Raw genomic sequence first — 144,179 nt, forward strand, 5'->3', positions numbered from 1 at the left:
CTTTTAGTCCATTGGTCTATTCCGCAGCACAGGTCCATATTCCTTGGAACCCCAACGGGGCTACCACAAAGGGTGGTAAAGTGGCAGAGTGCTATTACTTCCTCAGCAGCACTCTACTTCTCTTCCTATGCAGAAAGCAAGAAAGAACCCTTGACCTACGTACAGTTCCCCTTGTATAAGTTTTGTCCAGCAGAGGGTGGTATTTCTGGGAGAACCTGGCCAGAGAAGTTAACCCTTACCTCTAAGACAGCACCACTTCTGCTGGGCAACATTTAATAAGCAGTGCAACTCCCACATCAGGAAATACAGTTAACCTAAAAAGATAATTACACAGACAGCAACAGTACCCTTTTAAGCACCTTCTTACACATAGACACTGCTCCCAATTTGACATCGCTTTGGGTGGGTGCATCTCTCACGCACCCATGCATACCCACACAAATTTCAAGTTGAGTTGGGAGTAACGGCTGTGTCCGTGCAGCCTCTGCATCCCAAATCACACCATTAAGACTCCCTGCATGAGGATGCATGGAACAACTGTGCATTTCCATGCGGGTAAACATGGCACAGCACCTGGGTAGGCATCGATACATCCGCCATGTGAACGGGGCCTAAACTTCATTACACAGATGTGAACAAGCCCTTTTTCCCTGTCTGATCTATTAGGCGATTACCTATTCTGTTAAACTTAAGGGCATCATGGAGCAAGACAAGAACCTGCTCTGCATACAATTTCAAATTTGTATGAAAAAAATTATTGTACAATATTAGTTTTACACACCACTGAAATGGTAACAGTGTAGTCTGGTAAAGTATTTTATAAGTATAATTTTACTGCCACTGCTTTTCATTTTCAATTCATTGAAATGGAAGTGGAATGATCACTTAGATGTCTCTTCCAGCAAAATACAATGAGGTCAGCTTGTTGTCAATAAAACCCTTGGGGTTCATGGACGAAACATGGAGATCAATGCATATAGCTGCTGGTGTTATGCTGATTATCAGCTTCCAAATCTGTTCCAGATGGAACTAGGAGAGCTAAATAATGCATTTTGTGTTGTATTTTAAGCCTTTATTTATTCTCCAGTCGCTCTACTGAACAAATCTAGTGGGGTCTTGATTGCATTCATGGACATCCTTAAAGGGGGTGCTGGGAGCACAAGTCCTCCTGGTTACATGAGGTGAGAGGAATTCAAAAGTCACCAGTTCACCAATTATTAGCCAGCTACGTGCTCATACACATTATTTGATATAAAGTTTTACTAAACCCAGGGCCCTGCATTCTCTATATCTGGTCTCCCACAGTACACAGAACATGAAATGCAATTATTTTAGTAAATATAAACTGCTAAATACTTTTCTCATTAGAGCAGTCTTGTGACTTCTATCAGTGCCTGGTTAAAGATTGTAGAAGTGTTCATTCTCCCATGATTGCCCTAAGAGGATGCAAGACTCCTGACCCTCTATCTGGACAGTGCTGACTTTCCCTATGCTGACCACATGCACTCTCCCAAGAAAAGAAACAAAAACTCTCTAGCAATACACGCCAAACTGAGCATGTGCAGGTTGTCCCCTAATGCTCTGTTCTATCAGGAGATGGATTGGAGTCAGTGGAAGGAGAGGAGCTTCAGAGAAGACAGGATCACACAGCCGGTATATACAATGCAAAGGATTAACCCCTTAGGTTCTACAATGAGTGTAAAAAGCATGCTTTACTGTATATACAGACTGATTTTACTGTTGTGGGTTTAGTAACACATTAAGTACAAGTATTTAAGCTACATTCACACTAGCCTACTGCATTTGATTTATTCAATTCAGAATCATTTATCTAGGATGTATCTTTAAAGTGTAACTTCACTTTTGTTGAAAAAACAAACAAACTGGGTGATCTGGGTAAGTTACAAGGATTTTGACAAACTTTGTTGCAGATGCCTACCTTTTGTTAGTCTGAAAAAAATCCCTGTATGTTTGTCTGTATCCATGCGGTGAAGTGAATCTAATGGGAGTGGTTTCATAATGGGAATAATCCTCGCAATGGGGCTGCCCCCACAGTACAAAGGTTAAATGTTGCTATAGGACTAGGTCTTACCAAATCCTCCACTCCCACAGGCTACCTCCAGGCTGTAAGACCAGTTCCTGCATTTCATCTCATGCATGTGCAATATGACCATATTACAAGATCTCGCAGTTTAGGCACTGTGGTTGTAGTGCCTGGCACAGTTGTAAACATTTATAAAACACTGTATTTTCTTTCCTTTCCATAAAATGTTTATTCATTTTTCAAAAAATATGATAACAAGCTGAACTCAATGTACTAAAAAGGCAAAGTACATATCTTTATCACAGACAGTTACAATGAAAACATTAATACAAGTGAACAGTTGAACAGAGCCTTGAGTCAGAGTTAGGACATGAGGCGAACTTGTATCTACATCTCTGGCTCGAACTTAAAACAATTCAATTCCCCCTATGCCTAAAAAAAAAAGGGATGGCTGTAGCTGTTCTTTTTCAAGATTACCATTGTAGTAAGTATTAAGGGGTGCCTTCTCAGGGGCAAGTCTTGTGTCTCGGGAATAATCAGTCGCCTATAGATGTCAGTCTACCTCCCAGAGACCCAATGTAAGGTCGCGGGGGGGGGGGGGGGGGTAATACATCGGCTGGAAGCGGGATGTAGAGGACCAGGAAGGGGCTCACCTTGCCAGTAAGTAGCCGTCAACCGTTCGTGGGGATGGGCGTCTGCGTCGAAGGTAGACCCCCTATGAGGGGGGATAGTGGGGGTGCAAGGAAAAGAGGAGGGGGGTGAAAGAGAGGACAGCGGAGGAAGGGAGAGGGGGGGTGGTAGAGGCATAAATTCGGAAGGGGATCTTCTCTCCGGACTCCCCCAGCTGCCTATGTGCAAAATGAAGAGGGGAAGCGACAAACCGGTCTGGCCTATATAACCTGGAACCGAGCGGGCGGTTTAAGTCAAGGTAGAGTCACTCTCCAGATCAGACGGGTGTTTGCCCAGAAGGTGGAGGGCTAAACGAGTTGACCCCAGAGTTTAAGGAGTGCTGTATTTTATATAGATCAAACTCTGTACGTAATTGTTGAAATGCCTCCTTTGCAATATCACATTATGTCTTCCTGTTGTGTGGGGTCTCGCTGCTATCTTGGGAGCCTGCTGTAAGGTTTTTATGAGGCATGGCAAGTGTAAGCAGGTGTGTTTGTGGGGAATTAGTTAGATTCTCAGTCTTCCCAGAAGGAAAGGGGCTATGCAAAGCTTAGCATTTTCCTGAGCATTTCTGGGCTCTCCCCGACATCCTGTGTTGTAAATAAAGGGGGGGGGAGGCCCTGCTCTAGTACTATTTTGACGTTGCCTGGATGGGAAGTAAGACCAGAGATGAGGGAAGGATGTAACACACAGCAACCCTCAAGTCCTTCAAGGGAGAACGCCTAAATCAGGACTCAGAAGGGAAGGTGTGCACCTTGCAGCCTATTGTTAGAGAGTTAGGAAGAGACGTTGTTAAATGTTTGTTATGCTGCTGGACTGTACTACCAAGATGTTCAGTCAAATCTGATCAACCGTTTCTTGCCTTGTCTGAAGTTATTACAAAAGGGATGCATGGAGGTACATGGCATAATTAAAGCAGGGTCTGTAAGCACATATGGGGGTGAAGAGGAAGGAATGTAAGGTCATCACATAGAGAAGTGGGTAGTTGCTTGGGTAACAACCATAAACTGGTGCGAGTGTAATAGCAGCAAGACAGCGGAGAGTGGTAACAGGCATGGATGACAGGTCCTCTGGTAGCGAAGGAGCCAGTGCTCGGTCCCCCTCCCTAGAGGACAGTGTCCCATAGCTTTTGGGACCATATTCAGAGAACAGAGAACCCAAGGACCTAGCCACAGATATGGGAGAGTAAGGCCCCTTTCACACTGGGGCGGTTTTCAGACGCTACAGCGCTAAAAATAGCGCCTGTGTAGCGCCTGAAAAAACCGGCCCCTTTCACTCCAGTGAAACTCTGGAGGGAGTCCTGCTAGCCACATCTTTGGAGCGGTGAAGGAGCAGTGTATTTACCGCTCCTAAACTGCTCCTACCCATTGAAATCAATGGGGCAGTGCGGCTATACCGCGGGTGGTTTTAACCTTTTTTGCCCGCTAGTGGGGGTTAAAACTGCCCCGCTAGCGGCCGCATACTGCAGCTTTAACGACGGTAAAGCACCGCTAAAAATAGAGGCACTTTACCGCCGACGTCCGCACCGCCCCACTGTGAACGGGGCCTAAATAGTTAATTAGTGCAATGCACAGTGAGGCCCCATTCTGTCACTGGGAGTGAAGTAGCAGAGGAGTGCTGGACTGCTGGAGCGGGACACAGGCATTCATTTATGCATGTTGTCGCACAGCTGCGTGCGGTATATGGCTCACTTCTAAGTCAGGGTTGTGCCTTAATGTTGAGTTCACATGAAAGCCGCCCTGCCTGGTCCTGGGCACTAGTGAGCATGTACATGAGAAGAGGTACCCCCACGTGCAGGGCAAGTAGGTCCCACCCATGGGGCAAAGGAAACACAATTACAGCAATCAGAAGAAGAGGTGAGGGGCAGAGAGTAGATACAAAGCAAAAACGTCAGCAGGAAAGTGTGCACAGGATGTAACCATCAGGATTACCAGTTGGAGCTCTCTTCGGTGCATCCACTAACAAGTACTGCAGGCCACGCTCCCTAATTAGAGATAACAGAAATAGTGCACAAGACACAGGACATGATCAAACGGTATTTTTTGCCCTTATAGAACAGATGCTGTATAACAAAAGGGTTTCAATGGTATATTTAACAGGCCAAAAGGTAGCAAATAAGAGATGCCTATAGTATTGCTAGAGTTCACAAATAATTTGCTTTATGTTTGATCTGGAGTTCTCTTTTAGGTTCCTTTTGATCTTAATCTTTGATTTATTTTTCCTAACCAAAGATACTCTTGTTTAAAAGAGTGAAGGCTGTTAAAGAGAATTGATTATGCTTGAGAAGTTGCAAGAAAGTGCCCAAAAACGAAAAACTGCTAAAGCAATTAATGTGATTTTTTTTTTCAACTTTGCTAATGCTGTATTTTTTGGCTGAAAAGAGATTTCAAGATGAAAAGGCTGAAACTTAGGAGTTTGAAAATGGAAGCTCTCTTGGGAAAAAGAGTGTGAAATAAACTGTTGAAGATTTCAAAATGTGAGACCTGCGCCTACAAAATAGTAATCTAGATTGCAAATGCTATTTGCAATATTCATTCTGTAATGGTTATAAAAAGCATGAATGACAATCACACTGACTTACGGACTTGATTTAAACAGCTACTATCCTGCTTATATTGGAAAAGAGATTAACTGATGTAAGTTTTCATACATCAGCATACCATCATATACTGTAACAGGATAACATCTATATTATATATACTGTAACATGTAATATATACTGCATTATCTACAACATGTAAAAATTCAATGAGTACAACATGCTGCACTATAATGTATCATACTTTGGTTGCCTGTAACCTGTTCTGGGAAAATTCAAGCCTGTGACATTGCAGGGCATGTATCCCACCTCAATTCATTGAGGCATCCTGGAATTCTGATTATGCATTCTCAGATTATTCAGAAAGGAATTGATTATGCTTTCCCAGACCTCACTGCACTCTGCAATAAGAACTATAACCTGTAGATCTAGTAAAAATGTAGATGTAAAGGAGGAAGGTTGCTCAGTACCCCATGACACAACATGAAGCTGTATGAAAAATGAGTCTACATTTTTCTTTAAGTTTTGGAGTAAGGAAGTGGTTTTTCCTGTATGTGGCTAGTTGGTGAGATTTCCCTTGACTTTTGTCTTCCTGGAGTAACAGTACAAAATGAGAGGAAATCCCCCTGTTGACAGTTGTGACCGGAACAAGTATCCTTATTAGAGGATTTAGACCACCTGTTCTGGTGACAACTGTACAATTTTGCTTTTCCCATCACCTTCTGTCCTGGTGAATGATTACCAGGGCAAATGGGGAGCATGAATCTAGCTAGCATGACCACAGACAAAAGTGAAAGCTTCTAACCATTCCCTACTCAAGCCTAAAATGTTTTAGCTACACAAACTTTAAAGTGGTTGTAAACCCTTACAAACCACTTTGACCTACAGGTAAGCCTAAATTAAGGCTTACCTGTAGGTCCAAGCAATATCTCCTAAACCTATATGGTTTAGGAGATATTTGCCCGAAAACGCAGGCGCACTAAGCGCGGCATTTCCAAAAAATGGAGCTGCCGCGCGTGTCGACTCCCGTGCGCATGCGCGGGAGTGACGTCATTGCGGCTTCGCCGAATGACAGCGGCGGAGCTGCGAGACGCCACCAGTAAGATGGATGCGGCGGACTACAGGGGACAGCGGCGACTTCGCTGGCTCCTGTGTCAGGTAAGTGACACATAATGGGCTACTATGCGATGCATAGTAGTCCATTATGCTTTGCCTTTGCAGGGAATGAAAGAGGAAGTAAACCCATCAGGGTTTACTTCCTCTTTAAGGCTTTGCCAAAGTGGTAAAGGTTCTTAGATAACATTTTTCTTTTTTTTCTCTTAAAACTGGTCTTTACATAGTTACATATCTAGTCTGGGTTGAAAAAAGACACAAGTCCATCTAGTTATTGGGAAAATCTGTTGTTAGGGGAAGAAGTGAAAAGCCCCAATATGGTAACCAAATCTGCAAACCCCTCTAAATGGAACTTTGAAGGGCATCCACAGCTTAAGATGCATATGTGTGTATATATATATATGTGTGTATATATATATATATATATATATATATATATATATATATATATATATATATATATATATTTTTTTTTTTTTTATTCAAACAGTTTAAAATAGTCCATACAAAAAATTTGTTAAAAAGAATGCCTCGTTTCCACTGAGCGGATCGATTCGGTACGCTATTTTGAGTGTTTCCATTATGAAAGCGGCCCACACCACTGAACCATACCGCACCATTCAGGGTCCTGCTTCAGGTATGCTTCAGATGTGGGGACATAGAAAATGGTACGGTACGGTTAGGGCAGAACTACTGGCGTCACAAGATACATTCCACTGATTGGCGGACAGAAAACCATCAATGCTGACATCAAAGGAAAGCGTCAAACAAAAAACACGTCGCCGTTCAGTCCAGATAAAGGAGAAGGATGCCTGCAAACAACAGCAGGGTCTGGTCATCTCAGCAAACTATTTACATTCCTGACTATAATTGGTGATAGTGTTCTTCAGAGTGAGCTTGATGGATCAGTGAGAAATGAAAAGGTGTATAAAGATATTTCTCAGTGGACGGCAGCCAAGGGATTTGAACAGATCTTGGATCAGTGTAGGGCAAAGCTAAAGAAGCTTAAAGGCCAATATAAAAAAATTAAGGATGCCAACAACTGTAGTGGAAACAGTCGGAGTACTTGGAGGTGGTACCATGCCATGGATGCCATTTATGATCATAGGCCGGCAAACCAAGGCAGGGAGGTCTGGACTCTGCAACTGCAATTCTCTAATCCATGATAGACCCCTTTGGTAAGTGTTTTTTTGGTAGCATCAGTCCCACCACTGTAACCCCCTTTCTCATCTGCCCCACCAGACTGTACCCCCCCTGCTCTCCTGCACCACCTCTGTTCCCCCTGATCTCCTACCCCACCTCTGTTCCCCCTGCTCATCTGCCCCACTAACATCTGCAACACTGCTCTTCTGTCCCACTGCTGAATCCCCTTCTCATATCTTCCACCACTGTACCCCCTGCACAACTGCCACACTGCACATCTGCCCCACTGCTGAACCCCCTTCTCATCTCTTCCACCATTGTACCCCCTCACATCTGCCACACTGCTGTTTTTTTCTTTATACTTGACATAGGATTTCGCTCTGCTAACAAATAAAAAAATATATATAACCATATGTGCATTTTCAGAAACAGTTGATGGAGTCTCCAATAATGCGTCAAACTTTTCCAACGATGGAGCTTCAACATCTTTCAGCAGCACCAGTACTATTTCATCAAGCCAACCACAGAGTATGCCCAATGCACCCCGCCACACTAGTAAGACATGATGATAATAGCGAAAGTTGTAATTGTGCATTTTCTTAAAATAAATCAGCAGTGGGGCACATTTGCAGGGGGTACAGTGGTGGAAGAGATGAGAAGGGGGTTCAACAGTGTGGAGCAGATGTGCAGTGGTGGAAGAGATGAGAAGGGGGTTCTGCAGTGTGGGGCAGATGTGCAGGAGGTACAGTGGTGGAAGAGATGAGAATGGATTCAGCAGTGGGGCAGATGTGCAGGGTCATAGTCATAGTTAGTAAGGTTGAATAAAGACACCAGTCCATCCAGTTCAACCTGAGTGTCTACAATTGTCCCTATCCCTGTACATTGCACACTCACATTGGTCCCTACCCTCAAGGAGCCCACAATGCAAGGTCCCCACTCATATACTAGGGCCAATTTTTGGACAGAAGCCAATTAGCCTACCTGCATGTCTTTGGAATGTGGGGGGAAACCGGAGTACCCGGAGGAAACCCACACAGGCACAGGGAGAACATGCAAACTCCAGGCAGGTAGTGTCATGGTTGGGATTTGAACCAGTGACCCCTTACTGCTAGGTGAGAGTGCTAACCACTACACCACTGTGCCGCCACTGTGCTGTGCAGGGTGGAAGAGATGATAAGGGGATTCAGCAGTGGGACAAAAGAGCAGTGTGGCAGATGTGAAAGGAGGTGTATTGGTGGGAAAGATGAGCAGGGGGAACAGAGGTGGGGCAGGAGATCAGAGGGAACAGAGGTGGGGCAGGAGAGCAGGGGTACAGTCTGGTGGGGCAGATGAGAAAGGGGGGTTACAGTGGTGGGACTGATGGTACCAAAAATACTACGCTGCTCTTTTATATATTACCGATGGAAGGAAATGGTTGCAGCTGGACCTGCGCATAGTCATGGAGGATATGCGGGCAGCAGAGGAAAGGCAGCTGGAAAGGATTGAGAACCTTTCTGATAGGCGGTTTCGGGCACTGCGTCAGGATGCACAGGAAGCTATGCGCCAGGTGGCAGAAATCGCCCGGCAGCAGATGGAGCAGTTGGCTACCTTCAACCAGGCCTTCCTTGGGGTCCTGGATCAGCTTGTTCAAGTTCTTGGAGCCAGTAGTGATCCCAGGTCACCACCCAGACATTAGTGCCTTGCATGCAGCACAGGACCTGTACACTTGTTTTTGTTAAAAAATTGTTATGTTTTTGTAAAAAAAAATTCTTTGTTAATATATTTTTCACATTTATACTTTCAAGAATATATAGAAAGATTAGTTTTTTTGTGTAATAAAAAACATTTCATTTATTTACTTTTTGTAAGACTATTAAAAAAATAGTAATATTTTAGTAAAAATTTTAAAAATTCATGGTAAGAAATTAAAGGTTGAGGTGCTGCATCAGAGCCTGACGTATTTCACTGCACTCTTCTTCGATATCCTGTGCTGCTATTACTAGTTACTAGTACTGGCTCTTCTGAAGATGAATTCCAATCCTGGTGGAAGTCTTCTCCATGACTTTCACAAAGATTGTGAAGAGCACAGCAAGTAAGGACCATGGATTTGGCAAGTTTAATGTCACTGTCATTCCTTTTCATAAGACACCGCTATCTACGAAAGCATTTTCCACTACAATCCATGTCTTGGATGTTTTATTGTTGTAGGTTTGTTGTTTTGGTGTCAGGTGGCCATTGTCAGGAAATGGTTTCAGGAGCCAATTTTGTAAAGGGTAGGCAGAGTCCCCAAGCACATAATAGCCAACATTCACCCCACAAATGTTCTTAGTGCAAACAGGATACAGGCCTCACTGACCAACCCAATCCCAAAATGTGGACAATTGTAGAAACTCCCAGGCTTTTCTACATTCAATTTCCAGAACAGTTCTTTTCCATCCACTACTCCCTGGAGGGTGATGGAATGCCAACCTTTTCTGTTGAAGTAGCAGTGTGGTTTTCTTGTGGTGCCATTATTGGTTTGTGTGAGCCATCAATAGCACCCACACACTGTGGAAGGCCCCACCTGTTCTCAAAGTAGTCAGCCATGTCTTTAAGCTTTTCCCTGTCCGGAAAATGAACAATTTCAGGAGCTAGCAATGTGCAGACAGCCTTACAGAAGTCCTGCACACAACGGCACACTGATGATTTACTGACACCAAAAAGATGACCTGTACTTCTGTATTCACTGTTGGTAGTCAGCTTCCACAGTGCAATGGCAACTCTTTTCCTCACAGGCAAACTGGCTCTGAAGTTGGTGTTTTGCTTCTCCATCGCTGGACGTAGCTTTGCACAAAGGTATGAGAAGGTTTCCTCAGATATTCTGAAATTGTGCACCCACTGTGTGTGTGAATCCTGGGACGGTCACATCCCACCACTCATTGGTGCGGGGGAGAGCCCAAATGACTGGTTGGTGGCACTGCTTTGACAGAAGGAGAAGCATCTAAAAAAACAAAACAAAAAAAACCCCACAGATGGTAACATATCACAAAAAATACAACATATTCATACAACATATATTAGATTTTTCCTTATTCTTTATTATTAAGTGTGTGTGTGTGTGTGTCAGGTAGGTGGATCAGTGTGTGTGTGTGTGTTTCAGGTAGGTGGGTCAGTGTGTGTGTGTGTGTGTCAGGTAGGTGGGTTAGTGTGTGTCAAGTAGGTGGGTTAGTGTGTGTGAGGTAGGTGGGTCATTGTGTGTGTGTCAGGTGGGTGGGTTAGTGTGCGTGTCAGGTAGGTGGGTCAGTGTGTGTGTGTGTGTCAGTTAGGAGGGTCAGTGTGTGTGTGTCAGGTAGGTGGGTCAGCTTACCCTATAGCGCTGCCGTTTTTGTCTTTGCCGCACTAAGGTATACTTCTCCCGGCTAAATATCCAAGCTAGAAGTTTTCTTTTCTTTTCTGCTGTGTTTCTCTTTGCCACTCGCAACCTTCTCTCATACGGTGCGGCATGTATTTTAACTACCCAGAACCAAAAGGCAACTAGAGAAAAGACGAGCTGCTGGATGACCTCCATTGTTGTTGTTGTTCGTAGCTTCAGGTTTCTTGTCGCACTAGTGTGATGTCACGCTAGGCATTTTTTCTAAACCCCATATGGCCAATAGCGGTCCGACTTGGAGTGGAAACGCTCACCTGAATAGGCCAGACCATTCCAGGCTTTCCAAATTGTACTGAACCAAACCAATCCGCTCAGTGGAAACGAGGCATTAGATGCAGTATTTTCCCATATAAGTTTGCCTATATTACTCTACTTACTGTAGAGCCTACAAAAAAGAAATGCTGCAAAGGATCTAATTGGTAATGTGATGTAGCCATGTGATATTGGGAGGAAATTTGCTCAGAAGAAAAAATTCAAAAGGCACCACAGAGGAAGGTACAATGCTGTCAATCAACCCCTTCGGGCAGGGTAGAGAGGCAGAGAAGGACTAATGTCAGTGGACGATTCCACCTTCAATGCACATTTTGAGCAGTTGATGGCATCAGAATTGGCAGAATGCTGTGATTTGATTGTGATGCCACCCCTGCGGTCCAAGGAACTGGTATGGTGGCCACATGTATTAATATGAGCAATCAATCAACCTGAGTTCTAGATCAATATAGACTCTGTCAAGTTGATCAGCCATTGTGGAATTTTGTCAAACTCTTTTGATCGACCAAACAGATATCTGCATGTGTGTTGGAAAACCAATTGTAGTTCAGAATGACTGATTTATTTAATAGCCCCTGAGTCTTTATGATGAAATGCATAGGGTAGGTAAAATCAGAAAACATTGTTAGTATCTGTTTTTAAGCCTACGATGAGTAAAGTACTTATAGAGTGATGTTACATTGTGCTGTGTTGCACTATGAATTTGTGAGTTCTCTTTGGTTTTATTTATTTTATGATTTTAAAGCCAAGTTTTAGTACTGCGAGTATTCTCTGTATTTTGGAGCATCTTATATTATATAAGACTGTTTTGGATTCCAGAGTGAATGAGGAGTTGCTATACCTTGATATCATGATGGATGCATTTCAGAGCATTTGGACCTTCCTGTATTTTAGGGGTCATGATCATATAGTGAGTACGATTTCATAAGGTGGTGGCACTTCTGGATGGTCATCTTCACAGATTTTTATGGCAGTGACTAATGTAAAGATATAGACTTATGGACTTTACATTTATGTATTATACATCTGGTGTATAATGCACCTATGCTCATTTATCTACACATTCCTTATTTTTGATATTGATCTTTTTTTAATATATTGTTAAGATTTATAATGGGAAGATTTTTTTTGATGTTTTAAGTCGATCGCAAAGTGCGGAACAATACCACGTGTGTTGCATCATTCAATATTTTAATCAATGCTAAAACGCTTGTTTGCATTAGCTCATATCCAAATTGGCTACAAATTGCTATTTGTAGGGCCACCTTTACCCAAAACATGACTGAAATCTATATCAGGAATTCTTGCTACAGAGGAATAATTTCATAAGAAAAGTATATTGGTAAAGACCAGTGCTGCAAATGAGAAAAGCATTACCTTCATTTCTAGTTCAAAGCAGTATTAAACCTAAAACATAAATGTAATATATTGCATCATTCTGGTTCTTAACCACTTGCCGCCCGCCCTATTACAAATTGACGGCGGCAAAGTGGTTTCATTATCCTAACCGGACGTCATATGACGTGATTAGGATAATGAGCCGCTGCGCGCCCCCGGGGGCGCGCATCGCGGCGATCGTTGTTGCGGGGTGTCAGTCTGACACCCGGCAACTACGATCTCGGTAAAGAGTCTCCGACGGAGACTCTTTACCATGTGATCAGCCGTGTCCAATCACGGCTGATCACAGTGTAAATGGGAAGAGCCGGTGATCGGCTTTCCCTCACTCGCGTCTGTCAGACGCGAGTAGAGGAGAGCCGATCGGCTGCTCCTCTGACAGGGGGGGTCTGTGCTGATCGATTATCAGCACAGCCCCCCCGAGGATGCCCACACTGGACCACCAGGGACACCACTAGACCACCAGGGAAAAGGTAATAAAAATCCATAATCCTCCCTAGACCACCAGGGTGCCAGTCAGCACAATGGGTGCCAATCAGTGCCCATAATGGATGCCAATCAGTGGCCACAATGGGCATCACTGATTGGCATGCATTATTGTTTGGCACTGATTGGCATCCATTACTATAACACCGATGCCGCCTATGAGTGCCCACCTTTGCCGCCTATGAGTGCCCACCTGTGCCGCCTATGAGTGCCCACCTGTGCCGCCTATGAGTGCCCACCTGTGCCGCCTATCTATGCCCACCTGTGCCGCCTATCCATGCCCACCTGTGCCGCCTATCCGTGCCGCCCATCCGTGCCAGCTATCAGTGCCAATTTGTGCCACCTATCAGTGTCCGTCCATGTCGCCCATCCGTGTCGCCCATCCGTGTCGCCCATCCGTGTCGCCCATCAGTGCCGCCTATCAGTGCCACTTCATTGGTGCCACATTGGTGCCCATCAGTGCCACCTTATCAGTGCCCATCAGTGTAGCCCCATCAGTGCCCATCAGTGAAGGAGAAAACGTACTTATTTACAAAGTTTTGAAACTGAAACAAAAAAAAACATTTTTTTTTTTCAAAATTTTCGGTATTTTTTTATTTGTAGCGCAAAAAATAAAAACTGTAGAGGTGATCAAATACCACCAAAAGAAAGCTCTATTTGTGGGAAAAAAACAATAAAAATTTCATTTGGGTACAGTGTAGCACGACCGCGCAATTGTCATTCAAAGTGCGACAGCGCTGAAAGCTCAAAATTGGTCTGGGCAGGAAGGTGTTTAACCACTTTCAGACCGGACCATTTTGCTGGTAAATGACCAGAGGTCTTTTTACACTTTGGCACTGCGCTGCTTTAACTGGTAATTGCGCGGTCATGCAATGTTGTACCCAAACAAAATTTGCGTCCTTTTCTTCCCACAAATAGAGCTTTCTTTTGATGGTATTTGATTGCCTCTGCGATTTTTATTTTTTGCGATATAAACGTAAAAACACCGCAAATTTTGAAAAAAAATGATATTTTCTACTTTTTGTTATTAGAAAAATCCAATAAACTCAATTTTAGTCATACATTTAGGCCAAAATGTATTCAGCCACATGTCTTTGGTAAAAAAAAAGTCAATAATTGTATATTTATTGGTTTGCGCAAAAGTTGTCACATCTACAAACTAAGGTACGTTTTCTGGAATTTACCCAGCTTTTAGTTTACGACTGCCTATCTCATTTCTTGAGGTGGTAAATTGGCAGGGCAGTACAAAACCCCCCCAAATGACCCCATTTTGGAAAGTAGACCCCCTAAGGAAATTGATAAGAGGCATGTTGAGCCCATTGAATATTTTATTTTTTTGCCTCAAGCGATTGAATAATGACAAAAAAAAAATATTTTTTTTTTTTTACACAAAGTTGTCACTAAATGATATATTGCTCACACATGCTATGGGCATATGTGAAATGACACCCCAAAATAAATTCTGCTGCTTCTCCTGAGTACGGGGATACCACATATGTGGGACTTTTTGGGAGCCTAGCCGCGTACGGGGCCCCAAGCACCGCCTTCAGACTTTCTAAGGGCGTAAATTTTTGAGTTCACTTCTCACTACCTATTACAGTTTTGAAGGCCATAAAATGCCAAGATGGCACAAAACCCCCACAAATGACCCCATTTTAGAAAGTAGACACCCCAAGCTATTTGCTGAGAGGAATGTTGAGTTCATGGAATATTTTATATTTTGCCACAAGTTGCGGGAAAATTACAAACTTTTTTTTTTTTTTTTTTTTTTTCACAAAGTTGTCACTAAATGATATATTGCTCATGCATGCCATGGGCATATGTGAAATGACACCCCAAAATAAATTCTGCTGCTTCTCCTGAGTACGGGGATACCACATATGTGGGACTTTTTGGGAGCCTAGCCGCGTACGGGGCCCTGAAAACCAAGCACCGCCTTCAGGCTTTCTAAGGGCGTAAATTTTTGAGTTCACTTCTCACTACCTATTACAGTTTTGAAGGCCATAAAATGCCAAGATGGCACAAAACCCCCACAAATGACCCCATTTTAGAAAGTAGACACCCCAAGCTATTTGCTGAGAGGCATGTTGAGTCCATGGAATATTTTATATTTTGCCACAAGTTGCGGGAAAATTACAAACCTTTTTTTTTTTTTTTTTCACAAAGTTGTCACTAAATGATATATTGCTCACGCATGCCATGGGCATATGTGAAATAACACCCCAAAATAAATTCTGCTGCTTCTCCTGAGTACGGGGATACCACATATGTGGGACTTTTTGGGAGCCTAGCCGCGTACGGGGCCCCGAAAACCAAGCACCGCCTTCAGGCTTTCTAAGGGCGTTACAGTTTTGAAGGCCATAAAATGCCAAGATGGCACAAACCCCCCCCAAATGACCCCATTTTGGAAAGTAGACACCCCTAAATTTAGGGGTACACTAGTGAGACTAGGTAATAAATGGCGGGTGCCCTGAAACTATAAAAAAATAACTAACCAACCAGCGTCACCTGTAACAGTTATATGGTGATCACTGGTGAAAGGGTTAACTAGGGGGCAATCAGGGGGCTTTATGCGGTAGTATATGGGGGTCCCTGGCGCTATAAAAAGCTGCGGCGAACCTAAATACCTACCTGCCTAAGTAGCGTCACCTGTGACACTAATACAGCGATCAGAAAAACGATCGCTTATTAGGCTGGGTTCACACTGGAGCGATGCGGGAACGCCACGAATGCGCGGCGGGTTCCCGCATCGCATGCCTCCCGGCGGCAGTTCACACTGCCCTATGCGAACTGCTGGGAGTGTCAGTGAAATGTTAATGACACCCCCAGATCAGTTCGCATATCGCAGTGCGATCTGCAAACTTGGATCGCATGGTGTGAACACCCATGCGATCCAATTCTGCTGCGGACCAAAAAAAGGGTCCCGTGCGAGTTTGCGGCGGGTGCGGCGGGTGCGACACGAATTCAGCCATACTATCTGTATAGCTGAACTCGAATCGCACAGAGATCGGATGTGATTTGCACTGCAGTGCGGTGCGAATCACATCCGTTCTCATAAACCGCTGCAATGTGAACCCAGCCTTAGTGACACTGGCGACGGGGGGTGATCACGGGGTTAAACCTTTATTGGGGGGGTTAGGGGGTACCTTAGAACTAAAGGGGGCTAACCCTAACTGCCCTAACAGTTATTAGTCACAAATGACACCCGCCGGGTGATCAGGGGGTTAAACCTTTATTAGGTAATAAATGGCGGGTGCCCTGAAACTATAAAAAAATAACTAACCAACCAGCGTCACCTGTAACAGTTATATGGTGATCACTGGTGAAAGGGTTAACTAGGGGCAATCAGGGGGCTTTATGCGGTAGTATATGGGGGTCCCTGGCGCTATAAAAAGCTGCGGCGAACCTAAATACCTACCTGCCTAACTAGCGTCACCTGTGACACTAATACGGCGATCAGAAAAATGATCGCTTATTAGGCTGGGTTCACACTGGAGCGATGCGGAAACGCCACGAATCCGCAGCGGGTTCCCGCATCGCATGCCTCCCGGCGGCAGTTCACACTGCCCTATGCGAACTGCTGGGAGTGTCAGTGAAATGTTACTGACACCCCCAGATCAGTTCGCATATCGCAGTGCGATATGCAAACTCGGATCGCATGGTGTGAACACCCATGCGATCCGATTCTGCTGCGGGCCAAAAAAAGGGTCCCGTGCGAATTTGCGGCGGGTGCGGCGGGTGCGGCGAATGGCTGAACTCGAATCGCACAGAGATCGGATGTGATTTGCACTGCAGTGCGGTGCGAATCACATTCGTTCTCATAAACCGCTGCAATGTGAACCCAGCCTTAGTGACACTGGCGACGGGGGGTGATCACGGGGTTAAACCTTTATTGGGGGGGTTAGGGGGGTACATTAGAACTAAAGGGGGCTAACCCTAACTGCCCTAACAGTTATTACAGTCACAAATGACACCAATGCAAAAAAAAAAAAATGACATTGGTGTCACTGTGACTGGGGGGCAGGGGTAATTGGGGGGGTGATCGGGGGGGTGTGAGTGTGCCTGGCATGTTCTACTGTGTGTGTAGAGTGTTGGTGCAACTCACCGATCCGCTCTCCTCCGTGTCGGAACGAAAAATACCGACACGGAGGAGAGAATACATCACTTCCTCTCCTGTGTTTACATTACAGGAGAGGAAGTGATGTCACGGGGGATTTCTATTCGTCGGGAGCGATCGCGAGGGGGTGGCCATGAATGAATGGCCGCCCCCTCGTCCCGGATCGCTCCCGGACGAAAACCGACCGCCGCAGGCACCGGGCGGGGGCCCGATCGGGCCCCCGACCCGCGGGAAGGCAGGGACGTACAGGTGCGCCCATATGCCTGCCCGTGCCATGCTGTCGACGTACATCGTCGTGCGGCGGTCGGCAACTGGTTAAGTGCCCGGTATTGAAGTGGTTAACTGTGGTGGCTGCATTTGTTTTCTTTTTTTTATTGTTTTCCCTTCATTTTTACCAGCTGATCTGGCCAGTAACACAATTCCTGTCTTGGGGTGTCTTCAGGAGTAACAGAGACATCCATGGACAGCAGTCCTGTCCCTCTGGGGAGAGGGTGGTGTTAGCTGCACTAAATTTAGATGGACCCAGGGGCGTTGCTAGGTCTACAAAAGATCTGGGGCTAGAGCCCATAGCAGCGTAGTAAAGAAAGTCATATGCTTGGGCATGCATACACATGTATATACAGTAATATACTTGTGTGTGTGTGTGTGTGTGTTTGTATATATCCCCAGAGAGCCCTCCCCTTACATCAGGGTCTCCAGAGAGCCCCCCTTACATCAGGGTCCCCAGAGAGCCCCACCGTACATCATGGTCTACAGAGAGCCCCGCCTTACATCAGAGTCCCCAAGGGACCCCTGCAGAGGCTCAGGGCTATGGGCCCCAGATTCTGGGCTATAGTGCCAGTCCCAAAAGCCACCCCCTAGCAACACCACTGGATGGACCTAACTAACAAATTCAATTCAGACTCCAGTTAACACTTCTGAAGGAATTACAGCAAGTTTTTTTGGGATAAAGTTTTTACATAAATTAATAAAAGCTGATCATTGTAAGCACCCTGTCAAAGGCAAATGGTTTGTCCCAGCTCTCAAACTTCTACTTTTGCTGGACAGCTTTGTCTAGTAAAGAAAGGTTAAAAAAAATTAAAGACCTACTGGTTGGATCACCAAGAGCGAAAATAAAGGAAAACTGTTTAAAATGGAGGGCCACCCTAAAATAAAAAATTGCATTAATAGTCTTAAAAAAAATGTAAAAAATAAAAAAAATAAAAATAAAATTTTAACTTACCTGAAACCGCTGTTGCTAGGCAGTCTTCCAAATCTGCCTCGTCCTATTCTGTGGCGCTTCCTCCTCTTCGGCAAACTGCCCTGTTGTCTTCTGGGACGTGTGTGTCCAAGAAAACAACAGGGCCATTCACAAAGCGCCGTGCGACTCGCGCATGCGTGGTAGGAAACAGGCAGTGAAGCTGCAAGGCTCCACTGCCTGTTTCCCTTCGTTAAGATGGAGACGCTGGCACCTGATCCGATGAACGGATCAGCCTCGGGCAGACATCATTGCAGGCTTGCTGGACAGGTAAGTGTCCTTATTAAAGGTCAGCAGCTACAGTGTTTGTAGCTGCTGACTTTCAAAAAACAAAATTGCGGCCGGAACACCACTCTAAAGGATCAGTTCACCTTTACATATTTAGGGTGTAACATGTAACATATTACAAATGTAGTGGCCTCCGCAGACCCGCTGATCACAATCTAAAGAAAATGTGGCCAGGCGGGGCTCTGCCCATGTCATTCATTTACAGGACTACAACTACCGATAGCCTTTGCCGCTGTCGGCTTGCAGTTCTCAATGAAGTTCCATGGCACTGTTAAGTTCTGTGGTAGTTCATGGATTCTTCCTGTCAGTGTAAGCCCTTGTACACACGGTCGGAAATTCCGACCACAAAATCCGTCGTATTTTTGCCAACGGATTTTGTCTGAAACTGGTGTTGTATACATATGGTCAAACAAAGTTGTCGGAAAATCCGATCGTTCGGAACGTGATGACGTTCAGCCTAGTAGCCAATAGCTTTGCTCTCGTACTTTGATCTAAACATGCGTGGCACTTTGTCCGATTGGAATTCTCTACAAACGATCGGAAAAGGTCTGATCGGATTTTGTTGTCAGAAAATTTGAGATCCTGCTCTCAAATTTTTTCCATCGGAATTACCGTCGGAAAAAGTCCGATAGAGCCCACACACGATCGGATTTTCCGACAATATAATCCGATCGGACCGTTTCCATCGGAATTTCTGATCGTGTGTACAAGGGCTAAAACTGCCTGCCTGTACTATGTACACTGACAGTCTGCAGGAGACCTGCATGGCATTAGCGATCTTATCACTGGTGCAATGCTTTACATGCTCCTAAAACCCAAAAAATTGTCAATGCACATTTTTTACCAGCAAAAAAATGTGCATTTATTATTTTTTGTTATCCTTTAAAAAAAGCTGCAATATATTACATTTTTATTTTTCTAATTAAATATTGGTTTACCATTTTCTGTAAACTATTTAAAAATAGAAAATAAATATATGATAAGAAGTACAGATTATTTTGCATAGTAACATCACTTAATAATCAAATGCACACTTGAAAATGTTTGTGGACTTGCCTCTAAAGTGACAAACAAAGGGAGATCCCGATGTCACTCATATCAACACCCTCCAGGGCTGGGACAAACGTGCCCGAACACTGTTCCTGTCACAACAGATGATAATAATGTGTATGTCAGTACACAATATGTAATCATATTATGCAGTACAATCTTTGTCTATTCTAATGCCTGTTGGGATAGAACCCCCACTAAAGTGTTACTAAACCCACAACAGTAAAATCAGTCGGTATATGCAGTAAAGCATGCTTGTTATACTACCTGTGGAACCTAAGGGGTTAATCCTCTGCAACTGATCCTCCCCTTCTTCCACTGTCCCCAATACATCTGCTGATAGTACAGAGCAATGGGGGAAAGGTGCACATGCTCAGCTTAGTGTGTATTGCTGGAGAGTTTTTTCTTTTCTTGGGAGAGTGCATGAGATCAGCACAGGGCCAATCAGCACTGTCCAGACAGAGGGTAAGGGGTCCTACATCCTCAAAGGACCATCATAGGAGAATGAAAACTTGTACAATTTGAAACCAGATACTGATAGAAGACACACGTCTGCCCTAACTGCTGATGAGAAAAGTATTTAGCAGTTTATATTTACTAAAATAATTGCATTTCATGTTCTGTGTACTGCGATGGACCAGATAGAGTGACTGCAGGGTCCTGGGTTTAGTAACACTTTTAGTTTCTATTGTTGCCACATTTAGGGCACATCCTATCTAGTGGAAAATGAGGAGAGATTGTTACCAAAACAGGAGGTGAGAGGAAATCCCTCAAATGTGTCACCTGTCCCAGTGAAAAGTGACATTTTCCTAATTTGTGGGAAATTAATTTATACTTCTCTACCATGTGTTTGGTTGCAGTGGTAATGGATAGTAAAGAAGAGGTAGGTTAAAGAGAGAAATAGAGTCACTCCATAGATAGCTGCCCAGATATAACTCTTTATTTGTTGCAGTAAAAGGTTATTTTTATGAATAACATCCAACACATGTCGGAGATAAACAGAGGTTTCCCTTCATCAGGGCTCACATTTATCATACTGGAGGGATCTGGACAAGATATTATTGTTCTGAGCCTTTATTTGCTTACTACAATCACTACAGTCTATAGCAGTAATGGCGAACCTTGGCACCCCAGATGTTTTGGAACTACATTTCCCATGATGCTCAACTACACTGCAGAGTGTATGAGCATCATAGGAAATGTAGTTCCAAAACATCTAGGGTGCCAAGGTTCACCATCACTTGTCTATAGTCTCATTGTTATTCATCTAAAGGACCTTTTTTTGTGACATACAATACATTTTAACACACACAACTTGAATATTCCAAGGACCCTGGTAAAGCGTATCCTCCAGACATTGGAAAACAATCCAAATTTATTCTATTAGACTTAATCCTTTTTTCAGTCTGGAGTCCAGGGCTCATCCACTCTAATGAAGATATCACAAAGCATGATAAACCTCTTTATATGAAATAAGAGAGACCTGTTTTTGCATCAGCATGTAATGAAAGAACGATCTGTTAGGCAGGTAATAAATGGGCAGTTGTATTTCCAAGAACAATGGGAGGTGATGACAGCATCTCTCACTTCTCACATTGTTACCAATGAGTAGATGCAATAGAGAAAAGCTCATACTCTTTTCAAGAGAGAAAAGAGTATTATGAACAAAGAGATTGTCCATCATGTTAGAACTTCACATACTGTGATGACATTGCCTGATTGTTGCCCTTTCTTAATTACAAGGTAAATTTAATGTGCTTTTACTTCTTATCTACAGTACATAGATGAACTTTCAGTGAAATCTGATTAAGTCACCTCTACTTTATACCAAGTTTTAAAAAAAGCAAGAGTAAATTCATTAGAGTTAACCCAGACAAGAGTGGTTAGGACCTAGGGACATCCACAGACATTTGTCATCTGACACTTTGGGGTTGATTTAAGCAGGCGAAAGTAGACAGTGATTATCGCCAGTGGCTATAGCAGTTGGTTGTACCTAAGTTGATCGATCAATCAACTTGGTACATTCAACCTGCCTATTAATTGTTTGAATCTTGGACGGTTCAGCAGGAACCTTGTATGGCGGTGTATGGTCGGTCTTAGCCCTTGTACACACGGTCGGACATTCCGACGGAAAATGTCCGTTCGGACCGTGTTGTCGGATAATCTGACCGTTGGTGGGCTTCATCTGACTTTTTCAGTCGGAATGTCTGACCAACAAAGTTTGAGAGCTGGATATAAAAATTTTCCGACAACATGATCCGATCGGACTTTGTCCGATCGTTTGTAGAGAATTCCGATCAGACAAAGTGCCACGCATGCTCAGATCAAATTCCTAGACCAAAGCTATTGGCTACTAGCCGCAATGTAGTCCCGTCGTAATGAAATAACGTCATCACATTCCGAACGATCAGATTTTCCGACAACTTTGTCCGACCGTGTGTATGCAACACCAGTTTCGGACAAAACAGGTTCGGAATGTCCGACCGTGTGTACAGGGGCTAAGACTGTGCAATTTGCAAGTGCATTTGCAATCATTTTCCCCAAAGCTTAGTTGACTGCTTCAATACCAGGCACTTTTACCCCCTTCCTGCCCAAGCCAATTTTCATCTTTCAGCGCTGTCACACTTTAAATTAAAATTGCGCAGTCATGCAACGCTGTACCCAAATACAATTTTTGTAATTTTTTTTCACAAGTAGAGCTTTCCTTTGGTGGTATTTAAACAACACTGGATGAGTTGAGGGAATTCTGTCTGCTTAATTCAACAAAGCAAAATCTATGATCGGAGCAAAGCCAGAAACATTGCTCTTGAAAGGTCATGTGACCCACCTCGCTCCCTTTTTTTTTCTTTATTTTATTTTTACTTTTTATACAACTCAATGCACTTTTATTGCACTCCACTGCCTACTGGTTTCAGAAGCCAACAGAGTGAAATACCCATTTGTAAAACCACATTGCTATGCTTTATGAATGTCTGCATTTTTTGTTTTTTTGGTACAGCCATACCAGTTCCTTCTAAATGTATCCATAAGCCCTTGTACACACGGTCGGACATTTCGACAACCAAATCCGTCGGATTTTGTCCGTCGGATCTTGTCCGAAACTGTTGCATACACACGGTCGGACAAAGTTGTCGAAAAATCCGATCTTTCAGAACGTGATGGCGTAATTTCGTTACGATGGGACCACGTTCAAGCTAGTAGCCAATAGCTTTGATGTAGGAATTTGATCTGAGCATGCGTGGCACTTTGTCCGATCGAAATTCTATACACATGATCGGAGTATGTTCTATCAGACCAGTTTGTCGGAAAATATTTCCAGCAAGTTTGAAAATTTGGTCCGACGGATATTCTGACAGAAACAGTCCGATGCATACCACACACAGTCGGATTATCGGACAACGCGGTCCGGTAGGACACATTCCGACGGATTCTCCGACCGTGTGTACAAGGGCTTAGAGTAATTCTGTACAACAATAAATTAACCTCCCCAAAATCCATACGTACAATAAGGCTTTTTGTAGTTTTTTTTTAGGTAGCCATAACTTTAGACTCAAGTGTTGTCAGGAGTGTAAGGCTCTATTTACACATGTGCAAATTGTCATGCAATTTTGGACATCAATCCAAAGTCCAGACCAAAGTCGCTTGACAAGCCATTCCCTATATTTTTCAATGATAACCATTCATATACAGTATGTGCGACTTAAAGTTGCAGTGACTTCAAAGCCGTTTATGCATTACTTTGTAAAAAGGCAGTACAGCGCAGATGAAACACACTACTACAAACTAAAAATAAAATCAAACAAAGGAATAGTCCATTTTCTTCATAGTAAAGAAATCATTGATGAATTCAGCAGGGAAGCCAGCATGTACCCAGTGAAACAGGTGATCTAAGGTTTTTTACATTTTTAAATAAATACCTTTTAGCATTCAGAGAGCACCAGGTCATGTTGCTTTTGTTTCATGTACCTTATCTGGAAGCTGACGATGATATGCCTGAGATATAGCAAGCCTAATTCCCGTTACCAGTATTTGATCCTGCTGACATAACTCCTTAAAGGGACTACTGTGTTTGACCTGACTGATACACTCAGGGGTCCATCATTTGAGGTGAGCAGCCATTTCTATCGGTGGTGGTTGTCACCATACCTGAACCTTAGAACCTGAACCTTAGATCACCTGTTTCACTGGGTACATGCTGGCTTCACTGCAGAATTCATAAATGATTTCTTTACTATGAAGAAAATGAACTATTCACTTTGTTTGATTTTATTTTTAGTTTGTAGTAGTGCCTTCCATCTGCGCTGTACTGCCTTTTTTTTACATTGATCTATATGGGACTTGATATTTTGACCCTCAGTATTTCAGCTACAGTATCCTTAGGCTTTATTTTATGTTTTATATTTTGCACTGGATGATTTCTCTCTTTTTATGCATTACTTTAGTCTGACTTTCATGCAACTTGAGGGCCATAGACTTCAATGTTAAAGTGTAACTCCACTTTTGTTGAGAAAAAAAACCCTTTTGGTGATATTGTACATTACACTGTCTTTATCAAACTGTTGCAGATTCCTACCTTCTGTTCTGAAGAATTCCCTGTATGTTCCTCTGTGCCCATGTGGGAAAGTGGGTCTAATGGTAGTGGTTATCAATCAGCTGCAGCAGCTTCAGGGTACTAATGGGGAAAGCTGCTGGGCCTGCATCCCTTTAGATGTGTTCCTATTGGAATTATCACACCAAAAATTAAAGTTTTGTTGCAGGGGATGCCTGAAATCTGACTTGCATCTTAGTGCAGACTGCTGGGAAAATCAGTGAGACAATCACAGAAGCAGGAAATTATGTTCCTGAGGGATGTTCTGCACACATTCTGTGTACAGAACACCTCCAGATAGCCATATTGCATTGCATTTTCAGAACATTCCAGCGGCTGTAGATTTAAAAGGAAAGGTCCTTTTTAATAACATTCAATTACAATATAACTTGTGTCGCAATTGTATACGCTATATCAGCCCTCAAAAATTCCACTCTCCTGCTCGCATTTTACAAGTGGGCTTTGAGGGCTGATGAGCTATGACTGCCTGAGCACTGCTGGCAGGCAGGTTTTATGGGAATCCTTCTCCCAGCGCTCGCGGAGGGGAAGAGAGGAGAGCAGGTGGCCAGATCATCAGAGTGTGAGGAACATCAATAGCAGCTTTCATTTCAATAACAGAGTGTTCCCCGCACTCGCTGTCACACACAGACCCACCCCCTGGTCCCGGGACTTTGATAGACAGATCACCTGTCCAATTCTGGGATGAGTAACATGTATCCCTGGCTAGGGGGCAGGGCTGTATGTGACGACCAGTGGCAGGAACACACTGCTATTGAAATGAAAGCTGTTCCAGTGATGTTCCTCGGTGCTCTAATCATCCGGCCAGCAATCCTCTTCCTCCCCTCTGTTGATGTACACAGGCAGGCTGCATGGTGGACAAAGGGAAGCTGCATGGTGGACAAAGGGAAGCTGCATGGTGGACAAAGGGAAGCTGCATGGTGGACAAAGGGAGGCTGCATGGTGGACACATGGAGGCTGCATGGTGGACACACGGAAGCTGCATGATGGACACGGATAGGCTGCATGATGGACATGGGTAGGCTGCATGGTGGACACAGCCTGCATTTGTGGACACGGGTAGGCTGCATTGTGGACACGGGTAGGCTGCATGGTGGACACGGGTAGGATGCATGGTGGACATGGGTAGGCTGCATGGTGGAAACGGATAGGCTGCATTGGTGGACATGGGCAGGCTGCATTGGTGGACACGGGCAGGCTGCATTGGTGGACACAGGTGAGGCGGCATTGATGAGCACAGATAAAGTTGTTGTTGATATTTATTTTTATAACTTAATTCTGCATAAAACATTTAAATGTCATTTCATGAGATAATTTATGAGGGCTGAATAAGGGGTGAGGCAGGGTAGGGGTTGGGTGGGCTCAATTGGTGGCGAGTAACTCTTGAGGCCTGGCTAGTAGCTCAGGACTTGAAATTTTGAGTCCTGCGCTATATTATTATTTTTTTATTTGCTATTTTTTTCCCCAGGAAAGTGGAGTTACCCTTTAACCTTCAAAAGTTGCATGAAAGTCATACCTGAATGCTATACAATGCAACAGTTGTCCATTATCACTGGTCAGAGCCAAAGTCATATCCAAGTTGCATCCATCCAAGGTTGAGTCAAAGGGACACTCCAAAGTCAGCACAACTTTGGAGTCGTACAAGTGTGAATGGAGCCTTAAAGTGAATCTCTCTCTGAATGCCATTGGTTACTATTCATAACACCTTCCTGGTTACCTTGTTCAAAGAAAGCTATGTTAAGAGGATAAGTAGGCTTCCTTTGCTGCCCTACTTTTGAAATTGTATATGTATATGAATAGATGCCTTGCTGTCTCTAGCTATAATTACATCAGAGCCACTGACCCAGAACAGGTATGTATCAAGTAAAGTGAGTGAGCTCCTATGGGTGTGCAAACTTTTTCCGGGCAAGTGACTTAAGGCAAGGTACTGAAGCCACTGGATCAGCTTAGCCCGGCAGCTGAACAACTAAGCATTTTCAGAAGGAAAGCTCAGAACTGGCAGCCTCCAGATTGGCATAGGTGTTATTTAAAGAAAGAATTATGTATGATTCTCAAAATTATCCAATGAAAACTAACATGATGATTAGGAATCTGCAAATTGTATGCATTATGAAATCTAGGTGTATCTCAATACTGTCATTTGTATTAATAGGTCAATAAATGTAAGGAAAGCAGAAAGTAGAATACATGGGCAGCTCTGTTAGGCACACCCTTTATGTGGACAGATTAGAAAGTTGTTGGTTTCTCTTGTTTGTTTTACACAATATTCAACTTATTGGGTGTGTATCAGATCCTTTATAAATATCCACCCGTGTATTAACCCTTGGTTAATGCATTGACACTTGTGCACAACTTAAATAATAGGATCAAAGGAGGTGAATGAGAAATACATTTTATAAGTACAGAGCTGGAAAGAGCTTAATTTACAGCAATGTATATTAAAGTAATTTACCCCTATTCTATCTCTATTTTTTCACACAAAGTGCATCAATGCCAAGTCAGTGTAAGGCCGCATACACACGGGCGGATTGTCTGCCCAACTTAGTCCGCTGAAACGTGTTTCAGCGGACAGTCTGACGGACTTAGTCTTTCGGAATTTCCGTAATTTTGTCCGTCCAAACTTGGTTTTGTCCGTCCAAACTTGGTTTCAGCGGACAGTCCGCTCGTGTGTAGGCAAGTTGGACGGACTAAGTATGGCGCATGCTCAGAAAGGATTTACACGGCCAAAGGTTGCATTGCAGTGTATTGGACGTCGTTTTTCTAGTCCCGTCGTACGTGCTGTACACGTCATTGCACAAGTTTTCAGCGGACAGTCTGTTCATCGTGTGTGGTCAAGTCCGTTCATTCAAAAGTTGAACGGACTGTCTGTCGGATTGTCTGACGAACTTAGTTGGGCAGACAATCCGCCCGTGTGTACGCGGCCTAAGACCTCATTCCCATGGGTGGCTGGGGAAAGTGTTAAAGATAGGCGGTTGACCCGTGGTTTTACCTACCCCAAATGTCCAACTAATGCCTAATATACAGCTGAAGGGGGCTGTTCACATGCTGTGCAAAGATGGAGGGAAAAAAAAATAAAATGTTGCGCTTAGTGTAAAAATGTGTGTACAGAGCTGCCACCACTAAACATCAGAATACTGGATGTTAGATCTAAATATATATATATATATATATATATATATATATATTAGGTGTGCATTAACATAAATAAAGTCTACTAAAACAAAATTGTTTAAAAATGCGTTCACACTTCTGTGATGTGATAATCTTCAACTCAATTCAAAATGAAAAAATGGAGTGGGACATTCAAACATCCACCCATACCATGTAGATATCTCATAAGGTCAACCAAACACCTTGTCCCTTCACCACAGGTAACAATAGCCTCTTACCAAATGAACATAACAGAGATCAAATGAGTATGTTCCTCAACAAGCCTCTAGGTATCCATCCATGGTTAAAGTAATCTGCCATCTTCAGACTTCAATACCTCCAAGGTTAAACCTGACACTGATGTGGCACTGATGACAGGTGGCACTAATACATGGCACTGATGACACGTCACATTGATGACAGATGGCACTAATATGTGGCACTGATGACAGATGGCACCAATGCGTGGCACTGATGACAGATCACACTAATACGTGGTACTGATGACACTCATATGTGGCACTGATGACACGTGACATTGATGACAGATGGCACTAATAGGTGGCACTGAGACCTGGTGCAAGAAACCTGGTAGTTCCACCACTGTATAAAGGACTACAAATCCCAGCAAAACAGTAACAATGCAGAAAACCACCAGCCTTAAGGGGTGTATATAGAGAACCATGTATTGTACAGTAAATAGAGAGCCATGTATATAGACAGATGAATGCACTATACTGTATACAGAGATCCATGGACTGTGTTGTAAAAAGATTCATGTTCGGTACTGTATACAGAGAGATCCACGCATTGTGCTGTTTATGCAGTTCCACAAATTGTTCCCTATTGTCAGAAACCATGAAAACAGTTAAACCACACGTGTTTAATAATAAAAGTAAAAAACACACATAGTCAAAACATAGCCAAAGTTCAGTAACCCGGAATGAATAGTCAGCTAAGCCAGAACTCAGGGATTCAATGTAGTGGAACAGTAAGCAGGATCTGGAGCCAGAAGGGATGTTATTAAAAAAAAGTCTTTTAACGGGAATGCAGGAAAATGTCTCTGTGATGTTGACCAAGGAGAAGGCAGAGATCCACTAGGCTGAACGGCTTAAGTAGGCAGGACTGACGAGCAGGATATCATAAACAGCTGAGTAACTGTGGAGAGATAGGAACTGGCAATTAGCCAACATTTGAGCGGCCAGCTCTGAGAAGGAAGGGCTGAGCCCAGCCCTGACAGTACCCCCTCCTCAACGACCCCTCCCCCTCGGAGGACCACCAGGCTTGAGGGGAAAATGTCTATGGAAATAATGGAGGAGGACAGGGGCATGTACGTCCAAGGATGAGACCCAAGAGCGTTCCTCTGGACCATACCCCTTCCAATGCACCAGGTACTGTATGCACCCACGGGAGTCAATAGACTCTACTTCATACTCCTCATGGTTCTCAAACTGTACAGGCTGAGGACATGGTACTGAGGTGGCAAAGCAGTTACAGACCAAAGGTCACATGAAATACATTAGAAATATGCATATTAGAAGGAAGGTCTAATGCATAAGTCACTGGGTTAATCCTGCAAAGAATACAGAAAGGGCCAATAAACCAAGGTGCGAACTTCAGTGAGGGAACACAAAGTCAGAGATCACGAGATGACAGCCAGACCCTGTCCCTAACCTGGTAAGAAGGCACAGGCAGGCGTCTGCGGTCAGCATGGAATCTGTACCTATCATTAGTATGTAGCAAAGCCTCCTGGATTTGTGCCCAAGTGGAACGAAGACCAAAGAGATGCTCCTCTAACACAGGAATACTCTGCACAACAAATGAGTCAAGCAACATGGAAGGTTGGAAACCATAGTTCGCCATAAACGGGGACTATTGTGAGCAAACTCTGCCCACAGTAATAAGTCTGACCAGTTGTTATGATGGTCAGAAATATAGCAAAATAGCAATTTCTCCAAAGACTGGCTCATTCTGTGGCCCCCATTAGACTGTGGGTGATACGCAGTGGAAAAGGCAAGCTGAATTACCAACTGTGCACAAAAAGCTTGCCAGAACAAGGACACAAACTGACTACTCCTGTCCGAGACAATCACCTTGGGTAGCCCATGTAAGTGAAAGATCTCCCGAGCAAAAATGTAAACCAGTTCCTTAGAAGTGGACAACTTAAGTGGAATATAATGAGACATTTTTAAGAATTGGTCAAGCACCATAAGGATAACTGTGTTGCCTTGGGAGTCGGGTAACTCCACAATGAAATCCATAGACAGGTGGGTCCAGGGCCTCCCTCCATTGGGTATGGGTGTGTCAGGGCTGGCTTAGTCCTTCCTTCTCTGGGCTGGCTGCTCAGCTGTAGGCTAATTTCCAGCTCTCTTTTCTCTCCACTGTTACCAGCTGTTTCCGATGATGCTCGTCTGGCCAGCCTATTTAAAGTCTCCAGCTCATTTCTCCATTGCGTTCACATTTGGTCACATCACTAGGGACCATCTCCTGCTGTTGTTTCAAGACTGACTTGCTGACATCCCTCCTGGCTTTTATCCTGCTTGCAGTTGCTCACCTTGGATCCCTGACGTCTGGACTGGCTGATTACCCGATCTGGTTTATGAACATTGGACTGGCTGACAACCCGATCTGGCTACTGGACTCTGGCTAGCTTGACTACGCTTTTTCCTATTTACCTTTTTATTTTTATTAATAAACAAGTGTGATTTGATTTTACTTCTGTCTCTGTCTGTTTCATGGTTCCTGACAGGGTGGTAAGAGGCCCACTGGAAGTTGTTGTGGAGTATCGCTCTGAGCACACACTGAACAGGCAGCTACGAAGCGGTTACATCAGACTAGGCCACCAGAATTGTTGGGAAATGGCCCAAAAGAGTTGATCCCTCCCAGGGTGGCCATCAGCCTTGGGAGAATTGTAAGTCTGTAACACAGCAGTATGGAGACTCTCTGGGAAAAAGCGGCGGTCACAAGGTTTCACAAGGTTTCTCAAGAGGAGCATGGACCTGAGTAGCAAGAATTTTGTCACCCAAAGGAGAAGTAGTGTGAACCGTAGCCAGAATATGATTAGGGGGAATCACAGGAACCGGAACCAACTCCATCTTGGAAGTGGTGGAAAATTGTCGTGACAAAGCGTCAGCCCTTACATTCTTAGTACCGGGTAAGAATGAGACAATGTAATTGAAACTTGACAAGAATAAAGTTCATCGCGCCTTTGGGGAGAGAGGCGTTTAGCCTCAGAGAAGAATGTGAGATTCTTATGGTCAGTAAGAATGAGAACCGGCACAGTGGTACCTTCGAGGAGATGTCTCTATTCTTTCAAGGCTAAAATGATCGCCACCAGCTCTCTGTCACCAATCTCGTAATTGCACTCCGCAGGTGACGATTTCTTAGAAAAGTAGCCACAAGGATGCATAGTGCCCTCAGAGGTAGGACGATGAGACAGAAGGGCACCAACACCAGTCTCAGAAGCATCAACCTCAAGGATAAAAGGTAATATAGGATAAGATTGTGCCAACACAGGAGCAGAAACAAGACTCTCAAAGGCCTTAATGGACTCTGGAGACCAACTCTGTCCAACATCCTTTCTGGTCATGGTCATATCAGTCAGGGGCTTGACTAGAGACGAGAAATTAGAAATACATTTCTTATAATAATTGGCAAAGCCTAGGAAATGTTGCAGAGGACGTAAACCCATGGGTCGGGACACTGTAGGACTGCCGAAAGTTTCTCTGGCTCCATCGAAAAACCAGCAGTGAAAATTACATAACCCAGGAATTTAACCTGCTCACGATGGAACTCGCACTTCTCCAGTTTACAATAGAGATTGTTCTTTCTTTGTTTCTGAAGCACACAACAGAAATTTGTGTGGTGGCTCTCCGGGGACATGGAAAATATGAGGATATCATCGGGATTAACCACCACAAATAACTGCAACAAATTTACAGAAGACATCATTAATAAATTCCTGGAAAAGTGGGTGTTACAAAGGCCAAAAGGCATTACCAGGTACTCATAATGGCCTGTTCTGGTATTAAAAGCAGTTTCCACCCATCGCCCTCCTTAATCCTCATGAGATTGTATGCCCCTCTCAAATCAAGCTTAGTGAAAACCGTTGCTCCCTTGAGGCGGTCAAATAACTCCGTAATCAATGGAATTGGATAGGCATTCTTAATCGTGAAACGATGGAGATCCCTATAATCCATACAAGGTTTCAGTTCACCACTTTTCTTCTTCACAAAGAAGAAACCAACACCAGCAAGAGTCAAGGATTTGCAGATTAAACCTCGAGAAAGTGTATCTGCAACATACTCCTCCATGGCTTTATCCTCCAAGACCGACAAAGGGTAAACCTGGTCACATGGGGGTATGGCACCAAGTTGAAAGTCAATTGCCCAATAATATGGCCGGTGTGGAGGCAAACTACCGGCTTGAGCTTTGTCAAAGACATTGCTTAAATCGTGGTAGGGAGGAGAGTGAAGAGGTGCACCTTGGCTACCTTCTGGAAGTATGTCTCACTGCATTGTGGCAACCAGGAGAGAACCTTAGCATGGAGCCAAGCAAAAGAGGGGCTGTGCCTCTGTAATCAAGGATAACCAATAACCAGCAGAAACTTAGGTGAGGAAGTAACTTAGAATTGGATTATCTCATGGTGAAGAGCCCCTATGGCCATGGAACAGGGAACTGTCTCATCGAGTATTTCGATACAAAGGCAGCATCAATGAATAGGCCTGCAGCGTCGATTGGAACCTGTATCTCGGCGAACGACTCAGCCCAAGAAAGGGTGACTGAAACCAGGGGTTTATCCTTATGGATAACTGGGGATGAAAAAAAGTCACCTAAGGTCTGTCTGTGACAGGACCTCAAGGTTCGGGCATTCCCTGGATGGGTAGGACAAGACTTCAAAAAGTGACCTGCCTGGCCACAATAAAGGCACAATCTCTCCCTCCTCCTAAAGGTTCTCTCATCCGCAGAGAGACGCGCGAAACCCAATTGCATGGGTTCACCTTCACTGACCAAGTACCAGGAGGCATGGAAGGTGAGGGAGGGAATGCAAAGCTCAGAGACAAACGTACAGTAGGCTTCCGCAAGCCCTCCTTTAAAGAGAGTCTTTCTCTGAGTCTGGAGTCAATGTGGATAGCAAACGTGATCAACTTCTCCAGGTCAGTGGGTATATCTCGGGCTGCTATCTAATCCTTGATTGTATCCGAGAGACCATGAGAAAAAGCAGCCATGAGGGCCTCATTGTTCCATGCAACCTCTGCTGCCAGAGTACAGAATTCAATGGTGTAGTCTGCAACAGTTCTCGTACTCTGTTCGATGTGCTAGCCCGAGGATCAGCTACAGAGGCTCTATTACTGCTCCCTTCTCCAGTGGCCAGTGGGACACAGCTCATCTCCCCACGGACCCTCTAGTGACCCCGGACCTTATTATATTTACATGGCTGATTACCTCATCCCTTTGTGAGTAGCAATTTGGCTGTTTGTTATACTATATTAAATGCAATTTTAAAATACTGCACTTAGTCTGGCGCACCTTGTTTTTCCCTATTGTATTTTCCAGAGCTTTGCTTATCCTCTCAGGGTTGCTGCTGATGGTGTATATCCATATTGACTATCAATTTATTTACATTGATCATCTCCCCCTACCCTGTATATTATATTGGACTTTACATATATGCTTCATCCCCTAATTTTTTATCACAACATAAGAGACTTTACCGTGTTGGTTCTTGCGCCAGCTTATCCCTCTTTTTTTCAAAGATATCACGAAACCTACTTTTCTTCTGTTCGTGGGAAACGGAGCAGAATCTCAAAGTATATCTCAACCTGGTTGAGAAACCCTCTGCATTGGACTGGATCTTCCCCAAATCGCTGGAGCAGCAGCAGGGATGGCCTACAACATAGTTTGTACCGGAGCAGCCACAGTGGGAGATTCCAGGTGAGACATGCGACTCAGGAGGATTTGTAACGCCATGGCAAACTGATCCATGCAGTGATCCAGTTCATCCAATCTGGAGAAAATATTACCAACAAGTGGATTGACTGCATCTTCTGAATTCATGGGCTTTGCCTACTGTCGGAAACCATGAAATCAGACCAAGACAGAAGTACAGTTAAATCACACTTGTTTAATAATAACAGTAAAAAGAACAAACCTAGTCAAAACATAGCCAAAGTTCAGTAACTGCAAAGGGATGTCAGCAAAGGAACAGGAACACAGGAGAATGTCTCCACCAAGGCGCAGGCAGAGATCCACTGGGCTGAACTGCTTAAAGTGGTGTTGCCACCAAAAAAAGTGTGTAAAATTTAAAAAAAAATAAAATAAATAAAACAATTGGACATTTTTATTTTTTTTACTCACCTCTAAATAACTGTTGCTAGGGGGTCCCTCATAGTCTGCCTTTTTCCTTGCCCGGGCTGGTGACATCACTTCCCCTCGCACTGCATAGTCAACTGGGACCTGCCACATGTCCCAGATGACTGAGCGGCGTATTACGGCGCCCCGCGCTGCTCGTGCATGCGCAGTGGGTGCCCGGCTGTGAAGCCACAGCCGGGTGCCCACAGTACGAATGACGGTGCCGCGAGCGGAGCGGAGAACGAGGGGGGGGGGCTTTGTTTCCCCGCATCACTGGACCCTGGGACAGGTAAGTGTCCGATTATTAAAAGTCAGCAGCTGCAGTATTTGTAGCTGCTGACTTTGAATTTTTATTTTTTTTAGGGGCACCCCACTTTAAGTAGGCAGGACTGACGAGCAGGACATCATCAACAGCTAAGTAACTGTGGAGATATATGAGCTGGCAATTAGCCGACAGCTGAGCGGCCAGCTCTGAGAAGGAAGGGCTGCGCCCAGCCCTGGCACCTATATGGAGATCCATGCACTGTACTGTATACAGAGACCCATGCATCGTGTTTTATATAGAGAGATCCATACATTATATTGTCGAGATGAATGCATTGTACCGTAAACAGAGATCCATGCATTGTGTCATATATAGAGAGATCCTTGCACTGTACTATACACAGAGATCCACGCATTGTGTTGTATATAGAGAGATCCATTCAGTGTGCTGTATACAGAGATCCATGCAATGTACTGTATATAGCGATTTATGCATTGCACTGTATACTGTGCACAAAGATCCGTGCATTGTACTGTGCATAGAGAGCCATACACTGTACTGTATATACAAACATTCATGTGTTTTAGAATAATATGCAGATCAATGCATTTTATTGTATATAGAGATCCATACATTGTGCTGTACATAGACAGATCCACACATAGTGTTTTATATACAGGGATCCATACAAAGTGCTTAAAATTGAGAGATCCATACATTGTACTGTATACAGAGTGATCCTTTTCATTGGAAAGAGGAAAAGGTGGATATTTTTGTTACCATCTATACCAGGCTCACCTCACACTGCAGAGGTCTCAGGTCACATGATATCTTTCAAGGCGTAGGCATGCCTTATATCCCTGACAGTAAGGCAGAGAGATGAGTGGAGGATTCCCCCAGTACCGGTTCCTCCATTGTGCTGTGTTGGGGTTGGTCTATAAATGGCTCGATTTGCTTCCTACATTGTGTGCAACGTCTACCATTTCCCTCTTACATTTTGTTCACTTGTAGATTTATTCCTGGCTGGCTATTCTCTGCAATCTCTGTATTTATGCATCTGCTGCCCCTCGATCTTAAAACACAGTGATTCCCATCATGGGATGCCCTTTGTAGTGTATATGTGTATGTGTCATCTGTGGATCAGTGTGTCTGTGCCACTCACTCCTGCTCTTTCCTTGCTCTCTCAATCCAATAGCCGGGCCTTTTCTTAGCTGTGTCACTCACTCCCACTCATCCCCTTCGGACCTAAGCAGGGAGAGGGCCACAGTACTGTAGGAGCTGCAGAATGCGTGATTTGGAGCTGCACATTGTTCTCTAAGATGTTAGAAAACCTTGTTTTTTTCCAAATGTTCTTTTTCATAGTTTTATAAATGTTCTTTTTCATGTTTTGTTAAAAAAAATACTGTTAGTAAGATTCAATACAGTGTTATGTATTGATTTTATTAAAATATTTGAATAAATGTTTTTATTTAGGTCAGTTTTGTCTTAATGCATTATTCAGTAAATTTAGGTAAATTTTCAGGGAAATGGTAAAATCTGAACTAGAAATATTTGAATGGGAGATATTTTTTCTACTTCAGCCACTTTGGCTTAGATTTTGCAATTTTCCTGACAGTTCACCTCTCTCCACTTTTTAGTGAATAGACCCCATAAAACCTGAGACTTGAAAAACTCTCTTGCTGTACACTTGCTGGCAGCGGTGGCTGGTGCTCAATATTTTTTGTGTTGGGGGGGTGGCAAACCAATGCCACCCCCCCATGGGAGACAGACAGGAATGCAGCAATCCCCTCTCCCAGGCAGGAGATGGCGGTCCCCCACGGGAGACAGACGGGAATGTGGTGGCATTCAGAGGCCTCCTTAGCTCTGGAAGGAGGCAGATCAGACAGACATGGATCGGGGCTGAAGCTCCTGGCATTGGGACCATCGCTTCTCCTCCAAGCTGAAAGGAAGTGGGTCCTGACTGAGATCCAATTTGCCAGGAGTCCTAAGACTCCCTGGCCACTTGGGTCAAAGACAAAGAACTGATCTAGCTCTGTGTGCCGTAGAAAAAAGACAGTTCATCATTTAGGGCTATATAAATCCCAGAACTGGGTAGACAGAAATACTAATCCGGTAGCAACTATATGTAAGACTGCTCACAACCAGCACTCAAGTAGGGATATAATCCTCTTGTTAACGGATTGTCCCAAGTACATTTACAGTCTCCAAAAGGACTGCTGACGAACAATGGTGATCAAGGCCTTGAAGCTCCTTTCAGACTGGAATCTTCAAACAACACTAATAGACAAAAATATAGAACACCAGTCTTGTGCAAAAGTTTCAATAAAACTTTATTAATAAATAACTTCAAATTCTCACAAAGGTACTTGAAAAACAACAGCATAAAATTTAGTTTTCATTTAGGTGTAGATATCCTCAGGTCTTCATATACGGATGACCAATCAGACAAACCCTATCAGTCAACTTCTGTTACTGTCCCAAGCGTACAAAGTGCTGAGGAATTTAGATGGCAAGACCTCCTCCTCAGAGCTTTGAAGAAGAGGGCTTGCCCTCAAAACATGTTACAAATTTTTAGTAGAGTAAGGGAGGTTCAGAGATTCTGACCATATTTTTATTGTTGCCTGCTTCTTCCCGTCTAGGGAACCAATTCACTCCCTCCCATTTATTGTACAAGCATTATGGGGAAAAAATGACTGATGATAAGATGTAACCCATTCTGCTCAATATACTTACTTGGCACTGATGTCTGGAAAATAATCAACTGACCTGCAGAAACTCACCAGGTTAAATTTTTTTTCAAGAGGGCATCCCAACAGATGCTGATTAAAAGAAGGCTGTTATTGATAGTAATGGTTTCAAACACCCAACCAAATTTGGTCAATAGGGGTGTATTAATGTGTGTTAATGCGTGCCCTCATTTTGTTCCTTGATTTGACTTATTAAATGTATGCACAACTTTGGATTTCCATGGATAGGCTGTGACTTAAAACCATCTCTCTGGTTCGCTATTTCTCCACTTATGTTGGTACTAGGGCCATGGAAGCAATCATACGCTTACCTAATTGCAAGAGGCTTTTCATTTTCCAGTGGTTCCAGAACTAGTCCACAGGGGTTCCTCCACACAACTAAGGCCCAAGAGACATGCAGGCCAAGGTTAGCAAGCACATACAACCAGGGAAACCTTGCCTACCACTGCCTAGCAAGCATACCCTTCTCCACCAGACCATCAGTCATTCCTGACCCAAACCGGTTCACAGTTATTACTTGTATCAATAACCTCTCAGAAAGGGAGCAGTTTGTCTGCATCCATCCATTATCATCTAACCCTAATTCCAGGTAATCACAGGCTGTGTAAACAGTCACAGATATCTGCAGCAGTCCGTCGCTGTTATTTATAAGCTGATGGCAGCTCTTTACTGATTCATGGATTCTTGCAGCTAGAATTTGGAGTGTGTGCTACACACCCATGTGAATGCACCCTCTCTGCTTTCTCTGCAGTGGGACGTGGTACTGTGTCACTACATGGCAGTTTGCGAGATTCTGCCCAGGAAAATGCATTCAGCACCACTGCTCTGGTCTTCCCTCACTCCCAGATACCAAGGATAATGTGCTACAAATTTGTGGCAGTGGTGAATTGTGAGTCTGTTAACTTGCTGCACATTTTCACTAGCAAAATGTACGCTTGCAGATCACTTGAAGCATAAGTTCTAGTAGACACTTTTCCAATTTGTAGCAAATTTGTGAGGCAAGTCTCTAGCAAGAGCAAAGTTACAGTGGTCGGTCTACATCAAGAGCTCTGCAAGTCTACAGCATGAAAATTCAGCCACAGTGACCCCTGTGGTGGGATGACTATTGCACAACATAACTTAACTAGAACTTGCAGCAGACTTGCAGAATGTTTTCAAGAAAGTTCATGTGCAACAAACTTAAGAAGCCTGGAAAGTCTAGCAAAAGCTTAGCATGTCATTTTCAAACTTGCAGCACAATTGCTTGCTACCTGGGCTTTTACTTCACAAGCTTCTCCCCAACTCCACCTCCACCTGGTTATAGATCTCTTACTAAGTTAGGATGATGAACAGAAGGGCCCCCCATCAACCCATGGACAGAGCTACTCAGTAAAGGGGACTTACACCCTGTTACATGTAGCCCAAATCATCTATGCCCATAATGCTCAATTTGTAAGTAAATTAGCTCTTATATTAACACTGTCAATATGTACCTAGTAAAAAATTAAATTTAATATATATCATCTGCTTTTCGGTTGAAAGCTGCACTTTGCCATCACCTGCAAACAAAGCTATAAATCTCTCTTCAAAAAATATTTTTTTATAATTGCTTTTTTTTGCTGCCTCTCAGGACTCCATTTCTTATGCCCTTTGAAGCACTAATTTCCCAGAATGCCCCTGGCTCGCATGTTGCCTTGAAAGTTCCACGTGACACCTCTGGTCTTGTCACTGGAAAAGTACAGAAAGTCTAAAAAGAATCAGGTCACATTAGTTCTTTATTTGTGTTCAGCGAAATGTCAAATTAATATATCATTTTTTAGGCAACATAACAATCATTTTATTAGTCCTTTCCAGTTCTCAAACAATATGGCTAATGAATATAACATCTCAAGGGGAGGAAAATGCAAAAATGGAGAAAGGCGCAATCTTTCGACTAAAGAGAAATGGTAAAGATAATACAAAGCCCCCCAGATATCTATTCAGATGCAAATTGCAACATTTTGCTATTTTAATTGGTTTGAGGTTTTTTTTTTAAAGTAAATAAAAGAGTCACAACCAGTTCCAAATGGAAATTTTAATTTGAAAGTAAGCCCATTTTAACAAGAGCTGCTTAATGCCATTCCCCTGTCTGTATATAATGATACTTAAAGCTAACCTGCCCTGGCCTAAATAGTGCATATGGTTACAGCAGTGCTAAAACTTTGTGATGTCTGCAGGTACCTGTTGTAGACTTGTAAATGAACACTGCGTCTCTGTGGAGCCCTTAGAATATTGAGACAGACTTCCCTCTAAGAAAAAATAAACGTGTATGAAAACCCTAACAATGAATTCCTCTTATGTGTTCCTAGATATACAATTGAAAGCATTTTGTGCTTGATTAGTGCATAAAAATACCTGCCAGAAATCTTGTATGCTGATAACTCTGCACTTTCTTTTCCCAGCTATCCCCCTGGACTACAAAACGAATATGGAGAAGAAAAGAAAGAGGTATTCTGTAATCCGTTCCATTGTAACTATGCTGTTCCTCTTTAGATAATGTATGGGGGATTCAGCATTGTCACCCTGGGACAAGGAGTGTGTTACTGGTAGGATCACAGGGTGGATCACAAGGTGAAACAAAAGGAAAAAAAATGAATACGTCCCCCATATCTAAGGAGTGGTAAGCTGCACTTTTGTCTAGGGTTTAGACAGGGGAGGGCTGACAGCCTTAGGCCTGGGGGGCAAGTCCAGTCAAGTGGCCCACTTTAACCCCGAATCAGTTCACTATCTATGCCCACCTCGTATTACAAGGTTACCCATGGCTAGTGGCCAGCAGAGCCCTACAGGCCATAATCAGCTCCCAGCAGGACCTACAGGTGCATGGCCAGCTCCCAGCCCGTGGGTCCTGCTCACCTCTGGGTCCTGCTGGGCACTGGCCATAGCCAACAGGCAGCGGCGGTGCATCCATAAAGGCGCAGGAACGCCGCCCCCCTGTCACTCGCTCTCTCACATAGATTCATGCATTGTATGAATCTATCTATCATGTGCTTAGTCCCTTGTTGGGCACCATGCATATGAATTACAGCTGCGAAATTTCTTTGGAAATGCCTGATTAGAGCCATAGGCTCAAATAGGCTTCCTGATTAGAGCCATGGGCTCTAATAGGCTTCCAAAAGGGAAAACAGCGGGCACACTGCTGTGCGTTCACCGATTACTCATTGGTGTGTTGGAGAACCGAAGACATCGCTTTCCTAACACTGACCTGCCTCACAGCCAATCAGGTTGCTCAGGTCATGTTACCTGTCACCTGATTGGCTGAAACAAGAGGCGCCGCTATTGGACGCCTGACGGGAGAAGAGGACAGGAGAAGAAGTGCAGGAGACGCATGAAGGACCCGCTCGTTGCTGTCACCTGCTGCCCCACAAGACAGGGTAAGTGTAGGGCAGAAGACGAGCGGGTGGCACACTGTCACACTGGCAGATTTTGGCACACTGGCAGCGTTTTATTGGCACACTGGCAGCGTATGATGTTTTTTTTCACATTTTTTTCAGTTTGTTTGCCCCCCCCCCCCCCCCAATATTTTAGCACCAGCCGACACTGCCAACAGGCCATGATTAGTTCCAGCAGGACCCAAAGGGAATGGCCAGCTCCCAGCAGGACATCATTTACTGTACCATTCCCGAGTCTTTTCTGCAGGTGATCCCTCTGTGTAGTGCGGGACAAGGTCATCCAGTGCCCAGGCAAAGATAGCAAACTGCGTCCCCCCCAGGTGGAGGAGGGAATGGGGGTAATAGTGCCATAATGTTTGTGACGTGCTGTGGGGTCACTGGAAGGAAAAAAATGCTGCTGCATTGCTGTCAGTTTGAGAAGGACTGATTGATAACTAGGTCAGTGCCATCCAGTGCACTGTGATAAAATGTAGAATTACTGTATTTTATTGCAGCTTACTGCACCTCTGGACGGTGCTGCAGTGTAAATGGGACACATAGAGAACAGTTGTATTCTATGTGCTCTAGCAGTGACTGGTGTTTTTCCAGTGTGGAAAAATACCAGTCACTGCACTGTGAAAAACACACCGCTCCTTCACCGCTCCAAAGAAGCTGCTGGCAGGACTTTTTTCTGACGTCCTGCCAGCGCACCGCTGTAGTGTGAAAGCCCTTGGGCTTTCACACTACATACAATGGTGCAGCTTCTTTAGGGCGGATTGCAGGCACTATTTCTAACGCTATAGTGCCTGCAAAACGCCCTGGTGTGAAAGGGGTCTGAGAGCTACTTAAATTTTTCCCATGATTCGGCACTTTAGCAGTACGTTCATCACAAGCGCCTTTTAGGCCATGAATGGAAGGTTTACTTATATAGCTGGTTATAGGCACGTCCACTTTAAGACACAAGCTAGTTTGGTAAGATGCAAATCTAGAGGGCTTAATTTTACAAATCCAAGGGATACTGTTTCCCCTAAATGCAAAGTAAAATGAAGAGAACCTAGAGATGTTCAACAACATTAAACCATATTACTATTTTATTTTTTCTATTATGTGTGTTGGGGTGGCTATTGACTACAACAAACTTTTGGATTTTTTTTTTTGCCACGGCTATAATAAATTAACCCATAGTATTATTTTTCTGACATCTTTATCATGTTTTAAGTAACTTTTGTATCAATAAGGATGTGACATCTTTTGATGTGGTGAGATTTTAATGAAAAGTCCCAATGGCCATTACTTACTATTAAAATATTTTTGTGCAGCCAGTTCTAGATATTATACATTTTCCCCATGCCACCTAGCATCTTTCATTGGAAAAGTGTGATGCCGTTATATCTACCTGGTATGGCACATTGCTGAACTTGCAGTTTTTAAAGTGTATGTAAAGTCAAAACCTTCTTTTTTACATTATACATAAAATATAGAAGAGTTAAATCCCCTATAAAGTTATTTTATGTTGTCTCTGCCTTGCTTGGAGATTTTCTTTTACTTCCTAACTTGGAGACACAACACGGAAGGAAAGGAAGTCTCTCCAGAGTTAATGGAATTCCCATCTTAGAGGGCTGCCATTGGAACATCTCCTTATTGGAAGATTAAGGCTGAGTTCACACTATGTGCAGTGCGGCTCACAGAAGGGAGTCTGGTGTGTCCTCGTTCACCGTTTCAGGTTCGAATTGGATTGGCCTTGCTTTGTGCACTGGTCCAAATCATTTGGTGGAAGGGGATTATGGTGTGGGCTTGCTTTTCAGGGGTTGAGCTTGACCACTTAGTTCCAGTGAAGGGAACTCTTAAAGCGGGAGTCCACCGGGACTCCGCGTTTTTTTTTTTTTTTTTTAAAAGCCAGCAGCTACAAATACTGCAGCTGCTGACTTTTAAATAGTGACACTTACCTGTCCAGCGCGCCCGCGATGTCGGCACCCGAAGCCGATCGCTCGCTCGTGCCGCCGCCATCTTGGGTATGGGAATCAGGAAATGGAGCCTTTCGGCTTCATTTCCCGGTTCCCTACTGCGCATGCGCGAGCCGCGCGGCGCAATCCGGACGGTCCCCGCTGCCTCTGGGAGCTGTGTGTTTCCCAGCAGGCAGCGGGGCACTTGCTGAAGGGGGCGGGCGCTTGCGGAAAGGGGCGTAACGTACGCCCCTTTCCGCAGAGAGCTAGCCCGGAAGTGGGTACAGTTACCTGGATTATCCAGGTAACTGCACCCCCCTCCCCCCTGAAAGGTGCCGATTGTGGCGCCGGAGGGGGGGGGATTCCGATGAGCGGAGGTCCATTTTAGGGTGGACCTCCGCTTTAAGATGTCAGCACACCAAGACATTTTGGACAATTTCATGCACCCAACATTGTGGGAACAGTTTGGGGATGGTCCCTTCCTGTTCCAACATGACTGCGCACCAGTGCACAAGCAAGGTCCATAAAGACATGGATGAGCAAGTTCGGGATGGAGGAACTTGACTGGCCCACACAGAATCCTGACCTGAACCCAATAGAACACCTTTGGGATGAATCAGAGCAGAGATTGCGAGCCAGGCCTTCTCCTCCACATCACTGCCTGACCTCACACGATGGACAGTCTTGAGGCACCCCATTCTAAAATTTAAAACTGTTCTATTAGTTTTACATAATGCAGCAACATCCACAAGTCCAAGTAGGACACCCAACATTAGAGGTGATTTATTCTGCCAAAGCAAATACACTTTTGCAAACTGATACTAACTAGTATTCCAATGTTTATCTTCTCCCTCAGTTTTTCTTTATCACTCAGCTAATGTGACCCCAACACTGATGGAGAGGGGCAGGGGAGGGTCACACAAGGATGCTATGCAGGCGACTGACATCCTCCTTATTAACTAATGACCCAATTTGTAGTTAGAACGCTGGCAGCTAGAAGGTTGTAATGATGCACAATGAAAACTTGTGATTTAGTGTAACTAAAAGGTAGCCTTCATCCACACACCAGCTTGTATACAATTTTTGGGCAATTTTTAGAAATTTTGCCAAAGCACTCCTGAAGAATCCCCAAGGCACCCTGGTTGAAAAAAGCTGCTGTAGGATAACCATAGCATGCTACTGCATGCTATGCTGATTGGATAATGAATGGCTGATTGCTGCTCTGTATTGTATTGATATCCTCCAACAGCTCCTGTTACTTTCTTAATAATTTCAGCATCTGTTCCGGTTCCATTAATACTACTTCTGGGTAACAAACAATCAGTATAGTCAAACAAGGAAATGATTCAAACCTCCATCAGTACCCCATTAATTGAAACCTCATCCCTTTTTAGAAATATCAAAAAAGGTTTTTTTAAGGTAAACCAAGCCTAAGAGAGTGGGATGTTAACGGTGCAATAAGTCAAAAACTGTATTCATATTAAAAAATTACAAAATTTATTTATACATAATTCATAAAAGCAGAACAATGATCTGTATAATCATACTGAGGTTATATACAACTTTGTGGTCCAATAGATGGTAAAGTTGAGGTAGTTGCGATTGATTTATCCCGACATGTTTCGCTTAATGCTTCATCAGAGGATAAGCCAACTACCAACATAATAAATTCAAAAAAGAGAAAACATAAATTAATTTCACAAAATACATTTCTTTGTACATAATTCATACAAGTAATCGGCATATATAGTGTTTATAGGACACGAGTAAGGTTCAAAGAAATGATGGAAATATGCTCACCCCCATTTTACCGACCCATTCGTACCCCAGGAAAAGTTATATGACTACCAGATGGATAGAGGAATGCAGGGCAACAAGTACAGCAGCCAGGCAATATAGCTGGAGAGGGCATAGACGGCGGCTAATTGGGACAGAAAAATTGTATCATATCAGCATACTATTTATAAATAAGAGCTATGTTGTTATTATATTTTATACTATAGTCGATATATAGGAGTAACCTATAGCCTTTTTTTTTAAAAAGAATCATATTTTAATATAGCAATCATTTTAAGATTTTTTGCATTTTTAATTTAATGAATATTTTATACTAGTGGGGCCCAATTACTGTTTATTTAAATACATCCACTTACATTTACTGACGATAAAGTAGAATTTCCTTAATATATTTTGTTTCCCAGATATTATATTATATCCACCAAAGTGCATAAGGAATTCTCCTTCAGGTTAAGACAAGCCCAGAGTGATAGCACACTCACATGGGCTCTACAACCTGTTTACACGATATCTAAGAAAGAAAAATACATTTACCATTAATTGAAGTGTGGATAAAGAAAGAAAGTCATTCTCAGCAATCAGATGTTAAAGTTACTAACCAGCCAGCAAGCGTGGACTTCCTCCTAGCGCGGCTCCCCCACAATAGAGCCGAATGTTTTGTGTCCCAATAAATATACCGCCGTCCATCGAGCCGGCGTCTGACGTCACCGGCTCGATGCGGACGTAAACAGCGGCAGTGCGCCTGCGCGAGAGAGCCATTAGGGGAATCTGGAGACTACATTTCCCACAAGGCCTCGGTGCAAACACCGGTATTCAGGGAAACGTAAAGGAGGGGGCAGCCAGAGCGCAGCTAAAGCAACGCTCTGGCTAGCACCCTCATATTGCTCCAAGAGTGTGTGTTTCCCTATCTCGCACGCAGGGACCACCGCTAACCAATGGGCAGCCCGCCCAATCAGATATGATCCGATCCAGCAAAGGTGCCCTCGGGCGTCCATATGCTCCTCTCCAATGCCAAAGTGCCAAAAGCTGCCGACCAGGAGTCATGCATCATAATTACATGCGACATTCAAACAAATCATGAGTCGCATGCCAGACCACACGTGGGGAATGGAAAAGGTTTATAAATAAAGACCAATGGGGGATAAAAAATACAAATAGATAAGGGGGGCAGAGAAATATATGTATATATACCCCAATATATCAATCGGTACAATCGCGATAATGGACCAAATCAATCGCGAAATCCGTATATATATTTATTTGAAAACCCCATTTCGTGTCCCAAAAACAAAATTCACAATCTACTTTGAATATCAATAATATAGGGTATCACAGATAAGTATAAATATATCTGACATATCAAAATGATATACAACCATATAAACAATAATTAATAAGAAACAGGACGAGACAAGACAAGACTGAACAAGGGAAAAACACAGCAAATATCATCCCCCCCCCAAAAAAATCAAGAACCCCAGACCAAAGGTCCTCAAAGAAATGATTGATAACTCAAATTTTCATTAAACCCGGGAAATATTATTGCTTTTAAATTATATATCCATCTTGCTTCTATTTGTAAGAGTTTTTTGTCTACACTCCCCCCTCTTGAAGAGAGTGGGACATGATCTAAAGCCTGGAATCTAATATAGTCTGGGTTAAAGTCATGATGTAGGCCTATATGCCTACCAATTGCTGTGGTCATTTTTTTATTAAGGATTGGTTTTATATGATCTCTCATCCTTATTGCGAAGGCTCTTTTTGTTTTGCCTATGTAAAATCCTCCACACCGGCACTGCGCCAAATACACTATGCCAGGTGTGGAGCAGTTCACACAGGATTTCAATTGGTGCCAATTTCCATTTGGTAATCTGAATCTACTACAGCTAGCCATATAACTGCACATATCACAATGTCCGCATGGGTAGGAACCATATTTCCCTATTTTGGATTCATTATCACAGTCAATATAATGACTATGTACCAAACGGTCCTTCAAGGAGGGAGCACGTTTGTAGGTAATCTCAGGATATTCATTAACATATTTCTTCACCACAGGGTCGGCTATCAGTCAGCAATCAGTATGTCTATGCACTGGTAACCTCCACTGTCTGTTGGCTGCCCCAGCGGCCTTGTAGGTCTGGGTCCAGCGGTGGTCTCTCTGTATGGGGACTTTATTTTGGAAATCTTCAGTGTCTCTAGGTTCATCAATTCATGGTCAAGGATATCATTTGTGATCATCGCTGTGTAATTCATGCATGTTTGATGTAGCCGCATCTAATTGTTGTTGCTCTGTATTATAATAAAGTTATTGTTTTTTTTTACAGATAGTGTGCCTATACTAGTCCCTTTCATGAAGAGGGTATTCTTTTAACATGAATCTACAAAAAAAACACACATAGCACAGTTTTAAAATAGACTCTACAATCTCCCATCTATATGATATGGAAGAAACAAAGGTTTATTTATTTCTCTAGAGTTTTTCCATAAGAATCAAATGAGTTGAGTTCTTTAATTATGCCTATGGCTTTGTAGTTTACAAACTCGATACCTCTATACCAATCAACTGGTTAAGGGTCCTTGAAGAATACATATCCCCTTAGTGGAGTTTACACATGAAGAGAAAATTAGATGTAATTAAGTCAGCTTTGTATATTTAAAAGCCATGACATTTGAACTAGTTATAAGAGAAGCTTCAAGCTTCAGATGCTAGCTAATGTGTGTGAGGTATGATTGACTGAATATCGATTGGCTCCGGAGGAATGAAATATTCAATCACATTCTTCCTTCTGACAGTTATGCTTGTAAAAATCCCTGCAGGATGGAGAGGGGATCTGTGAAGTTTCATTGTTCCTCTTCTCTAGAGAGATAAGCCAACATGGATGTCAATGAAAGGCTGGTGCCAGGAACTGACAAGTGATTTGCCAGTGTTTGGAGGTCTCATTTTCAGCTGTCATTGGATGTCTTTTACTCCCTTGATAATTGTCAAATGCTAGATTCTTTTGACATGGCAAGCTCAAATATCAGTAGGCTGGGTTTGTCTAACTGACAGTAATCCTATAAGGACTTAATGACGAGTCTTTTAATCACTGTCACAGTAAGTGATGCAACATAGTCAAGCATGGCTGGAAGACCGTCCAACATGGCCTGCTCCTTTTAGAACAAAACACTTGTCTCCTGGTCTCTCCTCATTTTTAGCACTTCATGATTAAAGAATATATATTTTATATATATCTGCGTAGTTCATTTGGTACTTTAAGCCCCTGACTCCCACGCAACCAATTGATGGTTTCCTTTTTGTTTGGTGATCTCTCATTCTGATTAGAGTGCCTTGTGTCTAGTCCACAAATACTTGTTAAAGCTTTGCATAAATGTCAGCTATATAATCAGAAAGGAACAAGAGTATCTAGTTTTGAATCTACTGATATTGGAAGGACTGTACTAGCAATTGGACTTTGTAGAGGTGCACCAAATTACTACTGGAAGTGGCCTTTACCACCCAGTGTGGCACTGCTAACTGTCTATAGCTTCCATAAGGATTGTTCATTCTACTGGCAATCCTATCCCAAGGTAGTTTTTCTATAAAGCCTTTTTTGTTTCTAATCACATGTTAATCTGTCTAAGGATTTAACTGTACAAACCTGGGCCTTGATCATAATTAATTATGAAAGTGCTAAATGTGCAGTTCAATTGGTTTGCCTAATATGCTGCATGGGAAAATGTATCAAGTTTATTTTCCACATTAGGTATGCAGTCTTAAAAAAATGTAGGAAATACTGTAGGTGGAAAGGGTGGAGGAAAAAAAAGGGGGGGGGGGGGGGTAAAATAATTACTCATAATAATAGGAGATGTCCTTAAAAAAAAAAAAAAAAACTCTCTTTTTGCTCAGAATAGAAAACCTGCTCCCACTGCTAACCACTGCTCAGACTTTACTTACTTTAACTTCTACTTTCAAGGCATGTATAATGTATTTAAACCCAAAAGCAAAGATCTAACATATTGCAGCTTACCAATCATTGAATGTGTTCATCTAGAATATGCAGTTCAGTTTTGAGCACCAGTTCCCAAAGAAGATATCAGAGAACTGAAGAAAGTGCAGAGAAAGGCAACCAAACTAATAAGAGGCGTGGAGGAGCTCAGCTATGGGGAAAGGTTAGCTGAACTGAATTGCTTCTACCTTGAGAAGACGTACTTAAAGAGTAACTCCACATTTGTTGAGAAAAAAAAACATCCCACTTCTGGGCAATCAATGTACATTGCAAGGATTTTAATAAAACTTTGTTGCTTTGTTGTTACCTCTTGTTATTCTGAAGAAATAGTTGTTTGTCTGTGTCCATGTCAGAGTGAATCTGTATGGGAATTGACTTTATAATTATCAAATCAGCTGCTGCGCCTTCAGGGCTCTAATGAGGAAATGTGCATGGTCTGCATCCCTTAAGAGGTCATTTCCCTTTGGCAGTATCTCACCAAAATGCCATTTTTGTTGGAGGGGATGCCTGATATCTGACTTGTATTTTAGTGCAGACTTCTGGGTGTCATGGTTATGCAGTGATCTTCCTGTGTTCAGACTAGAGGCCAGCCACTTCCACCTGGTGGTTTTTATAACCTCTCCTCTAAGCATGGCTCCACCCCAGGCCCTATCAGGGAGCCCTATATTAACCTGTGCACTGCAAGCCATTAGTGCTGATCAATCATTGTGTATTCCTTTGTGTGTTAGCTTCCTGTTACCTGCCGTGTGCGATTATGTTGTTTCCTGTTACCGACTTTGGCTTGTCTTCGACTATCCCTGTTTGCCTGTGATCCTGACCCTTTGGCGTGTCTCCAAATATTCCCGTCTGCTTGTGGCCCCGACCTTAGCTTTGTCCCTCACCATCCCTATCCTCCTGTTGCCTACTGTGGGTGTGAACTGGGGGACCCTGGGGGTCGCGACCTGGAGCCAGTTGCAGCCAAGTCCATCCTCACCACTAGAGGCGCTGGTGAACACCTGCTGGCTCTTAGACTCCGCGCCCCAGGGAATCTTACGCTCTAACCCCAGTGGGATCTGTCCCCCATCTGCAGCAGTCAGCCGTAGGGTCCACAACCTTGCGGTGCACCCCTGATCCCTACGGTGTGCATCTGTCACCTCGCCTCAAGGTGACCTGACACTGGGAAAATCAGTAGGCCAATCACACAAGCAGGAATATTGCATTTTACTGGAAATTACAGCACTGTAGATTAAAAAGGAAATGACCTTCATGTATAAATACAGAAATGATCCATATAGTAAACTTGTTGCAAAATTGTTAAAGCGTAACTCCACTTTTGTTGAGAAAAAAACATTTTCCTCTGGGTGATCGATGGACATTGCAGGGATTAAAACAACCTTTCTTGCTGATTCCTACCTTTTTGTTACTCTGAATAAATCCCTGTGTGTTTGCTTGTACCTCTGTACTGAGTGGGTCTAATGGGAGTGGTTTCATAATTAACTGTCAGGTGTTAATCTGCAGGGCACTAATGAGGAAATCTGCTGGGCCTGTTCCCCTTTAGACGTGTTCCTATTGAAAGTATCTTTTTTATGATTTTTTTTTTTGTTGGGGATGCCTGAAATGTGACTTGTATCTTAGGTAGACTTCTGGGAAAATTGGTGAGCCAATCAAGCAGGAAATTATGCTTCTGGGGAGTGGTCAGTTCACACTCTGTGTACCAAACAACTCCAGGTAGCAAGGCAATTGCAATGTACTCTCAGAAAATTACAGTGGCTGCAGATTGAAAAGAAAAGGTAATTTTTAATAACATTCAATCACAATAAGATTAGTGTCGAAATTATATGTGCTGTATTATTTTTCTTTATTTGCTTTTTTTTTTTCTCCATGAAAGTGGAGATACCCTTTAATTGAAGGTTATTACAAATGACAAGGGGGCACTCTTTAGGTCTGGAGGAAAAAGATTTAACCTCCACCTATGGAAAGGCTTCTTCATAATAAGGTACATCAAAATGTGGTGTAGGCTTCCTCAGGAGATAGTTTTAGTCAGCTCAGTTGATTGTCTTAAAAAAAAAAGGAAGCTGGATGTGTCACTGGCTATTTATAAAAATAACACCATAGATTGTAGTGCCAGGAAATATCTGATCAGAATCGGGCAAGAATATTTTTTTTTCCTTGTTAGAGCAAATTGGAACATGCCTTATATTGTTTCATTATTATTATTATTTATTTTTTAATACAACAATGTTTTAGACAACGTCCATGGCACTCACCTTTCTCCTTTTTAATGTTTATTTATCTTCCTCTAGATCAGCTGTGGGCAGGGCAGGACTTAGGGTGATGGGGGCCCCTGGGCTTGAGTCACTTTCGGGCCCTACCTTCTATACATTACCGTATTTATTGGTGTATAACATGTGACGGCGTATAACACGCACCTCAAGTTTAGGAGGGAATTTTAAGGAAAAAAACTTTTAGGAGGGAAGTTTAAGGAAAAAACTTACATTTAAATGCCCATCAATGCAACCTTATCAGTGTCCATCTGCAGCCTTGCCCATCCATCTGCACTCTTGTCCAGTGTCATTTGCAGCCTTGTCAGTGTAGCCTTGTCATTTGCAGCCTTGCCCCAGTATCATTTGCAGCCTTGTCATTGCAGTATTGAAGTTTAAAAATGGCACTGCCGAGATACAGAGTCTTGTGTATCTCATCGGCTCTCGGGTCCCCTTAGTAGCTCTCAGATCCTCTCGCAGTCCCGAGTGGAGCCGAGAGTAGCCGAGTGTACTTGGCTTGGCTCGCAGTCACGCCCAGACCCTGTGTTATGTCCATCATAGGGCGGGACTGGGCGTGACTGTGAGTGGAGCCGAGGCGAGTACACTCGGCTATGTATATTGGCGGGGGCCCGTGGGGCCCCCTATTGGGCGGGGCCCATAGGCTTGAGCCCAGTCAAGCCCAATGGTAAGTCCAGCCCTCACTGTGGGTGTAGCTTGTTTATATGCAGGTTTTTCAATGTATTTTTTTAATTCATTTTCTGTTGGTTGAACTCAATAGACATTTGTCTTTTTTTTCCACCTAACTATGTAACTTATGTTGATAGTATGAGATTGTCAAACATTTACAATTGATAAAACCACCAAGTGACTATGTATGGATGACATATGCTCGTACTTATAGGTTCACATGTGTATCAAGTTTGTGTGGATGTACTCATCAGAAACCCTTGGTTTGGTGTCTTTGAGGGGCAAGTCCCTAAATTTACATCTTTGTGAGATAACTATCTATACATAATAATCCAGCCAGACCTGCAAGCTCTACTCTTCAGATTTGTCTCTCGGGTGTCTGTGGCAGTTAATGAGATATGTAAAGACCCCCTATTTATTATCTAAAACTGCCAGTTTGGTTTTATCACTTATTCTATACACCTCTATTTTCATTGTTCTTCTCATAATCCCTTTATATTGCTGACTGTTCAGCTGTCAGTCTTTAAGAAGTAGGATACAACTGACACTTACATAGCTTTGTGGTGTGGCCTTTCTGTGAAGAATACTGTATATTGAGCAAAACTGACATGTCTGGCATCCGTGTGAGCATTAATGGGTCATCTAAATTCTGCAAATATGTAGAAACAAGGAAAGCAATAACAAATTCTGTTATTTCATTTTATCTGGATCTTAAAGAAAAACACCAGGCAAACAACACACTGATGAAATACATATATGAAAGTAGTTTTTTTTTTTTTTTTACAAATATATTTTTTACTGTTCATTTAGCCCTGAGATTTACACTGCTCTACCACACAGCACAGACCTGATCTTTCTCTGCTGTACTTTGACATACAGTTACTGTATCTTTTAAATAACTACCTTGTGAATGGACAGTTAAAAAAGAAGCAGCACACTGATGCAATCGTTTTATTTTTTTCTTCTATCAACACGCTCCTTGCACTGTATTACACCTCCATGGCTCATTGTGTTGCCCCTCCCCTTCTCTGAGCTCTGCTGTACAGTAGGGCTACAAGGAGCTTGTACCAAGTCTAATTCTAGGTCTATTCATGTACTCACACTGTTTTGCATATAAAAGAAAATACATTTAGGTTATATTTCTAAATTTTAAATGCAGGGCTGAATTCATGTGAGCCTTTCATGTTGATCAGATCAAACTTTAGTTGCCTTTAAATTAAACCTTGCAATACCCTTAGGATAATGAACATGCTTCAGCAGGGCAATCACTTAAATTTAGGTGACCACTACAGTGCCAAAACAACCCCAAAATCAGGATGCTTTAACACAATAGTTTCAACTGATTACTATTTCAACTGATTCCACTGATCAATATTTTCCTGATAGTGCTGAAGGCTGGTCCATCACCCACTGGCTGTTTCTACTGGCCACTAAGGCCACCCATCATAGTGACTGATCAATATGAAGAGGCAGTTATCTCGGCACTCAAGTGGGAGCCTAAATATTAGTGAAGGCAAGATTAAGTATCTGCATTGTATAGCCAAAGCCTGTGTAGTACCTAAATGGTATGAAATGGTTTATGTAACAAAATAGCGTTTTTTCCTAAACTTTTAAAAAACTTAAAGTGATATTCAAGTCTTGTTTTTTGTTTGTTTAAAAATAACAAAAATGTCCTACTTACCTGCGTTTTGCTCAGAGCAGCTCTGATCCTCCTCTTCTTGGGTCCCTCAATGACGCTCCTGGCCCCTCCCTCCTGCTGAGTGCCCCCAAAGCAAGCAGCTTGCTATGGGGGCACTGGAGCCACACTACAGCCTTGCCCCTCCCTCTCCTCATCAGCTCACTGACTTTGATTGACAGCAGCAGGAGCCAATGGCGCCTACTTCTGTGTCTCAGCCAATCAGGAGGCAGAGTGTCGGACAGCTGATTCTCTCGGGCAACATCGCTGGATCAAGATGGGGCTCAGGTAAGTATTAGGGGGGCTGAGTAGAGCTGCTGCACACAGTAGGTTTTTTTTTCATCTTAATGCATAGAATGCATTAAGATAAAAAAAAAAATCTTCTGCCCTTATAAACACTTTAAAACAGGGATCCTCAAACTATGACCCTCCAGCTGTTGCAAAACTACACATCCCATGAGGCATTATAAAACTCTGACATTCACAGACATGATGGGACTTGTAGTTTCTGAACAACTTGAGGGCCATGGTTTGAAGACCCATGCTTTAAAAGGACAACTGATCCAGACAAGAAGTCAACAATGTAACTACTAATGCTATCCTAGAAACAAAGAAATTGCAACAGATTACTATGGTCTCTGTATGTCACCAAGAAGTGGACTCCTGTGAATTGCAGTGTCTAAGGAACCCTTAAAAGAGGGTTTTAGCTGTATGACTCCCAGTTAGTAGCCATTAAATTGACTGAATTGACAAAAGCTGACATGCAAGCACTTGATTGATTCCCAGTAAAGTGCTGTGTTGGTAGATACAGTAGTCAGGACAAGTGATGTTTAGTGAATTCTAGACATGTGCGGCGTCCAAAAATGTATTTCGTTTCGTTCTGTACGAAAAAAAAATCATATTTTGTAATTTGTGTACGAAATTCACTTCAGATTCGTCCGAAATACGAATTTTCGTTAGATTCGTAAACTTTTCGTAAAAATAACGAAAGTTCGTTATGATGAATTTATCATTATGAGGGGTTCCCACCATCCCTGTGCTGTGCTGTCTTCCTCTGATTGGTGAACAAAACACCAGTCATGTTTCTGTTAATTTGGATCTGAAATTCGTAGGCATAGAAATTCCCATAGGGTTCCCACCATCCCTGTGCTGACTTCCTGGGGTTTTAACTTTTTGTAACAATTCTGAATTTTCGTTATGATGAATTTAACATTATGAGGGGTTCCCACCATCCCTGTGCTGTGCTGATTTCCTGGGTTTTTAACTTTTAGGTTCGTTAACTTTTAGTTAATTACAAATTTTCGTTATATTTTTTTATTTCGTACGGAATTCGTATACATAAAAATTTGTATTTCGGATTCGTACGAATGTACGAATTAGGCCCCTTTCACACTGGGGCGGTGCGGGCTATTTTTAGCGGCGCTTTACCGTCGTTTTAGCGGCGGTCTGCGGGCGCTAGCGGGGTTTAACCCCCGCTAGCGGCCGAAAAAAGGGTTGCCGCGCTGTCCCATTGATTTCAATGGGTAGGAGCGGTTTAGGAGCGGTGAATACACCGCTCCTTCACCGCTCCAAAGATGCGGCTAGCAGGACTTTTTTCACTGTCCTGCCAGCGCATCGCTCCAGTGTGAAAGCCCTCCGGCTTTCACACTGGAGTGAAAGGGGCCGGTTTTTTTCAGGCGCTACACAAGCGCTATTTTTAGCGCTGTAACGCCTGAAAACCGCCCCAGTGTGAAAGGGGCCTTACCGGAAATTTGTACAAATTTTCATTTCGTACGAAACTAATCGCACATGTCTAGTGGATTCCTAACAAGGCACAGGCAAGGTCAGGCAGCAGACAGACAAACAGAATCCAGAATACAGGCAAGCTATTCATAACTAAAATAGTAAAGTCACAGATCAAGTACTGAAATGACAGTGCTTTCAGCAGGTGGGGAGGGAATTAACCAAATAACTAAGCACTTACTAGTTAGTAAAGTTGAATAAAGACACCAGTCCATCCAGTTCAACCTGAGTGAGTGTCTACAATTGTCCCTATCCCACTACATTGTACACTCACATCAGTCCCTACCCTCAAGGAGCCCACGAACCAAGGTCCCCATTCATATACTAGGGCCAATTTTGGACAGAAGCCAATTAACCTACCTGCATGTCTTTGGAGTGTGGGAGGAAACTGGAATACCTGAAGGAAACCCACGCAGGCACAAGGAGAACATGCAAACTCCAGGAAGGTAGTGTCATGGTTGGGATTCAAACCAGCAATCCTTTTTACTGCTAGGTGAGAGTGCTAACCACTACACCACTGTGCCACCACTTGGCCTGGACAAAGAGATGTCGGCACCAGGGATGGCCAGATAGGCATAAAAAACCCATTCGATTTTCTTGTAATCAGAACATATCATTAGGCCAAGCATTTTTGTAGGATTCAATTTAAGGCCACTGAGAAGACCGCTATACCAGCTACTTTAGTGATTAACATATTAAACTTGACAGGTACAGAAGAGACAATTGCACAAAGTTACACTTTGTTTTTTTTAGACAGTATAAATTTTACATTTTTATGTTTGCTATATATAGATAGATAAATCTAATGTAGTTTGCTTCTTCTTTTCAAATTAGTATTTGGAGCATAATACCCCTTTCTTATCATGGAATATCCTCTTAGTGTTTTTTTATGCTTTTCTATGTCACATAATAAACAATGCTAATGTTAAATGATGTCATCAAATTCCCAGAAAAGCATAGCAGGCAAACATTTCTGAATCACTATGATAATTTATGACTGCTTCAATCTAGCAAGCTGGTTTGCTTATGAAATGGATAAGTGAAAAGAATCTGTCATTTTTAGGAGACTTTCTATAACAAATAGTGTAGCTAGAAGATCCATCTTCACATAGGAAGATGCATCCAGCCTCTAGAAACTTGCTAAGTTTGACTCCCAATAAAAATGTATCATGCAAATTAGATTTTATGGCTTACCTGTAAATAAATGTGAGTCTAACTAGACAAATTTCAAGAAAAAAAGATGGCAAGACAATGTTTAGGAATGTTTAGGTTGCAGTTTATATGCCAGACAGTAAGGACTTTATCCAAAGTTGTGAAATGTTTCTGGTTCTGCTCTTAAAAAAATACATACTTTTCTAAATTTCTGAGGCTCACATTTAACGTTGAAATCTAGGCAGATATAAAAGACACAAATAAAGGCAGTTTTTAATCATAAATACATCGCTGAATGTATTTTTAAATTCAAGCAGTTTAACCACTCCAGCCCCAGAAGGTTTTACCCCCTTCATGATCAGGCCATTTTTTGCGATACGGCACTGTTGATATTTTAACTGACAATTGCGCGGTCGTGAATTGCTGTACCCAAATAAAATTGATGTCCTTTTTTCCCCACAAAGAAAGCTTTCATTTGATGGTATTTGATCACCTCTGCGCTTTTTTTTTGTTTTGTTTTTTGTGCAAACAAAAAAAAAGTGACAATTTTGAAAAAATTTTTTTTACTTTCTGCTATAAAACATATCTAATAAAAAAATATAAAAAATATAATTTCTTCATCAATTTAGACCAATATGTATTCAGCTACATATTTTTGGTAAAAAAAAAAATTCCAATAAGCATATATTGATTGATTTGCGCAAAAGTTATCGTGTCTACAAACCATGGGATATTTTTTATGGCATTTATATATTTTAAAGTTTATTCTTTATTAAATATTTAAAATATTTTGACAAGAACAGCAATGATTTTTGTTATACATTCTTATTTGGCATTTATATATATATATTTTTACTAGTAATGACCGGTAATCAGCAATTTGCAGCGCACAAATTGGACACCTAACTGACATTTTTGACACTTTTTTTGGAAACCAGTGACAATATTACAGTGATCGCTGCTAAAGATATGCACTGTTGCTGTATTAATGACACTGGCAGGGAAGGGGTTAACACCAGGGGCGATCAAAGGGTTAAGTGTGTCCCTAGGGGGGTGCTTTTTAACTGTGTGGGAGATGGAATGACTGGGTGTATACAGAGATATGTGTTCCTGCTTGGCATTAACACACGACCACTGTGTTCTCCCCTGTCAGAACGGCAACCTGCTTTGTTTACATAGGCAGATTGCCATTCTGCCTCTCTAGGGAACTATCGGTGGGACCTGCTGATTGGCTCCCCCTCTGGCTAAGCAGCGCATGCATGCATCTCCAACAGGTACGTTGTTTCGCGCAGTAGAGCCACCCTGATGCAGTATATCTGCGGCAGGCAGTATTTAAGCTGCCTACCGCACCTGAATTTAATCTGGTATCATCCGACTCTTGCAGTACCTGTGCAGCAGAACTAAAGTGCGAGAGACAGAAGCAGCACAAGGAGCCAATAAGTTCATGTAAGCACTCAATGACATGCAAGCATGCAATGCTCCTGCTTTTCATCATAATGTAAATCCGCAGGTTTCACTTAGGGGCTGTGACATAGTAATGGATAATTGGAGCTGTCAATGGGATTGATTTACTAAAACTGGAGAGTGCAAAATCTGGTGCAGCTGTGTATGGTAGCTAATCAGCTTCTAACTTCAGCTTGTTCAATTAAGCTTTGACCAAAAAAAAAAAAACTTTCAGGCTGATTGGTTTCTATGCAGAGCTGCACCAAATCGTGCACTCTCCAATTTTAGTAACCCAATGTTTCAAGCTGTTATGGAAATAGAGTAATAGTTTATGGGTTATGCTCTGCCCTTATCAACAGTTCTTGATACAGATAATTAAACTTGATTGATTACACTAGTAGGAGTTGGAAGCAAGTTATATTTTTGTTTGTTTCCTGAATTTTACCTGGACTTGCTGTCACTTACATCAAGTGGTTTAATTCCACTCTAAGCTCCAGTACAATCCAAGGCACATTGCCACTGTCCTAAAGTTAGAAGATCCTACTTAAGTTGCCATAAAGTAAATCTGTAGCCAATCATCTATTTCTGTACTCCAACACTGCAATACATGCACTTTAAGCCTAGTTTAACACTGAGGACGGGTTTGAAATCAGGTGAATTCAGCTGAACTTGCACAATTTCAAACCAGCATTTCAGTCCAACTTCGGGGGAGATTTTAATAGACATCTGTGCATAAACCCGCACAGATTTCTGTCAAATTGCCCCCAAAGTCACCAAAAGTAGTGCAGAAACTACTTTTGGGAATTTTCAGACGGTGCCATTGCCGGCAATAGACTCCGATTTGGAATGAGATTTGACTTGTCAATCGCATGTCGAATCGGCCCAATGTGAATATGGACTGAAACCCATCCTTACAGACCTCTTTAGCTGCAGGCATTATGGATCCCTCCTCAAATTTACTGCATAGACATTTTCTCTTTTGTTTTCTATAATTAAATACATTTTGTGCTTCATCAGGGGTGGACTGACCCATCGGTCATTCGGTCGCCGTCCGAGGGCCCGGAGCCATTAGGGGCCCGTGGCCGTCCCAACGAGAGGCTCCTTGAAGCGGCTGTAATAATACCGCTAACAGCGCGCTGCTCCCCGCCGGCTCCTCCTTCCTTCCCGTCCGTCGCCGGTGCTTGCACTGTACACTACATCACCTAGGATGAGAAGGGAGGAGGGGCCGGCGGGGAGCAGCACGCTGTTAGCGATATTGATTACAGGCATGACCGGGGTGAGTGAAACTTTTTTTTACTGGAGGGCCGCCATCGGAGGGAGGGGGTGAACAGTACAGATGTATAGAGCCCGGGCCAGTCTTCAGTGTGCTCTCTCCCCTCTCCACACTAACGCCCGTATGCTCTCCCCCCACAGTGTTGCCCTGTGTGTCCCCCTCCCCAGTGTCCAAATGTGTCCCCCCCAATGTCCCCCTGTTTGTCCTCCCCATGTCCCCCTGTGTGTGTCCCCTACAGTGTGTGTCCCCCCGGTGCCCCTGTGTGTCCCCTTCCCAGTGTCCCCCTGTGTGTCCCTTCCCCAGTGTCCCCCTGTGTGTCCCCCCCAGTGTCCCCTCCCCAGTGTCCCCCTGTGTGTCCCCTCCCCAGTGTCCCCCTGTGTACTCCCCCCCCAGTGTCCCCCTGTGTGTTCTCCCCCCACCCAGTGTTCCCCTGTGTGTTCTCCCCCCACAGGGCCCCCCGTGTCCCCCCCAGTATTCCCCTGTGTGCCCCCCCAGTGTTCCCTGTGTGCTCCCCCGCAGTGTCCCACTATGTGCTTCCCCCCCACAGTGTCCCACTGTGTTCTCCCCCCCCAGTTTCCTCTGTGTGTCCCCCCAGTGTTACCCTGTGTGCTCTCCCCCCCAAAGTGTCCCACTGTGCTCCCCCCCAGTGTTCCCCTGTGTGCTCCCCCCAGTGTTCCCCTGTGTGCTCCCCCCAGTGTTCCCATGTGTGCTCCCCCACAGTGTCCTCCTGTGTGCTCCCCCCACAGTGTCCTCCTGTGTGCTCCCCCCACAGTGTGCTCCCCCCAGTGTTCCCCTGTGTGCTCCCCCCAGTGTTCCCCTGTGTGCTCCCCCCAGTGTTCCTCTGTGTGCTCCCCCCAGTGTTCCTCTGTGTGCTCCCCCCAGTGTTCCCCTGTGTGACCCCCCCACAGTGTCCCCCTGTGTGACCCCCCCACAGTGTCCCCCTGTGTGCTCTCCCCCCAGTGCCTCCCTGTGTGTGCCCCCCTCCAGTGTCCCCCTGTGTGCTCCCCACCCCCACAGTGGCCACCCTGTGTGCTTCCCCCCTCCCAGTGTAGCCCTGTGCACTCCCCACCCCATACAGTGTGCCCCTGTGTGCTCCCCACCCCCCACAGTGTCCCTCTGTGTGTTCCCCACCCCCCACAGTGTCTTCCTGTGTGTTCCCCACCCCCCCCAGTGTCTTCCTGTGTGTTCCCCACCCCCCACAGTGTCTTCCTGTGTGTTCCCCACCCCCCACAGTGTCTTCCTGTGTGTTCCCCACCCCCCACAGTGTCTTCCTGTGTGCTCCCCACCCCCCACAGTGTCTTCCTGTGTGCTCCCCACCCCCCACAGTGTCTTCCTGTGTGCTCCTCACCCCCCACAGTGCCCCCCTGTGTGCTCCCCACCCCCCACAGTGCCCTCCTGTGTGCTCCCCACCCCCTCAGTGTCCCCCTGTGTGCCTTCCCCTCCCAGGGTCTCCCTGTGTGCTCCCCCCAGTGTCCCCCTGTGTGCTTCCCCCCCTCCCCAGTGTCCCCCGGTGCCCTCTCCCCCCTACAGTGTCCCCCTGTGTGCTCCCCCCACAGTATCTTCCTGTGTGTTTCCCACCCCCAGTGTTTTCCTGTAGGTTCTCCACCCCCATAGTGTCTTCCTGTGTGCTCCTCACCCCCCACAGTGCCCCCCTGTGTGCTCCCCACCCCCTCAGTGTCCCCCGTGTGCTTCTCCCTCCCAGGGTCTCCCTGTGTGCTCCCCAAAGGGGCCCCCTGTGTGCTTCCCCCCTCCCCAGTGTCCCCCTGGGCCCTCTCCCCCCTACAGTGTCCCCCTTTGTGTTCCCCCCACAGTATCTTCCTGTGTGTTCCCCACCCCCCACAGTATCTTCCTGTGTGCTCCCCATCCCCCACGGTGTCTTCCTGTGTGCTCCCCATCCCCCACGGTGTCTTCCTGTGTGCTCCCCACCCCCCACAGTGCCCCCTGTGTGCTCCCCACCCCCTCAGTGTCCCCCGTGTGCTTCCCCCTCCCAGGGTCTCCCTGTGTGCTCCCCCCAAGTGCCCCCCTGTGTGCTTCCCCCCTCCCCAGTGTCCCCCTGGGCCCTCTTCCCCCTACAGTGTCCCCCTGTGTGCTCACCACCCCCCACAGTGTCCCCCTGTGTGCTCACCACCCCCCACAGTGTCCCCCTGTGTGCTCACCACCCCCCCACAGTGTCTTCCTGTGTGCTCCCCACCCGCCCACAGTGTCTTCCTGTGTGCTCCCCACCCCCCCCACACAGTGTCTTCCTGTGTGCTCCCCACCCCCCCCCCCACAGTGTCCCCCTGTGTGCTCCCCACCCCCCCACAGTGTCTTCCTGTGTGCTCCCCAACCCCCACAGTGTCCCCCTGTGTGCTCCCCACCCCCTCAGTGTTACCCTGTGTGCTCCCCACCCCCTCAGGGTCTCCCTGTGTGCTCTCCCCCCACAGTGTCCCTCTGTGTGCTCTCCCCCAGTGACCCAATTTGCTCCCCCCAGTGTCCCCCTGTGTGCTCTCCAACCCCACAGTGTCCCCAGTGTGCTTTCCCCCTCCCCCAGTGCCCCCCTGTGCCCTCTTCCCTTCCCAGGGTCTCCCTGTGTGCTCCCTCCAGTGTCCCCCTGTGTGGTTCCCCCCCTCCCCAGTGTCCCTCTATGTGCTTTCCCCCCACAGTGTCCCCCATGTGCTCTCCAACCCCACAGGGTCCACCGTGTGCTCTCCCCTCCCCCACAGTGTCCCCCTGTGTGCTGTGCTCCCCCAAATGTCCCCCTGTCCAGGTGTGGCTTGGGACGCAGGGGGCCCCATTATCTTCTATTGCCCGGGGGGCCTCATCAGTTGTCAGTCCGCCCCTGCTTGTCATCCTATCAACCTTTTAATTTCTAATGTAAACACAGAGGAGGAGCACAGGAACAGGTGAAAGAACAGTGCAGAGTTCCGACCTATAGTGTTGAGCGAACCTAAACTGTAAAGTTCGGGTTTGTACCGAACGTTTGGCTTTTTGGGTCCCGACCCCGAACAATTGACTGTATGTTCGGGTTTGGGTCCGGTGTTCGGCAACGTAATGGCGCATTTTAAAAAGCCCTGCAGCAGCCAATCAACATTAGTTTAACTGGTGTGCCCTTAGAAGCCATCACAGCCATGCCTACTAATGGCATGGCTGTGATTGGCCAGTGCAGCATGTGACCCAGCCTCTATTTAAGTTAGAGGCACTCAGCACAGCACGCCACTCTACTTTAGACAGTGTAGGGAAAGGTTCCCGTCTGCTGTTAGGGAGAGAATAACATAGGAGTCCTGATTCTGAAATCTATTCTAATTAGTCAGCGATTTTACACTGCACTGAGAGAAAAGATAGACAGCGTAGGGCAAGGTTCCTGTTGGTGCTTTGAGGGAGAGAGAATTATCTAGGAGTCCAGATTCAGAAATCTATTCTAATAACTCAGCGATCTACACAGATTTACCTGGTTGGGTTGCAGTGCACAGTCTTTTTACACTGCCATGAGCACAGTGCCAGAGAAAATATAACTTTTATCTGCAAGCTCAGTGCACCAGTACTGCATATGTTACTGTGACATACACCCTGTATATACTGTGGGTGTATTCTGCTATTACAAAAACACCCATTTAGTGCAAAAAAAAAACAAAAAAACTTTGCAGTGTTTTCTGCATATGTGGAGGTGTGTGTTACACAATTTATGTCTTTTTCTTCTATTGTGCTATTCAAAAAAAAAATTTTAGGGCAAAAAATTTTTTTTTGAATAGCATTTTTGCCATTTCTGCAGCTCTAAGATACATGTTTACATACTCTGGGTGTATTCTGCCATTGCAAAAACGCCCATTTAGTGCAAAAAAAAAACTTTGCAGTGCTTTCTGCATATGTGGAGGTGCGTGTTACACAATTTATATAATTTTCTTCTATTGTGCTATTCCAAAAAAAATTTTTAGGGCAAAAACCCTAATAGCATTTTCACCATTTCTGCAGCTCTAAGCCCTTGTACACACGGTATTTCCGACGGATTAATTTCGGAAGAGGTCCGGAAGTGATGTTGCATACACCCGATCGGACAAAGTTGTCGGAAAATCCGATTGTACATAACGTGATGACGTTATTTCGTTACGACGGGACTACGTTCAGGCTAGTAGCCAATAGCTTTGGTCTAGGAATTTGATCTGAGCATGCGTGGCACTTTGCCCGTTGGAGTAGGCTACACATGATCGGAGTATGTCCGATCGGAGCATTTTGTCAGAAAATTTTACCGGCAAGTTGGAAACAGTCCGATGGAGACCACACACAGTCGGAATATCCGACAAAAGGGTCTGATAGGACACATTCCGTCGGAATCTCCGACCGTGTGTACAAGGGCTAAGATACACGTTTACATACTCTGGGTGCATTCTGCTATTGCAAAAACACCCATTTAGGGCAAGATCCTGCTGCTTTCGCAATTGTGCAGACGGACAAGGAGGGCAGGGGTGAAGACTGGGTGGAAAATGATGTGGAGGACGATGAGGTCCTGGACCCCACATGGAATCAATGTCATGCAGGTGACCAGTGTAGTTCGGAGGAAGAGGCGGTGGTTGCACAGAGCCACCAGCACAGCAGAAGAGGGAGCAGGGTGCAAAAGCGGAGCATCCGCCCCCTAGACAGTACGCCTGCTACTGCCCAACACAGCAAGGGACCGAGCAGACCAAAGCCAGGTTCAAGGAGTTCCCTAGCGTGGCAGTTCTTCAGACAATGTGCTGATGACAAGACACAAGTGGTTTGCATGTTGTGCAATCAGAGTCTGAAGCGAGGCATAAACGTTCTCAACCTGAGCACAACCTGCATGACCAGGCATCTAAGTGCAAAGCATGAGCTGCAGTGGAATAGACACCTCAAAAACCAAGAAAGGTCTCTGGCTCCTCCTGCTTCCTCTTCTGCTGCAGTCTCGGCCTCTTCACCCACCTCTGTAGTGACAGTGGCACCTGCCAACCCGCAAACAGAGGATCTGCCAGCAACACTACCACCTGGGTCACCAACCATCTCCACAATGTCCCATGGAAGTGTTCAGCTCTCTATCTCCCAAATATTGGAGCGGAAGAGCAAGTACCCCCCTAGCCACCCGCGATCCCTGGCCCTGAATGCCAGCATTTCAAAATTCCTCGCCTTTGAAATGCTGTCATTCCATCTGGCGGAGACGCAGAGTTTTAAAAGCCTGATGGCATTGGCTGTCCCACAGTACGTCATGCCCAGCCGCCACTACTTTTCCAGGCGAGCCATCCCTTCCCTGCACAACCAAATGGGGGACAAAATCAGGTGTGCACTGCTAACGCCATCTGCGGCAAGGTCCACCTAACTATGGATGCGTGGACCAGTAAGCACGGTCAGGGACGTTATATCTCCCTAAAAGCACACTGGGTGAATGCAGTGGTGGCTGGGCCTGAGGTGGATAGCAGTTTGGCGCATGACCTTCCACCACCGAGGATTGCAGAGCGCTTCAGTTTGCCTCCTGTTGCTAACTCCTCCTACTCCGCTTCCTCATCCTCTACCGCCTCCTCATCCAGTCAGCGTAACACCTTCATCACCAACTTCAGCACAGCCAGGGGTAAACGACAGCAGGCAGTTTTCAAACGTTCCTGTTTGGGGGAAAAATCCCACACCGCGCAGGAGTTGTGGAGGAACATGGAACAACAGACCGATGAGTGGTTGGTGGCAGTGAGCCTCAAGCCTGGCCTGGTGGTGTGTGATAATGGGCGAAATCTCATAGCAGCTCTGGGCCTAGCCGGTTTGACCCACATCCCTTGCCTGGCACATGTGCTGAACTTGGTGGTCCAGAGGTTCCTTAAAAATTACCCCCATATGCCAGAGCTGCTGCAGAAAGTGCGGGCCGTCTGTGCACACTTTTGGAGTTCTCACCCTGCTGCTGCTCGCCTGTCAGAGCTGCAGCATAACTTCGGCCTTCCTGCTCACCGCCTCTCATATGACGTGCCCTCAAGGTGGAACTCCACCTTGCACATGCTGGCCAGACTGTGCGAGCAGCAGCAGGCGATAGTGGAGTCTCAGCTGCAGCACGCACACGTGAGACGCTCTGCGGAACAGCACCACTTCACCACCAATAACTGGGCCTCCATGCGAGACCTGTGTGCCTTGTTGCGCTGTTTTGAGTACTCCACCAACATGGCCAGTGCCGATGACGCTGTTCTCATTGTTACTATCCCAGTTCTATGCCTCCTTGAAAAAATGCTTTGGGTGATGATGGAAGAGGATGTGGCACAGGAGGAGGAGGAGGAAGAGGGATCATTTGCAAGGCTTTCAGGGCAGTCATTCACAAGTGGCTATGAGGGTGGGTTCCTGCACCAACAAACGCTAGGTACACAATTGTCTGGCAGCAAGGGCACAGTTCTGGAGGATGACGAGGTGGAGGATGAGGAGGAGGAGATGGAGGAGAAGGAACCATGTTCACAGCAGGGTGGCATCCAGACCAACTCATGGCCATCACTAGTGCGTGGCTGGGGGGATACAGAAGACACAGACGATACACCTCCCACAGAGGACAGCTTTTCATTGCCTCTGGGCAGCCTGGCACACATGAGCGATTACATGCTGCAGTGTCTCCGCAACGACTGCCGAGTTGCCCACATTCTAACTGGTGCTGATTACTGGGTGGCCACCCTGCTGGATCCCTGTTACAAGGACAACGTACCGTCCTTAATTCCCTCACTGGATAAGATGCGTGAGTACAAGCACACGCTGGTAGACGCGCTGCTGGTGGCATTCCCACCTGACAGCGGGGGTACGGTGGAAGCACAAGGCAAAGGCAGAGGAGGAGGAAGAGGTCGCCAACACAGCCGGGCCACCACCAGCACCTCAGAAGGCAGGGTTAGCATGGCCGAAATGTGGAAAAGCTTTGTCAGCACGCAACAAGAACCAGCACCACCAGCTGAGATGGAACGTCTTAGCAGGAGGCAGCATTTCACCAACATGGTGGAGGAGTATGTGTGCACACGCTTACACGTACTGAATGATGGGTCTGCCCCCTTCAACTTCTGGGTCTCCAAATTGGGCACATGGTCTGAGCTTGCCCTTTATGCATTGGAGGTTCTGGCCTGCCCTGCAGCCAGTGTATTATCTGAATGTGTATTTAGCACGGCAGGGGGAGTTATCACAGACAAGCGCAGCCGCTGGTCCAGAGCCAATGTGGACAAGCTCACTTTCATTAAAATGAACCAGGCCTGGATCCCACAGGACTTGTCCGTACCATGTGCAGAATAGACATGTATACCGGTGTTCTTGGATGATGAACGGCGCCTGCCCCATGAGTGCAGGTTCAAGCCCCACCATCCAAGTGGACATACGGTAGCACATAGTAACAGGGCCCCTCACTGGCTCGCTTTGCTCACCACACTTCGGGCACAGCCTCACTTCGCTCGGCTTGAACCTCGGATGGTGTGGCTTGAACCGAGCCATTGTTGTATTTTTGAACCAGTGTTGGCTACCTCATCCTCCTCCACCGCCGCTTCCACCTACACCGTCGCCTCAACCTCCTACTCCATATGGACTTCGTCCTCCTAGGTCAAGATTATAATTTTTAATTTTTTTAATTTCAAAGTATTTTATTTTCCCACTAGCTTATCCATTAAATTGAATATTTTTTTTCCAGAAAGGGCGTATTCTGGGGCATTTAGTGGAAATGCTGGGGGTTGATTTGATCAGTGGCAGTGGTGGGGGAATGGGATTAGTTAGGAGGCAGTATACTGTGGCAAATTCTGAATCATGTAGAGCAAAGCAGGAAATCTTTGGCAAGTATATAGTGGGGGGGATTCTACACTGACCATCAATGTAATGGGGAATTTACAATGACCACCAATGTGAGAGGGGATTTACACTGACCACCATGTAAATGGGGATTTTACACCACCCACCAATATAAAGAGGGATTTTTACCCTGACACCAATGTAATTGTCAGGTCACCTTGAGACCAGGTGACAGATGCACACCGTAGGGATCAGGAGTGCACCGCAAGGTTGTGGACCCTACGGCTGACTGCTGCGGACAGGAGTCAAGGTGATAAGGAAGGCAGGGCCACCAGAACACCAAGACGGATCCCACCAGGGTTAGAGCATAAGATTCCCTGGGGCGCGGAGTCTAAGAGCCAGCAGGTGTTCACCAGAGCCTCTAGTGGTGAGGATGGACTGGGCTGCAACTGGCTCCAGGTCACGACCCCCAGGGTCCCCCAGCTCACACCCACAGTAGGCAACAGGAGGATAGGGATAAAGCCAAGGTCGGGGCCACAAGCAGACAGGAATAGTCAGGGACACGCCAAAAGGTCAGGATCACAGGCAAACAGGGATAGTCAAGGACACGCCATAGTTGGTAACAGAACAACAGAAGAGCACACGGCAGGTAACAGGAAGCCAAACACACAGAGGTTGATCAGCAGGGTTGGCCTGCAGTGCACAGGTTAATATAGAGTTCTCTGATAGGAGCTAGGGTGGAGCCATGCCAGAGGATGGATTACAAAAGCAGTCAGGTGAGGGTTGGCTGGTCTCTAGAGATGAACACATGGAGACAGGTAAGCAGTCAAACTCTATTGCATCCTTATAAACTGCCTATAATAATTTGTGAAGCCAAGAAAGCGCTGTGTGGCCTTGAGGCTAGCGGGAAGGGGCCAGTTGGTAATGGCTGAGACCTTCCCGGGATCCATGCGAAGACCCGAACTAGAAACAAAACATCCCAGAAACAGGACCTCAGAACATTCAAAGGAACATTTCTCCATCTTGGCATAGAGATTGTTCTCTCTAAGGCGCTGAAGTATGGTGCGTACATGGTTTCTGTGAGCAGGCAGATTTTTGGAAAAGATGAGAATATCATCCAGATAGATGACAGAAAACTGGTACAGTAGATCCCTGAAGTTTATTGACAAAGTTCTGGAACACAGCTGGAGCATTACACAAACCAAAAGGCATAACCAGATATTCGTAATGCCCGTCCCTAGTGTTAAACGCAGTCTTCCATTCGTCACCTTCCCGTATTCGAATGACATTGTATGCACCTCTGAGATCCAATTTAGTGAAAATGGAAGCCCACTTCAACCTGTCAAATAGCTCAGATATTAGAGTTAAGGGGTATCGGTTTTTGATAGTCACTGCGTTTAAACCTCTATAGTCAATGAAGGGTCTGAGGGTACCATCCTTTTTGGCAATGAAAAAGAACCCTGCTCCTGCAGGCGATGAGGATTTCCTGATGAAACCTCTCTCCAGATTCTCAGCGACATACTCAGACATGGCCTGGGTCTCTGGAATGGGCAGAGGGTAGGTACGACCCCTGGGCACGGTTGCTCCAGGGACAAGGTCAATAGCACAGTCAAAATATTTGTGGGTTTGAAGCACCTCAGCAGACTTCTTGCAGAACACATCCTGGAAATCGATGTATGCCGCAATGTGCTGCAACGTGGCCAACAGGATCGCACACACATTGGAAGAAGGGGGCCCCACCACGAGGAAATCGTCTAGGTAATGAATCACTGACGCCCATCCAGACACATCCCGCACCACCCATTCCAAAAATTAACTAAAAAGTTCAAACAAGGCACAGGACATGGAACAGCCCATGGGTAAACACTGGTCCACGTAAAACTGTCCCTGCCAGCAACACCCCAAGACCCGAAAGCTCTCCGGGTGTACCGGCAACAGCCGAAACGCCGCCTCGATATCAGAATTCGCCTTTACCGCAATGCCGAACCCAACCCACCACAGCGTCAAACGATGTGTACGACACCGTGCAGGCTTCGGGATCAATGGCATCGTTCACTGAACCCCCTCTGGGAAAGGAAAGGTGATGAATAAGCCGGAACTTGTTAGGTTCCTTCTTAGGCACCACCCCCAACGGAGACACCACTAAATCCGGAAACGGTTGCTCTGCGAAGGGGCCACACATTCTCCCCAATGACACCTCCTTCGCCAATTTTTCGGTGACCACCCCTGGATTCCGCAACGCAGACCATAAGTTCTTTGCCATCGGAAGAACCACTTGCAATGAACACGGAATCCTAAAACCCACTGTGAACCCTTCTCCCAACACCCGCGCAGCCCCCCTGTCCGGATACCTATTTAGGAAAGGCCGCATCTTTTCCACTCTCACCGGGGTTATCCCTCTTGAACCCAGGCCCCCCGCCATGCTTGCCTTTCTTAAAACAACGGGAGAGTGAGTGATTTCCCCCGCAGCCTGAACACTCGTGTCTAAAACGACAGGACCCCCCGAACTTGTAGGACCCTTCGTTAAACTGCCAGCACACCCCCAATTTTTTCCCGGCCGGAAGTCCAGAGGCGGGAGTTCCCCCACCCCCCCTTGAAAAAACTGTTGAGGAGCCCTCGCCAACGACATCAAACGCATCCAGAGGCTTATATCCTTGTGGTCCCACCTAATATCAGGACGCACGGCCCTCCGCTGCCGGAACTGCTCGTCATAACGCAGCCAAGCTGTACCCCCATACACCCTATGCGCTTCCCCGATGGCGTCCATATAACAAAACAGCGCCGTGCAGTGCTCTGGCACAGTCTCCCCAATCACGCTCGCCAATATGGCAAACGCTTGCAGCCAATTAGTGAAAGTTCTCGGTATTAGACGATTCCTCCTCTTCTCCTCATCATCCTTCTTAGAATCATCTGGTTTGACCCGATCCAAATTAAATTTCTCAAGGGGGAGTAGCGAAAAAATCTCCACATACTCACCCTTCTTGATCTTGTCCCTCACCTCTTGCTTGAGATGCGCCCCCAAGGGTCCCTCGTAACAGACATACATCTCGCACTTAGCAGCGTCAGCCAACTGCACCAAGTCCACCCGCGCTGTAGCCTCCTTCGGCGTCTTTTCCTCCCCCGTGCCCACCGAGCTTGTTCCAGCCGCCGGCGCCACTGCTCCTTGCTGCGAACTTACCCCCACCGCCGCGGTCCCAGACGCCACTTGCAGTGCACCCTGCGCCGGCAACCCGGTAGTTACCTGCAGCGGGCCCGTCCCCGGCCCTGCTTCCACCCCCGGCAGTGTCACCTCCCCCGTGTGACACCCCCCCACTTGCGGGGAACCCAACCCCGACCCCAGGTTCCCAACCCAGGGCGCAACCTGCGGGGGGCCCCCCAGTAGCACCATCCTCAAAGCGCTGGATTAAATCCTTCAAAACCCCCAGTCACGCATGTAAAGACTCCTGGGTCCTGCAGGAGGCGGGTAGCACACCCGCCCCCTGCGGCACCCTCTTCCCCGACCCAGCTTCCTTACGGCTCCCCTCAGAACCCCTAACCTCCCCATCAAGCACAGCCCCCAAAGCCTCCTGAAAAACAGAAGATAATGGTAACCTCTTACCTGGCTGCCTGGGTCTGCTCCCTTCAGCCATCACTCCGGAAGCTCCCGCCGCCTCCTCGCGACCGTTGACCTCCTCCTCCGAACCCGACAGTTCCCCTTCTGAGCACACATCTGCCGCGGATAGCATAGGCGTGGGTAACCCTCCGGTCGCCGGGTGGCCCGGGGGCGTGTCTGTGTTGCTAGTCGTCGCTCTGCCGTCGCCATAGGCCCGCCCCTCCGCCTCTCTGCTGTGCAAGGCACCCACACCGCGTCCCCGTGCGGGCCCCGCAGGGCTCTGGTGGATGGGCCAGGTGAGAAGCGCTCCGGTGGTCTGGACCGCCGAGCGCGCAGTGTGGAATCCCTCCCACAACAGCCCCCCCCCGCTGCCTCCCGCGTGATAGCAGTCACCTAAGACTGCAGCCATTCAGTCCCCCTTGTCGCAGCCGCCGCACGTAGCCACTCCATCAAGTCCGCTATGTCCGCCATGCCGCCCCACACCTCGCACTGAGTATATTAAGCCGGTCACAGACCCCCCCCCCACCTTGCTCAATACCTCCCGCTCCGGCCCTCGCTCCGTCTGCGCAGTACACAGCAGCGTACCTCTCTCGTCAACTTCCAAAACCTTGTGACCCACGCTTGCCGCTAGACTCCTCCCCACATTTAAATAGTGTTCCTCCCCCTTTCCTCCTGACTCTCAGCTCCGCCCCTCTTTCATTTCTTCTATCTTAATTTTAACCCTGCAGGGGTTTTACTTAGCATCCGTCATGCCAGCCCTGCACCTCCGTCTTTGCCTTAGTTTCCGTGCCTCCCTAGACAATTTAAATTGGGATAGTTTGCAAATATGAGGCAGCGTCTTTGGGCCCCACAACAATGATGGGGCCCAGGGCATCTGCCTCCTTTCCCTTGCCTTAAAGACGGCCTTGGTCAGAATGAAAAAGAGAATCCTTGGAATATTTAGTTCATGTCATCTTCATGCTTTTTAGTGCTGCATTCCCACTTTCCAGGTATTCTCAAAATATAAAGGCTCAGCAGGAGATGTTCACCATCCATAATGAGTTTGTGGATGAGGGAATTGAGTCATTTTTTTTGTTCAACTCGCTGTACCTTTAAATTATTATTATACTAGCACATTTTTGTTTATTGATTTTGGTGTTAGAACATTTTCAGTGAAAATGTTACAAAGTGACTATTCAGATTGACAACCTAATGAAGAAATGAGTGGGAAACATTTGTCTTTATTAGCAAAAAAATGTCACCATCCAGCACACTCTTTTGGCAAATGAAAAATACATATGAATATTCAACGCGGTGCCATATTGCTAATGGACTCAGCTGAGACCTATTTGAAAACTGGGTTCATTCATACTGCTTTTTAAATACTTTTTTTTGGTGCTTCAATAATTGTGTACTTGGAAGACAGATGTTGTTCTAAATTTGCAATAAGCCTGTCAACAAACTCTAAGCTTAACAGCATGATAGTGATTCACAGAAAACTTCAAATCTGAAGAGAATGACAAGGTACTATATTTGGTAAGCTACAGACACTTACAGGGGTTACAGTAATTGCACATGAAGCCCAATGGCTGCTGTCTATGAATTGATTATAGAGATTTTGCAGCAGAAGAAAAAGCAATGTATTAAATGATCTAAAATGCACTTTATAATCAATTCAAATGTAATGGTGGCTGTTAGTAAAATGAATGGAGCTTTCTGTATTTTGCTCTGCTCCCTCTAGTCTTCGGTGACACACATATAGCTGGTGCAACAATATTTTGGGCGTTTGTGGTGTTTGCTTTAGCATGGTTAACCGATAGCTTTCCAGAAATTGAACTAGATATCCCAGCACTTTTGCGGAATGAATCAAGACAACCTACCCCAACACTTCAGATCATGTCACTATGGGTTTGGTTGTTTATACAGAAAATTGAGAGGAGGTGTCCCTTCACTTCCTGTCTCATGACAAACAGGAAGCTAGCTGAGATCTCTCCAGAGTTATGCTGCGTACACAAAGATGGATTTTCCGACTGAAAATGTTCGATGGGAGCTATTTGTTGGAAATTCTGACCATGTGTAGGCTCCATCTGACATTTTCCATCTGAATTTCCAACACACAAAATTTGAAATCTGGATCTGTTGTCAGAAATTCCGATCGTGTGTACACAATGTTCTACGCATGCTTGGATTCAAGCAGAAGAGCCGCACTGGCTATTGAACTTCAATTTTCTCAGCTTGTCATACGTCATTGCGTTCTTGAAGTTCGGAATTTCTAACAACATTGTGTGATCGTGTATATGCAAGACAAGTTTGAGCCAAAATCTGTCGGACAAAACCCGATTGATTTTGTTGTCGGAATGTCCGATCGTGTGTATGTGGCATTAAGCCCCGTACACACTATCAGATTGTCTGCTGAGTTTTTCCTTCAGATTTACCAAAACCATGTAGTAGAAGGGCCTGCCTGATTGCATACACATTGAAACTCCTAAGGTTTGACCTCATATTATATGGTTTTGGTAAATCTGAAGGAAAAACTCAGCAGATAATCTGATAGTGTGTACGGGGCTTTAGAGTAATTAATCTTGTTACAATTGGAAGACGCTATTTGTTTCCTAACCCAGTGACAACCCAAAATGGTGAATTTTCCTTCCCAAAGACAATGCTCACCAGGACAAATAGAGTGAGAATAAGCAATAAAAACCTGAGACGTTGTAATCCTTTCCTATTATATCCAAAAAAAAAGGCTTTATATACACTTTAAAGTGTTACTAAACCGGGGACCCTGCATTCACTATATCTGGTCTCTCACAGTAGACAGAACATCTAAATGTAATTATTTTCCGTAATTGGTCTCTTGTAGCTGTCTGTTTAGGTGAGCCATGGGTAGCAATCTGGGAGCCTCAGCAGCAAAACCCATCAATCTTTGTGAGGTACACTGGTGATAAACAGATGGCACCCTGGTCCTTCTATGGGCCCTCACCTTTACCAAGGTGCAGGTACGGTGAGCCCTATTCCTTTAGCGTCACCAAGTAACCTATTTCTCAGAGACTCCACTGATGCTTTGTGTCTCTTCCTCCGTGCCCTATGACCCATCTACTACATCAAATCCTAATTGGAAAGGTTGCTCCCTAGTGGAAATAAACTACCAACTGTGACACTAAGGGGGTTATTTACTAAAACTGGTGTAAAATCAGTGCAGTTGTGCATATAGACCAATCAGCTTCCAGGTTTTATTTCCAAAGCTTAACTGAACAAGCTGAAGTTAGAAGTTGATTGGCTACCACACACAGCTGCCCAAGATTCTGAGTGCACCAGTTTTAGTAATCCCCCCTAAAGCTGGCCATACATGGGTCGAATTCCAAAATAAGTTTCTTGCAAAAATCGCAACTAAGATTTCTCGTTCAAATTTAGCACCATTAGTGATCTTCAGCAACAGATGATTTTCGTGTGGCCATCAAATTTGAGCGATCAGGCATGTTGCAAATATTTTGAAAAACGAATGAGTTTTTAATCAATGATGGGAGAGTCATGCAAGAAATATAATCAAAAAAGAAATGTGCATGAGCTGTGACCTTGAAAGAAAAGATTCCCGGCCATGAAAATTATTTTCTGTAGCAATGTTAGGTGAAATTGAATGCTTGGTTGGTCGAATTTCGAAATCAACGATGGCACCATTGGATCACAAAACACACAAAATTTCAGATTTTCGCAAACAAAATTTGTTTGGAATTGAATCCATGTATGGAATACGGCCATGGATGGCTAGTAACTTGGTAAGTGATCACCAAATTATTTGAAATCAATCATTCCACTGTAAGAAAACTAATTTAAAAGTGGCGCTGATTTAAAACTACTGCTAATTTGACCAGGAGTGGTCAGCCTAGTAAATATAGTCCAGGAGCTGACTTTGGGATGCTAAGTCTCCAAGAACCCTAACATTTAATTGCAAAATTTGCATGTAATGCGGCGTACATGTGATCGAATTGTCTGGCGGAATTGGTCCGGCAAACAGACGCTCCGAAAGTCCGGCGATTTCTAACGCGATCACGTACAGCACGTACGACGGGACTAGGAAAAGGAAGTTCAATAGCCAGTAGCCAATAGCTTCCTTCTCGTACTTGCTTCAGAGCATGCGTCATTCTTAGTCCGTGGGACTAGCACACTGACGAACGGATTGTCCTCTGAAAGCCAAGTCCGGCCGACAAATTTTGAGTCAAAGCTACTATCTAAGTCCGCCGGACTTTACGATGAAAAAGTCCGCTGAAGCTCACACGCGATCGAATTGTCCGGCATACTGTGGTCCGGCGGACCTAGTCCGCTGGACAATTCGATCGTGTGTACCTGGCATTACTCCTACAAGAAGTGGTTTCAAAGTGCCTGCACCTAAAGAGATTGCGCAAATTTAACCTGCATGAGAATGTGGCAGAAAAAAAACATTAGCTGTCCATATAGAACATTAGAGCAAAACTATAGCTTTCTATTGAACATATGGGCAAAGACCAGTATTTTGTAGTAATGTGCTGTGGACTGATAAATATAAGATAAAGTTGTTTGGCCACACAGTAACAGTAGACATGTTAGGTGAAAACTGAAGTCAGCTTTTCAGGGGAACTTCCGACCAGGTATGAAGCATGGTGTTGTAAATGTTATAGTTTGGGATCTCTGTGCTATTTTAGTTCTCAGGAAGCAAGCAGCCATTGATTTACTAAAGACAAACAGTCTGTTCACTTTGCAATGGAATTTTCCCTTAACTAAGTGAATGTAGTGAAAATTTACTTTACAAATAATACATAATCACATGCAAGAAAAATACAAAATACCATTATTTTTGCTTGTACATGGTTGGATGATGTAAAACAGCAGAACTTCACCTCATTCACAAACCTAAGGGGAAATTCCTTTGCACAGTGAATGGCCTTTTGAGTCAACTGTGAATTTTGTATTGCATCAATGCATAGTTGCCAACATTGTAAAAAATTTTTTTTGGGACAGTGGGCGGTGTCATGGTATAATTAGGGGGAAGGGCATGCATTTATAAGTGTGGCATAGGAAAAGGTAAAAATGTGGCGTGACGAAAAATGGGAGTGGTTTATGTTTAATAGTGGGCGTGGCTTACATTGGGTGTGGCTCAAAGGGGTGTGGTTAGAGACTGAGATGAATGCGGGATGGAGAGAGGAGGGGGATGGAGAGAGGGGGGGAGAGAAAGGAGGGACAGCAGCCCCCCCGATCCTACACCGCAATAGCAATATGTGTTTTCCAGAGTTTGACAATCAGCAGATAAAGATACTCCAAATACCTGGTGTTGGCGCTTCAATCATCCCGGCGCCATGATTGTTATGGTGTCAGGATGATTGAAGCGCATTATTTCTATTATTACATTGTAATATAAAATGAAATCATTCAACTCACCATAATGCAGAATCAGTGGTAGCCATGCGTGCGTCACTAGCCACGTTGCCTGCCACCAGATGCCATCAGGTGTCCCAAGCGGAGTCTGTCCTTACATCAGGTGCCCCATCAGAGGTACCTTCCTCACATCTGTGTCCATCAGCGGAGCCCCTCCTTACATCTGGTGTCCCTCTGACATCCACAGACCGCCCCCCCACATCCTGCACAGACCTGCCCCCACATACTCCACAGACCGGCCCCCACATCTCCAGACTGGCCCCAGACATACCACTGGCCCCCCAACATCCACAGACTGGCCCCCGACATCCACAGACTGTCCCCCACATCCAAAGACTGGCCCCCGACATACCACTGGCCCCCACATTCACAGACTGGCCCCCCACATTCACAGACTGGCCCCCACATTCACAGACTGGCCACTCACAATAACAAACTGGCCACTCACATTCACAGACTGGCCCCCCCACATTCACAGACTGGCCCCCCCACATTCACAGACTGGCCCCCCCACATTCACAGACTGGCCCCCGACATCCACATACCATGACTGTCACTGGCCCCCGACATCCGACTGGCCCCCAACATCCGACTGGCCCCAGCCCCGACATCCACATTGACAGACTGGCCGCCTTTGCCGCGCGCAGACATTTAACTGTGGCGCCGCCCACCACCCTTTACACTGACACAAACACACACTAGTAGCGGGGGTGGACGGCGCCACAGGTGTAGACCAACTTCTTGTCTTCTTAAAAATGGCGGCCGGCGGAGATCAAATTCCTACACCAAAGCGATTGGCTACTAGTGTGAACGTAGTCCCGTCGTAACGAAATAACGTAATCACGTCGGATTTTCCGACAACTTTGTCCGACCGTGTGTATGCAACAGTTTCGGACAAAATCCGACGGATTTGGTTGTCGGAATCTCCGATCGTGTGTGCAAGGGCTTAGAAGAAAACCTGTGAGAGTCAGCAAAAGAATTGAGACTGGGGCGGAGGTTTACCTTCCAGCAGGACAATAACCCGAAACCTGCAACCAGAGCTACAATGGAATGGTTTAGATCAAAGCATATTCCTGTGTTTAGAAGTCCAGTCAAAGTCCAGACCTAAATCCAATTGAGAATTTGTGGCAAGACTTGAAAATTGCTGTTCATAGATGCTTTCCGTGCAATCTGACAGAGCTATTTTGCAAAAGAAGAATGGGCAAAAATTTCTAGATGTGCAAAACTGGTAGAAACATCCCCAAAAAGACTTGCAGCTGTAATTGCAACGAAAGCTGGTTCTACAAATTATTGACATATTTATTTGTAAACAAAATTGTAAACTGCATTTTCCTTCCACTTCACAATTATGTGCCACTTTGTGTTGGTTTTGCACATAAAATCCCATTAAAATACATTTCCGTTTTTAGTTGTAATATATCAGTGTGGACATTTTTTAAGGGGTGTGAATACTTTTTCAAGGCACTGTATCTCTTTTTAGGCCTTCCCTGAAGGTTACCTATCTCACACTTTAATGAAGCATTCTAAAAAAGATGAAAAATAAATTCAGGTCCAATACATAGGCAAACATTCAGTCGATTTCACCCATTTAAAAAAAAAAAAAAAATCCTGTCATAATTCAAAATATATAAACCATGACTCTAAATGAACTGTAAACCGCTGTGTAGTGACGACAATAAAATGGCCCTTAAGAAAGTACAGTAGCTCAGAGGGAGGTGAGGGGGTGATACAGTGAATAAAATATGGGCAAGGCCTGGGATGGAAAACACAAAGGTAAATTAGCATGAAGCATTTTCAGCGGCGCTGTGGTATTCCACATTACTTAGGAGATCTAACAATCAGTTAAAAATAAAGAATCTGAGAAAAACTCCAGCAGGGAATAGAAGATTAAAAGAAACGTGTATGTGTGTAGGTGTGTGCTTTAGAACTTCATTTAACTTTTCATTTTAGCCACCCACTTCTAACTACTAAGGCATAAAAGAATTGGGGATGGGGGGGATTTGTGGCATATTTTTGTGCTTATTAGCTAACGCTCTCCACCAGCATTGTAAACATAGAGGATTCCACACAGAAACCTCTACCTTCAGTTCTCTATCCCTTTATAAATATGAGGCTCTGTGCCTGTGCAGGCCACCTTCAGTTGCCATGGAGACTGTTATCGATTGATTCGGTTGGAAGGATGTAGTGGTACTCCATTCCAAGCCGCAGGAGGAATAGGGCTGAGGTTGAGGCATTATCTGCCAGTAGATGTCAATGGAAAGAAAATCTATTGGGCTTAGTCAGCTGTGAGGTGACAGAAGGAGTCCCCAGCAGACCCACATGCACTGCAGTGCCACACCTCACTTCCATTCATTATCTGTTCCATAAAGGACTATACAACATGGTAGATAGCTAGATGATAGGAGAGATAGATAGGTAGACAGACAGACAGATAGATAGATAGATCTATAACTTTATTATTTTCCACATTTTGTCATGTTACAATCAAATGTAAACGTATGTGATGTGATCAATTCCCTAAAAACATTATATTATGTCTATATCAAAGCCCAAATGACGATTGCCTAATAACAATAAAGTGCGGTCCTTTTATTGTTTAATCGAAAAAAAAAAAACTCTCCTATTTATTTGTTGTGGTCAAATAAATATTTTTGTACCATGGATTTGACAATAATTAAAAAATCCATCATACTGGATCTCTATCAAAACCTAAATAATACTGGCCTCATAGCAATAAAGTGTAGTTGGTTTAAAGTGATTGTAAACCCTTACAAACCACTTTGACCTACAGGTAAGCCTAGATTAAGGCTTACCTGTAGGTCAAAAAAATATCTCCTAAACCTACATGGTTTAGGAGATATTTGCCAAAAGACAGGCACCGCTGTCTGCGGCGAGCAGGCGCACTGAGCGCGCCGCTGTTAGCGGTGATGTGCCGTGAGTGGCGGCTCCCGTGCGCATGTGCAGGAGTGACGTCATTGCGGCTCCGGCGAATGACATCGCCGGAGCAGCGAGATCCACCAAGAAGATGGAGGCTACATAGACAAGGGGACAGCAGTGACTTCGCTGGCTCCTGTGTCAGAGAAGTGACACATAATGGATTATGCTTTACCTTTGCAGGGAATCAAAGAGGAAGTAAACTCATCAGGGTTTACTTCCTCTTTAATTGCTAAAGTGACTCTGTCAGCTTCCAAATTCAATTAAGATGATATGCAAAACAACTGCAAAAGAAAAGCTCTTATGCCCACACACGGTCGGAAATTCCAACGGAAAATGTCCGATCGGATTATATTATCGGAAAATCCGATTGTGTGTGGGCTCTATCGGACTTTTTCCATCGGAAATTCCGACAGAAAAAATTTGAGAGCAGGATCTAAAATTTTCCGACAAAAAAATCCGATCAGACTTTTTCCAATCGTTTGCAGAGAATTCTGATGGACATAGTGCCACGCATGCTCAGATCAAATTACGAGACCAAAGCTATTGGCTACTAGCCTCCACATAGTCCCGTCGTATGCAACAAACGTCACCACGTTCCGAACAATTGGATTTTCCGACAACTTTTTCAGACCGTGTGTATGCAACACCAGTTTTGGACAAAATCCGTCGGAAAAAATCTGACGGATTTTGTGGTCAGAATGTCCGACCGTGTGTACAAGGCATTAGGGCTCACTTGCTTTGACTTTAACACACATTAAAGGGGTTGATAAGGCAGTGCACACAGCTACTGTCAGCCCCTCTGCTAGGATTACATGTTGTATATACTATATGCCATTTCTAAAATTCTTCTCATAAATACGGTTTTTCTTATCCCCGATTAGTGGTCATGTGACCGCCCGGCGCTGTCTTTCTCCGCTGTATGTATTACAGAGGGAGGCGCTGAGATCTCCCTCTGACATCTGCCGGGTAGTCATGTGACCTCCCTCTGTAATACAAACATCAGAGGAAGACAGTCATGACATGCTGGTCAGGCATAAGACAAAACTGTATTTATAAGAAGAATTTTTGAAAATGGCATATAGTATATAAACAACATGTAACCCTGGCAGAGGGGCTGGCAGTGATAAGGTGCAGTAATGTGCGAACTGCTCGGAACTGTGATAGAAGGGGAGGGGAGGACATGGCTCACACACAGAACTGACAGGCGGGGAGGGGAGGAGGGAGGAGGACACAGAAGCAGAGAGGAGAGCAAAGAGCAGGCTGTGGATAATAGAGGCAATGGAGGATAATGGAGGCACATAAACTGACCACGTTGTCAGGGCTCAGCAGCCATGATACACCTTGGCCAGTTTGCAGGGGGAGAGGGAAGAAAATGGCAGGATCAACTAGATATTCCAGGTGTTACAGGGGGCCAAATGACACAGCACAAGCACTGTGCTGTATAACATGCTTTAAAGAAACAGGATCAATATATTTACATAGGCAGAATGGCACGGCTGGGCACAATCGCGTACCGGTACGTGATTCTTTAAGTGCCCGACCCGGTCCTGAGCTCCGTGACCGTGTCCGTGGGACCAGCGGACCCGATTGCCGCTGGTGTCCCGCGATCGGGTCACAGAGCTGAAGAACGAGGAGAGGTCTGTGTAAACAAACCTCTCCCCATGCTTCCCTGTGTGGCTGTTACCGATCGTCTGTTTCCTTTTATAGGGAAGGACGATCAGTGACGTCACATGCCAGGCCATGCCCCCTACAATAAAAAAACACAACACGTCATACATAACCCCTACACTGCCCCCTAGTGATTAACTCCTTCCCTGCCAGTGTCATTTACACAGGAATCAGTGCATTTAAATAACACTGGTTGCTGTATAAATGACAATGGTCCCAAAAATGTGTCAAAAATGTCCAATGTGTCCGCCATAATGTCGCAGTCACAATAAAAATCGCTGATCGCCGCTATTACTAGTAAAAAAAAAATATTAATGAAAATTCTATAAAACTATCCCCTATTTTGTAAACGCTATAACTTTTGCACAAACTGATCAATAATCGCTAATTTCTTTTTGTTTTACCAAAAATATGTAGAAGCATACGTATCGGCCTAAACTGAGGAAAAGAAAGTAACTTTAATATATTTTTGGGGGATATTTATTATAGCAAAAAGTAAAAAATATTGAATTTTTTTCAAAATTGTCGCTCTATTTTTGTTTATAGCGTAAAAAATAAAAACCGCAGAGGTGATCAAATACCACCAAAAGAAAGCTCTATTTATGGAAAAAAAAAGGACGCCAATTTTGTTTGGGAACCATGTCGCACGACCGTGCAATTGTCAGTTAAAGCGACGCAGTGCTGAATCGCAAAAAGGGGCCTGGTCCTTTGGCTGCAAATTGGCCCGGGGCTTAAGTGGTTAATGAAGCTTGGTAAATGCTCTGTGTGTTGATTTTCAGTTTGTTTCTCCTGCTCTGGCCCCTCAGCTCTGTTGATCCTCTGCTGCTCAGTCCCCTCTCTCCAGTCCCCACTCATCTTCCACCTCAGCATTCCAACATTGCACACCACATGTGCTGTGTGCTAGTTGCTCCACTCTAGTCCAGACCCTGCTCCCCTTCCTGCTGCTCCACGTTACACACCACATGTGACGTCTGCACCAGGCACTCCCAGAATATATACACATGCGCCTGAAGTGACTGCTAATGATGTCTTTCCAGTTCACTTGGTTTCCCAGTGCATCCTGGGATATCTCATACCTGCAATTTGTTCAAAATAAAGAGAAGCTAAGGCAGAATAAAAGCCTCTCAGAAGCTTCAGGTGCTGTGAGCAAGCTTTGTCATAGACTTCTATGGAGGCTTTTAAGATGCTTTGCTTCAAAAATTATACCCCATGTCACATTCTTGGTGCTTCAAACACAATGTGTAAACAGGACTGTAAGCTTACCATTTTATTTAATGACAGGTTCTTTGATTTGGCATTCAGAGCACTTTGAAAAAATGTGTCCAATGCCACATTTTGAAGCAAATGTAAACGAGTCCTTATAATCACCTCTGCAGTAGCCTGTGTGCCTTACCTCCTCTCCATTCCAACACTACAGCTTTTATCACGGTCTTCATCATTGGTTGCCATGCATTATGGTTCCATCTTTCGACCACAATGTCACTTCAGGCATAGCAGTGACATAGGAGTCAGAGAATGAAACCACAGAGGGTAGAGAGGTACACAGTCATCCAACACTCCTGGAAATGTTGAATGCTAAAGATACTGATGGAGACTTCAGTGTTAAAAAATGGGACTTGCGGGCAATGTTATTAATAGGAAAGATACCCTAATTCCAGTATTTCTTAGCAGAAAAAGGAATAACCTTAAAAATAGAAACTGTAGGAGACACGGGCGACCAGGAAGATGAAATGAAGCTCTTCTATTGTAGGACACTTTCATCTTGATTTCTGCTGTAAGCTGACAGGTTCCCTTTACCTGTAAAAAAATATCATTAGGACCATGCTGGATATTTGAAGGATGTGCTCTGGCTGGTTGCTATAACTGACTGCATATATAAAGCTTTACAACATGGAGTTATAAAGGAAAATCTTTGTCTACCAGCACTTCTTGTTACATAAAGGCATCATGCTTACAGAAATATTAAAATATTTCTATCTATGGACGGATCTCTCTGCCAGAAGCTTGCAGAAAATAAAACGTAAAAAAAGCTCATATGTCTACAGGCATACCTCACTTTTAAGTACACAATGGGGTTTATTTACTAAAGCTGGAAAGTGCAAAACCAGGTGAAACCAATGAGCTTCTAACCCCAGCTTGCTCAATTAACCACTAGAGATCCGCGCTATAGCCAAATGACGGCTACAGCGCGGGCCTCCTTTGCTGGACTACGTCTATTGACGTCGTCCCGTGCACGAGCGGCCTGCGCGCCCTGTGATCGGCGAGTCTATGAGACTCGCCTGATCATGGATCCGAGCAAGGGGTCGATCCCGACCCCTTACCACGTGATCAGCTGTCAGCCAATGACAGCTGATCATGTGATACAACGGAGCCGGTAATCGGCTATTCTTCCTCCCGCGCTGACAGCGCGAGGAGAAAAAAAAAGAGCCGATCACCGGCGCCCGTGATCGGGACATCAGTCCCAATCATGGCCAGCTTACCAGTGCCCACTGCCAGTGCCACCTCAGAATAAATAAGTGCCCCCGTCAGTGCCACCCAGCAGTGCCCATAGTGCCACCCTGCAGTGCCCACAGTGCCACACATCATTGCCCACAGTGCCACCCATCAGTGCCCACAATCTGCCTCAACAACGGTGCTGCACCCCAGTGCCACATATCCGTGCCCATCAGTGTCATCTACCAGTGCCCATAAGTGCCGCCCATCAGTGCCCAGCAGTGCCACCTATCAGTGCCACCGATCAGTGGCCATCAGTGCCACCGATCAGTGGCCATCAGTCCCATCTATCAGTGGTACCCATCAGTGCCCCTTAGTGCCACCCATCCGTGCCACCCATCCGTGCCACCTTATCTGTGCCCATCTTTGCCCATCAGTGCCACCTTATCTGTGCCCATCAGTACTGCCTTATCTGTGCCTATAGATGCCACCTTATCTGTGCCTATTAGTGCTGCCTTAACTATGCCTATCAGTGCCCACCAGTGCAGCCTATCAGTGCCGCCTCATCAGCGCACTTCAATGAAGGAGAAAAAGGACCTGTTTGCAAAATTTTATAACAAACTATTAAACATGATTTTTTTTTTTTTTTTTGCATCTTTTTTTGTTTGTTTAGCAAAAAATAAAACTCCCAGCTGTGATTAAATACCACCAAAATAAAGCTCAATTTGTGGGAAAAAAATTATAAAAATTTCATTTGGGTACAGTGTTGTATGGCCACGCAATTGTCATTCGAAGTGCATCAGCACTGAAAGCTGAAAATTGGTCTGGGCAGGAGGGGGGTTTAAGTGCCCAGTAAGCAAGTGGTTAAGCTTTGCTAATAAATCCTGGAAGCTCATTGGCTTCTATGCAGAAGTGAGCCTGATATTGCACTTTCCAGCTTTAGTAAATAAACCCCATTGTGTACTTAAAAGTGAGGTATGCCCAGTGGCAGTGTATCCATAGAGGACACAAGAGCGCCGCCCCCTCTCTCCTGCACCGCTCTATCACCAATAGATTCATGCATTGCATGAATCTATCTATTGCCGCTGCCGCCCCCTATTGAGGAGTCCTTCCCCTTGTTGGCCACCAGGCATCTGAATTACAGTGGCAGGTGTGTTTTTGGAAGCGCCTGATTAGAGCTGTCGGCTCTAATAGGCGCACTGATTAGAGCCGTGGGCTCTAATAGGCTTCCAAATTGGTAAACACTGGGCGCACTGCTGTGCGTTCGCTGTTTACACAGTGTTAGGCAAGTGATGTATTTGCTTCTCTAACACTGAGCCACCTATAGCCAATCAGGTTCCCGGGTCTGGTTATCCTGTCACCTGATTGGCTGAAGCGACAGGCGCTGTGATTGGACGACTATTAGGCTTCCAATCATAGCAGAGATGACAGAAAGAGGACGGTAGAAGATATGGAGAACTCGGAGCGTGGAGGACAGCGCAGAGACAGGTAAGTGCCGAGCGGGGGTGGGCACAATGCCAGAATTTGATAGCGAACAGTAGCCGCAATTGATGGGGCACACTGGTGTCAATTTATGGGGCACACCTGTGGCAATTGATGGGGCACACCTGTGGCAATTGATGGGGCACACTGGCAGCAATTGATGGGGCACACCTGTGGCAACTGATGGGCACACTGGCAGCAATTGATGGGGCACACTGATGGCAATTAATGGGGCACACTGGCAGCAATCAATGGGAACACTGGCAGCAATTGATTGGGCATAGTGGTGGCAATTGATGGGGCACACTGGCGGCAATTGATGGGGCACACTGGCGGCAATTGATGGGGCACACTGGCAGCAATTGACTGGGCACACTGGCGGCAATTGACTGGGCACACTGGCGGCAATTGATTGGGCACACTGGCAGCAACTGATTGGGCATAGTGGTGGCAATTTATGGGCAGAGTGGCGGCAATTGATGGGCACACTGGCAGCAATTGATGGTTACAGTAGCTGTGTTTGATGGCACAGTGGCGGCAATTTATGGGTACAGTGGCTGTGTTTGATGGGTACAGTGGCTGCGCTTGATGAGCACAGTGGCTGCACTTGATAGGGTTTTTTTTCAGTTTGTTTGCGCCCCCCCCAAAAAAAAATGTTGAGCACCAGCTGCCACTGGGTATGCCTGTATACTTCTGCATGTTGTTTGGAAGTGTATGTGTGTAAATTTATTCTACTGGCTAAAATATTCATCTATACTGGCCAATGGAATTAATCTGCACATGTATACACATTTATGCGTGTATGTGCACAAATTATGTCAGTAAGCTCATCCCTGAATGCAGGTTTGGGGCACTTGTATGCCCCTAAATGCTGCTTTAAATTAGGAACCAAAATGTCGCAAAGTGCATGGGCACATTGGCTGAAATTGAGCGGTGTTTAGAGGCGATTAATATATGCCTCTAAATCGAACTTTTTTGTCTATGAGCCAAAACATGTTGATCAGCGCAGGAGATAAAATTCTATTAAAACTTGAATAGCGTTTAATTTACAAAGTTTTACAGCTGAAGGACAAGCATCTTTATTTTCACCCACATGACTACAATATTTAAATGTTATTGGATGCATTGGCTAAAAATTATTGTTACAAATAACTGTTTAAAAAAGAAAAAAAAAAGACCCTTATCCTGGTATCTGAGCTTTGTGAATTTAGACACTAGGACAATAAGTAAAGCTCTAACACATCCTCACAATGTTGACACTTGACTGCAAGTATCTACCTACTGTTGGCCAATGAAGCAGCCCATCATAATAATGGGCCAACGGAAATGTAAAATGGCAGGTGTTAGCAGCAGGCCCTAAGAATCTTTGCCTTGCCTTTTCAATTATATATGCAGGCGTTTTCAAGCTGCAGGCAGGTGGAAGTTTTAGAACATGCCACCACTAACCTCTATAGCTACAGCCATTGAGGTGTAATTCAATTTACACACAATATTATCACAAAAACCTAGTTTAAGATTTCACTCCAAGATTTTAATATATATTCAAATATCTATTATTCAAGTGCCCAGCAATACCACTCGTGTAATCTAAAAACATGCATCTAAAATGTTTTGGTCAGGGTGACAACTCCCCATGGAGCAGGCTCAGGATGCTTTGTATTTGGGAGAAGTAGGTTGAATGACACCCAGTGTCAGTCAAGAGAAGGGTTACAAGGGTGAGCCTGTGGGGGACAGCACTGGAGAAGAGATGAATATTGCAGCAAGAGCTAGGATTTTTTTGTTAATGGGGGATCATATAAATAACATTAAAATAAAATCCAGAATTGGGATTTACACCCTAACAGGAAATTATAACCTACATTTTGCTCAGAATGGAGAAATCAATTTTGCATAGGGTTGCTTACATAATAATAACATAAAAAATTATTTGCATACATTTACTCATGAGCTTCCAGGTATATTATACCATGGCTGACTAATACATTCATTTATTATTAATCTCTACGCTGTCGATGAAGGGGTTACTAAGCAAATAACAGTTTTCTACATTAGAGCTGCAAATTAAATATGAAAACCAAAGGTAGAAAGTGTTTATTCCTAAACAAAGTGAAACAGGAGATGAAAAGCCTGTTTTATTCTTCTAGAAAATGAATATAACTAATGAAGCAAAAAAGACAAAAAAAAAGTGGTGGGAGTAGAAGGAAATGCAGAATGCAAATTTAAAACGCAACAGCGGGGTGTGCATGTCAAAGAGGGGTCTGGAGTCTATTAAGCACAATCACGGACACCTAAGTTTGTGCTTTGCATCTCGATGAAAATATTACTTCGATTCTCGTTTGTGCTTTGTATTTTTCTTCCGACTCCCTCGTGAGTTCCATCATTTATGTATTGAATCATTTGGGGTTCTATGACAATATATCATGTATTCCTTATAGGCATAGCAATAATTGTTACAGGAAATATGGTTATCCAGTCTCTTGAATTTTTTTTAGTTCAGACACAGAACGTGCTCTGTCACAAACATCATATTTAGCCTTTAGCCTTAAAATTCAATACATAATTCACTGCCATATTTACATTGAGCTTTTTTAAGTTAAATTCTATTTGTTCACAGGGCCAGATTTTTATATAGCTAACATAGATCATGGACTGTGGCTGCGGAAATGCCAGGCATGGCTCACTGCCATCAGCAACTCAGGTCACTGACTACAATAAGCAGTAAACAAGCTTTCAAATAAAAAGCTAGAGTTCTGCTTTAACCACTTTTTTTACCAGCTTTACCAGAGCAAGTTTTAAATTTTTTGGATGCATGTTAAAATCTGCATATTTGCCAGAAAATTATATACACGTGATAAACACAATATAATACCCTTTTTTTGGTAAAATATAAAATGAGGTTGAGTCAAGTAAGGAGATACCAAACATGCCTTAAAATTGTGTGCGCCTGCAAAATGACAAAAACAATGGCACCTAAAATTTTCCGTATGCAACGTTTTTAACAGGTCGTCAGTTTAGAGTTAACCATGAGTGATGGCCCTAGAATTATTATTACAGGACTGTGTTTGGTCAGCTGTTGACCCAACTTTTCCACCAGGAGTTTGACAGCTCTGAACTCGGATTCATTATTAACAGAGCAAATAGGGATGTTCCTCATGCTACTCCTTCTCACCATCCTGGACAGTTTACCATGGTCCCAGGCTCCTAGGAGGAGCACAAGAGGCTGGAAACCATGGGGGGCAGGTTCCATAATAGTGATGAGACAACTTTACAGCTGCCCAGGTTGCTTTTTATGAAAGCTGGGAGACAGGTGACAAAAAAAAGATCATGCTGATGGCAGGAGCATCAGCTGTGAGCTTCTTTTAGCCCCTTGAATACTAGGACATTTACCTTGGTAGACAAGGGGTTAAAGTAGACCTGTAATAAGACTATGGGATTTTAAGTATTTACATAGTCTTAACTAGTAGTAGAATAGCTTTAACACAAATTATCCCTGACCTTTACAGCTGCAAGTACTGTGAATTAACTTAAAACTTTAAGATCACAACAGACACACTGCAGACTGCAGATGGGTTTCATTTGGCTTCCAACAGCTTAGGGTACGGTGCGGTCACATGGGTGCAGAGGGCTAGACACTGTAAAAAAAAAAAACAAGCATTTTACTGTGCACGGCTGCTCATTTGTTCCCATTTGGGAGTACCTGAATTTGTCAACCTTTTGTATTCCATAAACAGTAGACTTCAGACTGGAAGAGGGAGGGGCAGCATAAGGAGCCAATGAGGGTCTGCTATATGGTCATGTGCTGGCAAAGTTCATGCTGACAGGGGAAAAAGTACACAGGGATGACATTAAAAGTTTACTATTGCTCCTTTTTCTGTTCAATCATAGTCTAGGCCAGTGATGGCAAACCTTGGCATCCCAGATGTTTTGGAAAAACATTTCCCATAATGTTCATGCACGTTGCAGTGTGGTTGAGCATCATGGGAAATGTAGTTCCAAAACATTTGGGGTGCCAAGGTTCACCATCACTAGCCTGGGCAAAGGAAGGTGACCAAAGTCACTACCCTAGCTGTGCAGTCTGGTTGGACAAGCTGGCCCAAATTCATTGGTGCTGTAGTGTGGTTGAGCATTATGGGAAATGTAGTTTCAAAACATCTGGGGTGCCAAGGTTCGCCATCACTAGCCTGGGTAAAGGAAGGTGACCAATCTATATTGCAGTAGGAAAACCAAAGTCACTACATTAGCTGTGCAGTCTGGTAGGACAAGCTGATCCAAATTCATTGGCAAATTAAACAGATCCACTATGCAGAACTTAACTGTATCTCAGCACCACAAACTGCAATTCATTTTTAATATTGAAAAGCAAACTCACCCATGCATCCATCCATGTTCCCAAGCTTTTTGAGAAATCACTTTTTAAAAACACCCCCTAGCATTTCTAGCCGTTGCTATTGATAGGATCAGAGTTCTAGCTTAAGTTATGACTTGACATTATCTGTACAAAACAACTGTGTTAAGAAATAGGTATTGTGAAAAGTGTAAAGTCACTCAGACTACGCCCGCCTGCTAACCACAAGATGGGGAAAGGCTGTTTTCTCCTTTTTGGTATTTTTGTGTATGACTCGTCATTTTTGAGTGTATAAGAACTGTGCAACAATAAACGTTTTTGGGCCATCCAGCTTGGATTTGAGCTACAGAAAGGTCTCCTGTACTTCATTTCTATCAGAAGCATAAGATTTGAACTCAGCATTACAAAGAGGAAAAGCAATTGGTTTGAGAATTGCACTTAACAATTTTGGCGCCCGAACAAGGACTCATCAATGATCCTACTAGAGGTGGACGAACGGAGCTGACGGAACCATAACACTGGGGCACTTCGGGAACCACAGACCACGAAGCCTGGCCAGGTAAGAGAAAGCCTTTATTTCTCTTTATACTCTGAGCTTCCCTGATTTGTGCCTTTAGCCAGTTCTGTCTGAAACGGGTCTCCACGCAGCATACTAACTGCAACCTCTGTAGGGGTGAGTCTTGAACTATTATAAGTACCGTATATACTCGAGTATAAGCCGAGATTTTCAGCCTCTTTTTTGAGGCTGAAAGTGCCCCCCTCGGCTTATACTCGAGTCATCGCCGTCTGACTGCTCGATCAGCGTATCGAGCAGACAGACGGCGGACATACTACAATTTGAAAGCCGCGCCTCCGCCTCCGCCTCCGCCTGTGATAGGCGGAACACTGAATTTCCCAGCAGCCTGTGTTCCGCCTATCACGGACATCGTCTCATCCTCGTCCGTAGTACGAGGATGAGACGATGTCCGTGATAGGCGGAACACAGGCTGCTGGGAAATTCAGTGTTCCGCCTATCACAGGCGGAGGCGGAGGCGGAGGCGCGGCTTTCGAATTGTAGTATGGCCGCCGAGGCGCCGACGAAGAGCGGCGATCCTGGCAAGGCACGGGACGGGACGGAGGCAAGGCAGGGCACGGGACGGGACGGAGGCAAGGCACGACACGGGACGGAGGCAAGGAGGCAAGGCACGGCACGGGACGGAGGCAAGGAGGCAAGGCACGGGACGGAGGCTCGGGACACAGGTAGGCTGGACACACACACACACACACACACACACACACACACACACACACACACACACACACACACACACACACACACACACACACACACACGGATGGATGGATGGAGACACACACACACAGGGATGGATGGATGGATGGAGACACACACACACAGGGATGGATGGATGGATGGAGACACACACACACAGGGATGGATGGATGGATGGACACACACACACACAGGGATGGATGGATGGATGGACACACACACACACAGGGATGGATGGATGGATGGACACACACACACACAGGGATGGATGGATGGATGGACACACACACACACAGGGATGGACGGACACACAGGGACGGACACACACACAGGGATGGACGGACACACAGGGACGGACACACACACAGGGATGGACAGGCATGTCTCACCCTCGGCTTATACACGAGTCAATAAGTTTGCCAGTTTTTTTGGGGGTAAATTGGGGGCCTCGGCTTATATTCGGGTCGGCCTATACTCGAGTATATACGGTAATACCTTTGTTTTGCTGATAAATTGTTGTATGTCCTTTTTGTCTGTCTGTTGGAATAAAAGAATGAGCCATGTTAAGGATGGTATGAATTAGGAGGATTGCCGAACTAGGCAAGTGAAAGCGCCCTTTTGGGGGGATCACACGCCTATGCTTAACCTTCACATCTAAGTCATAAACCATAAGACTGGTTGAAAGTATAAGCCCTGTCTGCTCCATAAAGCAGGGATAAGAGTGCACGAGAGGGATCCCAGATACGGGGGGGAATAAGGTCTCCATAAGCCCGGAGATCTAGTCGGATACCTGGCCACTTAAAGGAATGCTTGTATATGTTGTAGCCGCCATTCTGGTTATAATATTTGTAAGTTGGCTAGCATATAAAGTAATTCGATTTCAGAAATCTCATCCCGGAGAGGTTTTTAGTATTCTAGCACCCTAGGAGGAAGGCAACGAGGAACTGTTGTAGGGTCCCGCATATACACTTTTTTATTTTTATTTTGGGACATATAACAGTGTCCCACACGCTACCTAGGCACGGATTGTTAGAATGGATCAGAGGTACACAAAACCCCGTCAAGGAACTGTGGCCCACTATACGGTGCCGCAGATAATTAAGAACATATATGGGACAGATGAAGCACAAAATTTAAAAACCATACTTCATAAATTCAAAGTAAAAGGAGCAGCGGGTTTAGACCCAGACGTGTGGAAGGAAATAAAAAGGGACAGACAAGGGGAGGTGTTAGAGAAGCAATGGATGCGTCAGGTTTAGTGCTTAATTAAGGTCTCTAATAGAGCGAAAGAAGAGGGGTGGAAATATAACCCAGATTGTGATGGTTGGGACATGAAGGATAGAAGAACAAAAAATGCTGAGGCTCTGGTTGACCCCAGCTCAGCCATTCCACCCCCATACACTGACATAGAACATAAACCACATAAGATATATCCTTCGCTCCAAGGCAGGGGATGGGTTTGTCAGGTTTGTGGAACACAAAACCCAGAATGGGCAATAGAGTGTGTGCATTGTGGGGCACAAAAACCTCATCCAGAAACTGTAGCCCCCGTACGCACTGATACACACATTGTACAGGTAAATAATCCGGAATTTGGACAAGTAGCCCATCCAAATGCCCCACCTACTGTTACTCATAGGATGCAGATAAGGACCTGGGCACCATGGACACCAGACACCCTTATGGCACTAATACAGAATGCCCCAGACCCAGTAGCGAAACCAGCCGCGTTTTGTAGATTTGTAAGACAGTTGATGGATACACATGATGCAACATGGCAAGATGGGGAAGATTTGTGTAGACATAAAATGACTCCTACTCTGTTTCAGCAATTTGTGACAGAAATAGGTCCGCACCGACCTATAGACCGGTTTGACGCAGACGGCAACCAAAAGGCAGGACACGTCAGACACATAGATTCAAGGGCCCCATTTGTTGTTAGGTTGGAAGCTTTCTGTACGGCAAAACAAATAGAGAGAGGGTCCATATCACCCATGAAACAAACTCCAGGACAGACAGTATCAGACTTTTACTTGTCTATGGAAAGTATGATGGCAGATGAAGGATTGGATTTGGCTCAGCCAATTACGATCCGAGCCTTCAATAGACAATTTATGGAAGGATTAATTCCACAGATAAGTGAAAGACTGAAAGCCTGTACACCGGAGTGGAGAGCAACTAGAGATAGAGGAACATTGTTGCAAAAAGCACAGGGAATAGAGGCTGACCTGGTAGAGACGAAAACCCGAAGACACCCTACAGTTAATGCCATAACCACCCCACACGATAGGGAAAAAGGACAGTATCGAAAACCTTTGACTTGTCACTACTGCAACAAAATTGGCCACGTGAAACGGCATTGTAGGAAAAGAATGAGAGATGAGGGAGACGACTTTTCATCTCCAGCCAGGTTTGATACTAGATATGGATCTAGACAGACCTCCGGACCTCCTAATCAATCGGAGGATCAGAGGGCATGACTCGCTCCTGTCTTAGGAAAATCACATACAAAAATGTTACACATCCCAATACAAATAGACAATAAAAACATCTCATGTTTAGTGGACAGTGGAGCTTCGCGCAGCCTGCTTTCAGACTCGGTGATACGGCCCAGCTAGGAGTCCACTGAAACAGTATTAATTACAGGGTATGATGGAATTTTATCTGACGCTCCCCTGACAAAGCCCCTAAAGGTTAAAGTTGGAAATAGGATTTTTCTTTCTCGGTTTTTAATATCACACGCCTATGCTTAACCTTCACATCTAAGTCATAAACTATAAGACTGGTTGAAAGTATAAGCCCTGTCTGCTCCATAAAGCAGGGATAAGAGTGCACGAGAGGGATCCCAGATACGGGGGGGAATAAGGTCTCCATAAGCCCGGAGATCTAGTCGGATACCTGGCCACTTAAAGGAATGCTTGTATATGTTGTAGCCGCCATTCTGGTTATAATATTTGTAAGTTGGCTCGCATATAAAGTAATTCGATTTCAGAAATCTCATCCCGGAGAGGTTTTTAGTATTCTAGCACCCTAGGAGGAAGGCAACGAGGAACTGTTGTAGGGTCCCGCATATACACTTTTTTATTTTTATTTTGGGACATATAACAGTGTCCCACACGCTACCTAGGCACGGACTGTTAGAATGGGTCAGAGGTACACAAAACCCCGTCAAGGAACTGTGGCCCACTATACGGTGCCGCCGATAATTAAGAACATATATGGGACAGATGAAGCACAAAATTTAAAAACCATACTTCATAAATTCAAAGTAAAAGGAGCAGCGGGTTTAGACCCAGACGTGTGGAAGGAAATAAAAAGGGACAGACAAGGAGAGGTGTTAGAGAAGCAATGGATGCGTCAGGTTTAGTGCTTAATTAAGGTCTCTAATAGAGCGAAAGAAGAGGGGTGGAAATATAACCCAGATTGTGATGGTTGGGACATGAAGGATAGAAGAACAAAAAATGCTGAGGCTCTGGTTGACCCCAGCTCAGCCATTCCACCCCCAAACACTGACATAGAACATAAACCACATAAGATATATCCTTCACTCCAAGGCAGGGGATGGGTTTGTCAGGTTTGTGGAACACAAAACCCAGAATGGGCAATAGAGTGTGTGCATTGTGGGGCACAAAAACCTCATCCAGAAACTGTAGCCCCCGTACGCACTGATACACACATTGTACAGGTAAATAATCCGGAATTTGGACAAGTAGCCCATCCAAATGCCCCACCTACTGTTACTCGTAGGATGCAGATAAGGACCTGGGCACCATGGACACCAGACACCCTTATGGCACTAATACAGAATGCCCCAGACCCAGTAGCAAAACCAGCCGCATTTTGTAGATTTGTAAGACAGTTGATGGATACACATGATGCAACATGGCAAGATGGGGAAGATTTGTGTAGACATAAAATGACTCCTACTCTGTTTCAGCAATTTGTGACAGAAATAGGTCCGCACCGACCTATAGACCGGTTTGACGCAGACGGCAACCAAAAGGCAGGACACGTCAGACACATAGATTCAAGGGCCCCATTTGTTGTTAGGTTGGAAGCTTTCTGTACGGCAAAACAAATAGAGAGAGGGTCCATATCACCCATGAAACAAACTCCAGGACAGACAGTATCAGACTTTTACTTGTCTATGGAAAGTATGATGGCCGATGAAGGATTGGATTTGGCTCAGCCAATTACGATCCGAGCCTTCAATAGACAATTTATGGAAGGATTAATTCCACAGATAAGTGAAAGACTGAAAGCCTGTACACCGGAGTGGAGAGCAACTAGAGATAGAGGAACATTGTTGCAAAAAGCACAGGGAATAGAGGCTGACCTGGTAGAGACGAAAACCCGAAGACACCCTACAGTTAATGCCATAACCACCCCACACGATAGGGAAAAAGGACAGTATCGAAAACCTTTGACTTGTCACTACTGCAACAAAATTGGCCACGTGAAACGGCATTGTAGGAAAAGAATGAGAGATGAGGGAGACGACTTTTCATCTCCAGCCAGGTTTGATACTAGATATGGATCTAGACAGACCTCCGGACCTCCTAATCAATCGGAGGATCAGAGGGCATGACTCGCTCCTGTCTTAGGAAAATCACATACAAAAATGTTACACATCCCAATACAAATAGACAATAAAAACATCTCATGTTTAGTGGACAGTGGAGCTTCACGCAGCCTGCTTTCAGACTCGGTGATACGGCCCAGCCAGGAGTCCACTGAAACAGTATTAATTACGGGGTATGATGGAATTTTATCTGACGCTCCCCTGATAAGGCCCCTAAAGGTTAAAGTTGGAAATAGGATTTTTCTTTCTCGGTTTTTAATATCACGGGGAGCACCAACAAATCTGCTGGGAGCAGATATTTTACAAAAATTGGGAGCCAATATTGCATATCATACAGATGGTACAGTAACATTAACGATAGATGAGGAACAACACCTCGACACGTGTAATGTGATCCAATATTTTGAGGAGGAACCCGAAATTCAGTGTCACCCTCCTCCAGATATATATCAGGCTCTGCAGACACTCTCAAAAGATTTGTGGGAAAGTCATCAAGCAGATGTTGGTTTACTACCTGTTTCCCCAGTTAAATTGCAGTTGATCCCAGGTGCCGTCCTACCCCAGCTGAAACAATATCCTCTTAGTGCGCCGCAAGAAGCAGCTATAGCTACACAAATACAATCTGCTTAAAGCGGGGGCATTGAAGGAAGTAAAATACTAATACTCCCTTGTATACAGTAAAAAAGAAGCCCGGCACTGACAGTCAAGTTAAATATAGAATGGTGCAGGACTTGCGGGCAGTGAATAAAATCTTGGCACCCATGACACCTTTAGTACCAAACCCCCACACACTGTTGTCACAGGTGCCATCCACCAGCATGCATTTTTCGGTAATAGACTTGGCTAACGCCTTCTTTTCTGTGCCATTGGCGGAAGAATGCCAACTATGGTTCGCATTCTCCTTCAAAAATAAACAACTAACCTGGACACGCCTACCGCAAGGAATGGCGCATTCGCCCACCCTCTATTATCAGGCTCTACAAACTGTGCTGGAGGAATGGTTGCCTCCAGACTCTTGTGTATTGCTACAATATGTGGATGACCTATTGCTATGCTGTCCAGATAGGGAAACATGTCTCCATGCCACTTTGGCACTTTTGCAATTCTTGGCAAAAAAGGGTTGCAAGGTTAACAGGAAAAAGTTACAAGTGTGTCAGGAAAAAGTTGTCTTCTTAGGACATTGTATATCACAAGGAACAAGACATCTCACAGATGAGAGAGTACAGGCGATAAAGGGAATCTTACCCCCACGAAATTTCAAACAATTGCGTATGTTTCTGGGTATCGTGTCATATTGTAGACAACGGATACCCCACGCTAGCTCTTTGATGCAGCCATTATACGATTGTTTGAAAATTGTACCGTATATGCTTACAGAAGTAGCTTATGAGTCGTTTGTCACTTTGAAACAGTTGTTGATTTCTGCACCGGCTCTAGGTATCCCCGATTATACAAAGACATTCTATCTATACATTGCTGAGATCACCGGACACGCAACAGGAATTTTGACACAGTCACATACAAAACAAAGGCCTGTGGCTTACTTCTCAGCAGCTCTAGATCCAGTGTCCAGAGGTTCACCGTCCTGTGTACGGGCGGTAGCAGCAGTGTCAATAATTATAGATAAGTCATCAGAAATTGTTCTAGACAATCCAGTTGTAGTGCACACCACACATGACATACATGCAATCTTGTCTCAAGTACAGCCCAAACACATTTCAATGGCTAGGCAACTAAGGTTACAGTGTACTTTACTTTTACCTCCAAATGTCACTTTTCAGCGCTGTACAACTTTAAATCTGGCCACCTTTTTGCCTCTTCAGTCACCAGATTTGACAAGGGGGAATAAGGAGGAAGGCGATGAGGAAACTGACACTCTTCTGTTTAAAGAGATAGTTGAGCACGACTGTTTTCAGCTCATGGAACAAGAGACAATGGGGTTCCCTCATGTTATAGATACACCAATTTTAGACACTGAGCACACTTTGTATATAGATGGCAGCAGATTTGCTGATGATAAAGGAAGATATCACACAGGATATGCAGTATTAACTGATACACAGGTGATTGAAGCACAGCCCTTACCAGCCCACATGTCAGCACAAGAAGCAGAATTAAAAGCTTTAGAACAAGCCTTAGAATATTTTGCAAGGACAAAAAGGAAATATTTACACTGACTCTGCCTACGCTTACGGCGTAGCGCACGATTTCGGCCATATATGGAGAGCTAGAGGGTATCTGACAGCAGCAGGTACACCAGTAAAGCATGCGGAAGGAATAAAACGGGTTTTGACACATCTTCAAAAAGTTAAAAGGGTAGCCATCTTGAAGATAGCGGCACACACAAGTGCAAAGACAAGGGAAGCAAAAGGAAATGCCTTTGCAGATTTAACTGCGAAACAGGCAGCCCAGAAAGAGATGTACCCTGAGACAGTGGCAGTGGCAGAGGTAAGTACAGTAAAGCCTTCATGGCAACAGTTGAGCAAGCTACAGGAGCAAGCGGCAGACAGTGAAAGACAAGTGGGTAAGGATGGGAGCCCAAATTGACCCTGACAATGTATGGAGGGCAGGAAGTAAAGTATGCCTACCGGCCTCTCTGTACCCAGTCATGGCCACGGCAATCCACCTACCTACCCATGTCAGTTCCAATTCCATGTATAGAATTCTGAACCAAGAATGGCTTGCACCAGGATTCAGTAGTATGGCCAAAAACTACTGTGCAGCATGCCAAATCTGTCTCCTGAATAATCCAGGACAAAAGGTAAAAACGCAAAAACGCCACGAAAACACCAAGCTCGGGCCAAGTACCCCTTTCAAAGGCTGCAAATTGACTACATACAGTTGCCAAAAAGTGGCCCCTTTGAATTTGTACTTGTGTGCATCGATTTATTTTTAGGCTGGCCAGAAAGCTATCCGTTAAAATCAGCCATGGCTAAGAAACTGATCACTGAATTAATACCAAGGTTCGGATTACCTGAAACAATAGAATCAGATAGGGGGACACACTTTACAGGTGAAATAATGCAGAATGTGATGACCATGTTAGGGGTTCAACAGAGTTTCCACACCCCTTATCACCCACAGAGTTCAGGATCAGTAGAAAGAGTAAATGGGACAATAAAGCTAAAAATATAGAAAGCCATGCAAGAGTTAAACAAGCCATGGCCAGAATGCCTGCCTTTGGCTTTGTTCTCCATAAGATATACCCCAACAGGAAAAACGGGGTTGTCTCCATATGAGATACTTTTTGGGAATGCACCTAGATTAGGTTTATACTTTCCACAGAGTATGCAATTGCAATGTGATAGTTTGACTGCATATGTGATACAATTACAACAGCATCTAACCAAGATCCACAAGAATGTGTATTCTTCCCTTCCAGATCCCAACTCTACAGCAGGTACTCATTCGCTGAGCCCCTGAGATTGGGTCTATGTAAAGAAACATACCAGAAAAGCTTTAGAGCCACGGTTTGAAGGACCATATCAAGTACTGCTGACCACTCCCACATCAGTCAATTTGGAGGGAAAAGCAGCCTGGATCCACGCATCACACTGCAAAAAGAGTCCTGAACCGAGAGAAACAGAATGACGATCTTTCTAACTATGATAATAGTGCTTGAATGTTTTCAAATGTTTGTTTACACATGGACACCCGGTATCAATGTAACAGTCCATGAAAACAGTACTGATCTTAGATGGATAAATCAGGATAAGAGTATAACGCAATATCCTTACTATGAAAGGTATACTGTGGGAAATTTCACGGTGTCAGGGCAGGAGGGTCCTTTTTACATGAGGCAGAATGTGGATTCACCAGTAGTGTGGATAAAAGCTAAGTCACAAGCACAAGTAAACATAACTTTTCATTGGAGGGACAATTTAACATGGCCCTTTAATAACACACCACATAAATGTCATAAGTTAGGTCCATCTGAAACATGGAGGGAAGTATTTGACAAAACACGAATGTTACTTTTTACCCCAAATTCCCGTAACTTCAAGGACCAACAGAGGGGAAAGGGTCCCAGACCAGTAAGTGGAAGTGAACAATTCAATCTAACAGGTCCTATTAGTACAAATCAATCTGCAACTTATATTTGTGCAGCATGGTATTTTGTACCAATAAGGAAATCAGGTAAAACAGGAGGATATATACAATGGCAATATTATGGTTTCGATATAAAGATAGAGGACGTGTTCTACCCATCATCTTCGAATCCTCTGTATTAACTCCTATTCCTAAATCTTGCATAAATGTTTCGGTATCACAACAGAAAACAAAAATCAAATTTAATGTAACTTTTCCCCAGCTGCCAGAGTGTAGGTATCGACGAGAATGGTATGATACAGTTCTGGGAGCTGCAGGAACCGGAATGGGAGTAATGAATGGGATACAGATGGAAATGATACAAAATAAGTGGAAACGTGCAGGAAGTCACATAGCTGATAGTTTAATAATCACAAGCAAATGGTTACCTACAACATTTGAAACACAAATTAGCCAGGTGCAGTTAACTAAATATCTCAATATTATGGTTAATCACACAGCACTAGCCAGTTTGGAGTTGTGGAAAGCAAATCAAAAGTTTATAAACATTACTCAATGTGCTTTTTCTACACTATCTTATCACATTCAAATTAATAGAGCTCGAGATGAGCTACGATTGGGGAATTATCACACTTGGATGAACTATTTCAAGGGTTTAAATTTAGAAAGTACATGGTTTGAAGTACCAGGAAAGGAAGTGGAATGTGAGGAAAGATGGTGTGCTGGAAGATTTGATGTATATAAAGTAGAAAGGATTGAGGTAATGTGTAAGTTAATAGTAATGCCACTCTTGATAGGAAAGGATCTACCTGAATTTTGGTACCCTGAGATCTATGGACATTATGTAGATACACAAAACATGACTCATGATCTAAGTCTATGTGCTAAAACTAATTAGGGAATAGTTTGTGGAAGAAATTCTCCGGTCTATGAACCTTGCTTATTGAAACATCAATCTAATATATGTAAGTTTCAGAGACTACCAGTAAGTGTAGGAAACAGATTTATGGAGATAGGACCACAACATATTTGTTTAGTTACAAATGATCAGGAAACTATGGAAAGTTTAAATAAAACAGCTCCTTATTCAGGATGTGTAAAGAATGTTAAAATGCTTAAATGGCAGAATGAATCTTTCCTTTTTGAACCAGGTGCACATAGAATATTCAATCAAGAATGGACGGTAGATAACCTTACTGATACTACCCCTTTCATAATATCATTAGAGCCCTTACAACAAATCTTAAATGAGTCAGAAATACTTAGAAAACACATAGAGACACAGGGACATACCCTTCAAAATAATCTAATATCTGCAGTTATAGATAAAGGAAAATTAATACATTTATCCTCACAGATAAGAGATGAAACTACCCATCACTGGTACAATGTTTTCAGTGGATGGCCCCCTACCGCCACTACTATACTTAATTGGATGTTGAGTCCTATACTAATACTTATGCTTGCTTTTGCTATAATGACAATTATTAATTGTTGTATATACAAGAGAATTCAAAAGAAAGTTAAAAGAATGAATAGGGGTGCACTATAGAACTCTGAGTTTGAGCTTATGAGTTGACGTCACCCTTCTCCTAGATTCTCTTTGCTTTTGAGATGCTGATATGGAACTGGGGGATGAGGACATTGTTCTCCTCTGACAACCCGCGGTCAGGGATAGTACTCAGGAAAGTATTGGCTGTAACTTATGAGTAAGGACCCAGAGTTTGGAGAAGGATGATGTCAAAGGGGGAAAATGATAGGATCAGAGTTCTAGCTTAAGTTATGACTTGACATTATCTGTACAAAACAACTGTGTTAAGAAATAGGTATTGTGAAAAGTGTAAAGTCACTCAGACTTCGCCCACCTGCTAACCACAAGATGGGGAAAGGCTGTTTTCTCCTTTTTGGTATTTTTGTGTATGACTCGTCATTTTTGAGGGTATAAGAACTGTGCAACAATAAATGTTTTTGGGCCATCCAGCTTGGATTTGAGCTACAGAAAGGTCTCCTGTACTTCATTTCTATCAGAAGCATAAGATTTGAACTCAGCAATACAAAGAGGAAAAGCAATTGGTTTGAGAATTGCACTTAACACTATCTTGAGCAAGGACAGATGAGTCATGTAGCATTCGTGTAGAGCTCACCCCCAAAAGGGCCTGCTGATTTGTCCCAGGTCCCTTTCCTAGATTAGTGTAGTTGCAGCCTGTCACACAGCAACGGTCACTCTTCTGGCTCAAAAAACAGGGGTTGTCTTTATAAAATGTATTGCTGAATAACTTGGATAAGGCAGAGGGAGCAGCAGGATACTCCATAAATGGTGAACAATAAATTAAAATTCTCAGGGCAGTTCCTCTACCAAAGGGAACCTCCACTCCTGGACAAGAACAAGGCTGCCTCAAGCCCAAGGCTATTTATGCACTCTCCAGCCACCTACCGGGCATCCACCCACAGGTATTGGCTTAGACAACATAAATATTCAGACTGCTGATTTGCCTCTAAACTCACTATATTCTGTAATTCTCAAGAAGACAGGGGAAAGCAATCACACCTGCAGCATGCAGAGCCCAGAACAGCCCAAAACAATCACAAACTGCTCCACTTGTCAAAAATTGTACCTAGCTTTCTAGGCATACAGGCAGGAGGGTGTGCCTAGCTGAGAATGCCCCTCTTCCATATAAATAAAAAAAAAAATTAGTACTCATTGGATGTATGACATCATTTTGGTCTAGGCCAGAAATCTGGGGAAATGTTAAAATAGTTTAAAACAAGTAAATATAATATACCTTCCTATCTATTAACAAATGCTAGCAGCAAAAGCTTTTAAATAGTACCCTAGTCAAAACGATCATTTAATCTTTGTTCAGAGGGCGCCCTACTACAAGAGTAATTTTAGATTTTGCCCAGAGTTGAGCTTATCACCTATCCTAACAGCTCTATGTCAGTGCATACGCCTGACATACTCCTGACCTCTGCCTTTGGTAAGCTGTGCTGTGTATCACATTCTCCTGACCTCTGCATTCTGTAAGTTGTGCTGCTGATTACAAATACTGACCGGATTTCTGAAACTTGTGCCGTACATGATATACTCCTGCCCACAGTACACTGCAATTGGTGCTGTACATTACATGCTCTTGACCAAAGTGTTCATTGTATCAACATTGTCTGCTGGTTGTTAATTCCTAAATATTCTTCTTAATTCCTAAGTTATTCAGGTACGATGACACATGCAGCTTTTGTTGGATAAGCTTACTGGACAATGATGTTGGTCCCAAAATAAACGCTGTAAGGGTCGGTTCACACTGCTGTGATGCGGGAACCCTGCAAACCCACTGCGGGTTTCAGCATTGCACCCGACTCGCATGGCAGTTCACTCTGCCATATGCAAACTGCGGAGAGTGTTAACACATTGTTAATGACACCCGCATTTCAGCTCACATATTGCATTTCGAACTATCAGTTAGGACATGAATCGGATCACAAAGGTGTGAACACCCATGGGATCCGATTCTGGTGCGGACCAAAAAAAGGTTCCTGTGCGAGTGTAGTCAAAATGCGATGCGATTTCAGCCATACTATCTGTATGGCTGAAAACGCATCACTTGGACATCGCATGTGATTTGCACTGCAGTGCGGTGTGACTCACGTGCGATCTAATACAATGCAGAAGTGTGAACCGGCCCTAATGCTGTACGTAAAAGTCCTTACAAAATACACAGAAACAACAATGAGAATACAGTGGCCTCCATACAGCTTTGCAAACCACTCATAAATTATCAAGGCATGTTGGAGACAACACTCAGGTAGCCAAAGAAACCTAATTATATTAATAATAATACATTTGGCATATTTATCTATGTGCTATAATAATGTATATATTATTACTATTCAGGATTTATATAGTGCCAACAATTTAAGCAGCGCTTTACAATATAAAAGGAGACAATACAGTTACAATACAATAAAACACAAGAGGATTAAGAAGGCCCTGCTCAGAAGAGCTTACAATCTATTAATCAAGTGGCAATTCAGATTCACAAGGTGGTGAAACATTATTAAAGGGGAACTGCAGTCTGCTCACATAATTTGTAATAAAAACATCTTTGCCATTCTGAAACTTCCCTCCAACCACTTTGCATATTATTTTATATATACTGTGATTCTGTACTTGCCAAATATGTTGCAGAATTCCCCCTCCACCAAGTCTGGCTGCTTCCATTTTAACTGTGGGCAGGTGAAGCTGCTGCCTGTTCACTTCCTGGATTTACACACACACACACACACACACACACACACACACACACACACACACACACACACACACACACACACACACACACACACAGAGCCACACCTCCAGCTCTGCAGCTCTCATTAGTACTCTTATGACTCACCTCTCCTCCTTTCCTGGCAAACTCTCACAAGAGTGAAATAGAGCTGTGCATGATGTCATAAGCCTAAGCTTTTTACCAGACAAGAAACAGGAAGTGGGCTGTATAAGGTATTTACTGGCAAAAAGAGAATTTTTTACTATCCAAAGTTAAAACAACAAATCAAGAAGATTTAATAGATGGAAAAATGGAAAAATGACTGAATGCTTTAATAATACACATGATATGTGTTTTCATAGGGGCTGTATCAATATATGTATTAAAAGTGATTTTTACTTTTAACTAGCTTAACCCGAGTGAATACAAAGACCAAATAGAGCACAACAGTGGCACCCTTACTCCATATTTATGTAGCATACCCTAAACAATATGCTAATATTATTATTATTAATATGGTTTTTATTGCTTTCTATATAGTATAATTTATCTTTGTAACCATGGTTCTACATAATTCTTAATTTTAGGATAAAGTAGCAAGAGAAAAACTCAGCCAAGCTCAACCGCTATATAGTATAGTTGCTGTGTAGAGTAGTCGGTGCTCTGGCTAATTAAGCTCACAAAAGATCCATAGAAAGTACAGGCCGGCAACTCAACAGCTTCTCCATTGAAAATATTTATTAATAAATAAATATTTATTATTTATATAAGCATTGCAGAAATAACATCAGTCAAAAATTCTGACACGTTTCGGCCTAATGCCGCGTACACACGACCAGACTTTTCAACGGACTAGGTCCAACGGTCTTCCCGATGGACTTGCGGCGGAGGTCCGATGGACTTTCTGAACGAAATGGACTTGGCCACACACGACCGGACTAAGTCCATTCAAAAGTCCATTCATTTTTAATGTGATGATGTAAACGGGACTAAACAAGGAAGTTCAATAGCCAGTAGCTGCCCTAGCACACAGACGAACGGTTTTCCCGATTTTTAGTCCGTTGGACTTGAGCCCGTCGGATAGATTTGAAACATGTTTTATTTCTAGAGAATAGGTTTGGTTCAACTCAACATAGTAAGCACCCATAAAAATAGGCACCACATCCCAAGAGAATTTTGTATAGTGTATGAGGACAGAGACAAAGGGATTTTAACGGTGCATCTTATTTTTCATTCTTTGACAAGTCATTCAAAAGAATTTTTGTATTTAATATTTTTTAAGCTCAAGATTAAAATTCATTTCCATGCATACATGAAATATACAAACAAAAAATGTAATATTCTATACAACAGTGATGGTCATAAATAATATTGTATAGAAATATTTTATTGCACACTATCCCAACATGTTTCGCAAAAATTGCTTCCTCAGGGGATGTGCAAATATTCAAGTGATAAGAAGTCTAAATTAAACAGAAGATATACAAAAATTACAATTAGAACATACAAAAAAGAGAATGTACAAGAATGCATAGGGGAACACACTGACAGAGAACACCAACTTGGGTAGCGGACAACATTGGACCCCAAACCACATGTCAAGCACTGTCAGATGGACAAACAGCTAATTGATCCACCCCACAAGTTTAATAGTTCCAAATAAACCATAGAGGGCTAAAAGTCCAGCTATAAAAGAGAAAACAAAAAACAGAAACACTCAAAAAAAGGGTGAATAAATGTATCTATTACAAACAATATAAAAATGAGAAGTTGCCACAACAAAGCAACAAATGGGGATAAAAATCCTCCCGATATGTTTTATATTTGTTTACTCACATAAAACCAGAAAAACGGATCGCATAGAGACATGTTTTATTTCTAGGTCCGTCAGACTTTTGGGGAAAAAAAGTCCGCAGGAGCCCACACACGATCGAATTGTCCGATGGATTCCGGTCCGCCGGAAAGTCCGATCGTGTGTACGCGGCATTAGGCCTTCATCAAAAGCATAAAAATATGATATTAAAAACAAATATATGTATAAGGGAAGCAGCCCTTGTGAGGTATGAAGGGCAAACATCACTTAATTAAAAAATTAATTGGTTACAGGTTACAGGTGGAGATGACCAGACCTGGGCCAAACAAACACACAAAAACAGGGGGTTTCAACAAAGAGCACAAAATGTATAAATACCTTTTATATTTTAAGACATCTTGCCTGCTAGTTCATTCTTATCTATTTCTATCATCTGCTGTACCAACCATATGTTATATAACTATAGGTATTCTGCAAGTGCTTGTACTGTATATATTTCAGTTTTCCAGCTATGTTATCCGAGCTTCCATTTTTACTAGCTGAGCACAGCAATCACATTTACATGTACAAGACCATTATGTGCTATGTCCCAGAAACTGCATGTATTTTCAATCACATTACGAGCATACACCTACATTGACCCACTGTCTCATTCAATCAATGTGCCTGTCCATTTTCTGAAGCACTGAGTACATTTAGCGTTGGTGATACTGAGGTGGGTGAAGTCACAATTGGTGTATTTCTCGAAGATTAACATAAACCTCTCAATAATGATCATAAAGACATCCGTTGCCTTTGCTGTATGCTGACACACTTAAAATTATCCTAACAAATATATTTAGCAAGGAATTCTGGGTAGTTACAATAAGCAGACCTAGCACTTATGTTTTTTTTTTTTTTTTTCAGACAGCATTAGATATGGAATTTCAAATGAGAATGGCCTTTCACAATATTTAAATTTAATGACATGTTTTATATGCAAATGTGAGTATATTTTGTATAACTTAGTTTAACACAAACTGGGTTTGTTTAGGGACATTATTTTCAACCTTTTTTTATGAGAATGCTGGATCTGCTTTTCTGAGCTTCAAATATATCAAAATGGTCATGGATGGTCTCATTACTACAGATGAAGATTCAATTTTCAGCATCAGTTGTTATCAGGCTATTTCTCAAGTCCTAATAGGCACTGGTAGCCAAAGTTGCTCATTTAACCACCTCAATACAGTGCACTTACACCCCCTTCCTGACCAGACCAATTTTCAGCTTTCAGCGCTCTCACAGTTTGAATGACAATTACTCAGTCATGCAACACTGTACCCATATGAAACTTGGGTTCCTTTTTTTCACACAAATAGAGCTTTCTTTTAGTGGTATTTAATCACTAGTGGGTTTTTTATTTTTTGTGCTATAAATAAAATAAAACGTAAATTTTGTGAAAAAAATGCCTTTTTCTTTGTTTCTGTCATAAATTTTTATTCTCCGTGACACACCGCTACCGAAGAAACAGGGATGCGCGCACGATCGCACGCATTCCCTGTTTAAATGGGAGGACCTCATATGACGCCCTCCCGCCACAATAGGTGCGCCGCCTGGCCGTTATTTGATGGCCGGCGGTCGGGAACTGGTTAAGAAAATTTGGCTTTTCCAAATGATTGGAAAAACTGGCTGCAGTAGGCCCAATCCTTACCTATGCCAGGCAGAGAAAAGGTTTAAAGCACCGCGAATGTCACTTTCTCAGGCACGAATTATGACTGCCCTAGGGCTGTAACAAGTTTTTAGAAAACATACAGGTATCCCCCCCTACTTATGAGCGTTGAACAATTTATGGAGAATGAATGTGGACAACCTTTCATGTCTCCTCCTGACCCCCTGAGGTAGCTGACAGGAGCTTAAAAAACTGGTTGGGAAATCTGGGGCATAAACCCGCCATGATACTCAGGGCCAGATTAAGAGCATTATGGGCCTGGTGCTGAGGATTTTGGTGGGCCTTAAAGGCTGTGCATCGGCGTCCGCCCTGAGGTGAAAGGGTGCAGAGGCACAGGCCCATATGAGCCCTGCATCGGCATGGATGGCGTGTCCAGAGGTGAGGTTGAAGGGCGCAGCTGTGCTGACCTAACACAAGACTAAAAAAGCTTAATACCTGGCTTCCATTAGTACTGCCCATGGTGCTCTGTATTAATCCTGCCACCCAGCCAAGGTAGCGCAGACCTTAATTAGCTGATCAGAAACTGCTACTCCCATTATACTCTGTGCATTGCTAAATGTGAGGGGACCTGGGTTCTGAGAGTCCGCACTGGGGATCAGTGTTTCTCTTGCCAGGTATGGTGAGTGACTGTGACTGTTAGCAAACCCCTGACCATAGGGAGGGGACCATTGGCTACCTTTTCACAAACCTACATAGAAATGCCTGAAGTTCGGAGATTGCCTACTGTGGTAAGAGGCATCTTGGCCACTGACCTTTCTTGCTTCTGTGAAATAGGTCTGCTCCAGTAGGATTGCCTTAAAGCGGGAGTCCACCGGGACTCCGCGTTTTTTTTTTTTTTTAAAAGCCAGCAGCTACAAATACTGCAGCTGCTGACTTTTAAAATAGTGACACTTACCTGTCCAGCGCGCCCGCGATGTCGGCACCCGAAGCCGATCTGTAGATCGTCACTCGGGTGCTGCCGCCGCCATCTTGGGTATGGGAATCAGGAAATGGAGCCTTTCGGCTTCATTTCTCGGTACCCTACTGCGCATGCGCGAGTTGCGCTGCGCAATAAGGACGGTCCCCGCTGCCTCTGGGATCTGTGTGTTTCCCAGCAGGCAGCGGGGCACTTGCGGAAGGGGGCGGGCACTTGCGGAAGGGGGCGGGCACTTGCGGAAAGGGGCGTAATCTACGCCCCTTTCCGCAGAGAGCTATCCCGGAAGTGGGTGCAGTTACCTGGATTATCCAGGTAACTGCACCCCCTCCCCCCTGAAAGGTGCCAATTGTGGCGCCGGAGGGGGGGAGGATTCCGATGAGCGGAAGGTCCATTTTAGGGTGGACCTCCGCTTTAACTCCTCTTTATTTGGGAACAATCCAGTGCCTCTTTGAATTACAAAGACTGTACTAGATAGCACTCTCACCACTTGTAAGGAAGTCTCAGCAGCATTGAAACAGATAGATAACAGCAACTTTTTTTCCTGTCTGACTTGAACTTCACAATTGTGCTGAGATGCCCTGGATCTGGTAAGAGATGAACATCAGACAAGTTCATCTGTTGTCTGCTGGGAACTGTAATGCCCTGTACACACGGTTGGACTTTCTGACGGAAAATGTGCGATCGAATCTTGTTGTCGGAAAATCCAATCGTGTGTGGGCTCCATCTGACTTTTTCCGTCGGAATTACCAAAACACAAAATTTGAGAGCAGGATCTAAAATTGATTAAATTCTGATCGTGTGCAGACAGTTCAGACGGACAAAGTGCCACGCATGCTCAGAATAAATTACAAGACGAAAGCTATTGGCTACTGCCCTCTTTATAGTCCCATCGTACGCGTTCTACGTCACCGCGTTCTGAATGATCGGATTTTCCGACAACTTTGTGCGACCGTGTGTATGCAAGACAAGTTTGGGCCAAAATCAGTCCCAAAAAATCAGACGGATTTTGTCATAGGAATGTCCGACCATGTGTACAGGGCATTATGCTTTCTTCAAGACCCCAACTTTGCCGTCCAATATTTTTTCATCATTCACCGACCAATAGAACAAAAAAGGGACTGTTATAGCAAGTTAGGACTAGCTTTATATACTGTTGCTAGGTAAATGCAGTTCAATTTTGTTAATTACTGTTAGGCCCCTTTCACATGGAGCTGTCCGTTTTTACTCCTCCGCTTGCTCAGCGGGGATCGCTCCGTTGATCCCCACGAGCCGGCGGATGACAAGTCCGTCTCTGCACAGTGCAGGGACGGACCTGTCAGATTTCCGATCTCCTCTATGGGGGGATCGGATGAATATGGACCGCCTGTCCATTTTCATCTGATCCGACTCGCCAGACGGATGGAAAATTGGACATCCACTCATTTGGATTTTGCAAATCGGATGTCAGCGGACATGTCACCGCTGACATCCGTCGCTCCATAGAGATGTATGGAGGGACCGTTCCGATCCACCTGAAAAAACTGACAGGCGGATCTAAACGGTCCGCACATGTGAAAGGTGCATTATTCAAAATGTTGCAGGTGTTTAACCATATCTCTCAGAGTAATGTTATTGTCTTATTGAACAAAAGAAATGTGTAAAAATTACACAAAACATCCAGTGCTCCTCTATACTATGTAACAACAATTAGTCCATGGATAAACACACTGATAGTCTGTGGTGTAGCAGCAAATATTGCAGTAGTAGATGAATTGTAGAGGGGTGTATGAAGACAGGGGCGGACTGATAACTCATGGGGACCCCGGGCAATAGGAGATTATGGGGCCCCAGGCAATCAGAGATAATAGGGCCACACAGTATACACAGACATGTTTCTATTGGCTAAGAAGTTACTGGAGAGGTGGGGCAGCTATAATCTCTGGAATTTTAGACCAAAAGGATGTTGGTAAGGGACATTTCATAGACAGATGTAAAAAAAAAAAAGATTTTTACATACTCTCCCTGGTTTTACTGAGACTGACAACCCTGATGGGGCCCCCTAGTGGCCCGGGGCCCTCGGGCAGTGCCCTAGTTGGCGAATGGTCAGTCCGCCCCTGTATGAAGAGTGGATTGATGGATGATGGATAAATGAAGGGTGGATGGATGGAGTGTGGTTCACCTCTGCAGCTTCCATAAGATCTGGGCAGAATCACCTTATTTAGCAAGAAATAGCAAAAAGCCGGGCGCTGAGGTTAATACCAAGCAAAAAACACCTTCATTAAAAGCAGCACACTTACATGTCAAAAATCTCTCATCCGCCAGTGGATAGTTACACAGCAGGTTGGGACACCAGAGCTTATCAGCTGAAGGTATGCAGAGGCAATGAATGGCCACAAAGCATGCAGCAGCAGGGGATCCAAAGCACCAGCGGGTAGTATGGAGAGAAAGGACCAGCAGCGTTTCCAGCCACACTGTGAAGATGACAGCCATCAGAATCCTATGGTGATGTCATGAGGGGGTGAGCATAATGCATTTCAAGGGACTCTCCCCCTTTTATAAATGTCTGAGTGACAATAGTTGCAATTGTCTCAATTAAGAGCACTAAGTGTCATTTCTGCCTGCTGCTTCATTCCTTTGCTATCAGCATGAATCATATTTGACACATTTTCCTGACACCAAGAGAAAAAAGATGACAAGGGAGGGATCTCCAGCAGATTGACAGCCTCCACTCTGTTCCTGGGTGCTGTGTGTGTGTGTGTGTGTGTGTGTGCGGGGGGGTGTCCTTTTTCTCCAACCAGCTGTCAGAGCTTTCCTCACTGAGCTCTGCAGCGTGTACTTTCAGATCCCCGCCCACTTTTTTCTGAACTCTCAGACAAGCTTTATAAATTCTGCACTTTGAACGGATGTAGGGAAGAGAAGACTGCTGATAAACAGGTACACTTTATGTAGGAAAAGCAAAAGCGATTACACACAAGCGTACACACAAGCGGATTTTCCGTCTGAAAAAACTTGGATGGTTTTTCCAACGGAATTCCGCTGAAGCTTGGCTTGCATACACACGGTCACACAAAAGTTCTCTGCACTTTTGACCGTCAAGAACGCGGTGACGTACAACACTACATCAATTAGAGAAAATTAAGTTCAATGCATGCGCTGAATTGTTTCCGAGCATGCGTAGGAATTTTGCACGGCGGAATTGGTACAGACGATCAGAATTTTTGGATCAGAACTTCCGAGTGGAGCATACACACGGTCGTAATTTCCGACCAAAAGCTCACATCGGGCTTTTGCTGGCAGAATTTCTGATCAAATGTACAGGGCATTACTGTAGCATGCCGCGTACACATGATCGGACTATCCGGCAGACTTAGTCCGGTGGACAAACCGCCGGACTTTGCAGCGGAGTTCCGCCGGACTTTCCGAACGAGCGGACCTGCCCACATACGACCAGACTTTTCCGGCAGACAATCCGGCGGACTATGGCGGGAGTCTGCCGGACTTTTGAAATGAACGGACTTGCCCACACATGGAGAAAAGTCAGTTCATTTTCAACGTGACTCTAGGTAGACGGGACTAGCGCAGGAAGTCAATGTCGCTAGCCCTGTCACCTGTTATGGACTTGAAAAAACGGCTTGGGGGTCCCCCCAAAGTCGATAGCACACCCTTATTTGAGCACACAGCCCGGCCGGTCAGGAAAGGGGGTGGGGATGAGCGCGTGCCCCCCCTCCTGAGCCGCACCAGGTCGCATGCCCTCACCCTCACCTGCGGACCCCCACCCCAAAGCACCTTGTCCCCATGTTGATGAGGACAATGGCCTCTTCCCAACATCCCTGGCCGTTGGTTGTTGAGGTCTGCGGGCGGGGGGCTTATCAGAATCCGGGAGCCCCCTTTAATAAGGGGGCCCCCAGATACCGACCCCCCAACCTATGTGAATGAGTATGGGGTACGATGAGAAGAAGAGAAGAAGGCGGCGGTGACGACAGCGACAGAAGACTGGGCTCGCTCGTCCCCACCCCCTTTCTTGACCGTGCTCGGATAAGGGTCTGCTATGGACTTTGGGTGGACCCCCATGCCATTTTTTCGGCGTAGGGGTTCCCTTTTAAGTCCATACCAGGTGACAGGGCTAGCGAGGTATCAATCTCGCCGATGGAGGCGGCGACATTGGCTTCCTGCGCTAGTCCCGTTTACCTGGAGTCACGTCAAAATGAATGGACTTTTCTCCGTGTGTGGGCAAGTCCGTTCATTTCAAAAGTCTGGTGGACTAGCACACAGACGTGCGGATTGTCCGCCGGACTGCCGAGTCCGGCAGAAAATTTTGAGTCAAAACGTCTTTCTAAGTCCGCCGGACTTTTGAGAACAAAAAGTCTGCCGGAGCCTACACACGGGCGGATTGTCCGGCGGACTCTGGTCCGCCGGACCAAGTCCACCGGATAGTCCAATCGCGTGTACGTGGCATTATTCTACATAATTCTTCTATTTATTCAAAAATCCAGGTAAACAAGACACATAAAATGTGCATAATGTTTCTTTTTGTATTTTTTTATTTATTTGGTTTATCGGAATATTCATAATCTAGCCTTATAGTTTTTTCTTTAGTAGTTGTAATACAACACTCGAGCATGTGATGACATTTCATAAACTGCGGCCCAGTGAAATAAGTCATGCCTCCTCATTATAATACTTTTTCTTTACACTCAGAGCTGTGACCTAACCAGTAAGGGTAAGAGTGCCCCGGAGCAACTATAGGTGTGTATGTTTGTGTGTTTCACTTGTCACTCGATCTGCTTGTTTTCAATGTTCTGCAAGTTAATCCACTGAAAGTATTTTAAAGGTTACAATTTATTTTTCAACAGGATGATACCATGTCAAAAACATAAGGGTGAGGGAAATGTTTTGGAACAAAAGGTATGTAAAGGAAATCCTAGATTGCATGGATGAATTGTCCTTTACGTATTCACAAGTGCAAGCACCGACTAGTCAGTAATATTACCTGATGGTGAATGTTTTGCTACATTATCACAAGCAGAGAATAAGACAAGCATTTCAGTCAGTTTATATTTAGCAATGGAGATGTATGCCAAAAGGTCGTCATAACTTTACGATTATATAAAAAAAAAATGCACTCAACCTTATTAGCAAACAAAAGAGATGCACTTAAACCTTGTTATTAGCATCTGTTATAAAAACAGCTATCAACTGTAGGCATACCAGCTTACTGACCCAGCTTCGCGCATTCTCTGGACTGAATGACGCCCAGTGTAATTCAATCCATTTCCTGTGAGCTCAGGGTGTCAAGGCCACACCCCTCACCCTGGACACACAAGACAATGCTGCAGACAGAGGTGCCACTGCAATTTATGGCACGGCTTGATGTAACAATAATGCCGCGTACACACAACCGGACTTTCTGGCAGACTAGGTCCGAAGGGATTAGTCCGTCAGACAATCCGATCCTGTGTGGGCTAGTCTGATCGTTTAAAAAAAAAAAATCAGACGAACTAAGAAATAAAACATGTTTCAAATCTATCCGGCGGACTCGATTCCGACGGACTAAAATTGGGAAAACTGGGAAGGGTAGCTATTGGCTACTGGCTATTGAACTTCCTTGTTTAGTCCCGTGTACGTCATCACGTTCAAAACGGACTTTCGAACTGACTTAGTCCGTTCATGTGTGGCAAGTCCGTTCATTCAGAAAGTCAGTCGGAACTCCGCCGAAAGTCTGTCGGGAAGACCGTCAGACCTAGCCTGCTGGAAAGTCCAGTCGTATGTATGCGGCATAAGGATCTATGCTTCTCAGGAGGAACAGGAAAGTGAAAATGATCTGTGACTATACCAAACTGGATCTAAGACTGCTGGAAAAAAATATGCTTCAATTGTGGGAGGGCAGGGGGATGGTTGGCTCTGGAGTCCAGAGTTGGGCTTTTAAACCATGAAGGGCCTAAAAAATGTATTTTTGTTAATAAACTGGATCATAACAGTGAACAAGAGTTGTCAGTTCTGGAATTTTTCCACGTATTTTCCTTTATTTTCAGAAGAAGGGTAATTGGCTTTGAGACGTGGTACTAGGGCATGTCAGGTCATGTAGAAGTTTGGCTGCAAACAGTACAAAGCTCCCCCATGAGTAATATGGAATCATTGTAGAATACGTGCACTGTGGCAAACGTGGGTGTGGTCAAACTCTTAACAGTGGGGGGGGCTTAATGGGCATGGTTAAACAAAACCCAGGTTTCCGTGTACCTTTTAAATATGCTTTGATTGCTGTGCCACACATTGCTGTAGTGCTTACCTTTTACTTTGATCCGAATGGACGATGTTCTCTTTACTGCCAGACACGCCTAGATGCCTAAACTTACTCTCAGATCTCCTGTCGGGGGCCCCAGAGCCCACACACTAGACAGATCCAATCTGCAGAGAGAGAATATCTGTAATGAGAGATCTCACCAATACATACAGAGAGCTGAGGGGGAGGCCCGTCTGACACATCATCTCCCCCCCACCACCACAGTGAGGGACCTGTAGTCCCTGCTGTGAATGGCTCAGATACCCCACCAACCAATCAGAGCTCAGCCTCCTCTCACTATACCCTTGCCTCACATTCACCTCCAGTGTTTCCCCCCTGTGCATAGTACTAACAGAAGCTACTCATGCTGGAAAGGACCTAGGGGGAGGGGAGGGGTGGGGCTTAGATACAATGTGCTAGAGGGGAGGGGCCGCTGTGTTCTGTGTAAGGGATGAATGGGAAAGTGTAGTGTGCGAGATGTGATAAGGAGGGGGAGGAGCACTCCATGTAATGAAGTACAATGGGAGCCACTCTTTCATTACACTGGTCATTTGAGAGAAGGGGCGGGTCTGAGTTGCAGTCCCGCCCATACCTGACATCACATACAGTATATGATATACAGTATAAGCAACATAATTATGTGATTATTCAGGACAAACAACCCTTACAGTGGTATAGCGGGACAAACATCTGCATGCGGGAAAGTCCCGCCCAATCCAGGACGGTTGGGAGGTATGTGTAACCAGCAGGAACTATGATTTCACAGAAAGAGGGATGTTTCATTCGATCCTCTTCTAGCAGACTGCACTCCCCATACGCCAGATCACAAAAGTAAACCCTGCTGCGGACAAGCTAAATGTGAAAGAAGACCCCCCTGCGCAGCGTCTGGCGCCCGGCACTGCATGTCCTGGGCGTCGGGAGATATACAGTAATTTATGAATCCCTGAATGGGCTGACAAAAGCCCGGGCGCCAGGATGCAATCTCTAGTCGGCATGGCGACCTGCCCCCTGGGATTTGTCCAGCCCTGGTCATAGTAAATATTAAGGATGTTATTTTTCACTTTAATTGAATGTAGTCAGCATTGGAGTTAGGTCACTTTCTAATTTTAGTAAAATAAAATTACAAATAATTTGTAAAATAAATTACAACTATAATTGCTACACAGACTATTTTGTAATTAAATGTACCTGCAAATTCACTTTACATTTTTACCTACAGCTGGCATGATTTTCTGAAACTGCCAAAAAAATATAACTCCAGATATAAAACGATAATTCTCACGCTTTACAAGACTCTGGTCCGGCCGCACCTAGAGTATGCTGTCCAATTCTGGGCACCAACCCTCAGGAAGGATGTACTAGAAATGGAGCGAGTACAAAGAAGGGCAACAAAGCTAATAAAGGGTCTGGAGGATATTAGTTATGAAGAAAGGTTGCGAGCACTGAACTTATTCTTTCTGGAGAAAGGGATATGATTTCAATTTACAAATACTGTACTGGTGACTCCACAATAGGGATAAAACTTTTTCCCGAAGGGAGTTTAACAAGACACGTGGCCAGTCATTAAAATTAGAAGAAAAGAGAATTTACGTAGAGGGTTCTTTACTGTAAGAGCGGCAAGGATGTGGAATTCCCTTCCACAGGCGGTGATCTCAGCAGGGGGCATAAAAAAAACTATTAGATAAGCACCTGAACGACTGCAACTTACAGGGATATACAATGTAATACTGCCATAAAACTACACACATAGGTTGGACTTGATGGACTTGTGTCTTTTTTCAACCTCACCTACTATGTAACTATGTAACTTCCTAAATGGAAGTGTGCACATAGCTGGAAGTTAAATCAGAGGCATCCCATGCAACTGAAGTTGCCATTTTTTTCTACTTTCAAAGACTATACATGGCTGAAGGGATGAAAAGAATCCTCTGGTACTAATGACAGAACATTTTTTTACACCTCCAGTTCTTATGAGAAAAGACATGGACAGAAAAAGATCAATTTCTTTAGGAAGGTATGATTTCAATGTATGTGGTTTATCTGGAGGGGGATTATATTTTTTTCAACAAAACTGAAGTTTCACTTTGTTTTATTCATAAAGAACGGATGTGATTACATTGTGAATGCTCAGGTTTCAGCAGGGCCGAGCACCTGAGGCAGTAGGTGAGGAAACTGAGTAGTCAACTGGGTTACCTTTATATTGGATATATTACTCACTCATGAGCTATAGATAATACAGAATGTAGATTGGGGAAAAAAAAAAAAAACATAGAGCGTTGTGGTTAAAAGTATTTTAGAAAAAAATGAGGCATTCCAAAAAATAAAAGCAGAAGCGTCTTCTTATACTGTACCTATTATGATGATCTGGACAGTAACACACCTCCTGTATTAGAGTCATAGGCATGCGCACAGGGTGTGCTGGATGTGCCCTAATCTCCATCTTATCGGCTCTGCCATAAGAGAAGTGCTTACATACTTCACTGTGCCGGCAGGGAGATTGATCCCCCTGCTGGTGCCATATATATGTAGGCACATGTGTTTGAGCTTTGCAGTGCACACCCTAATGCAATAGGCTGCGCACACGTATGATTAGAGTGCCACCTCTTTGGATGAAGGAGCAGCCCAAGGAGCACAAAAGACAGCAGTATTGTCAGCATGGGGGAAGGTATGGTGTTAAATACACAGATTTAGGCACAGTAACAAATTGAAGCCAAACACCAGCTCACACTTTGTAAGCAGTTACAGCCAGGGCAGCCATCTGAAATTTTGGAGCCCCTTACCCAGCTTTAGGCCTGCCCAACCCCACACCCACCCTCTAGTTTTAGCGACACTTTACCGTCGCTTTAGCTGCACTTTTCGCCCACTAGCGGGGCACTTTTAACCACCGCTAGCGGCCAAAAAAGGGTTAAAAGAGCAGCTGCTGAATGGCTTTGTAGGTGCTTCAGCAGCGCTGCCCATTGTTTTGGTTCAGGAGCATTGTATTCACCGCTCCCGCACCACCCCAAAGATGCGGCTTGCCGGAATATTTTTTTTCCTGCCCTGCAAGCGCACCGCTCCAGTGTGAAAGTGCAGTTTACAGGTGCTATTTTTAGTACAAAAAAAGTCTTTAAAATTCCTCAGTGTGAAAGTAGCCTAATAGGACAAATGAATAAGAAAGGTAGTGGTGCGCTGTACACAAAGAGGATATATCTATTGATAAAAGCAGTACGTGACTTCATCAGGGGATCCTGATGACCCGTGACGAACACGCGTCGGGACACAGCAACCAGGAAGTGACGTAGACCGAGCCCGCAGCTCGTTTATACACTGCTTGTACAGACTGTTTGTTTAGGAACCCTGACTGCAATACCACAGAGGAAACCCCCTTAAAGGGACCATATCATTGGTCAGGACCTGGGCACCCCACATTAAAGGGAAAACTCAGCTAAAAGGATCCCAAAAAGCTGTCTACATATACGCTGTTACCTTACAGCGGTAAGGTAAGGGGACATCCATTACTGGTATATACGGGACCACCAAGGCCATATCCCCTTCCACCAGCACCACTGCCCTTCCCATTGCAACAGCTCCACATCGTATATCTTGTTGAAGAAGTCACATCCTATGCGATTTTGAGAATAATCGCAGCACTTTGCACTGAAAACGGACTTTGTGTCTGATACACTTATATTTTTTGTCACTTAATTATCATTTATGTTTGAAGGTTTGCCTATGTGCACCACAGCTGAACACCTGCACTTTATGCGATTTTAGGATCGCAACACGCAGCACTTTTGAATGTTATATTGTGTTTTTTCTTTTTTCTTGTTTTTATTGTTTCACGGTTTCATGTTGTAGTTTTTACACTAATAGCAACGAGCATTATTGTTTTATCAGCCACAGCAGCACATTGGAATATTTGCACTTTTATGCGACTACAGGATCGCAACACGTTGCACTTTGGATTTTATATGAATTTTCACTATTTTATGTATTTATGTTGTGGACTATTAGTAGAAATGAGTGTTGCTGTTTAAACTAGTCACATAGACATACCCAGACCTGTATTGTTTACTGGATATCCCCCCATTGCGAATTTTATATACTGCTTTTATCAATAGATATATCCTCTTTGTGTACAGCGCACCACTACCTTTCTTATTCATTATTCCCCGGGGTTCAGATATTTCCCTTTCAGTGTGTGCAGCAGTACCCTATCTCCCTCTATTTCCCTGACGTGGCGCAGGAATACTTCTTTTCCACTGATTTTTAAGCCTAATAGGACAGATTCTATAATTAGCAGACCCACTTGAAGAGTTACTTGGGGGGGGTGGAAATACATAAATTGTGAGATCAAAGTAATTCAGGCACTACCTGTAAGACCCCTTTCACACTGAGGTGCTTTGCAAGTGCTATAATGCTAAAAATAGCACCTGCAAAGCGCCCTGAAAGTGCCACTGCTGTATCTCCAGTGTGAAAGTCCTCCGGGCTTTCACACTGGAGCGGTGCACTAGCAGGACGGAAAAAAACTCCTGCCAGCAGCATCTTTGCAGCGCATCAGGAGTGGGGAATATAACTCTCCTAAAGCGTCAACCTCCCCCTCCACCAGTCCCAGCAGAACTGCATCTCAAGGCGTCTAATCAGCGGCGCTGTGAGGAGTGATTATGACTAAGGCCTTATAGGCTGAAACACGTCAACCTTTCTTATTTGCGTTTGCGTGGCTTGTTAATAAATACCTAATTTTTTAAGAGCAATCACCGGAGTGCGGATCATCTTTTTCTCATTTCTCTACTCAGTCAACGACTGTGGATCGAGCACCTGGGAGCTATGCTTTCTATGTGATGTATGGGTAGTAGCACTGACTTTTTTGTTTTTATGCTGTGATGAGTGAGCTGGGCGTTACCTCAGCAGCAACCAGGAAGTGTGGCGGAGTGTCAGAAAGTAGCTGTCAGGCAGCGGGTGGAAATACCTTGGGGGCCCGAGTCGCTCGGGACATACGGGCCCCTTGGGATGACCTTACATGAGTGTGGGCTGTACCCCCCTGATGGCAGCCCTGATTACAGCAAACTGTTTTTTCCTTTTAGGATGAACATTTTACATAAATAGATAAAAGCTAACTATTGCAAACACCCCTGGCAATAGCAAATGGTTTGTCTCATCCTTATAAACTGACACATCTACAGGACAGCTTATTCTTTTGAAAAACAACAGACTTACTGGTTGGTTCACAAGATGAAAATAAAAGGTATAAAGCCTAAAAAGAAAACGAATGCAGCCATCACACCTAATGCCCCGTACACACGGTTGGACATTCCAACATCAAAATCTGTCAGATTGTTTCCGATGGATTTTGGCCCAAACTTGTCTTGCATACACACAGGCGCACAAAGTTGTCGGAAAATCTGATCGTTCAGAACGTGGTGACGTGAACCATGTACGACGGGACCAGAAGCCAGTAGCCAATAACTTTTGTCTCGTAATTTATTTTGAGCATGCATAGCACTTTGTGCGTCGGAATTGTATACACACGATCGGAATTTAAACGATTGGATTTTGTTGGCGGAAAATTTTAGATCCAGATCTCAAACTTTGTGTGTCGAAAATACCGACGGAAAAAGTCCGATGGAGCCCACACACGATCTGAATTTCCGACAACACAGTGCGATCGCACATTTTCCATCGTGTGTACAGGGCATAAGAATTGGTAAGCTGCAATATAATAAATGTTTGATTTGGGTTTAATACTGCGTTAATGCTTACTGCGGACTTTGTGCTTTCCTGGTAAGAAAAGTGTTATATGCAGAAGTGCCTTCTGACTGTGTCCTAAAATGACTCTTCATGAAACAGACATTATTTCCCATTAACTAGTAATTAAATATAGTAAACTATATTTCACTGTTCTACATTTGAATTTCCTGTTAAATGGCTGGCAAAAATTAGAGGAAGTACAAAATTAGCACAGGACAACCAATCGCAGGTGGTGTCTGGAACTGCGATTATTATATTTTGTTCTGGTCTCAGAGAACCAAGACCTTATAATCATACAAATTACCTGACCGAATGACACAGGACACATAAAAAATACATTTTCAGTCAATTCACATTAAGAAAGGACTGACTGTGTGAAAGTTCTAAGCTCAAATCTGAACTCTAGGCAAACAGATAAGTGCACAGATGCAATACATATACAGTATAGGAGCTGTTTTAGCTGCCAAAGGATAGGCATTTCTGTTCATCCATTTCTGAGGTTCACTTAAAATAGCTTTGCCACACAGCACAGCTCTATCTGGCAGGGCAGGAGTGCTGCTTTCTCTCCAATACAATTAAAGTGATACGAAAAAATATATATTCCAGTGTGTAGTCTTAAAGTGGCTTTGAAGCCTAAACATTTTTTTTATCTTAATGCATTCATTGCATTAAGCTAAAAAATTTTTAGGCATCAGCACCCCCCCCCCCCTTACTTTCCAGAGCCCTCATTTGATCCAGTGCCGTGCACGTCTGCAGCTCTTCTTTCCCCTCACTTCCAGGTATCACTGGCTTTGCTGGGGCACTGGGAGCCATTGTCAGCTGTCAATCAAAGCCAGTGATGAGGATGCGGGGTCCCAAGTCCCACTGTCTGTTTCAATGGATGCAGCAGCGGGGCTCAGGAGTGGGCACTAAGAGTGTCCCCAAGGGAAACGCCTTTCCGTGGGGTACTGGACAGATAGGAGGGGCCAGGAGCGCTGGTGGGGGACCCAAGAAGAGGAGGTTTATGCCCGTTCTGCGCTATTAAGGCCGATCAGACTTTTTGACAACAAACATGCAAATTAGCTGTTTTTAAGGCAACATTCGACCGTGTGTACGCTCCATCGGACAACGTTTTTCGGTTTTCATCTGACTTTTGTTGGCTGTGCGAATGGACAAACTTTCTGGCAACAAAAGTCCGATGGAGCAAAGTCCGATGATCGTGTGTACACAAAACCATCGGACTTTTGTACAAGGTACAAACACGCATGCTCAGAACCAATGCAAAAGATCAGACAACAATACACTACAGAAGTTGACCAAAGTGTGTGTCTTCATGTTTGTTGCCTAAAACGCATTGGATGTGATTAGGATTACAGTAAAACCCTGGACTGTGAGCATAATTCGTTCCAGAAACATGCTTGTAATCCAAAGCACTTGTATATCAAAGCAAATTTCCCCATAAGAAATAATAGAAACTCAGATTATTCGTTCCGCAACCATTTATTTATAGGCCCTTCAGTTTATAGTCCTTATAAAAAGACTATAGTAATGTGAAAGGTTGTGTAAACGTAAAATGTCCATCCACAAACGACAGCTTCCACAAGGGGATTAGAAGCAAAATCCAGCATGAGCTACAGAGTATAAAAGAGAAGAGAGGCACCTGTAAGTGTAGCAATATGTTGCTAAATGTTGTACATTCATTAAATGTAATCATATTGCTACATTTGAAACACCTCTCTTCTCTTTTATACTCAGTTGTGACATGACACTACTCTTATATCAAGATGCTTGTATATCAAGTCAAAATCCATTTAAAAATTTTGCTTGTCTTGAAAAGAGCTCTCAAACCAAGTTACTCTCAAACCAAGGTTTTACTGTATATTGACACCTGAAACAGATCTCAAACCCAGTGTGTTTTGAACATGGTGCAGGAAACACACACGGAACACAGGTTTCATGCACCGTGTTCTGGTGTGACCGAGCCCGAAAAATTATTTACAGATAAAGGAGTTTAAATGAGTGCTGCTAAGTGTGTGTGTTAAAATGTATACACTGTATGATGCAGGATGTAGTGGGTGCACCGTGGTGTTGCGGCAAAAAGCAAACACACAGTCCAGGTACAAAAAGTGGAACTTCTATTGAAGAAAAGGCAAAAGAGTTCACAACAAACCCATGGGAGGAGACGCAACCAGTAACACTCACGGATGCAAACAATGTGTAGCAGAGCAGGTATCGGTGTCTGTCTGGGAAGGTAGAATTCAGCTTGGCCATTTCATGCCTAAATGGGAAGATGTCAAAGGAGATTGTGGAGCCCTAATCTTTCCTTAGTCATCTGGAACCTTTCCCTGCTGCTAAAACTATCCCTGACAGAAGAGTGATCCATCCCTACACTACCCACATGCGATTGTACATCAAACCAAGGGGCCAGGGTCTTAAATAGACTCTTCCACTCCTAAGATGGCTGCCAAAATCACATGGTGGCCAGAATCCAATCAAATCAATGCCCCAGCGACTCAGTAAGCCATAGAGGTCCCATGTTCCTCTTGACTTCCTTTCCCTCTGCACTGCCGCTGCAGCTGGGCGCCACTTGCAGTGGAGACAACAAATTGCACCTGCCTACACTCTCTATTGTGGACAGCCCATTATTTATAGAACATGTTTTAACATGTACACACAGATACACTGGTAAGCAGTGTCAGATCAGAATGTGGCACTAAGGCAATTCTGACAGAGTCCTCAGCTCCAAGCTGCCAGTTTACTGAAGATGTTATCACAGTTTTTTATGCTGAGGAGAGATATGGGGCAGAGATATGCGGTGCAGGTGGGGCTGTAGACACTCTGCATACCGCTTCAAAATAGCTACTGACGCTATAACACCAAAAGTAACATTTTAATGAGCGTTAAGGACTGGTCACCCTGTGCACAGAGAACAGGTGTTAGTTACCGAAGACCTGGCTTGCAGTCTCTGCTCTAATTCATCCCAAAGGTGTTCTGTCAGGTTGAGGTCAGGGCTTTGCGCAGGCCAGTCAAATTCCTCCACCCTAAACTCGTTCATCCATGTCTTATTGGACCTTGCTTTGTGTAATAGTGCACAGTTATATTGGAACAGGAAGGGGCCATCCCCAAACTGTTCCCACAAAGTTGGGAGCATAAAATTGTCCAAAATGTCTTGGTATACTGACACCTTAAGAGTTCTCTTAACTGGAACTAAGGGGCCAAGCCAACCCCTGAAAAACAACCCCACACCATAATCACGCCTCCACCAAATGATTTGGACCGGTGCACAAAGCAAGGTCCATAAAGACATGGATGACAGAGTATGGGGTGGAGGAACTTGACTGGCCTGCACAAATTCCTGACCTCAACCCGATAGAACACCTTTGGGATGAATTAGAATGGAGACTGCAAGCCAGGCCATCTCATCCAACATCAGTGCCTGACCTCACAAATGCACTTCTGGAAGAATGGTCAAACATTCCCATAGAAACACTCCTAAACCTTGTGGACAGGCTTCCCAGAAGAGTCAAAGCTGTTATAGTTGCAAAGGGTGGGCCAACTCAATATCGAACCCTACGGACTAAGACTGGGATGCCATTTAAGTTCATATGCATGTAAAGGCAGGTGTCTCTTTTGACAATAAATATATATATATATATCCTCCCTAGAGAGGTATCTCTTCTGGGTATGAGCAATTAATGCAAGGGCTCTGTGAACAGTTAGTGGGTAGGCTGCTTTTATTTCTAAACCTTCAGCCAGCTAATGGTGGGAACCAGTCTTTAAGGCGGTGCATGTGAGTACAGCCTCTTTAAGCTGTGCATGTAGTGATTTTAAACTACTAGGTAAATGATCAGATCCTCTATGCTTAGTCTCTGCTAGTAGTGCTAAATATCAATCATAGCAAGTCCCCCCACCTCCTTGCAGCATGAGGAAATCCTTCTCTCCACATCCTGGGAAAATAGCACTTCTCTCCCCTCCTTTTAACAGTCTCTGCTTCGGAATTGTATTCCATTACTCTAATAATTTTTCATACCAAAATCCTTCATACAACTTCATCTCCCACAGTTCAGTGTGGCCTGCACCAAAGTGTCTCAAGTATCCTCATGCCCACTGAATCCCTCTCCTGAATAGATGCTGAATTTGAATAATGTTTACTTAGTCAGCACAAAAGTCCGGTGGAAGCACTAATAGCAATGGCAACGCAGTATCCTAAATTGCTCCTGTTAGTTACCCAGGTGCCTGGCTACATTTATATTATAGAGAAAGCTAAAACACAAAAAATTTGATGGGAGCACCAAAAAAGCTAGATGGACAAAAGTAGAGTTGGACTTTCATTCATTCTCACTGTTGAAATATCCATATCCAAGTCATAAAAGACTGACTCAACTATGCTCAACTTACAAATAAAATACTGTTTTCGGGGGACTAATCTTTAAAGTAATATATCCAACATTTGTTAGTGCTTGGGAGTAAACCTATACACTGTAGCAAGCAGTTGTCAAATGTTAAATTGTGATAGGCTAAAGCAGTGATTCTCAACTAGGGTTCCTCTAGAGGTTGCTAGGGGTTCCTTCAGCATTGGGCAAGTTCTGCCTCTCAGATAAGTTCCCACTGACACCATTGATCTTTTTAGCTATCTGCAAGGAGGTAATTCTTCCCAATGATCACAAGTGTGAGGACCATTCTTCCCACTGACCATCACACTAATGTATCATGAGTTGTAGAATTTTTAGCAGGGGTTCCCCGAGACCGGTGAACTATGTCAAGGGTTCCTCTGTGTTGAAAAGGTTGAGAAAGGCTGGGCTAAAGCCAAATTGGGAAAAGGGTAAGTTGACAGAGAAGCACTGCCTGGGGCTGCATAATAAGACAACGTGTGTAGTCTGGAATTAACCAATATATCATGGATCATCTTAAAATATTTTTTTTTATCTTTAATAAAAAAAAAAAAAGTATTTTTCTGTGACTCTCTGTAAAGAATACTCCTCACAATACACAATGTAACAGAATAAAAAAGGCCTTGTATGTCTTGTAAATCTTTGCAGCTCCCAATTTGCAATTCTTATTTTGTTTGTGCTCCTGCAATGTTTATATATTTTTCTATGTGCTTTTCTAATGATATGCAAGCTAGGAATTGTTGTGAATGTACTTTGTGTTTGTTTAACCTGTGAAGAGGACCGGTAACGATCTCTCAGTAACATTCCCTGTGGCAATGACGGGATTAGCGTATCTAAGGCTAATTGCTGTACTTTTATACTCTTGCTTTTTAATGTCACTCCTGACCTTTTACATTAATCCGCAATGATAGGCACTTCTCGAGCTGTGACCTCAGCTGAACCGTACACCCCAGAGAAAAATGGTCTGATAATAAAGCCACAACAAAAAATGATGAAATGACAGTAAAAATGTTTAACTTTTAAAGGAAAATGATCAAAATACCATGTTTTGAAATGCCAAAGAAAATGTTAAGATAATACGTATTGATCGAACGTAGAGCTTTATTTAATAACATGATGCAAAGGGCAATGACATGAATTAACCCTCCACCACCCCCCCCCCCGGCAGCCAATCAAAGAGCATCTCTCTGTAGCTTGTTTTAGAAAATATCCGGTTGCTTGTTTTAAAGTTTAATATGCATCCTGGTTCCACCACTGCCCCTACATCACACGGTAATGTAAAAATACCCAAAGCTTTTTATTTTCATTTGCTACCTTAAAGGAGAAGTGCAGCCGTTCTGCACTCCTGTGACCCGTCGTCAGCAGACTGAAGCCCGCTGTTGGCTGGCGTCACAAAGTCAGTCCAGGTTGGGGAAAGATTGAAACAATACCTGAAGCTGCACTTGGCTCAGCCGTTGAGAGCCTGAGTCGGTCGCTCCCGTGCCTGCCACAGCCCAGCACTCCAGTGAGCATGGGGGGAGGGCAAAGAAAGAGAGCCGTGACTGACGGTCACCAGCTCTCTGCTTACCGGGCCCTGAGAACCGAGCGATCAGCAGTGTTTGATCGCTCGGTTGTCAGTCTTAGCCCTTGTACACGTGGTCGGAGATTCCGACAACCAAATCCGTCGGATTTTGTCCGAAACTGTTGTATACACACGGTCGGACAAAGTTGTCGGAAAATCCGACGTGATGACATTATTTTGTTACGACAGGACTACGTTCATGCTAGTAGCCAATAGCTTTGGTGTAGGAATTTGATCTGAGCATGCGTGGCACTTTGTCCAATCGGAATTCTCTACACATGATCAGAGTATGTCCGATTAGAGCATTTTGTCTGAAAATTTTACCAACAAGTTGGAAAACTTGGTCTGTCAGATACTCAGACGGAAACAGTCCGATGTAGACCACACACAGTCGGAATATCCGACAAAACGGTCCAATCGGACACATTCCGTCGGAATCTCCGACCGTGTGTGCAAGGGCTTAGAGTCAGAGGTGAAAGATGCAGCATTGGACTAATGCTGCATCCGCCTAGGTAAGTATGATTTTGTAAAAACAAAAAAAACATACTCTAGTGATGCCATTACTGGATCTCTTTGTTTCACTATGCAATGCAGACAGATCATAGCTGGAGGGAGGAGACAGCAGGGTACTGTATACAGCTGGAAACATTACAGCACCCTGCCTCAGTACGCCTCTCAAGATTCTTTAACCCTGATGCAAGCAGCGGGCTGGTTTTTGGTGGAGGTTCTGCAATAATCAAAATGCCTAGATGGGTGGATATCATTCTGGAGTAGTGGGCATTCCTAGGTAGGGTGTATTTACATGCCCATATGTGATGTTAAGCCCCTGCAATTGAAAGAGCTAAATACCAATGAGTGAAAGGGGCAGGCCAGAGACAGTAAGGTTGGGGATGAAAGACCTAGATGATGTTGGACGTCCTCCAGCCAGGAAAAGAGGCAGCTGACTTGCTGCAGCTTCAAATGAACACTTTACAAAGCTCACAATTGGTACAGATCCTAGCGGTTTGATATAGTATTTCTAGCAAACACTCCAGCCATATTGTAAGATGACACTTACAATATGGCTGGAGTGATTTTGGCCATGCAGCAAATTCACTCTGCCTGTGGCAGGCTATTACGGTATATTGTAAAGTTAACTTATTATCTACAAACTGCTGTTTAAACATTGGAACGGTTGATGTGATTGTTACCTCTGTGAATAGCATTCTTTGGGAGCGGTATTCTCACAGAAGGAATTAAATTAAAGCAACAATTGCTGACAACATATGGCAAAATGATACTCCATAGAGATATAATGAGAGAGGCTAGAGAAAACTTTATTTTGAGAATAAAATGTAAAGTGGTGTAGTGTTTCTCCAATGAACAGAAAGTTACAGTGAGCAAATTAAGATTTTAAGTAACAACAGGATTGTGGAGCGTCTTGATGACAGATTGACAGTAAGTCTGCATCACAATAGTGCTATAGCGGAAATATTATGTTCTCCTTGGCACACCAGTCTGAATGATCCATGTGTTTATTCTGGTGACGGACTTCCTTGTAGGAGTCATGGAAAAATACAATATTAGGAAACAAAAAAAGAAAATTTATAAAAAAAATTTTTGCCAGATTATCAGAAAGTTTGTATGTAACTATCTTACAAAGTAATGATTGTGGTTTCAGCTCAGCTACATGAGCTCTCTAGAGATGTTCCTGGATTTTGATTGGGACAGCACATTGGCTTAGTGGTTAGCACTTCTGTTTTACAGCACAAGAGTCCTCACTTCAAATCCCAATCAGGACAGAAGGGAGGTTCATTGGCCATATTCTGGGGGTTATGTACTAAAGGCAAATCCACTTTGCACTACAAGTACACTTAAAAGTGCACTTGGAAGTAAAGTCTCTGTAGATCCGAGGGGGACATGCAAGGAAAATAAAAAACAGCATTTTAGCTTGCACATGATTGGATAATAAAATCAGCAGAACTTCCGCTCATTTCAGATCTTACCCTTAGATTTAGAGCGACTGCACTTCCAAGTGCACTTGCAGTGCAAAGTGGATTTGCCTTTTGTAAATAACCCCCTCTGTGTTTGTATGGGAGGCACCATAGATGAGGGAAGGGACTGATATTATGTACAATATGTAAATTGTCAATGCTACATAACTTAAAGTAGAACTATAGCCAAAACTTTTTTTTTTTTTTTTTTTCATTTTGGATAGAGTAAGGAAGGGTTATAACTCTTGTCAAAATTATTTTTAGCCACCTGTGCCCCATTGAGCCAAACAGGAAGTGAGAGGAAATCCCTGCAAATTAAGTGAATTTCTTGGGGACCCCTAGGACACCAGAACTAGTGTCCCCATTAGGACATTTCCTCTTTTCCCCCCTTATTTTTCTGGGGAAAACACAACATTTGGGATTTTCTTTTACTTTCACTTTCAATGATAATGGTAAACAGGAGAAATAGGAAGGGTGACCCCCCTTAACAGGGGCACAGACAGCAATAAAAATTGACTGGTGTTCCCACCCCTCTCCGCACTATCCAAAGCAAAAAAAAAAAAAGCTTGCCTTTAGTTATACTTTAATTATTTTAATATACCTGTGCTTTGGTCACTCACTATATATCAATGGAAACAAGCACAAACAGGAAGTAAAGACTGGAAGCGCCGTGTGCTTTACTGGCCGGATGTCACACCACTGGAAGTCCTCTCGTTCCCCGGATTTACAGTGATGTCACATACAACCAGTGAAGCATACACCATGGTGACGCTTCCGGTCTGGCATTTCATGAGTGTAACTTATTTTAATGTTTAAATCATAATAAAAGATGGATTTGCGCTATGTAGATCTTTTTTATGATCCTCGTTATATGAAATGGATAACATTAAAGAGGAGCTGCACAAAAAAAAAATATTAAAAGCCAGCAGCTACTAATATTGCAGCTGCTGACTTTTAATAATATCACACTTACCTGTCCCAGGTTCCAGCGATGTCGGCGGCAGATGACGAGCGATCGCTCGTCTCGCTGCAGCCACCGCCGCCATCCTCTGTCAGGGAATCGGGAAGTGAAGCAAGAGGGCTTCACTGCCCGGTTCCCTACTGCGCATGCGCGAGTCGCGCTGCGCTGGTTCCCCGCTGTGTCTCTGGGAACTGTGTGTTTCCCAGAACACAACGGGGGCGGAGCCATGTGGCGGTGGGTGGAGCCATGCGGCGGTCTGGCCGGAAGTGGGTGCAGTTACCTGGATTATCCAGGTAACTGCACCCCCCTCCCCCCGAAAGGTGCCGATTGTGGCACCGGAGGGGGGGAGGGATAATACTAGCGAAACTTCCCCTTTAGGGTGAAGAACCGCTTTAAGGCTGGGTTCAGATATATGTGAATTGGATGCAGGTTTCCCCGCATCCAATTTGCATGACAGGCAAGTGTGACCGGCTCTCGATGGAGCCAGTTTACACAGGTCTGGAGCAGCCATGGTCCAGACTGCAGAAGAGTCCTTGCGTGTTTTGGTCCACTTCAGGTGCAAATTCAGGCAAAAATTCAGACCTGAATTGCACCTGAACTGGTGAAATCACCCCAGGCACGAATCCACGGCCGCACATGTTAACCTGGTCTAAATCCTACCATTATGCCAGAGGAGCAGAGGAGAATTGAGGAATACAGAACCTGAGACCAGAATACTCCAATACAAGCGCATAATGACTCTAAATGTTTCGAGTCAATCTCTGACAGTGAGTGGGGGCACACAGCAGGGGAACACGGCACTGCAATTCCCACATCTTGGAGATTTGCACTTTATTTAACCACTTCAGCCCTGGAAGATTTTATCCCCTTCCTGACCAGAGCACTTTTTGCGATTCGGCACTGCGTCGCTTTAACTGACAATTGCGCGGCCGTGCGACGTTACACCAAAAAAAAAAAAATTACGTCTTTTTTCCCCCGACAAACAGAGCTTTCTTTTGGTGGTATTTGATCACCTCTGCAGTTTTTATTTTTTGCTCTATAAACAAAAAAATAGCGACAATTTAAAAAAAAAAAGCAATTTTTTTTATATAATAAATATCCCCCAAATATATGTAAAAAAACAATTTTTTCGTTTAGGCCGGTATGTATTCTTCTGCATATTTTTGGCAAAAAAAAAAACAAAACGCAATAAGCGTATATTGATTGGTTTGTGCAAAATTTATAGCGTCTACAAAATAGGGGATAGATTTATGGCATTTTTATTAAATTTTTTTTTTATATTAGTAATGGTGGCGATCTGCGATTTTTATCATGACTGTGACATTATGGCGGACACATCGGACACTTTTGACACTATTTTGGGACCATTGTCATTTATACAGTGATCAATGCTATAAAAATGCACTGATTACTGTGTAAATGACACTGGTAGGGAAGGGGTTAAACACTAGGGGGCAATCGGGGGGTTAAGCGTGTCCTAGGGAGTGATTCTAACTGTGGGGGGATGGGCTACCACTGACATGACAGCAATCACTGTTCCCGAAGATAGGGAGCAGTAGATCCCTGTCATGTCACTAGGCAGAACAGGGAAATGCCTTGTTTACATAGGCATCTCCCCGTTCTGCCACTCCATGACACGATTGCAGGACACTGACGGACATCGAGTCTGTGGGACCCATGAGCATAGTCACGTACACAACGCGCACACTAACCCCCACAAATTAAAGGGGGCGTACAGGTACGCACATTTGCCCACCACTGCCATTGTACTGACGTATATCTGCGTGCGTCGGTCGGCAAGTGGTTAAGGGCTGCACACATTTTCACTTGGATTGGACTTTTTAAACACACAAATTATATAGTTGTACATGTAGAACCTATTTAACATGTGTATCTTTATAATGCTACATAACTATCTGTAAAAAAATAAAAATAAAAATTCAGCAGCCACTTTCTTCTATCAGTTTCCTTTTTAGCTGTCTGTCTCACTGGAGAGATTTCCCTTTACTTCTTGTCCTGGCAGCACAACAGGAAACACAATTTCTAGCAAATGATGTGATTTCCCATCTTAGACAATGGGCACTGGAACATTTATCATTGTTTATTATTGGATCGTTTCTCCTTACCTCTTGCTCTGGTGACATCTCTTCCATTTTAGATTTCCCCTGCTTTTGCAGAGATAGGGTTTTGGAAAGTTACTGTCTTCTTACATTTCAAAAGACTGGAAATGTGTCCTCTGTGCTGCAATTATCTCAAGTTAAATTGCACTGAATTCAACTAATGTGTCTTATTGAAGAGTCAAAGTGGAACTGTAGGCAAAACTATTTTTCATTTTCATTTTGCAATACAGTAAGGGAGGGCCATCACTGGTGTCAGTCTATTTTTTGCCATCTGTTTCCCATTGGGGAGATTTCCCTTCACTTCCTGTCCCATAGCCAAAACAGGAAGTGAGAGGAAATCCCTGCAAATTAAGGGAATCCCTTGGGGACCCTCAGGTCACCAGAACTAGTGTCTGCAAAATTTTCTTTTACTTTCTTTTTTGATGATAATGGTGGCACAGACAGCAACTGACAGCAAACTAACTGTTCTAATAACTCTCCACTCTATCCAGAGCTAAAAAAAAAAAAAGTTGCCTTCAGTTGTACTTTAAATTGGATGGTGCCAATCAGCAGGTGCCCATACTATCTGGACAGACAGAGTCTACAGAGATATGTCAATCCATAGCGCAGTATTTGCAAAAGAAAACTTGGGCATAGAAGGGCCAAATCAGGTCTGTACAACTCTTGGCTTACAGTCTAGGACAGTGATGGTGAACCTTAGCACTCCAGGTGTTTTGGAACTACATTTCCCATGATGCTCATGCACTCTGCAGTGTTGTTGAGCATCATGGGAAATGTAGTTCCAAAACATCTGGGGTGCCAAGGTTGCCATCACTGGTCTAGGACATGGCCCACAAACTGCTTCCAATAAAATCTAGAATCCAAGGACGTCATCTGCTCTGTGAGCATAGTATACATTAAAAAGGAAACCAAAGCACAGGCTTTGGTACAAGCAGGCCTTTAGGTTTTCAAAGCTGAGTAATTTTAACCAAATAGACTAAAAAACAAAACAAACAAAAAAACAAAAAAACAGCACAGTATCCAATTTTGGGCTTAAATTAATCATTCCGTTTGAAGTTGTGTGTTCTTTGCACTAATCTAATAAGACTGAAGAAAATGAAAGTTGTCTGGGTCTTAGCTCAGCACTGCTCAGCCATCTTTGCTCAATCAATCAACTGATCAATAAGTAGGTTAAGCAGTCAATCAATTACGGATTGTTTAACTTTGTAATATGCTTTTAACCAAAATGACCTTCCTTTATTCTTTTAAGGACATACAGAACTTGTATCACCCTGTTACAAGGTGCGAAAATATTCACAAAGCAGTTAAAATGTAACTAGATCTACAGAAGGAGTTACAATGTAACTAAACCGATCAATGTAACAGTTTCCCCAAAAAGTTACATTCAAGGCATTTCTTCAATGATAACTGTCACAGTTGCTTGTGCTCTCAACCAAATTGTTAGGTCATCAAATGGCTGGTGACATAATTGATTGCATGTGCAGCACTATGGCAAGTCAAGCTAAGGCTAACATGGCAGCTTCCTTGGCTGTAAAGGATGGAAGGATTTAGTTCCTCCTTAAAGTGAACCTTTCATGAAAATGGAAGGCTTACTGACAGCCTCTACCCCTTTAAACCATACAAAAGTAAAGTTTTAGCAACAAACAAAACAAAACAAAATGCCTTAGTCCTGCTTCTGACACTTCTGGGAGATGTTACAGATTCCAACGAGAATGTACTCTTGCAATAGATTGAAGTTCCCTAGGTGTGTTCTAACTGTAGGGGAGGTGGGACTGACTAGGGGAGGAGAGAGATCGGTGTTCATACTTAAGGACACCGACACAGGATTTTGATATGACCTGCATCTCCCCCTTCTGGGAGCATTGGAATGCAGGGCTGAGTTTGTTTTTTCTGGGGAAAACTTTATTTTTGTATAACTTTTTAACCAGTTCTGTACCAGCCGTCGCAGTTGTTCTGCGGCACGTTGGCTCCCCCGGGCGAACCGCTGTAACCATACGTCGGCCCTTAAAGATGCTGTAGGAGGCCCACAATGTGCATAAACACACAAATCTCAGTTCTCTAAGGAGAGAGGAGATAGATTGTGTGTTCATACTAAGTATGAACACCGATCTGTCTCCTCCCCTAGTCAGTCCCACCTCAACTACAGTTAGAACACACCTAGGGAACACAGTTAACCCCTTGATCGCCCCCTAGGGTTAACCCCTTCTCTGCCCGTGCCATTTATACAGTAATCAGTGCATTTTTATAGCACTGATCGCTATATAATTGTCAGTGGTCTCAAAAATGTGCCAAGTGTCCATTTTGTCCACCACAATATCGCAGTGCCAATTAAAATCGCTGCCATTACTAGTAAAAAAAAAAATCACTTATTGCGATTTTTTTTTACCAAAAATATATAGAAGAATACATATCAGCCTAAACTGAGGAAAAACGATTTTTTTAAATTTTATTTGGGCTATTTATTATAGCAAAAAGTAAACGTAAAAGTATGAACGTGCATTTATCAGTTAAAGCGCCGCAGTGCTGTATCTCAAAAAATGGGCTGGTCATTGAGCAGCCAAATCTTCCAGGGCTGAAGTGGTTAAACCTATTTATATTGTGGGATGGGGTGGAGTGGTGATGGACAGCAAAGCTTACTTTTTTTTTTTAATAGAAGGTTTACTTTACGACAAATATCCATACAAATATATTCGTTAATGTATATTTACAGTGCCTTGAAAAAGTATTCATACCCCTTGAAATTTTCCACATTTTGTCATGTTACAGCCAAATAGGTAAATGTATTTTATTGGGACTGTATGTGATAGACCAACACAAAGTGGCACATAATTGTGAAGTGGAAGGAAAATGATAAATGGTTTTCAAAATGTTTACAAATAAATATGTGAAAAGTGTGCCGTACGTTTGTATTCAGCCCCCTCAGTCAATACTTTGTAGAACCAGCTTGCCCTGCAATTACAGCTGCAAGTCTTTTTGGGGATGTCTCTACCAGCTTTGTACATCTGGTGTGAAATTTTTGCCCATTATCTTTGCAAAATAACTCAAGCTTTTTTTTTAGATTGGATGGAGTGCGTCTGTGAACAGCAATTATCAACATCTTGCACAGATTCTCAATTGGATTTAGGTCTGGTGTGGACTTTGACTGGGCCATTCTAACACATGAATATGCTTTGATCTAAACCATTCCATTGTAGCTCTGGCTGTATGTTTAGGGTCGTTGTCCTGCTGGAAAGTGAACCTCCGCTCCAGTCACAAGTCTATTGCAGACTCTTTTGCCCTGTACACACGGTCAGAAATTCCAACAGAAAAAGTCGGATCGGATTATGCTGTCGGAAAATCCGATCGTGTATTTTACGACGGAAAAAGTTTGGGAGCTGGATCTAAAATTTTCCAACACCAAACTCCGATCAGACTTTTTCCGATTGTGTGTAGAGAATTCTGACGCAGAAAGTGGCACTCATGCTTAGAAAAAATTTGGAGATGAAAGCTATTGGCTACTGGCCTCTACATAGTCCCATCGTACGTTTGGTAGGTCACCTCGTTCTGAACAATCGGATTTTCCGACAACTTTGTGCGACTGTGTGTATGCAAGACAAGTTTCTGCCAAAATCCATCTGAAAAAATCTGACGGATTTTGTGGTTGGAATGTCAGACCGTGTGTATGGGGCATAACAGGTTTACTTGTAAGATTGTCCTGTATTTGGCTTCATCCATATTCCCATTAACTCTGACCAACTTCCCTCTCCCTCCTGAAGAAACGCATCCCCACAAAATGATGGTGCCACCAACAGGGATGTTGCTAGGTCTACAAAAGATATGGGGCTAGAGCCCATAGCAGCGAAATAAATTCATACACTTGGGCAGGCATACACATGTGTGTGTGTGTGTGTGTGTATATATATATATATATATATATATATATATATATATATATATATATATATATATATATATATATATATATATATATATATATATATATATATATATATTGTACAGGACGCCGTGGCTGGGTCCTGGAAGGACGCTATATTTCCCCTCTGTTTGGGTTGTGGTCTTTTTAAATGAATAAAATTGATTAACCCACCTGTTAAGGGAGTGCCTTTAAAAAACAAGACAGGAAGTAGTAGGTGGGTGTGGAGGAGTGGAGAAGACATGGTGGATGGTGTTTGGCGTTTGTTTTGGGTTGCAGCAACTGAAGTGGACAGCAGTGTCCTGTTGGGAAGGCTCCTGGCAGGGGAAGCTACCTGCCATCAAGACCAAGCTCTGTTTCTGATAAAGACAGCTGTTCTGGACTTTGCAAGTCGGTGAGACTACAAACCTTTTTCCTTTTGTTTTTGGCTGCTGTAAAGCTATTTAAGTTAATAAACCCTTTGTTGTATGAAAAGCCTGTGTCCTGCGATCTACCTGGTCCCCCGAACATTACAAGTGGTGCTCGAATGCGGGCACGACAAAGTAACAGGCGTTTTCTTGCTATATTTTTTTATTTTTTTTTGCTGCATTGGATCTGAACTGACATTTAAAGGGACAGTACAGTGAATTTATGTCCTGGGTTAAAGCTGCACAACTGTTGAAAGCTGAAACAATGGAGGAGCTAATTAAACAGCTGTCCTTAGCTAATATACAAGCGCAGACTCGCCATGAGGAAGCTAATCAGCGCTTAGCAACCCAGCTGGAGGTACAAAAAACGCACCACAACGAGTTGGTGGCCCAGTTAGCAGCCCAGCTAGCGACCCAACAAGAGGTTATGCAGGCTCAGATGGCGGCCTTAAAAGAAGCAGTGCAGCAGCTTTCTCAGGGCCGTGAACAAGTGGCCGTTGCCCCTGGCAACCAGGTGACCATAAGGGCAAGCCATTTTTTGCAGAAGTTGTCCCTGAGTGATGACATAGAGGCGTTTCTGGCAACATTTTAGAGGACGGCAGAGAGAGAAGGGTGGCCCCAGGACCAGTGGGCCGGCTTAATTGCTCCTTTCCTCACCGGAGATTCTCAAAAAGCCTATTTTGACCTACCACCAGAAGATGCTAAAAATTATCAAAAACTAAAGGCAGAAATACTGGCTCGGTTGGAGGTGACTACGGCCGTTCGGGCCCAACGAGTGCACCAATGGAAGTATCGTTCAAACCGGCCACCGCGATCTCAAATGCATGACCTGGTGCAACTAGTAAAAAATGGCTGCAGCCCGAAGTGTTGTCTGGCCCCCAAATTGTGGAGCGGGTCGTGCTGGACCGATACTTAAGGTCACTGCCAGATGACCTTCAACGGTGGGTCAGCCATGGAGACCCCAAAACCGCGAACTGCCTTGTTGAGATGGTGGAACGATATACGGTGGTGGAGGATCTGCTTGGCCCCACCAAGCGTCAAGGGCCCAGTCTGCCACGGCCCTTCCGACCAACTGCCGCCCTTCGAAAGGATGTCCCCAGGAGCCCTGGAACCAACACCCCGGAAGGCCAAGAGTCACACCCGTTACCCCCTCAGCGACCTGTTCCTGATCGGAGAGGAGGGGATGTACAATGTTGGCGATGTCATACCTGGGGCCATACCCAGGCCCACTGCCCATTACAGGAAGAACCCATGGAGTGCGGGGTTCTTCGGAGGGGGTCTTTTTATGCTCATAAAGCGTGTACAACACATCTTGACCTTGGAGAGGGGAAGTTTGAGTGTGAAGTCCAAGTGAACCACCACCCTGCACAGGCTTTGCTGGACTCTGGAAGCATGATAACCCTGGTTCACCCTAGAGTAATTGGGAAGATCGGTCCGGTAAGCAAAAGGTTGCGGGTTGTGTGCATTCATGGGGACACTAGAGAGTACCCTCTCATCTCGGTGTCCATCTCCACAGCATGTGGCACTGGTACTCAAGAGGTGGGGGTGGTAAAGAACTTGGTACATGACGTTATCATAGGACGTGACTGTCCGTTATTTACAAAACTTTGGAGACAAGGAGAACTGTCTGAAAGGTCCAGAGACTGGGAAGAAACTAGTCCCTCTGTTCCTGTTGTTGAGGGTAATAACCCTGAGATGCCACATATTCGTAATATGGACCCAGTTGATAAAAACGCCAAGACTTTGGTTAATAATGATGAAAATAGTGTTGATACTGTTAAGGATGTCAATATGTGGAGTTCTCAGATCTACCTGAACACTGAGGGGGGGGAACCTTCCCCGCTTCAGGTAATGCTGGGGGAAGAGGATGAGAAAATGGCCTCTACCCCTGACTTGCCTTGAGTGTTCCCCAGGGGACATTTGGTACTGCCCAGATGCAGGACCCCACTTTGGCCAGGGCACGGGAACAGGTTGTAGTTATAAATGGGGAGCCCCAAGAGCCAGGTGCTAATGAGCGGTGGCCACATTTTTCAATATGTAATGAATTGCTTTATCGGGTTACTAAAGTGAGAGAAAATGTGGTAGAACAATTATTGGTACCCCAACAGTATAGACGCAAGGTCCTGGAACTGGCCCATGATGATGTTTTAGGGGGACACCTGGGAGTTGAAAAGACGGAGGCACGGATCGCCGACCGGTTTTACTGGCCAGGCTTGAAAGCAGAGGTAAGGAGATACTGTACCTCTTGTCCCACCTGTCAGTTGACCGCTCCAGCGACCCATTTCCGGAGCCCGTTGGTCCCTCTGCCCATAATTGAGGTCCCATTCGAGAGGATAGCCATGGATATAGTGGGTCCCTTGGTAAAGTCGGCTCGAGGTCATTCTTACATACTGGTGATCCTCGACTATGCCACTCGATATTCTGAGGCGCTACCCCTACGGAATACCTCCTCTAAGGCTATTGCACGGGAGTTATTCCAGTTGTTTACACGGACAGGTTTTCCCAAGGAAATTCTCACAGACCAGGGCACCCCGTTTATGTCGAAGGTTATGGCTGATGTGTGCAAACTGTTCCGGATTAAACAGCTGCGCACATCGGTCTACCATCCCCAAACAGATGGATTGGTAGAACGTTTTAATAAGACCCTTAAGTCTATGCTCAAGAGAGTGGTACAAAGGGATGGGAAAGACTGGGACTGCCTGTTACCAGCCCTCCTGTTTGCTGTCCGAGAAGTGCCCCAGGCCTCCACTGGGTTTTCGCCTTTTGAATTGGTATATGGGCGGAGACCTCGTGGATTACTGGACTTTGTTAAAGAAGAATGGGAAAGTGAACCAATTCAGCATAAAAGTGTTCTTGAATATGTCTCTCAAATGCAGGAGAGGATCCGAACTGTAATGCCGCTAGTTAAGGAACATTTACAAAAAGCCCAGGAGGCTCAACGACGGGTCTATAATAGGGCAGCCAAAATTAGGAACTTCCAAGTGGGGGATCGAGTAGCAGTGTTGATTCCCACTGTGGAAGGTAAGTTCTTGGCCAGATGGCAAGGCCCTTTCGAGGTTGTAGAAAAAATGGGAGAGGTAAATTATAGAGTCCACCAGCCAGGCAAGAGGAAACCCTTTCAGATATATCATGTAAACTTGTTAAAGCCCTGGACAGACAGGGAACCAGTGACCTCCCTGGCTAGTACAAAACTTGAGCCTCGGGTTGGGGTGGAGAGTGTCCAAGTATCAAATACCCTGTCTAAAACCCAAAGTCAGCAGGCAAAGGAGTTCTTGCAGAGAAATAAAGAAAAATTTTCAGACTTGCCAGGGCTCACTAGTGTCATAGAGCATGATATTGTCACAGAACCAGGAGTCAAAGTTTTTGTCCGGCCCTACCGCATCCCAGAGGCTCAAAGGAAGGCCGTTTCAGAGGAAGTAAAAAAGATGTTAGACCTAGGGATTATTGAGGAATCGCAGAGTGAGTGGTCGAGCCCGATTGTGTTGGTACCGAAGCCCAACGGGACTCTGCGATTTTGCAATGATTTCCGGAAACTTAATGAAGTTTCCCGGTTTGATGCCTACCCCATGCCCCGGGTAGATGAGCTTATCGAGAGACTAGGTCCAGCCAGGTATATCACTACGTTAGACCTTACCAAGGGGTATTGGCAAATACCGTTGACTAAGGCCGCTAGAGAGAAAACAGCTTTTTCTACCCCAGAGGGGAGTTTTCAGTACAAAAGGATGCCTTTTGGATTGCAAACTGCTCCAGCCACGTTCCAGAGAGCAATGGATAGGATTTTACGACCTCACCGGAAGTATGCCTCAGTATACTTGGACGATATAGTCATTTTTAGCAAAGACTGGGAATCACATTTGCCCAAAGTGCAGGCAGTGCTGGACTCTCTTTGGAAGGAGGGGTTTACAATAAACCCTGAAAAATGTGCTTTGGGAATGGAGGAGGTGAAATACCTGGGTTATATCGTGGGTAGAGGGGTAGTGAAACCTCAGGTCAACAAGATAGAGGCTATACAAAATTGTCCCCGCCCCCTCACAAAAAAGCAGGTACGTGCATTCCTGGGCATGGTGGGATACTACAGGAGGTTTGTACCCAACTTTGCCACGTTGGCGGCTCCGTTGACCGATCTGACTAAGGGTCGGAAATCGGTCATGGTGGAGTGGAATACAGATGCTGAGAAGGCTTTTTTGGAGCTCAAGTCGGCACTGTGCCAACACCCTGTCCTTGTAGCACCCAATTTTTCAGAAGAATTTATTGTCCAGACTGATGCTTCCGATGTAGGATTGGGAGCGGTGTTGTCACAGGTTATTCATGGCGAGGAACACCCGATAATCTTCCTCAGCAGGAAGTTAACACCAGCGGAGAAAAACTATGCCATAATTGAACGAGAGTGTCTGGCCATTAAGTGGGCTCTGGAATCCCTCAGATATTACCTTTTGGGAAGGAAGTTTAGGTTGATTTCTGACCATGCCCCTTTAACATGGCTGAGACAGGGAAAAGGGACTAATGCCAGGGTTACCCGGTGGTTCCTGGCACTCCAGGAATTTAAATTTGTAGTGGAGCATAGGCCCGGGAGACTGCATCAAAATGCAGATGCCCTCTCCCGAGTCCATTGTTTAAGCTCCACTGTTGCCTCCACCTCCTTGGCGTTGGGGCACAGGGGGGGGATATGTACAGGACGCCGTGGCTGGGTCCTGGAAGGACGCTATATTTCCCCTCTGTTTGGGTTGTGGTCTTTTTAAATGAATAAAATTGATTAACCCACCTGTTAAGGGAGTGCCTTTAAAAAACAAGACAGGAAGTAGTAGGTGGGTGTGGAGGAGTGGAGAAGACATGGTGGATGGTGTTTGGCGTTTGTTTTGGGTTGCAGCAACTGAAGTGGACAGCAGTGTCCTGTTGGGAAGGCTCCTGGCAGGGGAAGCTACCTGCCATCAAGACCAAGCTCTGTTTCTGATAAAGACAGCTGTTCTGGACTTTGCAAGTCGGTGAGACTACAAACCTTTTTCCTTTTGTTTTTGGCTGCTGTAAAGCTATTTAAGATAATAAACCCTTTGTTGTATGAAAAGCCTGTGTCCTGCGATCTACCTGGTCCCCCGAACATTGCAATATATATAAATAAATATATATATATATATATATATATATACAGATGTGTGTGTGTATATATATATATATATATATATATATATAAAATTAGCATTACATATCTGAGTGCGGATCTTCCCTTACATCAGACTCCCCAGGGAGCCCATTCCTTAAATCAGGATCTCCAGAGAGCCCCCCCCCCCCCCTTACATCAGGGTCCCCAGAGACCCTTTCCTTAAATTAGGGAACCTAGAGAGCCTCCCTGTACATCAGGGCCCCCAGAGAGCCCCCCCTTACATCAGAATTTCTTACCTATTTTCTGACAAAAAGGCCCTAGGTAGAGCGTTACAAATAGCGGCTCATTTGTGCACAAATCATCAAAAGCAGAGAAAGTGGACATGTACGTGCCAATCAGGAAAAAGGGAAAATGATGGGTAAATTAAATGTAACTAAAAATTGAAGGTTGCAGAACAAGCATACTTTAGGTAGAAATACAAAAGGTGGGCTTCAAATCTTTGAAAGCTTTAAGCAAAATTAAATTAAAAATAATTAACCAAATGATAGAACTTTCTGCCACGTAAATGTCAGCCAAGCTTCTTGGTTGGGAGCCTTTTCTGGTCTAGCAACTTCTTAAAACTTCGGCCCATCACTGTTCACTGGCCAATAATGAGTTTTAAATAGAGGGATGGAGGGGGGAATGTCCCATCAAGGGACATGCAAATAAACTTGATGTGCTGCTACTTTTACTATAGCGCCGGAAAGTAGCGGGCACTATTACGTATATGTAATAGTGCCCATTTTAGGCAATTAAAATTTCAACAGGCAAACGTGCGAATGAAAAAACGCGCTATCATTGCCGAACATACGTTAGTAAATTCGGAATCGGCTCTTATTAGCGATTCCGCGGATATGCAAGTGCCAATTTCTACTAAGTTATTATAAAGCACTGCACTGCAACCATGATCCATGTATGTGAAAGAAACATTTTTATGTAAGATGTGCTCTACCTTGTGTTCATCTATTGATGTATATTGCAATTAGTAGTCATAGTTTTTTTCCTTCTTTTGCTAATGAATGATTATTACAGAGTAATGTCTGCTATTCCGTAAAGTTACATTTATTGAACATTTAGGTTACCTGCTTGTTGTATGTTGTTTTTTTTTTCATGTTTTTTCTTTTTTTCTTATTCAGGTCACTATAATTCTGTAATTATTTATGTTCATTCTTTAATCATACTGCACTATTATGCAGGCCTTAGCATACTTAGCACAATGGCTTATTGGTCTGCTCAGATGTCTCCAAAGTACTCAAGTTATGAGTACAAATCCCAGCCAACCTGCCACCCATGAGCTGTGTTTATTTTTCCAGCGCACAAGCAAATTAAAATAAACAAACAAAAACATTTAAACTGCCCGTTAACTAGTGTGTGATGTTTGGAATTCCACACCATAATATTATTGAATACTTACATACCATTGCATGAATTTGAAGAGTTAATATAATAGAATCAACCAAACTAAAGGCTCAATAGCAGTCACTGATTTTCAGCAGATGCTGCTTTGGCTAATTGACATACACCTTTTTTTCCAGAAATGCAATCTATTAGTGAGCCTCTGTGGAATTTGAACCCACAAGTCCTTCAAAGCCTGAGTTTTTGAAGGTAGAAGTGTTGGCCACAAACCTACTGGGCTTAGCGGAATCATGCATAGAAAATACATTTACTAGTGTTTGATGTTTTTAATTCTTTACAATTCCCTGCCAGTGACATTTATACAGTAATTAGTGAATTTTTATAGCACTGATCGCAGTATGAATGTCATTGGTTCCAAAAATGTGTCAGAAGTGTCCGACCTGTCTGCCGCAATGTCGCAGTACCGCTAACAATCGCTGATCACCGCCATTACTAGTAAAAAAATAAATAAATAAAAATGCCATAAATCTATCCCATAGTTTGTAGACGCTATACATTTTGCACAAACCAATCAATATATGCTTATTGCGATTTTTTTTTTAGCAAAAATATGTAGAAAATATATATTGGCCAAAACTGATGAAGAAATTCGATTTTTTTTTTTTTTTTTTTTTTTTAAATTGGGGATATTTATTACAGCAAAAAGTAAAAAAATATAGTTTTTTTATTTCTAAATTGATGCTCTTTTTTGTTTATAGCACAAAAAATAAAAACCGAGTGATCAAATACCACCAAAGAAAAACTTTTTGTGGGAAAAAAAGGTTGTCAATTTTCTTTGGGTACAGCGTCGCTTGGCCATGCAATTGTCAATTAAAGCGACACAGTACTGTATCGCAAAAAATGGCCTGGTCCTTAAACAGGCGAATCTTCCGGTCTGTATATGGTTAATATTATGGAAACAACCATTCTTATGCTGATGTGGCACTGGCTATTCTGAAAATAATTGGGTGAAAAACGGTGTTGGGTCCCCCCCAGTTCATACCAGCCCCTTCTGGTCTTGTATGGATTTGAAGGGGAACTCAACGCCAAAATGAATTAAAAAATTGGGGTAGAGTCCACCCCTATCCCCCCATTATGGTAAATCCAGCTGCTGTGTTCTTCAGCGCAGCCGTTTACACGCTAATAAAAAAAAGCCGCTCTTCTTCTGTGGTGGCCTTCCGTGGCCATCCGATTATGTCACCCAGAGAACCTGCCCCCAACGGGTGGCAACACAGAGGAGGAAAACCGGCACAGAAGAAGAGCGCCTTTTTTTTTTATTAGTGGGTAACCGGCGGCACGGAAGAACACAGCAGCTGGAGAATACAACGGCGACAGGAGAGATAACTCAGGGTAAAGGCAGCTCAGGGAAAAGATGGCGGTGAGAGAGGCAGTGGCTGGAGAAGAGGGCTCAGGAAAGAAGATGGCTCGGAGCTATTTTACAATAAAGGACTTGTCAAAAACTGGCTATTTTTTTTTTTACATTCACTGCTTTTTTTGGTAAACGGGTAGGGGTACTTTATAACCCATACCCATTCCCATAGGGGGGGCAGGATCTGGGGCCCCTTTGTTAAAGGGGACTGTGAGATTCTGATAAGCCCCCTGCCTGCAGACCCGACAACCACCTGTTAGGGTTGTCCGGAAGAGGCCAGGACCTTCCCCATGTTGAGGGCATGTGGCTTGGTATGGTTCAGGTGGGGGGGGGGTGCGCACTCATCCCCCCTATCCTGACCCACAGACTGCATGCTCAGATAAAGGTCTGGTATGGATTTGGGGGGCCCCACATCAATTTTTTTTAACATTTTGGTCTGGGGTTCCCCTTAAAGTCCATATCAGAACCGAAGGGCCTGGTATGTACTAAGGGGGGGGGACCTTATGATGTTTTTTTCCTTGATTCTTAGAATTCCACACCATAATATTATTATTTTATTTTGGAATAATTCTCCTTTAAGGAGGCATGTTAGGGGATGTGTCCTATGCCTACACACTTTTGCTAATAGGTGTCCCTCTTTTCCATCTCAAAAAGTTGGAAGGTAAGAAATTGCCCCCTGAAATCACCAAAGTAGTGCAGGAACTACTTTTGGGAATCCGTGCGGCGTCGCACCAGTTCGGACAGTTCCATTGCCGTCAATAGACCTATGTGAACATGGGTGGAGTTGCAAAGATATGAATGGAAATTATGGGGGCAGCTTTTCATGCGACTCTGAGGTCCAAAGCTGCATGAAAAGTCACCCAAGTGTGACCTACTGAAATGAATTAAAAGCACCTTTGAATTAGACCCCATTTGCACTTGTTCGACTTTAAAATTGCACAGCTTTGCCGTGACTTGAAGCAATGCAATCTTTAATGCCATGTACACACGGTTGGACTTTCCGGCAGAAAAAGTCAGACGGAATCATTTCATCGGATATTCCGATCGTGTGTGGGCTTCAGCTGACTTTTTTTTTGAAAATTCTGATGATCCTAGAAATAGAACATGTTTTAAATCTTTCAGACGGATTTCTAGTGGGAACAGCTGTATGCTGTTCCGACGGACCAAAAATGACACAAGGGCAGCTATTGGCTACTGGCTATTTAACTTTCTTTTTCCAGTCCTGTTGTTCGTGTTGTATATCACCGTGTTCTAAACGATTGGACTTTGGTGTGATCGCGTGTAGGCGAGTCCGTTTCAGCGGAACTCCATCGGATCTCCGTCAGAAAAACCATCAGTATTTATTCTGATGGAAAATCCGGTCGTGTGTACGCAGCATAAGTGTATGGACCTCAAATCGCATCAAAGTCAAACCAAGGTAGTGCAGGGACGAGTTTGCCCCCACTTTCAGGATGCACAAGTGACAATAGGGACAAATTCAAAGATGTTATCCATGAATCTCATTCACACTGCTGTGACCTGAAAGTCACACTATTTTGCTGCCACTACTTGGCCCCAACTTCTGGGAATGCCTGTTTAATATATGTACCTCAAGTCACATGAAAGTCACACGAAAGTAGTACAGAGACTACTTTGAAGTTGGTGTGACTTGAAGTAGCACAGATATGAATGGTTATCATTGGGAATTATGGGGTACAACTTGTCATACAAGTTGGAGGTCCAAATTTGCTTGAAAAGTCACCCAAATGTGACTCTCTCTCTTTCTCCTTCTTTATATATATATATATATATATATATATATATATATATATATATATATATATATATATAACACAGTATATCATAAAAGTGAGTATACCCCTCACATTTTTGTAAATATTTTATTATATCTTTTCATGTGACAACACTGAAGAAATTACACTTTGTTACAATGTAAAGTAGTGAGTGTACAGCTTGTATAATAGTGTAAATTTGCTGTCTCCTCCAAATAACTCTACACACAGCCATTCATGTCTAAACTGCTGGCAACAAAAGTGAGTACACCAAGTGAAAATGTCCAAATTGGGCCCAAAGTGTCAATATTTTGTGTAGCCACCATTTTTTTCCAGCACTGCCTTAACCCTCTTGGGCATGGAGTTCACCAGAGCTTCATAGGTTGCCACTGGAGTCCTCTTTCACTCCTCCATGACAACATCACAGAGCTGATTGATGTTAGAGACCTAGCACTCCTCCACCTTTCATTTGAGGATGCCCCACAGATTCTCAATAGGGTTTAGGTCTGGAGACATGCTTGGCCAGTCCATCACTTTTACCCTCAGCTTCTTTAGCAAGGCAGTGGTCGACTTGGAGGTGTGTTTGGGGTCGTTATCATGTTGGAATACTGCCTTGTGGCCCAGTTTCCGAAAAGGAAGGGGATCTTGCTCTGCTTCAGTATGTTGCAGTACATGTTGGCATTCATGGTTCCCTCAATGAACTGTAGCTCCCCAGTGCTGGCAGCACTCATGCAGCCCCAGACCATGACACTCTCACCACCATGCCTGACTGTAGGCCGTACACACTTGTCTTTGTACTCCTCACCTGGTTGCCGCCAGACCTGCTTGACACCATCTGAACCA

The sequence above is a fragment of the Lithobates pipiens genome, unplaced genomic scaffold (assembly GCF_037356315.1).
Source record: "Lithobates pipiens isolate NorthernLeopardFrog02 unplaced genomic scaffold, aLitPip1_a1.2 Scaffold_8, whole genome shotgun sequence".
NCBI lineage: Eukaryota > Metazoa > Chordata > Amphibia > Anura > Ranidae > Lithobates > Lithobates pipiens.